Source organism: Lacerta agilis, chromosome 15, assembly GCF_009819535.1.
Source record: "Lacerta agilis isolate rLacAgi1 chromosome 15, rLacAgi1.pri, whole genome shotgun sequence".
NCBI lineage: Eukaryota > Metazoa > Chordata > Lepidosauria > Squamata > Lacertidae > Lacerta > Lacerta agilis.
Window position 1 is genome coordinate 22,423,274 of NC_046326.1, and position 140,835 is coordinate 22,564,108.

Sequence of the window (140,835 nt, forward strand, 5' to 3'; positions counted from 1 at the left end):
TAAGTGATTGTTTGGGGGAATTAAGGGCGACCATCTTTTCTAATTTAGCTGTTGTGATTGGAAAGTGCAGAGGGGTGGGGGGGGGTCGCTGTGACTATCTAATGCAGTAGACAAGAGAGGACGCCTGAATTTACTTACGTGTTGTTCAGCCCTTCCTTGCATCCATCCATTAAGGCCCACAGCCTTCGTTTTGTGTTTATTTATTTCATATTTAAGTATTTATTCCAATCAGGGTAACAACTTTTTAATAACACCTCCAAATAACTGACCTCTGGCAGAATGCAAAGACCCTTTTGAGTGCACCAAAACAAAACGTCAATATGCATTTCCAGTAATGGACTGCGGAACACAAATGCTTCCTTCTAGCGTTAAGAGTTGCATGTGGCACTTTCTTCTGACGCTTTTCAATCCACTCCACTTTGCCCACAACACACGTATCAGACTTAAGGCTCTTCTGAGCGGACCTTGTTCCCTCCCCAGTAGTCCCCACCCCGGTGGGCAGATCATTTTTCTGTTTAAACCCAAACCCACAAATCAGTTGTGTTGATACTTATGCCAGTTTTGGTCTCACTGAAGTCAATTATTATTCACCATTTCTACAGCAATTTTAACCATATTGCCCTGCATGTCTTATCTTGTTTCATCTTCCCAGTATACCTGAAGGAGCTTCTCCACCCCCATCGTTCAGCCCAGACACTAAGATCTAGCGCCGAAGGTCTTCTAGCCATAGCTGTCAACCTTCCCTTTTTTGCCATGGGAAATGGCACTGGAATAAGGGAATTTTCCGCAAAAAAGGGGGAAGTTGACAGCTATGCTTCTAGCAGTTCCCTCATTGCGAGAAGTGAGGTTACAGGCAGTGGTGAACCGAGCCGCTTGGCTGCCGGGAGCAGCAAGCGCAGCGGAACCCTCTGGGGGCGGGGCGTCACTCCATAGCGCACATGTGTTGTGATGTCACAACGCATGTGCTACGGAGCGCGGTCCAGCCAGGCAGCCTGGCGCGAGCAGCTCCCCGTGCATGCAGTGGTTGCTCATGCCTGGCAACTCATAAGGCTGCAGTGCAGCGCTGCAGCCTTACAGGTTTCCAGGCGCAAGCAGCCGCCACACGGACGGGGGGGCTGCTCGCTCCCAGCCCGGGAACCCGGACAGACTGCATGCGCGGACTGCATGTGCAGACATGCGCAGTCCGTCCAGACTCCCGAGCCACCCCCCGGCACCCCTTCCGTGTGACGGCTGCTCGTGCGAAAGGGCTGCCAAGCGGCGGCTTGGGAGTCACACTCGCAGGGGGTGGCACCGAGTGTCACCCCCCCAGGCTGGAACCCGGGGCACAGTGCCCCCATCGCCCCCCTTGCTATGCCACTGGTTACAGGGAACCAGACAGAGGGCCTTCTCAGAAGTGGCACCCACCCTGTGGAACGCCCTCCCATCAGATGTCAAGGAAATAAACAACTATCTGACGTTTAGAAGACACCTGAAGGCAGCCCTGTTTAGGGAAGTTTTTAATGACTGATGTTTTAATGTATTTTTAATATTTTACTTCCCTTCTCAAACCTTATTTTAAGCTGTCCTTTGCCCTTCCCCTCCTGCTTGCTCCACTCAAGCACCTGTCATTATCAGATCTGGACTTAGGGCAGTGTGACTGGTTCCACCACACTTGGTGCCAAGCCTAGGGGGCGCTGCAGGGCATTGCAACTATGGCATAGAGCAGGCACGTCCAACAGGTAGATCCCTGGTAGCTCACCGGCTCCCCCCAAAGAAGCTCAACATCTTTGCCCTGCATGCCCCCAAAAGCATGGCTTTCCCCCAACCCTAAAAAAGGTCAACAACCTTGACCTGAACCCCCCAAAAGGGGGTAGATCACTGCCAGTGTTTAACTCTGTTAACTCTTGGGAGTTGGCCACCCCTGGCATAGACAATTGAGCAGAACAGAAGACGAGCTGGGGAGGGGTGGCAAATTTTGGCCTCGCGCAGGGCACTGCTGAAATTTGAAAGGCCAAAGCCCGCCCCTGGCCACTTTCCCCCTCTTAGTTTCTTTTATTCAAATGTCTTCTGTTGTTTGTGCCTGGCATTTTAAAACCTGTCTTCTCTTTTGTGCCCTTTCCCCACCCTGACTTCATGCAAATCCAAGATTGTGAGGAGGCACTGCAGATCCACCAATGGGGGCTGTGGAATGATAGAGGTGTGTGTGTGTGAAGGTATGGAAGCACAGTAAGGGGTGATTGTACTGCTTCACTTCCTGTAGTAATCAGCAAAGTCAGGGAAATATGAATTATTTTATTACCCACTCCATCTTGGATTGGATTAAAAACAAAAAAACAAAAATTAAGTGCACTATTTTTGAGTCACAAATAATGCTAAATGAAAATATATCACTGCAATGAATGAATTCCAATCAGAAATGTAGAATACAGCTCTAAATAATGCAATATTATAAAATGGCTTAATAACTAAGCAAGGTGATTGATCCATCCATATTCCAGGCATGCAAATATTTGGCAACTAAGTGATACAGAAAATCATCTCCTTAATTGCCCTATTAACATTCCTGCATCCAGTCTAGAAAATTTAAATGCTGAGTCACACTTTCGCTCTTTTAAAAAGAAAACATGATTTTTCATACTAGAAGTAAATATTTTGAAATATTTTGCTAAGTTGATACCTTTGTTACAAAACATGATTACCAGCTTCTTCATGCAAATTAAACAATATATTTCAAACCCCTGATATATGTTTAACTGAAATGTAAATGCTGCAGTCTGTTCAGTGCGTCCAAGATCTAAACTGAATTTGGAGTCAGAAAGTCTGGATTATTAAAAAAAATTTAAATTTTTAAAAATGTATTTCTAAAACCAATGCCTGCCTATTAAATTGTCATCTGGAGTGATCTCTACCCATTTTTGCATGTGAAGGAACAGAGCTAGCTAGTGTTATCTTTCTATATAACAAATATAGAACCAAATTATACGGGTGTCTTACTGAAACAGACAGATCATAGAAACATTATAAAGGAAAAGAAATGGTCAATATGTGACTAGTGGATCAATATGAGAAGAAAAGGAGAATAGAATAGAAGCATTATGTATTCCGGGGGGAATTTCTGAAAGGTGGAGGTTTGTCCAGGATCTTTCTTGTAAAAAGAAGTTTAGCAACTTTGGAGTTTGTCTAAAAAAAAAACAACAACTCATCAACCTTTGGTGGTTTCTTTAAAAAAAGGGGGGGGGAGCTCATTTGCAGTCTGCTTGTTACAATGGAATCTCATTGGAGTGAGGACAAACTGTGGGAATATGCCCCAAATAAAGAAAGTGTTGAGGGACACCCTCTTCCCCCCCTTTTTGATGGAATTCACCCCAAAAGACAATGTTAACCTATTAAAAGTGCCAATGTTTGAATTAATTAGGCACTCGTAATAAAACAGATGCCACTATTGTCAGAACAATGGAGCAAAAGTATTGGCTTAGGTGGCTCGTGGTTCAAACCAGGCTAAGCAGAATATGAGGTTAATTGAGTTCTTGCTGGTAATTTTTCACCCCTAAATGAACAAGAAAGAAGGGGATCAGAGGGTCTTGTCTGTTGCCGCTGACAAGCAGGCCAAATGTTTTCAACCTTAGCAAATGAGCAGTCTAATCCGTGAGGGTTTTTAAAAAGAAAGAAAGAAAGAAAGAAAGAAAGAAAGAAAGAAAGAAAGAAAGAAATTAAGCTCAAAAATGTCATTGTCCAGAAACATGACTGCTTCACGTCAGCAACAGTTGGTTGCCACTAAACTCAAATTAAGCAACTTTTCTCGTTTCTTTTGCAAATACTGAGAACAAATGCTGGTGTGGAGGGGTTTATCACAGCCAGGAGGTTGCTAGGCACTTAAAGGACTCGGGGACATAGGCCTGTGGAGAAAATCAGCATGACATTTGCATATGCTAATTTATACGTATTGATGCCTCTGTACAAATTCAGCTGGAGGGAGACTGGGCTCTCATAGCCATGGTGCTCTGCAATGTGCCTTGTAGGCAAAAAAAGACATACATACATACATACATACATACATACGGGTTTTTTTTTTAAAGGCGTTCAAAAGGGCAGGAAATTTCCTTCCACTTACTGTCTCTAGTCAAACAGCTCTTGCAGGTTTATGATGGGCTATGAAAACTGTTTAACTACAGCACAAGGATTAAAAAAAAACCCACCAAAATTCTGACTGTAAACATTACACTACAGGCGGCAAAAATAACTGTAGAACCTTCGATTCTTGGGTTGGGTGGGGAAAGATCCTACAGTGAAAGGGTCGCTAGCCTAAGTTTCCACAATTTAGAAGAAGAAGAAGAAGAAGAAGAAGAAGAAGAAGAAGAAGAAGAAGAAGAAGAAGAAGTAGAAGAAGAAGAAGAGTTTGGAGAAGAAGAAGAAGAAGAAGAAGAGTTTGGAGAAGAAGAAGAAGAAGAAGAAGAGTTTGGATTTGATATCCCGCTTTATCACTACCCGAAGGAGTCTCACTAGTTTATCACTACCCAAAGGAGTTAACGTTAGGATAACGATAGATGGCTGGAAGTGACCAGGGTCTGAAGTGGACTCTCAAAGGTTACCTGACTGCAAGCACATCCAATATACAAATAGAGAACTCTGGTACTGGGTGATGATGGCTGTGTAGCCAAAATGGGGCTATTTAGAAAGAAGAGGCAGATATCAGCAATCTTAGGTTTCCAGAAGCAGAGAGAGAGAGAGAGAGAGAGAGAGAGCAGAAAACAGGGGAAATGAAGGGGTAAACTCTCCACTCCCAACAGCCCAGTGTTTTTCCTAAGGATGCTGGAAAAAGCCGAGTGTCTGTTGGGAGATGGATAGGAAACCAGTTGGGAGAGGTAAATGGAGTGTCCTGGAAAAGGATGCATGATCCTTGACTTTCAGCCGCAGATTCAAATTTTCTTTAGCCAACATGGGAGTTATGTGCGCACAGCTCAAAATAGCAAAGATGCTTTGAAATCATGGATGTGGTACGTGTTTGGCTCCATCGTGGACAATTGTACTGTAGCATTCACTGAGATGGAAACGTCATCAGAGGAGAACTTTGGGGGCTGGATGAGGGTGCAAGAGAATCAAACCATTTCACCCCTGTAGTTTAAGGTGTGTGCCCAGCGGTCTGTATGTCTCAGGCCTTTCACAGCTTAGCTAACACTTGCAACCACAATCAAAATAAAGCCATTCCAATCTTTTAAAAGCTTTTCTTTCTCCTTTTTCTTTTCTTTTTTCTTTGCAGCTGACTAAAAATATCTGTTGCTGACAGATGCAAGCTATCAATAAGGAATTTAAAACTCAGTATGAAAAGTGGTAAGTGTGGAAGTCTTGATCAACATCTCAAATAGGATTTTACCCAGCAGGTACCGACTAGTTTGTGGTGGTAATTGTAAAGGGCATTTTACATGGGAATCAATTAAATGAAAATCTTTTAAACCCTTTTTAAAAGGGACTTTTTAAAGTTAACAGGTGATTTTAATTGGAACCAGGGGAGTTGCATTTTCCCCCCTCGTCTTCCTTTCTTTCTGAAACATTCAATATGGGGACAAAAATCAATACATTTCCATCAGCAGCTGAACTCCCAGCGTTTTCACGAGCCAAATGCTGAAACTTGACAAATACTATGAAGCGTGCTCCATTTTATTTTTAATTTTTTGGGTGACATGGTAAGTCATTAAATATAATTGATGCGAGAATGGTAGATCCCAGAAAGGTCCCTTAAGCAGTTTGAATACTGAGCAAGTTTCAGAGAGAGACGGAGACAGAGAGAAAGAGAGATAGACTGACTTTGAATGCTAGTGGACTTTTAACTGGGGCCTTTGTTAGTCATTTTGGGCTCCAAAAAGCCCAAAGTTCCTTTTTCCAAGGCAGCAGCAAAACTGAGGCTTCTACCTGCTTCACTGCCTACATTCAAATCACCAAACTAATTAGATGGCTAGTAGCCACTAGCCACTGGATGCCATTAAGCAATCACCTTCAGCTAGCAAATTATTATTATTATTATTATTAAGGTAAACTTGTATGTCGCCCTTCATCTGAAGATGACAGGGCAGTTCACAACATAAAAACAAAACAAAAAATACATATAAAACAAAAACAAACCAATAACTTCCCCTCCCACAAGCACATTTAAAAGGCCTGGTTATAGAAAAATGTTTTCACCTGGCACCTAAAAATATGCAATGCAGGCAGGGCTGTCTGAAGCATATGCAGCGCCAGGGTGCAAAGATCTGCCCAGCACCCCCCCCCACACAGGTTGCCCAGTCACAGGCGTGCAGGAGGGTGGGGCTGGCTGACCAGCCGCCTCAGCGTCTTGCTGGCTCGGTTACCCCCAAACTCATGGCGCAGAAGAGCCTGCCACAGCGCTCTGACTCATGGGCGCACTCTTCCCCGGACTCAACTCTCAGGCCCCGGACTCTCGGCCTGGTACCCCTGAAAGCCCAGCACCCAGGTGCCCGGCACCCTTAGTGCCTAGGGATAAGACGGCCCTGAATGCAGGCAATGCAATGCAGGCACTAGGCAAGCTTCTCTAGGGACAAATGGGGAGCCATTCTTGTGTTGCCTCCCTCTGGACCTTTCGTGGCGGCACACAAAGAAGGGCTTCAGGTGATGATTGCAGGGTCCTCATTGGTTCATATGTGGAGAGGTGGGCCTTGAGGTACTGCGGCCCTGAGCTGCTTAAGGCTTTATAGGTCAAAACCAGCACTTTGAATTGGGCCCAGAAACTAACTGGCAGCTAGTGTGCTACATGCATTGGGTGGATGACATATTGGGAAGCCCCATAGGCACCATGGCAGCCATGAAGTCCTGAGCCACACCACAGCCAGTTGCCTTGGCATGGATGTTGCAGACCCTCCAAGTGTCCCTATTTTCCAGGGACGTCCCTGATTTAGAGAAGCCACCCAGGTTTCCAAAATGGCCCACTTTTCCTTAGGACGTCCCTCTTTTCATTGGAGAAATGTTGGAGGGTATGGAGTTATCTGACCCCTCCCCCAGGCCGTTTGAAGGCAATCCTGTATAGGGAAGGTTTTTTTCTTCTTCCATGCTTAAGGTTTTATTATGTTTTTATAAATATTGGAAGCTGCCCAGTGTGGCTGGGCAACCCAGTAAGTTGTGTGGGATATAAATAGTAAAATTATCATTATGGAATGGGACGTCCCTATTTTCATCAGAGAAATGTGGGAGGGTATGGAAGTTGAAGTCTCCTAAAGCATGCAGTCTGGGAGTCCTCAACACAGCCTCCGAGACCAGTTCTGTCAGCTCAGGTGGGGAGACTGCTGGGAAGTGAGGCGGGCAGTTATCCAGCAGAATCCCTGATTTGTCCCGATTGCCCAATGCCAGGAACACATACTCAGGACCCCCACTCAACTAAACAGAGACCCTGGTAGAGAGTGGGGGGAGGGGGGAGGGCAGGAGAGAGAGAAAAAGAGAGAGAGAGAGAGAGAGAATTTCTATAGACCACAGCAACTCCTTCTCCCAGTGTCAGGGACTGGGCAGAGGAGGAATGGTGGAGATTGCCTCCCCAGCCTGACCCTTCCAGAGAAGAAGAAGACAGTTCAGAATTGCAACAGGGGTTTGAGGGAGGTCACAGCTCAGAGGCAGATGAGGGGGAAAGCTGGGAAATAATGGGAGGGGAGGAGAAAGAAGAGGAAGCACCAGAGGAGTGACAGTTAACAGACACAGTTTCTTTAGAAAGCATTCCAGACCCCCCCCCATCCCAGAACCTGACAAGCGTTGAAAGTAGGAGAGCAAATAGCTCAAAGGCAGAGGACACTTTTCAGCGCCTGTAGCTGTTACACATGAGACTCACTCGGGGCAGCACCATTATTCAAAGGCAGCATTTCCAAGCCTCCCTCTGTGAATATTGAATAAAGAACAGTTGGTAAGAACTTTTCCTTGTCTTACCCATTCCTGGTGCCCTGCTGTGGGGGTTGGATCCTCTGCCGCCTGACACCTGGACCCTCATATGTCCTGATGCTGTAGTAAGCACCCAGGTGGGCACAGCTAGAGACCAACTCTATCGTGCCCTCCCACCCAAGACTCAGTGATACAAACCCGATCAGCCTCATCCATAAACAGATCATGGATGAGGGAGGGGTTACTCAGAGCCGACCTGGCATTTAGCAACAGCAGCCGCAGACCTGGGGGCTGGCTGATAGGACAACTGCAACCCCCCAGGTTGGAGGAGGGCCTGGCACATGACACAGTCACTAATGGCCTGTGCCGTGTGCCCCTTACCCTGCCTGTCCCACCCCCACAACAAATCCCTCCTTGCCCAGTACCACTGTGATCGGGGTCCTCCCTGCTCAACCCAGCTCCTCTCTTCCCTGGCATATCATACACCCCATACCAAGAATATGTTCAGCTGCCTCAACTTTTGTAGAAACAACAACAGACAGTCACGGTATCTGTACCTCAAAATATATATATACAAAACTGTGTAAATCACTGGAGGAATTGCATAAATATGAAAACTAAACTGACAATATCATAATGCAAAGGGCGTTTATAAATATTCCTTCAAAGGCAAACCTATATATGCTTTGAATCATCAAGGTGCTAATACAAAGTGCAATTGCAAAGTGCAAAAATACAAAGTGCCATAAATGTTCAGTATAATGATGAAGATGGTATAGCAAATGTCTATCAGACGCGAAAGTCCATCCTCACAATGTTGGGGAAGGTTATTCAGAATCCCTCCAACATGTGGGTGTGTTCTCCCGACGGGTGGCTAGCTTCAAACTTCCCGTTTCACCGAAGGTTTCTTCAAGGCCTGGACTTTTCATCACATCAGAACAAAGAAAGAAAACATAACTCAGCTATTCACAGTGCCTCAGACTCCCATCTTTCCAATACAGTTAAGAAACCATCTTCATCATTATACTGAACATTTATGGCACTTTGTATTTTTGCACTTTGCAATTGCACTTTGTATTAGCACCTTGATGATTCAAAGCATATATAGGTTTGCCTTTGAAGGAATATTTATAAACGCCCTTTGCATTATGATATTGTCAGTTTAGTTTTCATATTTATGCAATTCCTCCAGTGATTTACACGGTTTTGTATATATATATATTTTTGAGCCTCAACTTTTGTAGCTGGAGTCAGTCAGGCCACGTGGGAAAAGGCCAGCAAGGCAGGAAGAAGGTCTTCCAGGACTCACAGCCAGGATGGTCTCTGACCTCCTCAGCAGCCTCACCCCTTGTTCTCTGGAAGTTATGTGAGAGCCCCGAGAGCAAGTCATTTTGCCACATCATGGGAGCCTTCAGTGCACTTCTTATAACGTCAGTTATAAAATAAGCCTTCAGTAATTCCATAGCTGCCAAATTATGATCTTGACCTCTGTGCTGGTCTCCAGTAACTGGCTAAATGTCCAGGTGGGCCTTGCCTTTGGTCGATAGTGATAACACTGGAGGGGAACTGCCCTCTTATTGATTTTATGAATAGAGCCACTCGCCCAGTTGTTTAACAGGATTGATCAGCCTCGAGCATTTATTCGTTATCACTTCATTTAAGCGACATGAACAAGGGATCTGGGAACATATGCTGGTATCGTCACTGAATCCCATGACTTCTGCAGAATCTTGAGATCCTTATCTTTTTCTTTTTAAGAGCATGTTCCCAGGCCTCAAGACTGCTAAGGTAGGGGAACAGATGTGGATTGTTCAGCACAGCTCCCTCCCAATAAATCCCCAGTAAATTAGATCTCTGGTCATCAAGAAAACAAAATACAGCACACACAAACAAAAAGAAGGAGAGAGAAATTGATTTTTGTTTAAACAAATGCCTCTTTTGCCTTTTGTCTCTTACAAATCACATCTCTTATTTGCGTAAAACTGCAGGGCTAAGTTAAGAGCCTGTGTCACATTTTAGTCTGATGCACCTGAAAACAGGTTGCGAAACCAAGGTTGCCAGGTCAAAAGCATCCCGGTCTCTGATATTTGAATCAGGGCACCAACCTGAGACTCAGGGGCAGCCTTGGTGGTATCACAGGGAAGTGGGCATGGAGACAAAAGTTAACTGGGAGAAGGGAGTGGAGGAGGGCAGAGCACCTCCCACAGTGTCTCTAAGCTATGGTTTGCAGCTGGCTCCTGCTGGGTTGAAGCTTGCAGCTCAGTCGGTTAGAGCATGGTGCTGATAATGCCAAGGTTGCAGGTTCTATCCCCATTGCAGAGGGTTGGACTAAATGATCCTCAGGGTCCCTTCCAACTCTACCATTCTATGATTCTATAAGCTGCATGCACAGTCATATACACTGTGTGTGTGTGTAAACAGACACATTGCATATCCACACCATGCATTTAAAGCACTATGGTACCACGTTAGAGACTCATGTTGTTGTTGTTGTTGTTCAGTCGTTCAGTCGTGTCCGACTCTTCGTGACCCCATGGTCCAGAGCACGCCAGGCACCCCTATCCTCCACTGCCTCCCAGAGTTTGGCCAAACTCATGCTTGTCGCTTCGAGAACACTGTCCAACCGTCTCATCCTCTGTCGTCCCCTTCTCCTTGTGCCCTCCATCTTTCCCAACATCGCTCCACCCAAATAATCCTGGGAGCAGGGGCAGAAGAAAGGGTGCAGTGGGTGAGGGCCACCCCAGGTATCACCACTGGGGGGGGTGTGACAAAATGCCGGGCGGCACTCACCGCAGGGCCTGCAGTGCGCCCGAGCCACACGTCTCTCCTGGGAGGTGGCTTGGGTGCATGCAGAGTCCACGCTGCCAAACGGACTGCCCACTGCTCCCCCCCAGCTGTAGGACGGCTGAGTGAGAGGAGGCAGGCAGACTCCAGAGGCCTTGCAGTGCATTCTGCCCCATGGGCAGCTCGCCCCACCCTCGCCCCACCCCTATGGGTGGCTCACGCCGCCCCTGGGCGCGCCACCCCAGGCTCCCAAGCGGCTTCATCCGCCACTGCCTGGGAGGGTAGTTTGTGAAAGGTGACGAGAGTTCTGAGGAAACCCCGTCCCCTCATCGCCTGGAGCTACAATTCTCAGAGTGGTTTAACAATCAATCCCTCTTCCCAGGGAATTCTGGGAATTGTAGCACAGTGAAGGGAATGGGAGCCTCCTCACAACTCTAAGGAAACCTTAATAAACTCCAGCTCCCCGCATTATTTGGGGGAATCTATGACTGTTTAATGTGGCACCGTAGTGCTTTAAATGTATGGTGTGAATGTGACCTCAGTGGCAACCATCTGAAAAAAGGGGGGGGGTTGATGAGGTGAGGGGATTCGAGAGGAAACTGAGAGAACCGAGAAGACTCTGTAACAACTGCATTGTGTGTGTGCTTCCCCACTGAGCCACAGTCCCCCCCCCCTCCAGAAAGGTAGACTTTCCACACTTTGGGATTAATGCTAAAGCATCAAAACAGGAACATGTGCAGACTTTGGCCTTTAGCGTCGTTGCTCAGATGGGAGGCATAGCAAACCGCCTCCCCGCTCCCCTCCACAAACCAGGACCTCTGAGGCTGCATATTCAGCGAGGGGATCGCATTTCCATCTCTGGGATTGTGACATGCTTCTGCTGCACACTAAGTGATTAGGACTTTGCGCGTAAGAGTACAGCCCTATCAGAGCGTAAGTGCTTGGCGGGTTTCTGCGGGGGGTTTATTTATTTATTTATTTATTTATTTATTCCCCCCTCCCCTCTCCTTTTCCTACGCCTTTGACAATCTAGACAAATAGGCTTTTAAATTAGGAAGTGATTTGGAATATAAGTGAGTGCATTTAAGCTGATAAGAGACGGAAAGATCCTAATGGCTGAAATATTTGTCGCCTCACAAATAAACGGAGTGTATCAGGAGCCACTAATATAACTAATTTTGACCATCTCCTTGGCTGCTCTGCGACGGAAAATGAGGTCAGCGTGGGTTGAGGCAACCGAAAATGAGCATCTGTTGGAAGGCGGTTGAGAATACTGATAAAGGAGTCTACTGAGCTGCATTACCTAGCCAGGGGAAAAAAAAACTAGGAATCAGGTTGTTAAAATTAGGGGCTGAGCCTTCCTGAAGTGTCCGGGGTTTTAAAAACATAAAGGTGAAAATGAATACATTGGCTTCCAAACAAAGCTTGAATACAAATGCCGTCCTCGCCATCTGAACATGGGATGCTGTGCAGTGTTGATGTGATATAACCTGAGTGTTTGTGGACATGGAAAGTTTTCTGGATTCACTTGGGTGTGTGTGTGCGTGTGAAGACTTAGTCCAGGATGTAAACGTGTTCATCGTGAACATCATTATTGTGTCTATGGATTGCTTCTTTGGCTCCATCAGGGCTGCCTTGAAAGATGGTTGGCGCCGGCCGGTCTAGTTTTGGCCAACTGTTTTGCTAGGTTAATGGGCTAATGCTAACTTTTCAGTACTTCAATAATGGTGCCATTTTGATTACATGCAATGAAACAAACCCAGCTATTTCCTAAGGCCTAGTAGCTCTCCAGAACCTATATGCAAATAAAACTAAATTTGAGAGCCTCCCTGTAATCAAAAATGGTACGGTCAATGGAGGTTCTTGTGACCTGCCCTGGGACATAAAGGTAAAGAACTGGTAAATTAATAATAATAATAATAATAATAATAATAATAATAATAATAATAATAATAAAGAATGGGTAGGGTGGAAGGCAGGGAGGCCAACGTAAGTGATTCCAAAAAAAAACATTATCGTTTTGTCCCCGCCTGCCTCCCTGTAGAATTCTGCAAGGGCAAATCTGAGACTGAGGAGGAAGAAGCTGAGAGGCAGGATTATGCCCCTGGTTGTAAGAAGACAGGCATGTTAGTGGGGGCTGGCTGAGGGCAGAGAGAAGTTAGCTGGGCAGTGCCCCCTTTGCCCCCAATGAAAACAGTCTTCACTGCATGCAGCCCATGCACATTATCCCCTCATCTGCTGTTTGTGATAAGGAAGCCATGAAGCTCTGTTTTGATTGGGAAATTATTAAAACTAAGGCTGACTACATTTACAGGCTGCAGGGCTGGCCCTACTATTAGACAGAATGAGGCAATTGACTTGAGCAGTATATGCAGGAAGTGGGGAATGGCAGTGAAGCGTTGGAAGGCAACACTGGGTGTGCCCCCATGGCCTGCCCTATATCCTCCTAACCCAGCTTGTTACCCTTAGGAGTGGTGGAAGATGCAATACCATCTTCAGAACTAAAGGAAGACCTGGTGTCTTCAGTGTATGGAATGGGAAGGCACCATTTTGCCCTTTGCCTCAGGCGGCACAATGTCTTGGACTGGTCTGGCCCTGACTGGTTTCATGACAAGCAGCTTCTAGGACTCGGCAGGTAGCTTGTACTAAAGTCATGGGAGGTGTGTGTTTGCTTGTTTGCTTTGAAAGGGAGTTGATTTCCCTGTTGTACATCTTAAGGGGCTCTCAGATTGCAGGCAGAGAACCTGAGAAGAGAGAGAAGGGACAAAGCAGGCAGAGAGCTGAGAGACACAGGGATGTGAGGATAAGGTGGGTGACATGGGAGGTAACATGAGACAGGCTGTGGCCCACAAAAGAAAGAAAGAAAGAACAGGAAAGGAATGAGACTGTGTTTGGAAGCAGGTCCAAGGGGCAAGGGGGCCTGTGTGTGGTGGCAAAAAGCGAATGGTCAGGCAGGACAGCTTTGGAAGCCAGACCTTCCAGAGAGACAACTGTGTTAGGCTTGTGCAACAACATTTCTGTGCATAGGTTTCCATGGAGTAGATGTGCTGGTCTTCAGCTGGTGGGTCAGGACTTGAAGGAGCATCACCACCCCCATCGTTCAGCCTGGGCACTGAGGTCCAGCGCAGAGGGCCTTCTGGCAGTTCCCTCACTGTGAGATGTGAAGCTACAGGGAACCAGGCAGAGGGCTTTCTTGGTAGTGGCACCTGCCCTGTGGAACACCCTCCTATCAGATGTCAGACAGATAAGCAACTCCTTGACTTTTAGAAGACATCTGAAGGCAGCCCTGTTCAGGGAAGTTTTTGATGTTTGATGCCTTACAGTGCTTTTAATATTTTGTTGGGAGCTGCCAAGAGTGAGTGGCACACCCAGTCAGATGGGCGGCAGGCTGCTGCTGCTGCTGATTTCATAAAAAGGTAAAGGGGCCCCTGACCATTAGGTCCAGTCGTGTCTGACTCTGGGGTTGCGGCGTTCATCTCGCGTTAATTGCCGAGGGAGCCGGCATACAGCTTCCGGGTCATGTGGCCAGCATGACAAAGCCGCTTCTGGCGAACCAGAGCAGCGCACGGAAACGCCGTTTACCTTCCTGCCGGAACGGTACCTATTTATCTACTTGCACTTTTGATGTGCTTTCGAACTGCTAGGTGGGAAGGAGCTGGGACTGAGCAACAGGAGCTCACCCCGTTGCGGGGATTCAAACCGCCGACCTTCTGATCAGCAAGCCCCAGCTCTGTGGTTTAACCCACAACGCCAACCGCATCCCTTTTGCTGATGTCATAGCCTGATCCAAAGTGGGTTGCAACAGAAGCATCTACTGCCATGCAGATGTATGGTAAAAGATTAAGAGATCTTGGGTCCCCGTCCCCCCCGATGCATGTTTGGGTTAAAAGTAGGTCCTAGGTGTGAAAAGGTCAAAGATAATTGGAGTAAAGTAAGGATTCCCAAACTGTGGTCCATGGTGTGCCTGCATAGATACAATTAAAAATCACACAACATCTAGCACAGTGCATTGCAATCACCACATTGGGCAGAGAAATTATTAGGTGGACGGCCAATACCATTGCGTGGCTATATCCCTCCCTCCCAGGTGAATAAAGACACAAGACACATTGAATCGAATTAAATGGGCGTAAAGGCCACAACTTTATTGGTTACGGATGTTGAGCGGTATTGGCTTAGGCATTGGATCCTAACCACTATATCTGACCCCCAACCCGGGTGTTGGGGGTCCGTGAAGGGTTAACCACCAAGGGCAGAACCCCTGAAGCGTATCAAGGGGAACTGCCCCCGTGATCACCGTTGGGGCGTGGTTTAGGCCCTAACCTCCCTAGGCTTCGGACGGGACCACGCCCCCGGAAACCTTTTACAGGAATACCCTTCTCATGAGGGGCAGGTGATGGCGCTACCTCCCCTTTGAACCTCCATTCATGTTATCCAATGCCTAACCGCCAATAGAGCCCGAAGGGCTCGCCGCCAATACCCTCACACCCGCAACCAATATTTAATACCCCTAATTATGTCTGTCAACCATATGTCGTTTCCTAAGTTTGAAAGATGTACGCCATCCTCGCGATATAAATGCGCCTCGCAGCGTTTTATGGCAGGGTGCTGAATAACCTGACCCGTCAGCGTTATCACCCGACGCATCACTGCGCTGTCCAACAATCTCCTGGCCTTGTTCAACGCGATGGGGCAATGCCCATCGCGCCAATAGCGCCTTTGTAGCAACGATGACCAAATGAGTGTGGTGCTAGGGAATATCGAGCGAAGTTCGTCTAGATCTTTAAAGATTGTCCATTTCAATTCCACAGATTTTCTATAAGCCAAATCGTTTTCCCCAAGCTGGATAAGCAATGCATCCGGGGGACCCTGCGAGGCGGCCTTGTATTTCAATCTAGGCAGGAGCTCGTCCCACCGCATCCCCGGTCTCGCGATCCAACAGATTCTGACCCTCCCTGGGAGGCCTAGGCAGCCGCCTAACCCCGTATCAATCGCTCTTTTCCGCGCCCAGTGAACGATGCTGTGCCCGCAGATCCACAACTGCACCGTGCTGCTGTCTGGAATAGAGAGGGAGAATATCGGATCAAATTACATCATGCTCCGGACATAGCCTTTGTAGGCGTTCGATTTCCAACGACCCAGGTCTTTTATCCCATCTAACGAAAGCCCCATATGCATGGCGGTGGTCGCGGCGCCTATTCTAAAGGAATGCGCAGCGTACTCCTTAGGTTGCAAACCCGTATTCGCGATAGCCCTACGCATCACGCGAGTGAACTGGTTTCGTGTGAGCCATTCGCCATCCTGATGTATCAACAAAGGGCTGGGTCCACCTGGCCTCAGGTGCAGGAATCTTCTGGCATCCTTAACCGGGCAGGGGCCCCTCCTGCCCGTTGCCTGCAGTCGTAATGTGGCACCTTTTCCCTTCTGGTCCGTCTTAGAATGTCTAATACGCAACAAAATATGTGTGTCAGTTAGGGTCACATCTCTCAACAGGATACCCCTGACCTCGTTGCCTGGCTGACCTTCGCAGATCACCTCTCCCACCCTTAGGGCTCCAAAATATGCCAAAGAGAATGCGGCCGAAAAAAGTCTGGCCTCGTACTTAGACCAGCATATGGACCTAAGCTGTGTGTGTATTTGGCACAATAACTCGTAAGTAATTGGCCTCCTACCGTCACTGGGGGGCGGTCTTAGCCTGCGCCATCCCTCAAGCGCTCGCCGGACTAGGAAGTCCGCGCAAGGATCGCAAGAGTGAACCGCCTTACAGAAGAAGGAGATTGCCGCTGTCTGAATGTTCAGTGTTTTTGGCGCCCGCCCCAACCCCCTAAGGTGCACCAGGTATTGTAACACCTCATCCTTTGTGGGAGGGACCTCTGGTCTTATCGCCGTGGCCTTGGCTGTGGCTCTGAATTTATTAAAATCTGACCACGCTTTTTTATATGATCTGAGTGTGGACGGGGCAACCGATGCCAATACTCCCTTCAAGACTTCGTGTTGCCAAGGTTCCAAAGATGCTCCGGGAAAGGTTCCGGTGATTCCTGTGCTTCTGGTGCAAGCAAGCGGAAGCGGTCCATCTGGAAACGAGACAAAGCGTCCGCGATATCATTATTAATGCCAGGCACAAATTTGGTCGAGAATTGGATATTGAGTTCTAAGCATAGTAAAACAAAGGCTTGAAGCAAAGCCAAAACCCTTGGTGAACGTGATGACTGCCTTGACAGGACGCTGACCACTGCTTGGTTGTCCGTTCTGAAGCACACCCGGTGATTCCTGAAAACCTCGGACCACAAGTGCACGGCGACTACTATAGGGAAAAATTCCAAGAATGTTAAGTCTCGGGTAATGGCAGTGCCCCGCCAGCTGCTTGGCCAGGGTTGGGCACACCACTTCCCTCTAAAATACACACCAAAACCTAGAGATCCTGCTGCATCAGACTGAACCTGGAAGTCCGAGTGCAGCTTCATCGTTTCTTGCCACAGGGAAATGCCGTTAAAATTATTTAGGAACCTCAACCAATTCGTTAAGTCAGCTTTTACTCCTTTTGGTACTCGGACCCTATGGTGGGGTAAGCGCAAACCAGCAGACAATTTAGCTAGGCGTCGGCAAAAGGGGCGACCTGGTGCTACCACTCGGCAGGCAAAATTAAGGTGACCCAGGAGTGATTGGATCTGCCTGAGTGTGAGCTTCCGGAGAGGCAAAAACTGAGTTATTGTTTCTTTTAAGGTCGCCAGCTTATCGGCTGGCAAACGTGATGTCTGCGCACATGTATCTAATTCTATGCCCAAATAGGTCATAGTAGTTGCCGGACCCTCTGTTTTCTCGGCTGCCAAGGGGACTCCTAGCTCATCTGCCAACATTTTAAAGGCCTGTAGAAGCTGGGCACAGTCCGTATTGTGCGCTCCAGCCACAAAAAGAAAATCATCCAAATAATGTGTAACCCCTTCTAATCCTGTTCTGAAGCGGATGGCCCATTCCAAAAATGTGCTAAAGGCCTCAAACGCCGCGCAGGAAATAGAACAGCCCATTGGCATGGCTTTGTCTATAAAATATGCCCCTTCGAACCTAAAGCCCAACCACCGGAAGTCCTGAGGGTGAACTGGGAGGAGTCGAAATGCCGACTCGATATCGCATTTGGCCAGCAGGGCCCCTTTTCCGAATCTGCGAATCAGTTTTACTGCGTGGTCAAAAGAGGCATATTTTACCGTGCAATACTCTTGTGGTATCCCACTGTTAACTGAACAGTCCCTAGGGTATGATAAATTGTGTATAAGCCGAAATTCACCGGGGGATTTTTTGGGAATAATGGCCAGGGGTGACACGTGTAGGTCAGGCAGAGGTGGGACCGCAAAGGGGCCCGCAACCCTGCCCGCCACAATTTCTTTGCTGATTTTCTTTTTGGCTATGTCCGGTCTTTCTGAGATGGATTTTTGGTTGGGGGGGTCACCCGGATTTGGGGGAGTTTCCACCGGAATCTTGAATCCCGATGAAAATCCTTCCCATAGGTATGTGGCTGCTTTTTTGTCGGGGTAGCTATCAAGAAGTAGTTTTAAGGGTATGAGTTTTATTGGTGAGCGGGCTAAAGACAATGAAGTATCAGTAGCGATTGGAGGCAGCTCCCTGTCCAGGACCTGACGCTTGTCTAGGACCTGCCTGGGAATGCCCCCTGCCCCCCCGAAAGGGCTGCTTCCCTTTGTAGCAAGAGATGCCAGGATGCGGGCCTAGGCACTTTTCGCATTCATGTGTGTACTTACAAGTGGCTCTCTGACAAAGGCCTTTGTTGAACTCCCAACATACCCTGCGGCGCGGATCCTTCCGATTTTCGAATTTACCAGCTCTTGTAGCTTCCGAGTTTTTCTTAGACACATAGGGGACCACATCCTCGCTCCATAAATGCTGGTTCCTCAACTCCCAGCGAGTTGTTGTATTGTTGGAGGCTGTTCTACGAAAATCTTCATCATATTTAAGAGCCGCTGCCTCCCCCGCTAATGAATAAGCTTTCCTGACATCTGCCATATAAGCCATCAAATGCATTCCCCTCTTGGGGTAAGCAGCCGCGACCACCGCCATATATACCAGATAACCATCCATCCAGTTTTCAAAAGTGCGCTCAGCGCGCGGTGTCCTGTACTTACGCTTACCTTGACTCCACTTCTTCTCCCCCTTTGCCGGTATTCTTTCCGGTGGGAGGAGCGTGAATATATCTATAAAATCACCATTTAAAATTTTGGCCCTTTTCTTTTTGGACAAATGAGTACCCAGTATAATGTCTGTGGTGGCATTGGTGGAAGTAGCTACTTCCTTCACCAATGCCCCCGCTTTCCATTCAAGAGTGCCGTTAAAGGACTTGCGGTGAGAACTAGCCCTCCGTTCGTGTACCCATAATGGCAGCCCTGACTGATCTTCCCCCTCACCCCAATAGGTCTCTAATGGGGTGTCACTGTCAGAGTCGGAAGAAGAAGTACCTGAGTCCTCCTCCGAATCAGAATGATTTTCCTTTCTTCTCTTTTTCCCGGAATGCTTTTTGGACTTCTTCTTCTTCTTCTCCTGCTCGTTGTCATCTCCTTTCCGCTGACCCGACTCCCCATTTTGCTCGGTCACTTCTTCATCAGCCGATGTGTCCGAACCCGCTGTTCCAGATTGAGTCTGGGAAACCTGAAAGAGACTAGGGGTCCCTATCAAAGACTGTGAGGACCCTGTATTAGCATCTGCGGAAGATTGAGAAGCTGCGGAAGATTGGGAAGTTGTTGCGTCCTGCCGCACTGCCTGGGCCCGTGTCACCGGCCTTTCAGAACTGTTAACTGAAACAGAGGAGGAACCTGTCCTCCCGTCGCTAGTGGATGGTGTGTCCGCAATGTAATCCAGGTCGTCTACCGCCGGAGTTGTTCTGTCGGCAGAAGGGTTCATCTGTTGATAAAAAGTCTGAAATGCTGAGAAAAATTGCGCCAAAGCTTGGGGATTGTTTGGGACGTTAACGCCTGTGCTCACCGATTGCACACCTGACCCACTGGCCTTAGCGCCTTTTTTCGATCCCCCCGAGGATCCAGACTTCTGTTTGTTATTTGGAGCCATTATTGAACCCGAGTCCTGTGTAGGAACAGTTATTTATGCTAATGAGTGTGTATGTGTAAATCAATACACGCGTTTTATGTATTTAATTATTATTATTATTATTATTATTATTATTATTATTATTTATTTATTTATTTATGTATTTAAGTTATAATCTAATTTATTAATTTATTAATTTAAATTCTTCAATTTACTTAACTGTTATTTGAAATTTCTTATTTATTTATTTACTTATCTATCTAAATTAATTAATTACCAAATTGCTGGGGCCTTATTAATTGTGTCTCCGAATAGACTAATCTGAAATTGCTATACTGTAAATAGGCTAGGTAGGCAATCCTTAATTATACAGCAATTATTGTTGCCTTAATTAAACCACCACAAATTAGGCAGCTTCCAAACTCCGTTCACAGAGAATAAGCAATTATCACCAAATTATTTCATCTGTGTCAGGTAATTTAATTGAACCAGTTGATGCAACCCTCTTAATTAAATAGCAGCTGATTAAATGTGTTCACTCACTCTGATGAAAATCAAGAGGGAGTTTTGATTAATCAATCCTCAAATTGCTAGTCTAGCACTTTTATTTATCATGAATTTATTAGCAGCAATTATAACCTACCACCTTTAATTAGGCAAGTAATAAGCCAACTGGAACAATAAATCAACTCACAGTCCAATCTATTATTTAAACCACACTGCGTAGCTACTACCACTAATTGCCTGATCTTCCAAAATTAATAGCAAGGAGGGCAATTGACCAATCTCAATAACAGTCCGCCTGTATATTGTTGCTGTAAATCTCACAAAATGGATGCCACACTCAAAATGGCCAGTAGAAATGACACAAAATGGCCCCTGCGAACCTCAGGCTCAGACACACTCAAAATGGCCGCCGTGCCTCACTCACGTGGCCACTCTCAAAATGGCTGCCGTGAAGAGACTACCCTAGTCAAACACGTGACCACGCTCAAAATGGCCGCAGTAATATACATGCAGCCACTCTCAAAATGGCGATGAATAACAATGAGGAAGATTTGCACCGGGAAGAAAAACAATAAGTTTAACAAGGCAACCCTACTAAATTAATTATCCCACACGGCGTAAACGGCAGCTGGCCGCCTGAATGAAGGCCCCTCCCCCTTATCGGGAGTGGAATCGCCCTACACCAATACAGACGCTCTTAGGCTTGCGGCAGCAAATAAAGGAACAGACGCTCTTAAAGCTTGCAGCAGCAAATAAAGGAGCACGTGTAAGAAGGGGGTTGGCAGACTTTACCTTCGCCCCCAGCAAGGACCAAAGACCCCCCAGGAACCAATCGAGTCGCCCAACGCTGCAGCACAGACTTATTTTTTTTTTTATAACGCTTCACAGACCCTGCGCCCAATTTTTTTTCTTTCACAAAGAGCAAATTAAACCCCAATAATCGGTGATCGGTACCACAGTTAAAAACACACAATAAAGACTCTCCCCTCTGGCCGCCGACAATACAGGCGAAGAACCAACCAAAATCACCCACTCTCCCCTCTTGCTCCCGGCCCCTCAAACCTGACGCGAGCGCTGGAGCAGCTCACAAACCGTCGCTCCTTTCTATCGCGGAACTGAAAGGGTCAGCACGGCTCAGCACAGCAGATCAGAGGCTCGGCAAGGCGCTGGGGTCGTCCGGTCGTTTTTTCCTTTAAGAAACCGCTTCGCTCGTCGCTGGTGCTCCCGCTTTCGTCCGCGATCAGCTGGAGATCGGGCTGGGGTTTCCCTGGCTCGATCAGCTGTAGCGCGGCCGGGATTTCCCTTTTCGATCAGCTGGAGAGCGGGCTGGGGTTTCCCTGGCTCGATCAGCTGTAGCGGTAGATTGCGCGGGGCTCACCTTGGCGACGAGCGCAGCAGCGCTGCAGCGCTCCCGATCGCTACGTGGGCTGCAGCCACCAAAGAGGTAAAGGACTGAGCAGAATCAAAGGAAGGCAAAGCGCTCCAAAATAAAAAGCGAGGAAAATAAAGAGCAAAGAACCGATGCAGCTGAGCAGGAAAGAACCGATGCAGCTGGGAGCAGGAAGAAGAGAGGGGGAAGTATTCCCGCCACCTCAGTTTAAAGGGACTGTTGGCCCCTCCCCTTAGCTGACCGGATTGGTCAGCCATCGGGTAAGGGCATGGGGAATCTACCAACTGCACAGGGGCTGAACCTCAGCCCCTGTACGCATGCTCGGGTCGTGATGCCCGCAACGCCACCTCCTGCCGATAGGCGGAAGTGGCTTCAGTAGTTTTCGAGGGGTCTGTGGGAGAAAAGGTTTGGGAACCCCTGGACTAGACCCATTTTATCGAATGCATGAAGTGCAAGTCTCAGTGGGTTCACGTGCAATGCACACGCATAGACATAAATGAAAGTAAACAGTGGGACCCCAAATCCATAAGATACATACAAAAAGTACAATATGTAGCACATCAGTGGGAAACTCAAAACATAAACAAGAGAAGCACTGTGACAATTCTCAAAAATGGTAATAAACAGATCTCTTTCTGGCATTGTAGCTGTAATTTTAACACCTGATAGTGGGAGGAAAAAACCCTTAGCTCCACTGAGTCCTAAATGAATATTGTATTTATAAAAATATTTGTATACGGCTGTGTCCTAATAGGTGGTTTTCAGCAATAAAAACATATAATATAAACCATTTAAAAATTAAGAACAGGCATGAATTAACCATTATAGAAAAGTTTTCCGTAGGCTAATAAATAAAATAATAATAATAATAATAATAATAATAATAATAATAATATTTATACCCCACCCATCTAGCTGGGTTTCCCCAGCCACTCTGGGCAGCTTACAGCATATATAAAAACATAGTAAAACATCAAACATTAAAAAGTTCCCGATACAGGGCTGCCTTCAGACGTCTTCTAAAAGTTATGTACTGTAGTTCTTTATCACCTTGATATCTGAAGGGAGGGCTGTTCCACAGGGAGTGCACAGAAGGCTCCCACTGAATCCTATTGGTTGTCCTTTTTATAGGCCAGAATTTTACACTGATACATGAAGCCAAAGAGGCAATGATGGGGAAACGGACTGGCATGATGATTCCAGTACCGGTATGTTATTGGGTGTGATGGGAAGAGAATACAGCACTTTTGGTTTTGCAGATCCCCCTGAATTAGTGAGGGAACTTCAACTTCCTACGTTTCCTCAACAGAGCTATGGAAGGGTTCATATTTGATAACCATTAAGCAGCTTAATGAAATAATTATAACTCAGGCTCCTGAGCCCCGAGCGATCGATAGCCATGAGCTCTGAAGCAGCCACACACTCCGAGCTCTGCCGTTTGCCCAGCGCTACCCAGCAGGCAGGCCATCGGCCTGCAAATGCAATTGATGCTAAAGTTGCATTAAAACATTCCCATCAAGGGCAATCGTAGATTAAAGGCTACCAAGGCACTGCGGTTTGCCGGTCAATATTCTTTATTTGCTGCATCAATCCACCCCCGCTCCAGGCCCTCCCCTCCAAGTGCCTTGTCCCCTCCTGCACTCTATTAGCAGAAGTCAATTTGCTGTCAATGGGCAGCCGAGTCAAAGACACATTAATGCATGCTCACAAAAGCAGTGCACATGGCATTATCACTTCACTCGCTTTCAAATTACACTCTAACGCCAACTCCGGGTAGCTTGTGACTTGTTAGCACGATATGCGATTTGTTGCTACTGGGCGTAATATTTCATGCCTAAAGATTTCATCAGATATTTGATGACAGAAATAAACTGCCGCCCGCAGGGAAATCACTTTGAATAATAGAATTAGGTATTGTTGGGAAATCAATCAGGAATAAGCGCGGACAAGGAAAGCGAGGAACATATTTCCCCCCCCCCTTTGCCTTCTTAGAACCCATTTGTCTGCTAATTAAAGGGCTTGTTATTAATAAATCATACTTAAGCAGCAGAAATTCGAAAGCAACCTCTTCCCTCTCTCAAGAGTAGGGAAAAGTTGATCTGTCAGGGTCTTTTTTCCACCCTTTTTTAAAGCAGGGGGGGAATAGAGTTAGTACAAACATCTCAACGCTATTTTATATGAAATGGCAGCTAGCGTGCAATTTGCCTGGGTATCTCAGGGTTTTTCCTTACAGGTGTTTCATTTTAGAATCAATTACTTTATATACAGTACATTTATATGCATTCTCCCATCGGCTGTTTTGCTTTCAAGAAATAGTTTGCCTCTTGGCCGTGGATGGGGAGCTCTGAAGCATCCATTTCTTCCAACCACCGGTTTGCCTTCTCCCCTTCCAGCAAGGTAGCCCACACCCCAGAGGAACTCATTGATACTGGATGAAGAAAAAAGGGAAAGGAAAGTACCGGTATTTCACTGAACATGGGAAATGATCCCAGCAGGCCTGGTGGTTCTTGTGCCATTTCACAGAGACCAAACTGTATTTGGGGAACCAGAGTCAGCCTTACTGAATATGTGTATATGTGTGCGTTGTGTTTTGCATTGTCTGACTTCCACTCACAAGTTTGTTGTTGTTCAGTCGTTCAGTCGTGTCCGACTCTTTGTGACCCCATGGACCAGAGCAAGCCAGGCACGCCTATCCTTCACTGCCTCTCGCAGTTTGGCCAAACTCATGTTAGTAGCTTCGAGAACACTATTCAACCATCTCACCCTCTGTCGTCCCCTTCTCCTTGTGCCCTCCATCTTTCCCAACATCAGGGTCTTTTCTAGGGTGTCTTCTCTTCTCATGAGGTGGCCAAAGTACTGGAGCCTCAACTTCAGGATCTGTCCTTCTAGTGAGCACTCAGGGCTGATTTCTTTGAGAATGGATAGGTTTGATCTTCTTGCAGTCCATGGGACTCTCAAGAGTCTCCTCCAGCACCATAATTCAAAAACATAAATTCTTCGGCGATCAGCCTTCTTTACTAACAAATAACCCCTGTGTTGCAAACAGTAGATCAGCAGGCAACACGTAGACCAATAAATAGTAAAGGCACTAATTCTTCAAACGCAACAAACATAACATAATTCGAGGCCAAAATGTACACTCTTGTAAACATGATACATAACACAAAAGTCTCTGAAAGTAATGTAAGTCTTTAAGTAGCCACCAAGACAATATTCGTCTGTCGATAAATAAATCAGTCTTCAGATGCACGTAGATACACGTGGAGTGGTGCCAAGGTGGTAGCGTGCAGGACAGGACAGTGATCCGGATAATCACACTGTTTCGAAATAATCTTCCTCAGCACGACTACAAAAATAACAACAACGATGACCCGCCTATACATAAATATAATACAACCACGTCTACGTGTTGCCTTCCATTGTCTGCTGACTTCCACTCACAGCAAGTGGCTCGTCATAACTTTTCCCTCAACAGGCCCTCCTTAAGGAGTACTTACCGGTACATATTCTTTTAATTTTCTGATTGGTATGCTGCATTTTCTTCTTTGTAGAAACACACACACTTCATCTGAACAAAGCCCATGTGATGTAGTGGTTATCAGGACAGAGGTGTATTAACAATCGGGACCAGAAGCCAGAGGAAGCGTGGGGTCATGGTGGTCAGAATGTTGGAACAGAACTAGAGATGTCTGAGTTCAAATTTGTGCACGCACGCACACACACACACACACATACTACCTTTCAGAACTCAAAGTATACTCGAGTGCGCTCAAGCATAGTGCACTTCAGCAGACTAGTCACATCCCATGACGCATGCACAAATAACAGCTCTTCCTCCCATTGAAGTGAAATGGGTAAGTCCTTTGGGGTGCTGAAATGCAGCAATGGCAATAGCCCATCGGTTAGGATGTTTTCACTGCCAGTGAAGGCAGCCAAGAAATAGCTTGGTGGCTCTCCAAGGGCAGGGAGTTCCAAAGTTTAGGAATCACAGTAGAAAAAATATTTACCTGTGCTGCCTACCCCGCTCATCTCATATTAGTAAAAGAAAAGAAAAAGCAATACATAGCAAGGATATTTCTTCTGATCTGATGGGGCAAGAAGGTAGGTATTGACTGCATTAAGCATCTAATTCATTCCCCGATAAATGAACGGGGAGGGGGAGGGACTGCAATTAGAAATTGTATGAGAAAGTTCCCAAGGGACATATTTTGCATTTGTCCCTATGCATCATGGACAGTCCATTTTATTTTATTCACCTTTCTTCTAAGGAGCTCAAGGCAGGGTACATGATTATTTGCCATGTCATTTATATCCTCCCAACTGTCTCCCGGTAGCAGCCAGTACACCAGGGCTGCAACACAGGGTGGAAGAGAAGCAACTCAAAACAATCACCTACCAAGCTGAGAAGCCAGGCTCTTCCCTCTGTTAACTGACACCTGGCAACAAAGCAGAGGAGGGAAGGGAAGCAAGGTCACTGCGTTGGCACAACTGAGGTACCGAGGGGATGGAGCAACTCAGCTCTGAGGACATAGTGCAGAGTTAACCTATGGAATTCACCGCTGCAAGACGACTACCAACTTGGGAGGACTTTGAAAGAGGTTTAGACAGATGGATGGGGGAGACAGGGCTATCAAAGGCTAGAAGCCGCGATGGCGATGTTGTGCCTCCGTTGTGGAAGCCATATGTCTCTGAATACGTGTTGCAGGGAATCGCAAGTGGGGAGAGCGCTGTTGCCACCAACTATTGCTTGTGGGCTCCCTGCAACTGTGAGGACAGGATGCAGGACTAGACGGGCCTTTGGCCAGATCCAGTTGTGCTCCTTACATTGCTTGGTCTTTGCCTGTACAAGACAACTTGCAATAAAACTGCAGTTCAGATTGCTCTGTTTAAAGTTTCATCCAGCCGTGTCCTTCTCTAGGATATTTTATTTCACCCCCTGCTCAACAAATTCCTGCATTATAGGGGTTTGGTCTAGATGACTGTTGGGGTCCCTTGCAATTCTGCAATTCAATAATAATAACAATAACAATAACAATAATAATAAAAAATTATTTGTACCCCGCCCATCTGGTCTCCCCAGCCACTCTGGGCGGCTTCCATCAAATATTAAAATACATTTAAAATATGACGGATTAAAAACTTCCCTAAACAGGGCTGCCTTCAGGTATTTTCTGAATGTCAGGTAGTTGTTTATTCCCTTGACCTCTGATGGGAGGGCGTTCCACAGGGCAGGCGCCACTACCGAGAAGGCCCTCTGCCTGGTTCCCTGCAGCTTTGCTTCTCTCAGTGAGGGAACTGACAGAAGGCCCTCGGCCCTGGATAATTGCAACCTTCTCAGCTTATTGGGCGTTTCCCTCACCACAACTGAGGGTTTCCCCCTCAAAAGTTCTTTTGCACTTCTCCAAATCCCCCCCCCCCAAAGTCTGTCACGTATGGATGGTGTTTTGACTGCAGAAGGATCAGCAACAGAGGTCGCTTTTAGTATATGTGATGATTGCCCATGCACATTAATTAGTCAGCAGTCAGGCCCAATCTAAGATGTTATTTTCCTCTCGCCTTTTGTCCTCTCCAGTTGGATGCTGTTGCGCCTGTAATCTAAAATTAATGGCCATAATCCCAATATAGGGATGGGAGGAAAGGGGGGGGGGAGAGAGATCTAGCGGCTGCTCCAAAGTGGTTGCAAAACACAAAAGGAAGGAGCCAGGCTCAGTTTGCGCATTGTTCCAAGTTTCGTGAAGATTATGACGCAACTAAAGGGGCCTAAATAGCTTCAGATCAAACAGGCGGCTCGGTCCTCAAGGCGCCTGGCTGGGAATTATCCTCCTGAAAGGGAAACCAATGCAGAGACGGCTGAGACAGGAGTTAAAGTCTATGAGACTTTCCAGTCAGATGTGATGAGATAGCTTCTCGACCCTCCAATAAGCAAGGAATTAGCTTTCTGCCCTCTTTTAATCAGGCAGGAACCGAAGTTGATGATATAAAGACAGGCTAGGGAGAGAGATAACCAGCTGGTTCTGGTGAAGGGCGTATATACTGCGCCAGGCCTTTCCACACTTCATGCAGCAGCAAAGGCAGTGTGGTGTAGTGGTTATAGTGCCTGACTTGGACCTGGGAGAGACCAAGGTTCAAATCCCATGAGCTCTTTGGAGAAAAATATATATATGCCATTTATTGTAGATATATTCCTAATATATAATTTTTATTATTTTTACACTAAAATACTACAAAAATCCTTAACAAACATTTTCATATATTTTCCATTTGGCTACCAAGCCGTGACTTCCGTCAGTCCCTTCAAGTGGTTTTCTAATTTTTAACTTGATATTATACTTCTTTAATCAACCATTGCTTACATTTTCAAAAAAAAGAATTTCCCTTACTTTACTATCCTACTTACAATAATAGTTCTACACATTCACTACAAAACTTCTTGAAATCCTATTAACGTATTCAAATGTAAATTGTCTTTCAAATAGTTCGTAAACTTTAACCAGTCTTTGATGAATTTCTGGTCCCGCTGCTCTCGGATTCTTCCCGTTAGTTTGTCCATTTCTGCGTATTCAGTCAATTTCACTGTCCATTCCTCTTTCGTCGGTAATTCTTCTTGTTTCCATTTTTGTGCTAGAAGAATTCTAGCTGCCGCCGTTGCGTATTGGAAAAGTCTAATGTCCTTTTTTTCAATGTCTGTACCTACAATACCTAACAAAAATGCTTCGGGTTTCTTAACATATTGTAGATATATTCCATCTTTTTCTCCAAGGAGCTCAAAGTGGTGTATGTGGTTTTCCTCCTCATTTAATTTCCCACAACACCCCTGCGAGGTAGGTTAGGCTGAAAGGCAGTGATTGGCCCAGGATCACCCAGTGAGCTTCATGCCCCACTTCCAAGTATGCTAAAATTTCCTTGTAGACCTTTCATCGCTGAGTCAATTGCATTCAACCTTTGCGAACTTCTTTTAGAATCCGTGCAGGTATATTGATTTGGGACGCTTCTGCCAACTGGGGGTGCATTGCTTGGGGCACCTCACCCGAATATGCACGTGATGAGAGAAATTCATGCTCTGAAGTGCAACTGCTGTGTGGCTGTCTCCCGTGCTCTCTTGACATTCAAACTCATCCAGGAAGACCGAAAAACAAAACTAGCAGAGCTCCACATCCAACTCAACACACAGCTTTTATAAATTAGTGACTGCTGACATCTGGTGGACAGAACAAGAATTTTGGCATTTAAGTATACCACTTCAAAAAAGGTCTAAAACCAGGCCTGCCACTTCAGGCCACAAATTTTGGGAGCTCACTGGGCAAGCAAGCAATTAAATGGGGCAGCTATGCATGTGAGAGGTAAGTGTCCTTGCTTAAATAATTTTGGGAGCTCTAAAGCTTTATTAGTCTTATATTTATTTATCCCACCCTTTTCTCCAAGGAGCTCCCCCCCCCATTTAATCCCCACAACAGCCGTCATGGCTGATCCAAGGTCACCAAGTGAGCTTCATGGCTGAGTGGAGATTAGAACACTGGTCCCCCAATTCCTAGTATGACACACTAACCCAGTGTTTCCCAAACCTGGGTTTCCGGTTGTTTTTGGAGTACAATTCCCATCATCCTTGACCACTGGTTCTGCTAGCCAAGGGATGATAGGAATTGGTAGTCCCAAAACAGCTGGAGACCACAAAGTTTGGGAAACACTGCTCTAACCAGTAGACAACACTGGCACTAGAAGATATTACACAACTGCAAATTCTGGAACTCTCCCCCAAAACTAACACCACTTCCTCTTTGGAAGGCTCAACTCCCTAGGGAAAGGACATGCTTCTATGCAGAAGGTATGAGGTTCGGGTTTCAATTAAGAGATAGGAAAAGAGCTTTTGTATGAAACCCTGGAGCAACACTGCTAGTTGGGTGTTGACAATTCAGAGGTAAACAGATTTAGACTGTTTGAAGCAGATCTGTTGTTTTACTGGTCAAAGCAGCACCTTTATCAACATGGATGTTAAGGAAAATGGGACTGAGATGGGGGCCAGAGGCTGCCCTGATCAAAGCCACAAAGACTACCTAAATGCAATTGAGAGTAGGCCCTACAGAGTTCAGTGGGATTTACAGCATTAATCCTAACCATATTCAAACTCTGCAGTTAGTCACCATCTTAATAGAGAATTGGATACAGCAAACTTAAAATTCATTAATATGCTCTACTAGCTGCTGTTTCAGGTTGCACCTAGAGTGCAGGGACCTTCCCTCCTTCCTCCCGCAAACTGCTCCATCTCCCCCTACAAAAAAAGAGGGGGGGGGGACTTCACCAACCGTATCTGGCTTCAGTACGAAAACATGGGTGCCCGATTAACTGAACTAGCACAATTAAGTGTATTTTTTTTAAAAAAAAACCCTGCTAGAATACTTGTAGAATGTAAGCCTTGTGACAAAAAGGTTAACTTCCTTTTGAATGCATCCCAAGAGCAGATCTTTCAAACTCATGAAACTTGCAGGCAACTTCCATTTTGTATGATGCTTCATTGTCACTTCTCTGAAATAAATATGGAGGACTAATTTTTAGGGGGCTGCCCTTCTATGGCTTCATCTAGGTTCAGATCCTCACTCCCTTATTGTGGTTCATACAGGTTCTCCTCCCCCCCCCCAATCAAACCTTGGGACGGAAAGAACAGGTACAAAACATTTTAGAAAGCAAATTTGCATTGGGGTGGGAATTGCTGGTTTTAAGGTTCTGGCTAGTTAATACAGTATTTAGCCCTCTGGTAATGTATTTCATATGCATTTGAAGCATGTTAAGTGTTATGTTGCTATTCACCGAAGTACTTAAGATACATTATAAAAGATTTTGGGAAATCAAGATACATTGTAAGTTAGTGCTCCCCCCCCCCAACTCCATTTAACTAGTGGTACCTTGGGTTGCGGACACGATCCATTCTGGGATGCAGTTTGCACCCTGAAGTCTGCTACCCAAGCGATATGTGCAGACTGCTTCTGCGTGTGCGGCGAAACCCAGAAGTAAACACTTCCGGGTTTGCCGGGTTCGCAACGTGAAAAAACGCAACCTGCAGCTATCATAACCGAGGTATGACTGTAGTGTTAGAAAGGTATGCAAAATAAACCTACGCATGTGTACTGTTGTGTAGCAATCATATTATGCCTCCCAGCCCAGTGGATTAGTGTTTGACAGGAGGCTCCAGAAGTTTTGAAACCCACAGTATTACAAACCTGGGGCGAGGCTGTAATAACCAGTTTGTGGGAGCTTGCAGGGTTTTAGGCAAAGCAAGCCTCCCCTCCTCCCTTGTCATGTCAGATAATATAGGAACTATGCAAAAGCAGCGAATAGCCTTGAATTCTAAAGTTCCAACTTCAGATCTATGCTTACTGTGGAACAATTTGGCATTCTTCCAGACCTACAAATACGACCTTATAACAAGGATTCTGTTTAGCGGAAATTTGGAAACAGCACCAGGAACATTCATGTAAAGTAGCTAAATATGAATGTTGATGCCTTGCTCTTATGCAGGAAAGTTTCTTAGTCTTTCCTGGCACACTAGAACATCACAATGCGTCTGCAAAGCAAGATTTAGTTGATGTTTTCAATGCTGTACTGAGTTGAAGGTTACTGCTACGTAACTTTTGTTAAATTATTTCTTATAACCTTTCCCATCAATATGCATACTCATAAAAAATTGCTACCAACAAAATTCCTTCCTGTCTCTGGGACCTTCACTTATTGCTGGTGCGAATACGAAGACCCAACATTTTATTACCACCATGTTTCTCTTGCCAGGTTCTGGCATGCTAACTTTAGAATTGTTAAGAATTCAAAACCAGCTTCTTATCTGTTAACATTTTAAACCACAGGCGGCCAGATGTTCAGTTGTATGCCACCTGCTACTTGGCTCAATAAGGATAGCAGATGTTAAGATTATTTACATTGCCTACTAAGGAAGCACCACAAGTAAATCTTTCATGTTGCCAATTAAATAAGTTTATTGGGACTCCAAGTTGCATCTCTACTTTTATACAGTACTGGTAAAGTGCAGTGTTTGCCTTCCCCTCCCTATGCACATGTTCAAAGTATGAAGAATGCCCTTTGTAATTTGAGTCCTTCAGTTCTGAAGGTGGTCCACAGAAATGTCCTCTAGAGCTTTAATCCACCTCCTCAATGGTTGGTCCAGAAGATGCTCCTCCGGAGGGGGGTGCTCCACCACCAGGGAAGCCACCAGGCATGCCTCCGGGCATCCCACCTGCACTCTGGTACAGCTTGGTTATGATGGGATTGCAAACCTTTTCCAGCTCCTTCTGTTGGTGCTCAAATTCTTCCTTCTCAGCAGTCTAAAAATATACAGGAAGAAAGCATCAGTGTTAGTTCTTTCTCTGTACAGTCATACAAAGGAAGAAAGCTTGGCTAAACCCAAACTAAACACCAGCACTCCTGAACTGTATCACATCTTAAGATATATACAAGCCATTCTAGGTGAACTTTGCCTAGTTTTGCATAAAGCGTCTTTACTGGGCAATTGGGGATTGCAATGCCCAACCAAGAGATGTATTACCAAGTGGTCGCTCAGACATCCAAGGAAGGTACTTTGAGCCAACACAGGTCTTTCAACCTCTGGTGGAAACTACGAATGGTTTTGGAATCTCTTTCATCATTGCAAACCACTGGCTACTACTCCACTCTTTTTTTAGAAGTCAAGGACAGACCCACTGCCACCCTAGGCACTTGCTAGCTTTTTAAGTGTAGGCTACCTTCTGCCACACAGAACAGCTTTGAGGACAAAGTGTTTAAATGCTTTCTGCCAGCACTATTTGAGGCTTGAATTGTAAAAACCACTTCCTTTATATATCTGGGTTGGGGCGGAGCTACAAACCTGATTTTTATCCAGCCAGTTGATGATCTCATTACACTTGTCCATGATCTTCTGCTTGTCTTCATCACTAATTTTGCCTTGAAGTTTCTCATCTTCCACAGTAGCTTTCATATTGAAAGCATAAGATTCTAGGGAGTTCTTGGATGACACCTTGTCACGCTGCTTTTCATCTTCAGCTTTGTATTTCTCAGCTTCCTGGACCATGCGTTCAATGTCTTCCTTACTGAGGCGGCCTTTGAAGAATAAAATAAATCTTGTGTTACATTTTGTGGTTTGGCAGTCAAACCACTATTTGCTGCCCAAGTTTTCTTTAAAAAGGCAAAGGGCCCCTGGCATCTGGATTACCACCTTATTCAAGGGAGCCTACTGATGCCAGTGGGAAGCCCGATTAGCTTTGGCTAATCTATACCACGTTACCTGCTTCCATTTCATAAACTTATTTCCATCCCAGTAACTTACCTTTGTCATTGGTTATTGTGATCTTGTTCTCTTTGCCAGTGCTCTTATCCACAGCCGACACGTTGAGGATACCATTGGCATCAATGTCAAATGTTACTTCAATTTGAGGTACACCCCTTGGAGCTGGAGGAATGCCAGTTAATTCAAACTTGCCCAGCAAGTTATTGTCTTTTGTCATTGCTCTCTCACCCTCATAAACCTATAACGACAATAGGATGTGTCTATAACCAGCATCTTTCACAAGTGTAAAGGCTCTATTTATAGGTTTAGAATGCATTTAAAAATTAACTTTTCTTTAATAGGAAACTAAGCAGTTATGAGTCAGTTGGTCGCTCAGACATCCAAGGAAGGTACTTTAAGCCAACATAGGTCTTTCAACCTCTGGTGGAAACTACGAATGGTTTTGGAATCTCTTTCATCATTGCAACCAGACACCAGCCTGCTATCCTTACACAACCAAGTAAATAATTCATGTGATATCCTCCAGAAGTTGATACTCCCATAAACTAAAACCAACCCTGTCAAATGTCATGTTAGCCCAGAATTTCAGCACATCTGGAGAGCACCATTTCAGCTAGTCCTAGATTAAATGGCAGTATTTTTAGCCAAACGCCTATGCAAATTTTTACCATACCTGAATCAGCACACCTGGCTGGTTATCAGAGTACGTGGTGAAGGTCTGAGTCTGTTTTGTGGGGATTGTGGTGTTTCTTTTAATCAAGACAGTCATGACACCACCAGCTGTTTCAATACCCAGCGACAGGGGAGTGACATCCAGCAACAGCAGGTCTTGCACGTTTTCAGACTTGTCCCCAGACAAGATTGCAGCTTGAACAGCTGTAATGGGGGGGGGGGGGAAGAGAGAGAGAATAGGTTATGCATAAACCAAAGTACACACTGTGCCCCTTTACTACCCAGAAATAATTCTACTCGCTCAGACATCCAAGGAAGGTTTGGACCATCATTATCAGCTTCTGGTGGAAACCGCGAATGGATTTGGAACCAGTCATCAGTGCAAGAAATAAAAGTTTACAGGAAGGATTCTGGATTCTTGGTTTGAGTGTAACACGTTTAATCTACAGGTGTCTTGGTGTAACTGCAAGGATGCATTGCTGATAAGCTTTCAGACAATAAGTAGCTCTTAGTACTGACCTGCACCATAAGCCACAGCTTCATCAGGGTTGATGCTCTTGTTCAGCTCCTTGCCGTTGAAGAAATCCTGAAGGAGTTTCTGGATCTTGGGGATGCGAGTGGAGCCACCAACAAGTACAATATCATGCACCTGAGATTTATCTAGCTTGGCATCCCGCAAGGCTTTCTCCACAGGGTCAAGAGTGCCACGGAACAAGTCAGCATTCAGCTCCTCAAAGCGAGCTCTGGTAATTGAGGTGTAGAAGTCAATACCCTCATACAGGGAATCTATTTCAATACTGGCCTGAGTGCTGGAGGAGAGAGTACGCTTTGCACGCTCACAGGCGGTGCGGAGTCTTCTAACAGCTCGCTTGTTTTCACTGATGTCCTTCTTGTGTTTGCGCTTGAATTCAGCAATGAAATGGTTGACCATTCTGTTGTCAAAGTCTTCCCCGCCCAAGTGGGTGTCACCTGCAGTTGACTTTACTTCAAAGATGCCATCCTCAATGGTGAGGATAGAGACATCAAAGGTGCCACCACCAAGGTCGAAGATCAACACGTTTCTCTCGGCACCGACCTAGGATACATGATAAAAGGAACATGTAAGTGGAAATGAAGACAAATTAGTAATACCCAGATATTCCTCACCATGGACTGGGATGCCTTTCAACACTCACTTTTTTGTCCAAGCCATAAGCAATAGCAGCTGCAGTTGGCTCATTGATGATTCGGAGCACATTGAGACCTGCAATGGTTCCGGCATCTTTCGTAGCCTGGCGTTGGGAGTCATTAAAGTAAGCTGGGACTGTGACGACAGCATTTGTAACAGTCTGCAAAAGGTAAAAAGAAACTTGTGTTAAAGTATGGAAGTAATACAGCATACAATCTGCAATCGCAATGATATCATTTAAAGGCCTCACCTTTCCCAAGTATGCCTCTGCAATTTCCTTCATCTTCGTTAGCACCATGGAAGAGATTTCCTCCGGATAAAAGCTCTTTGTTTCTGCTTTGTACTCCACTTGGACTTTTGGTCTGCCAGCATCATTCACCACAGTGAAAGGCCAGTGCTTCATATCAGACTGGACAACAGCATCATCAAATCTACGGCCGATCAGACGCTTTGCATCTATAAGATTTTAGTTACTTGTTAGTAATGCTTCACTGGTGACTTCATCATTTTAATAATGGCACACTGCATTTTCTACTCTGAACACTTTCCAACAAAGTAGCTATGATAACTTGAATGCAGCAAAACAGGGTCTTTCAGATTTAATTCTGCACTGAGCAGAAAATGCTGCAGCTTAATGGAAAAAGGCTGAATTTATTGATAATTGAATTTGTACACAAAATAAAATGTATGTACGAGTTGTAAAATTATACATTCTACTAATGTATTTTATACACCCACATATAAAAGTACATGTATGTTTATGTACTTGTCTCTGCCTACTAAGAATTAAGCTAAACAGATCCATAAAAGCTGATGCTGCAACAAACTTGTTGGCCTTTAAGTTGCCACAAGGCTTATACAACTCATTAAAACACCAAATCTTCCAGAGGTAGAGCAACTGCCAAAACTCCAGGTAGACATACAAAGCCTTCTCATGGGGCATGTGGCAATGTCAGGGAAGTGACTCCCTTAAGGAAGTGGTTTTAAATATAACTCAAGAGTGCTGTTGAGAAACTTCAACCCTGCTGGATTTTGAAATGGAAGTGATTTCATTAGCTGTGCCCTGCTACTATAGTACTTTGTTATTGCCCAATTTTGTTGTTACAGCACAGTTGTATGACAGAACACCTTAAGCAAGCCTTAATCTAAATGGCCATAGTGCAAGACAAATGCTTCCAGGGAGTCTTAATGATCCTTACCAAAGACAGTGTTGGTGGGGTTCATTGCCACCTGGTTCTTTGCAGCATCACCAATAAGCCTCTCTGTGTCAGTGAAAGCAACATAGCTGGGCGTGGTCCTGTTACCCTGGTCATTGGCAATGATTTCCACCTTGCCATGTTGGAAGACACCCACGCAGGAATAGGTGGTGCCAAGATCAATTCCAACAGATGGTCCCTTAGACATTGTAGCTGTGAACACAGTAACATTTAATTAGATATGAACAATTCATACCTGTAACGTTTAAGCATGAGGAAGCAACATATTCAAAGCAAAAACTGCATCAGCCGATCCATATTAAGAACGATCATTAAGCCATTAAGAACTATTTAGTGAAACATTTATCCTAGAACCAGCCTAGTGAAGTTTCAGAAATGGCCAGGAGGACCATACTTTTAAATCCCCATTTGGCCATAAAGCTACCTAATTAACTCTCTGAAACCATTTGGAATTTTTCCCTGCCTTGAAATCAAAGCATTACTTGTGCAAGACTAGGCCTCTTTTCCAAAACGTTTCTTCCTTAGAACCCCACTGCCCGGATGCAAAATTATGCATGCTTTTATGCATTCCATTTTCCTATCCGACCAGGCTCCGACTCGCAAATCTGAACCCTCTTAAAACCCTTCTGTCCTAAAGACAATGGAATGGGGATTGAAGGCGGTGGAGCGACTTTGAAGAAATCACCACGTGGCCGTGGCGAAAGCGCTGACGTTCCAGCCACGAGGGGCACCGGAAGGATTGAATTACTCTTCCCGGCATGCCCTAAGGGCGTTCCAACCGCGCGGGAAGGAGGCGGGGCTGCGCGATGGATTCTGGGTATCTCCGCTCTCCCCCCCCCCCCGCGGCCTGCATTTGGAACATGAGGCCTCGTTGTATGGGAGGAGCAATACCAGACCACGTGCAAAGATGCCGGCCGGAACCGTCCGAGGGCGCTGCTGAGCACGTGGCGGGGAGGGGGAGAGGAGGAAGGAAAGAAGGGCGATTAGGTAAGCTTTCTGCACCATTAAAGGGAGAGGACAAGAAATTCCTCCTCACCCTAAAAAGGAACTAGACCTTTCGCCAGCAGTTAACTTAAGAACTTCCGCTTTTAAAGCAAGAATCCAATGATTCTTGCTATCGGCGGCTCATTTCCTCGCCTCGATATTTGAAGGTCATCAGAAAAATAACGACCGCCCCCATTTTCTAAGGCTTAGCGCCTGCGCTCCATATGCTAGAAATTAAGACGCCCCCGCCGATTTCGTTAATCTCCGCCCCCCCCCATCCAAGTAAAACTGGTCAGAACAGGCTCTCAAGCTTAGCGGCTTGAGGTCTATAAACGCTTGGGGGTGGGAGAGAAAGAAATGCTATTCCCGTTTTTAACCGGGGTTGCCCCCATCTAATTTCCCCGCATTTAATCAACGGGCTCGCCCGTCCAATCCTATAGCCAGGTTTAACGGGGCATAGACTGCACAAATGCGTAGCAGAATTGAGTCTCCCTTCATCCTCCCTCCTTTTCACTCCCCCGTTCAAAGAAAAGGCCAATGCAGCTGCTTCATTAAAGGAGGGCGGCCCGCCCACGTGTATTTTAATCGCCTTAGCAGATTTAGCCTAGTTTTTCCAAAGGCGAAGCATACCATTATCTCCCTCCCTCCCCCGCGCGCTTCCTCCTTTTCCTTCTTTGATACGAAGCGTTTCCCCAAGCCTCTCAAATTTATTTCCTTTTATCCGTTTCCGTAAAGGAAAAAAACGTTCCAGGCGCCATTATGACCCCCCTCATCCTCCCTCCCCCCCGACTCAGGCAGAAACCTCTACGCTAGAGAAAGGGGGGCGGTGAGGAGAAAGAGGCTTGAAAGGCGTTTTGTAGAGCTGAAAGGAAATGGGACAAAAAGAATCGGAAGCCTGAGAAATTAAGGAGCAACACGGTTTTTTCACTTTGGCAAATTCTCTACTCTCCTCCACCCCAAGCACAGAAGGAAAAGAAAACAATGAATCATCTGCAATTTATCCATTGATTAGCGCATATAAAGACACCCACTCTGCATTACTGCCCCCCCCCTTCAAAGAAATTACCTGCTTCGTTTTCCTTCAAAAACCAGGAAACGAGTAGCTGCTTCGAGTAGCTCTGGAGATAAAGCGGCTTTCCCGGCCCAGCCACAAGTCATTATATACTACTGGAGAACCTTCCAGAAGGGCCACGCCTCTTTCCGGCTGACGGGCCAATCCCGCCGCGTCGGTCGCCCGCCTTCCCCGCCCACCTCAGCCAATGGCCGTAGAGGCATTGCGTGAGGCCTATGTGACGCAACAAATGAAAGCGAAGGGGGCGGGGAAAACCAGTGAGTCAACGGGAGCCGGCCGGCTTTCCTCGTTCTCTTTCCTTCTTCTGGTTCTAGAACTTTCATCTCTCGCAGCGCGGCAAGACAGAGTATGTGGGTGGGAGGAAGAGAAAATGTCCGAGCTCCACGACGTAGACCTAGGCCAATGAAATTTCTCCCCCGGCCGCCTTTATTTGCATAACTGGAGAGCTGTTAGGCGTAGATCTTTTTCTGTCTTTTGTCTTCTGAGGTGGAGCCAATCCCTCGCAGAATTAGGTCGTCCCCCCCCCCAATATTTACATAATACCCGACGGGAGGGATTGGGCGGAGAAACGAGACAGGGAGGGGGAAGGGGTGCTGAGCGCAAACTGAAGTTTCGGATGGGCGTGGAGAGTGACCAATGAGATGGTCGCGCGGGAGGAAGGGGTGAGAAAGTGGCCAATCGGGTCGCTGGTTACCTCACGGAGCGGGAAGACAATGGGCGGGACTAGGGCAGCCGCATTTTTGGAAGTGAAGGCACAAAATGGCGGATTAGCGAGGCCCCTTTGCCGCAGGGCGCTGGCTGACGGCCAAGGCTGGGGTTAGTTGGGGACAGGCGGTTCATGCTCGGGCGCCAAGGAGCGGACAATGCCCAACTATCTCGAGAGGAAGTAAATCGACTCAGCCCACTTAGGATTGTTGTGGCTTTTTTAAAAAAAAACTATTTTCATTTATTGCATTTATATCCCACCTTTTTCTCCAAGGTGGAGCACGTGGTTCTTCCCCTCATTTAATCTCCGCAGCAACCCTGTGAGGTAGGTTAGGCCTAGAGGCAGTAACTGGCTTCTTTCCAACGTCACATGCCGTGAGCTCCCAGGTCCTAGTGACACTTTTTATCAACTACGCCATACTGGTTGTGAAATAAGAGAGTTTCTGAAGGGCATTCTGAAGCCGATACCCTTAACCTTAACCCTTTGCCGACCTGCTGTGAGAGGAAATTGTCTTATAGAATTCTGCACATGCTCAAGGGCACATTGCACCCCCACCCCCAGGCATAACCTCTGCATAAGCGCCACAGGGAAAGGCCAGGGCTGGCCCAGTGCATTTTGGTACCTGAGGCGAACCACAAAATGGTATCTGCCTACCCCTGCCCAGCCAGGGAAGAAAGGGTGAGTGAAGAACCACTATCAGGACTTCTGTTTCAGTGTATCGGAAGAAGTGTGCATGCACACGAAAGCTCATACCAAGAACAAACTTAGTTGGTCTTTAAGGTGCTACTGGAAGGGTTTTTTGTTTTTGTTTTTTTGTTTTACTATGGCAGACCAACACTGCTACCTACCTGTCACTATCAGGAAGGGTGGGGTGTGTGTAAATAAAATCTTCACTGGGAACATAGCAGAGAAACCAACCTGCCTGGTGGTTGAAGTGGGAATCAAAGGCAGTTGCGGGGGTGGAGGAAGGGGTCTGCTCTGAATCCCACCTGGCAGGTGCAGATTCCAGAGGTGGATTTATTAAGCACAATCCCTGAGATCATTGCAGACTTTGTGGCTGTTAGATTTCATTACTGTATTTTTTGTATGATTTACATACCTATTGATTGTTAAACAACAACAACCCTCCAAAGGGTTTACCAAACAACAACCCCAAGCTGTTCCTCCCACTCCCAGGTCTCTTCCCCCTCCTCCATCCTGCTTCCCACACAGCCTGTTGGAGAATAAAGGAGAAGCTGAAAGTTTGCTTCCTGTTGTGTTCCATTTTTGCTGAGATGGAAGGTGGTTGGTTTCATTCTGCCACAGAGTTATGTATTTCTGGCTTTGGAAGGTCTTTCTTCTAATTTAGATGTCTGATGACCAGCAGACAGTTGCACAAAAGAAAGCAAATGAATTACTCCTGTTTTTCATGGTTTAGCCCTGACAAGGAATGCTTGGTTCTGGGATTAAAGGTGTAGGCCTAATGTGCAAGGGGAAGGGTTGAAGCTCGGTGGTAGAACACATGCTTTGCATGCAGACAGTCCTGGTTTCAATCCCTGGCATTTTCAGGAAGCATTAGGAAATATTGTCTGAAACAGTTGCTGCCACAGTGTAAATAATGAGTTAGTTGGATTTATAGTCTGACATGGTTTAAGGCAGCAGCATCCTATGTCCCCTGTGTAGAAAGTCCCATTTCACATAAGCTTGCTGGCAGATAGAAGCATACCGGTACTTACTGGGGAGTAAAGCCCATTAAATTTAGTAGGATGCTTCTGAGTAAAAGTATTTTTGATTGCATTAACCTGGTTTCCATGTCCCTTTAAATAGTTGTTAAAATAAGCTATGGATTAAATTTGAGTGTGCATTGTGCTAGTGCTTTTCCTTCCCCATTCCTGCTACGCTGCCAGGAAACAAAAAGTGGTCTAACTTAATTCAGACCCAGGCCCATAATTTCCTCCTCTCCAAAAGAACCACAAATAGTTTTGTTCATATTTAAACCAGAATTTATTTTAACTGTGGTTTACAGTGGCATGTGAATTGCGCCATTGTAAACCATGGTTAATTCTTGCTCCAATTAATTCCTCACATGAAAGGAAATCCTTTTTTTTGCTATCCTCTGACTATTGATGTGGAAATTCCACTGCCCACCTTTTGGGTGAAAAATGAAACGTGCAATTTATTTCCCTATCAATCTCAATATTTGGGGGCACTTATTCCTACACAAATTTCTCTTTCCCCCAATTGTTACCTAATTAAGAATCTCTTTGGTTTGGGGGCAAAATTAGGATTTCCTTGTATTAGCCTGTTAAAAGTTTTCTTTTTCAAGTAGGCTCTTGGAAGTTGAAGAAATTTCTCCCACCTCTAACCCTGATACTGATGAATCTGTTTGAGGTTGTCAGAGGGATCTGAATCTGTTTGAGGTTGTCCCTATTATCTTATGTCAAAATCTGCTTGCTAGGGTTGTTGGTTCTGAAGGGTGACTAAATTGTTGATCGGATCTATTTATAACTTCAAATAAGGTCTTTTGGGATATGTTGCTGGAATGATTCCATTGGTTATATAATCCATAGGGGATTCTAGTTATACGTGCATTCAAAAGCTTGAAATTTCCATTTTGTTGTAGGATTTCTTGGAATTTATGTTTATTCTGAAATAAGGCCTATTGATGCTCTAATACAATTTAGTCTAATTAGCACCATACAAGTAACTGCGAGTGTGAATAGCTTACTCTGCTTACATAGAAATGTGACAGGCTTGCATCTCATGACCATTAGGTCCCACTGCATTTTTAAAAGTGGGATAAGCAAAAAAACATAGGTCACAAGAAAGCCATCAGACTCTTCATTGTTTATGTATAGTATAGACTCCCAAGTCCTAGATCTCCTGCTAGCCAGGATATGGAAGCCTACTACTATCCCCTTCTCTAATCTCTTTCCTCTAAACACTTAGTAGGTAAGAGGAAGTTCCTCTCATTTTCCCTCTCCTTGATGCTGTTTGAAATAATTAATTGGACCATAAAGTTAGTTACATAACAAAATTGTGACACTTTTCCAGTTTTGGTTGAACTACAGCATTTATACTGCAGCCTCTTTTATTTAAAAACAACAACAAAACAACCTTACTAAATTGTTGATTCAAAGGAATCTATAATAAATGTTTCGTTTCATTTTGTGTTGCTCATTCTGAGCACAAGTACACCAATAATAGCAGGTAGATGTAATCTCAGTTTACCAATTAAGAATTAAAACAAAACTAGAGAAGATTTATGCACCCACACTAAGTAGCAATTGCTATACAGAATAACAGTAAATACTTTAAATAGAATATTTTACAAAATAAAGTTTGGTTTCTCGTAACATGAGCGTGATTTCCCTTATGAAATAGTGTTTAGTACCATGTCCACTTCAAAAGCCATTGCACTTAACATTCTCTTTAAATGTGAAATGTTTGATGATCTGAAAGAATATATTCCACCTTTATTTAGATCTTATCTCCCTTCTTAATACCTGTGTAATTCACTTGGGTTAATTTTAACCTATAATGCCACTGACGATGCACTAAACTAGTAGAATCCATAGTTTATACTTCACCGTTAAAGAAATGCCAGGTGTTTGTTTGGAAATTTAATAGCATGTGAAGGCTCAAAGTACACACGTACCATATATTTACAACTTAGGCAATTTAAATACAGTGATGTAGATTTTCCTTTGTAAATTAGAGTAATTTGTATGGGATAATTTAAATTGGGGTGGGGATTCAAGCTTGCAATGGAAAATATTTTGATGCCCTAGAGAGAGATCTGATTTAGCATGTTTATTTTACTTGTATTTAGGAAACAAAACTTGGAAATTGCCAAACTTGCCTAGTATTTTATTTGCAGTTAGCATCCACTCATTGTTACTACTGAGCTTCTGGAGTGGAAAAAATTTCCAGAGGAAAAACAAAGTGTTGGGAAAAAATCTGCCACATATCACAGTTTCACTGTCCTTTTTGTGATACAAATCATTAATCCATTTCTGTACTTGGGTCAGATCCTGAGTAAAGTGATCTAAATAGCTTCCTAGTTAAAAGTTTGACAATGAAGTTTACAATAAAGCATAAACTGTTGACCACCTTGCAATCTTCTCTGTGGTGATTCAAATCAGTGCAGTGATAAAACTGTTTAGTGGTTCATAAACCTTATATTTTAATTTATTCATGTTAAGGATGTGCATAATATGAATTCAGTATGACCTGCAAACAGGAGTCATTGGTACTGAATTGGGTTTATTTTGAAGAAGGGGAAAGTAGGTTCCTTAGTTGGGGATAATAAACTTAAAGTACTACTCTATGCACATTAGGACAGTGTTTTTCAACCACTGTTCCGCGGCACACTAGTGTGCCGCGAGATGTTGCTTGGTGTGCCGTGGGAAAAATTCCAGCCAGAATATCAGCTTTGTGTTCAGCCCAACAGGCCCTGGTTGCGCACTGAATAAAGTATTTTTTAATTTTTCATATTTCTGTTTACTTACTATTTCATAATAAAGTAATTATAAAATACTTTCTTTGTGTTTATTTGATTCCTATTCAAGAGAATTACTTTATATATATAGTCAATATAGGCACAGAGTTAAATTTTTTAACATTTTCTAATGGTGGTGTGCCTCGTGATTTTTTTCATGAAACAAGTGTGCCTTTGCCCAAAAAAGGTTGAAAAACACTGCATTAGGAGCACGCACTTCAACACAGTAGAATTCTGAATAAACATATGGGGTACTGTTAGGGCTGCATCCAGCTAGCTATACTTACAGTAGACCCACTGAAGTGAATTGACCTAAATAATTCATGTCCATTATTTTCAGTGGGTCTGCTCTGAGTAGGACAAACTGGATAGAACCATTAGTATTCCTAGATCAGTGTTTTTCAACCACTGTTCCGCGGCACACTAGTGTGCCGCGAGATGTTGCCTGGTGTGCCGTGGGAAAAATTAATTTATATATAGTCAATATAGGCACAGAGTTAATTTTTTTAACATTTTCTAATGGTGGTGTGCCTCGTGATTTTTTTCATGAAACAAGTGTGCCTTTGCCCAAAAAAGGTTGAAAAACACTGTCCTAGATACCTGATTTTAATCATACTGGAGCATACTTCAAATATTTCCAAACATTTTGTTACAGAGACTCCCCAAGTAAAGGCTTTTCTCTCTTAGGAAGAAAACTCACCCCTGATTTCCTTTGAGAAACCTTCATTGAAACCCCTTGTATTGTATCTAACAATGAATTGCCAATACACTGGTACCTCGGGTTACATACACTTCAGGTTACATACGCTTCAGGTTACATACTCCACTAACCCAGAAATAACGCTTCAGTTAATAACTTTGCTTCAGGATAAGAACAGAAATCGTGCTGTGGCAGCGGGAGATGCCATTAGCTAAAGTGGTGCTTCAGGTTAAGAACAGTTTCAGGTTAAGAACGGACCTCCGGAACGAATTAAGTACGTAACCAGAGGTACCACTGTACAGTACATGATCCACTGGTACTTTCTAAGCAACCATTTGGGAATCATTCTTGTACTATGTCAGGCTAATGGTTTCACTCTGAATGTGAAAAAATGTCAGAATTTAGGCTTTAAAACAATCAGCTGCAGTATGAACATTTTAAATCAGCCTAGTTAGAAAATTTATATCTTCAGTAACAGATAGTATTAATGGAAGTGTAATTGTACTTTGGAAAATTTGAGGAATTCTTAAAATCAGCTATGGAATTTTACAGTTCTGGTCGCATTGTGTAAACAAACTTTCATTGGCTTTTTCCTTTAAAATTTGGGTGTCTGAGTCGTTTCTTTCACAAATATATTTACAACGAGATTTCCCAAACCATTAATTAGAAGTTTTACTCATCCCACTTTCCATTTTATTCTGGCCTTTTTAAAAGCAACAACATAACTTTGGCAATATCCATCCTAAAAATGGATGGTGTTATTTCCAGTACAGAGAAGAGAAGTACACTGTCCACCGTCCTGCCCCCCCCCCCCCGACACACTTCTGTATTGCTTCTTGTATACATTTCATGGAAACTGTAACAAATAAATTTCCACGTCAGAGATCTATTGGGATTTTTTGTGTCTCTTTTTTATTTTTTAAAAAATGGTTCAAGACTCCAGCATTTGACACCTGCCACTTCAGTGTTCCCTTTTCTTCCTTTAAGAGTTAATCACAAAAAAGCATTAAAAATAATAAAAAAGCATGAGTTCACTTTTCAAGGCTACCTGTAGCAGAGAATACTGAGTGATGAGTTTTATTATGTAGTGGTGGAGTGTGTGCTGGGGGAGCTCCCTTGGAAGGCAAACAATCTAATATAGTGCTGGTGGTTGGTGTGTGTGTGTGTGTTTGTTATGGGCATAGCTGGAGCCTGAATAGATGCGGAATAATCAAACTGACTGGAAAACCCGACTCTGAGCAGGCATCATGGTTGGTGTGGCTTCTGTTTTCATAAAGTTGGTGTGGTTTATTTTCTTTGGCTCAGTTTCCCTGCCATCTATCTCAACCTGGTTGTGTTGCGTTGGAGTAATATGAGGAGTGGCCTCTGTTGATAATGTCTGCTGGCTTCGAGAGGCACTGTTTGCTGTTGATCTTGTTGATGAGGAACCAGAATGTGAACTTCTGGAGCCAGAAGAGGAAGAGCCAGGCTTGACTAATCGGGCTTTTGGTGCCTCTGCGTCTTCTCTGTAATAAAGAAATGGTATGATTAAATGTAGAAAATAATGAAGACCAGACATATTCATTTCATTAATTTTAAGGTGCTTTAGAAGTTCAACAAGGCTTTGAATTAAGTGCTGATATATTCACCTGTATTACACATGTATATCATTCACAATGCGTGAAAAGAATTAAAATGCTTACTTCCATGTTATCCAAATCATCCTAATACCATTCTACCTGTAAATAACTCAGGGTTTGAATGCAAACCCTGTCGAAACCACTGTCAGGAAAGTTTGCAGGAGTTAGTTAGCAGGAATATTGTGTATTGCATTGTGGGTGGGGGCAGTCTCTGAAACCAAAGGCTCATATGGAGTGATATGCTGCAAGTAACACCAGTGACATAGATCTAAACTCTAAACTATGGCTTTTACAAAACCTGTTCTATTAATTTGTATAAATACAGTATAAGGATTACCACAGCAAAACTGGCTTGAGTCCCTCCCCTTTACACTATTGATTGTGTTGGTGTGAGGGGACACATTCTGCCTTCATACAGCCAAGTATGACAGACATGTCACTTCTGGCTCCATGCACTGTGAAGATAATTAAGAACATAAGAAGAACCTGCTGGATCAGGCAAATGAGCCATCTAGTCCTGTATCCTGTTCTCACAATGACCAACCAGATGTTCTTTTAGGAGTCCTTTGTAATTTTTCTACTGTGATCGCTTAAATAAAACTCATTTGTGTTTCACACAGCTGTGATGTGTCATTACTGCATTGGGTCAATCCTATATTGTGCAACAACTGCCATGCCATGCCCAAAAAACAAATCCAAAAGAACTACCACACTGAGTCAGATCAATAATTATTTGAGTCCATAGTCATTTCCCAATAAAACCAACACTGGAAGTTTGAAATGAGGTTGAGCAGCAACACAACTGAACAATCTAGTCTCCTGATTATTTGCTTCTAGCAGCCAAAAGTTCAGGGGTTCCTTAATGTGTTTGTATTCCCTATCTTAATCATAGAATTGTAGAGTTGGAGGGAACCCTGAGTACCATCTAGTCCAACCCCCTCTAATGCAGAAATATGTAGCTGTCCTGACATTCGATTGAAAAAACACAATTGCACTTCTAGGCTGCTGTTGCTAAAATAACACATTCTGTCATAGTCTGCTAAAACAGTGCTTCTCAAGTTATCTGACATGGTGGATTGGCAGCCCTTTCCGCCTCACACCGTGTGCCAAGAATTGACACCATATTTGGTCTCTGAAACATCCTACCCAACTTGGACCATGGTGGAAGCTGATGACTTGTGGACTGGCACATGTCCACGGACCACCACTTTGAGTAGCATTGCAATAAAATGTGATTGGGTAGAATTATTTTGTATCTGCTTTGAAGCATCTTATGAAGTGCTTTAAGACATTGTTTAAAGTTTCAGGGTAATAAAACCTTTGAGAATTTTTCACCCTTGACCAAAGTTGTAGTACTAGGGCAAAGTGCTGAGGCAGACTGTGTTAATAAGTCATTCCTTTGTGTGTGATCTAACCCATATATAGTGGAGTCAGCTGATGAACCTGAACTACCTGTTGCAGCTTGAAAGTGGGTCACAGAGTGCTTTCGGGACTTGGGACAACTCTAGACATAAGTTGGACAAATCTAATGTGTGTTACATTTCTGATATACAATTCAGTTCTCTAGAATTTGTTTTTTACATTTGTATCTCATCTCCCAAGTAACGAGTGTGAGTTGCCTGGGGTCATCCAAGTGAACTTCGTAGGTGAATGGGTATTTGATCCTGGGTCTCCCCACAGCCGAACCCATTGCCGTAGAACTGTACTATACTATTTCCTGTATCTTGAGAGACGTTCCTCTCTCTCAATCATTAATGTTAATTTTGGTATATATTCCTGTCCTATATAAAATATTCAATGTAGTTTGTGCACTTCTATTGTATCCCATGGCTTCCAATTTCTTCCTGCATCATTCTTGTTGCCCTGTGTATAGAAAAGGGAAGTGAAGTGAAATGAAAGTCTCCAAAGATGCTAAGGTTGAAAGCAAGGGACAGGAAAAAGTCCAGGTAAGTGTCACATAGGCAAATAATCTGTACTAATGGTTTCTCTTACAATATTCCAACCCTAATATACAATTGGAGAGATGCAGAGGTTTTTTAAAAAAAATAATCTGTGAAAGAGCACAGATATCAGCTTCATGACTGGATTATAAAGAGAACAACTGGGATATTGTGAGTCATGAGGGCTGGGCAATCTTAAAGGATGACTGTTTCATTTTCTCTCTTGAGGGTGTACGCTGAATCATGTAGTTCAGACTTGTTTTAAACATCCCACAAACAATGTTCAGGAAAGATCTGGTAAGGGTAATGTGCTAGAATGTGCTACATACACTAAGTTTGTTGTCATTTGTCAGTTCTTAAAAGTATGTGCTCTTTCAAGAATTCAAATGAATTAGTACTTCACAATACAGTAGTGACAGAAACTATCATTGTTATAGCTATTAACACAAGACTGGCTGGTACACCATTTTATTTTATTTTTTATATTTTTTATGTTGCACTAATTTTATTTCTTCTACTTTGGTTTATTGCTTTCTTCTTTTTTTGCTTTTTAATTTTTATTAAGTTTTCTCATAGTTATAGTTTAAACACCATTTTAAGTGTGTCCGATATGTGCGTGACTTTACACCTGCATCTTGAACCTAGAAGTGACCCAAAAAGTCACATAAAGGGGTGGAATGGGGTGTTTGCAGGCCTTTTCAGTGGTGTTTCAAATATATGCAATTTCACTTAAATGTGTGGTGCCTTTGGAACTTAACCCTTGTGTAAATTGGGAGTTGCCTGTATGCATATAAACAGGTAGGCAACTTGAGGCCCGTGGGTCGGATGTGGCCCAATCGCCTTCTCAATCAGGCCCACGGACGGTCCGGGAATCAGCGTGTTTTTACATGAGTAGAATGTGTGCTTTTATTTAAAATGCATCTCTGGGTTATTTTTGGAGTATAGGAATTTGTTTATATTTTTCCTCAAAATATAGTCCGGCCCACCACATCAGGGGTCAGCAACCTTTTTCAGCCGTGGGCCAGTCCACCATCCCTCAGACCATGTGGTGGGCCGGACTATATTTTGAAAAATAATAATAAACGAATTCCTATGCCCCACAAATAACCAGAGATGCCTTTTAAATAAAAGGACACATCCGCGGGCCGGATTGAGAAGGCGATTGGGCCGCATCCGGATCAGTGGCCCTTGGGTTGCCTACCCCTGCACCACATGGTCTGAGAGACGGTGGACTGGCCCAAGGGTGAAAAAGGTTGCTGACACCTGCATATAAAGCTGCCATTTTCTGCATATGTTTAAGCTTCAGTGGAGTTGTCACAGACTGTTTTTCAATCTCATTTTGATGATGTTTACATTCTTTCACTACATCCACATATAAACTGCCACTTGGGGATAACACTTCATTTCAAAGTGCTGAAGCAGACTTCAGTCCAGGCAGGCTTATACTGTAATACTTTTGTAAATGTTTTAAGGACCACAAAACTATTTGCTTTTGTCAATTCATTAATCCGGCTGGTGTAGTTCTCTTCCTTGCTGCCTGTAGCAGCTCTCCAAGGTATTAGGCAGAGATCTTTCCCAGCTCTGCTGTTTGGGGGCCTTTTAAATTCAGGTGCCAGTGATTCAGTCTGGGATCACGTGTAAATCATGTGCTTAGAATCATAGAATTGTACAGTTGGAAGGGGTTATGAGGGTCATCTAGTCCACCCCCTGGAGTGGAGGAATCTCAGCACACAGTCCCCCATCTGATTAGAAACCTCTATCATTGAGTGATAACCTTCCCCTCCCCCCTTCTGCCAGTTCTGAGATGCTTCTGTGACACAGGAAGGTAATGTGGTGTTAATTTGGTCTTTGGAGAGTTGTAAATAGAAATACTTTTGAGGTAATTACTTGATTTCATTTGGAGTCTCTTCTTCTTCATATTTCTTCTTCTCTTTTTTCTTGATTGTCAGCCACACCGCCAAGAGAACCAGGGCAGGCCCCCCCATTGCTCCACACACTGCTCCAGCAACTATGCCGAAATTTTGTGCATCTGTAAATTCATAAATGCATACAGTGTTACATTTGCCAAAGAACAAAATAATTTGCCACAGTATGTTGTGTCTCAGTGAGTTTCCATGCATCTTAATTCTCTTGTATAGGAGTTCCTAAAGAAGTTCTAATACTGTGTCCAAAAAATAACAGCATGTTCAAATTGCTATAGTGAACTGCATAAACACTGTAGTCCAGGTTAAGCCCTTTTTACCTCTTCTCTTTTGAATGTCCCTTTATTCATATTTACATTTATTTTAGGAAAAATAAAGCCTTGATAAATCTCTGTTTACTTCTGGGTTAAAGAGGTGAAATTTAAGTAAGATCACTTTCACCTTCCCATGTAGTTTTTACTCAGCTTCTGGTTATAAGTGTATTTTATTGCTCTACAGGAAAATAAAAAATTCTTTCTGCCTCTCTTCGGTCAGATTTAAGGCTCAGTATAAAATTAGGCGAGTGGATAATTCAAAAGTGTGGGCTTCAGAGACATGGGTCATTAATGAAAACTAGAGAAACTGCTTAGAGATGCAGCTGCTACCAAAAATACCTTAGTTTGTAGGGATCCCTAAATCATAGAATTATAGAGTTGGAAAGGGGCCACAAGAGTAATCTAGTCCAATGTCCTGCAATGCAGGAATCTCTTGCCCAACCTGAGATGCAAGACCTGAGATTAAGAGCCTCATGCTTGGCCAAAGGTGAGCAGAGGGCACCTGAATTTACAAAGGAGAAAGGGGGGTATAGCTTCTAGACCCAATGGCTGACTGCAGGGTCTTGGTTACTGTGCCTTGGGAGCAAAGCTTCATTGTGTAAACTGACAGCTATTGTGTGGAGAGAATGGGAGATGGAGAGTGATGTGGCCAAGATCTGAACAATGGCCTTCTAGTTCTTCTGCTTTTTTACAATATTCATGAACTGTCTTTTTGGTACAATTGACATTTCTTGTGAATTTAATGCTTAATTTAATATTGGACTACTTTCCCCTCCAACCTTAAAAACACTTGGGATTCCCTGTATACTTACACTGCACAGTCACTTTTATAACACAACTTTCCTGCCCTACTTCATTAGAGGCAGTACACTGGTATAACCCTGTTGCCATCCATGTGAGGTTCTTCAGCAGAACTTGTGCAGGATTGGAAAAATCTGGGGGGGAAATCAAGATTTCATGAATTAGGTAGGAGTAGAATACATTGTTTAAACTATGAAATTTGTTGTGACAAATGTGGGGGTGACCACTAACTTTGAGGCTTTACATTTTATTATTTGAATTTTGGGTAATATTGCATATACGTTTTTCTTTTTTTTCTTTTTTGTATTGATCTTGCAGATCTTACAATGTTTTATGTAAACCTCTTTGGGATTTTGCATATTGATATATAAATATAATACCTAAATAAATAATGTAGAACCTTCTAGATCTCTTGCAGGGAGTAAAGGTACTCTACATGTCAAAGACTTCCAACTTTTTATATTTGTGGAGAGCAGAAGACCCAGAAACCTTCCCTGCTTTTGATAGCTGCCATAATCAGCAGCCACAAGAGAACCTTTGCTGAAGGTGGTTTTGGGGAAACAATGGACTTACTGATATGTGCCATGGGTGGAAGGGACACAGCTTTCCCATCCTCTTCTATACGCTCCCATTTGTACATTATGGGTGTAGTACCAGAGACAGTATTGCACTGTAAACTGATTTCTTTTCCTTCTATCATTTCTCCTTCTTTCCAGCATTTGGGTTTAGAAGGTTTTTCTGGGAGTAGGAAAAATATATATTAGATTTTTACTCTTAATTGTAAGCCAGAATAACATGATACTCAATAGATAAACTAAGTGCTTATCTTGGAACAACTTCATAAGAGCCTTACCCAGAACCTTCAGGGTTATGTGGGTCCATTCATACTGCCCGGCATTTTTAACTTTGCATGTGTATTGGCCAGCGTCGCTTGGCTGCAGGAAAGAAATCTCCAAAGAGGCATCTCCAGTCCGATTGTTGGAGGCAAATGAAACACGACCCTTTTGTTCATCATTAAAGTAAGTGTAGGTGTTGCTTCCTGCATAATTTATCACCTGAGAGGCAGAGAGAGTCCACTTGTTAATTACTTTGTTCTTCATTTCACCATTGCTAGTTTAATAAAAACAAAATCTCTAGGATTTATTCTTATTCCAAAGGGTTTTCCACACTTGAACATTGTTCATCTGCTAATCCACTAGCATGACTACCTCTCTGGAAAGTTTTATTTCTGTCTTTCATAATTTGTCCTTGTAGTTAAGGGTTATCCTTCAACATTCTCTGAATGAAAATTGGACAAGAGTAACTTGTTCTAGATGAGTTGTCCTCAATGTTGTCATTCCTTCATTGCAGGGGGCTTCACTAGATGACCCTTGGAGTCCATTGCAGCTACAATTCTGTGATTTTGACAGTGCCTTTTTTCCTTCTGCAGCTATACTTCATAAGATTTACATTTTGTTTAAAATCATGCTTATGATTCATTTCCTTTAATTTGTGTCTGGGGAAGAATATGTCTTTTTATACACAGTAGCATTGTTACTTGAGACAAAAGTCTTCTGATTCAAGCTTTAAAGGTAAAGGTAAAGGGACCCCTGACCATTAGGTCCAGTCGTGTCCGACTCTGGGGTTGCGGCGCTCATCTCGCTTTACTGGCCAAGGGAGCCGGCATACAGCTTCCGGGTCATGTGGCCAGCATGACAAAGCCGCTTCTGGCGAACCAGAGCAGCACACGAAAACGTTTATCTTTCCACCAGAGCAGTACCTATTTATCTACTTGCACTTTGACATGCTTTCGAACAGCTAGGTGGGCAGGAGCAGGGACCGAGCAAGGGGTGGTCACCCCATTGCAGGGATTCGAACTGCCGACCTTCTGATCAGCAAGCCCTAGGCTCTGTGGTTTAACCCACAGCGCCACCTGTGATTCAAGCTTTAGCCTAGGCTTTTAGAGGTAAAAAAAAATGCCTTGTATGACAACAGATGTATTTAATCTTTTCACTTGAGATATTTATTTATACTCCATCTTTTTCCCTGATGGGATTCAAGGTGGCTTACAGATAAAAGAAGAACTATAAACATTTTTTAAAATCTGTCGTCCAATGTGGGAGCTCTTTTAAAATATAGAATGGCTGGTTTGCCAAGCAGGCTCCTTGTATGGTTTTAAAATGTGTAGTGCTAAGTAATCGATGTTAACTAGTTTTGCTATCTCGGCATGACCAAAGGTGTGGCTGGTGTTTCCCAGTTTGCATTGTAACAAAAGCCTGTTCATATGACTCTGAAGTCTCATATTGTTCTGAGCCAACTTTATATATTAGCATACATGCAGCGGCGAACAAAGGCTAACTGACACCCAGGATGGGGCAAACTGCCGGCTGCACATGCATTGTGCCGCTATGCATGATGCATGTCTGGCATTGCTATGTAGGGCACATGTGCAGCATTGCTACGTACAGTGCATGCGTGTGACACCGTGCATGCGTTGTACGTAGCGGTTTGCGGCTACAGCTGCGAACGGAGGATCCCGCCACATGTGCCTGCGGAAGCGCAATGGCTGCTCACGCTGCCATGCCCGGGGTGGCGAGGCAAGCACCCTGTGGGGTGCTGCCTTGTCACCCCCCCCCCCCGACATGGCATCTGGGGCACACCGCCCCCCCTTGCGACACCACTGCATACATGAGGGCAGAGTTATTTTTCAAGAAAAAGGGGTGCCTGAGCTCACCATGAACTTCTCCCATATTCTCTTAGAATGGCAATGACGCCCACCTGTGAGGTGCTAGAGCTGAGCTCCAATGAGCTCCAGCTGAAAAAAGCCCTGGGTGAGGGCAAGGTTGTTTTATTCCTTTAATCACAGAATCTATGTGGGGATAGTGTGAACTAAGGAACTTTGAATTTCAGGGGATAGACATACCACTTTTGGTTCAGCATCGGAATTCTTTAGCAGCCATTCTATGTCTAGGCTTGTTTGCCCCAGGCGGTACAGTCGATGGTGGCAGGGCAGAGTAATGTTTGCTTCGGCCACTTTCTTAAATTCTATCTGAGCCCATGACAGCCAAGTGGAACAGGATGCTGAAAGAGAAAGATCAAGTCAGATGCTTCCAGTAATCCTAGACCAATAAATTGCTGCCTTGGCATTTCATGTCATGTTCCAGTGAGAGTTGTGTTTGGTGGGGTAAGCTGCTTTGAATTGATCAAGAAGACCAGATATGAATATTTAAATCAATTTTATTCCTATTAACATATGCAACTGAAATGGAGAGGGAGCGAGTGACTTGCCAAGATGATGATGCTACACTGAGGTGGAATCTGAATACATCCATCACTCTGTCAAGAGGCTCATAGTGACTTTTACGTATCATCTTTGTATTATCATGGGATTCTGGGGGTCTTGTTCTGTGTTGCAGATCTGTTGCTCTTTTAGGCATGTCACAAGTGCAGCCTCACTAAAACAGAGTTTGGTTATCTCTTGCTTTACAAAATAGAAGTTAATTTGTATTTATTTGAGATGAGCTGGCTGGTGGATTATTGACTGGTTTACTGCTAATCTAGATACTGTTTACATACTCTTTTTAAAAAATAATAATAATATTATGCTGATACTGGTAAACACCAATGGTAAAAACCAGTGTTGCCATGTGCACCAAACAGATGGTAAACATAGAATTCTTTTAACTGTTGGAGTTGATAAAAGGAACATAAGAAGCTGCCGTATACAGAGTCAGACCTTGGTTGATTTATTTCTGCACTGTCTATACCAACTAGCAGTGGTTTCAGGCAGGGGTGTTTCCTAGGCCTATCTGGAGAAGCCATGGATTGAAACGGGGACTTTTTGCATGCAAAGCAAGTTGCTTTACCACTGAGCTGTGGCTCATAGTGTATAACAGTTGCTAAAATGGTGATAGGTTTGGTTGAGCCCAAAGGTATTTATAGTGAGTGGGTGTATGATTAGTATCTGAAAAAGTGTGCATGCACACGAAAGCCCATACCAAGAACAAACTTAGTTGGTCTCTAAGGTGCTACTGGAAGGATTTTTTTAAAAAAAATTTTTTATTTTGTTTTGACTATGGCAGACCAACATGGCTACCTACCTGTAACTGTATGATTAGTGTATGATTTAAAGCAGCAATCAAAACACTTAACTCGCTTTTCTTGAATAGTGAGTTGATTTTCAGCTGTTTGAGTACTGTGAGTATTCATCACAACAGTACTGGTTGTAGCGTCCCTCAAACTATAAAAGAACGTAGAGCTTGAACTACTGGTTTTTAGATTCACACACTCTTGGTCAAAGCCCTGCCCAGAGCAAGGGATTTAATTTATGTGGGCTGTGCGTAAAGAACCTGTCGCTGAATATAGGCAGGGCTAACCTGGCAGCGGTTGTCCTGGTTCTGTTGGCAGCATTTCCACCCATATTGTGTTGTCATGCATTGAAGGGCGGTGAAATGCCATGGATGCCAATTCCCTCTCCTCAAACTCCATCCATTGGCTTATGCTACTTTGTGGTGGGATTAGGAACAAAATGTTATGACTTGTGATTGATAAAGCTTTTACTTACAGTTTGCTAATAAGAAAAATATTATTTTTAACTTAAAACCCTCCTAACTAAAGGAAACCAAGTACAGTAGTCAATTGCAAGATTGTATACAGCTGACAATGCTATATTGACGCTTCCAGAGTTGGCCGCTAGAGGGACTCAGATACGTATGTGAATTTTTGGCTGAGAAAGTAATGTAGACAAAAAATATATATATGGAGAGTCTTTGTTTTTATGGTGTGTGCTGTTTTTGAAAAGGTCATTTTTTTAATTTAAAAAGGGAGAGAAGACACCCTAGTGACAGCTTGTTTTAATTGTTGTTTTTTCAGTTGACCATCTTTAGACCAGCCAGAAAAGAGAAGCAACAGAAAACTAATAATAAAATGTCATCCCAGTTCAATTTGTATTATTTTACTGTAAAATGTTGGTGTGTTCATGATGAGAAAATTCATTTGTGCTTGCATTTCAAAAAGCTGTTTGGCTTTATCTAGTTCTTGGCTCTGGCTAGTGTTATATATAAAAAATACGCCTCTAATTCCCTTATGGGGTATCCAGAGCCTGCATAGAGTCCCTCAGGAGATTTCTGTCAGTTGGAGAGAAAGCAGAGGCCAAGCAGAGTATATTGAAAGGAAAGCGGCTAGTAAGCCTGATCTTTATTAAAGGAAATAAACTGTTGTAACAGGGTCCCCACTCACCACACACAGGAGGGAGGAGAACCCCGAACAATGGTGCACAAGCCCCTATAAAGACTTTTGAAATTGCCCACCCTGTAGCCCAAGACCAGCCACAAAACACCATACATATATCACAGCAGGAGGAGGTCTCCAGCAGAAATTTGAGTGTGTTGCTTCTTTCCTGTCTGCCAGGATACCTGATTATGCCTTACTTGATTGCATTTTCTGGGTTGCCTGGCCATTCCTTTGAGATGGTAAATACTTTAGTTCCTGAATCTCTTACGCATATTGATAGTTTGCTCAGCTTAACAGATACTTGCCAGATACAATTGGAAAGCTTTTCCCATTTCCTTCCTTCTTGCAGAGAAATATTTGAGGACAATTTGGGAGAGTCAAAATGGCTTCAGGATTGTTCTCCCGTACTATTTTAGACATGTGGTTTATATACTTATGTATGTGTTTGCCTTGTACATTTATGAACATTTATTCCATATTTGAGACCTTAGAATTCTTATAACACTAGTTTGAGGTAACAGGAACAATGAGAGTGGCACACACACACACATATTCTTGCATTCACCTTTTCAGAACAAATCCTAGCCTCCCAGGTATGTAAAAAATTTCTGCTGAATTCACTGTTGGCAAAGTAGCAACAAAGACCTTAGTCATGTATACACATTATATTTTAATAAAAAAGGCAAGAAAATGACCCTTAGAAACATTAAGCCAATGATAGGGTGATAGGATTACATTCAAAATGTTCAGGCCTTGCATGTTACCATTTTTTCTTGTGTGTCAGAATGCACATTAGGATTACGTATTTGAAAATAAATCACCATGATTTAACACGGGAGTCCCTTAAGTGAGAATCTAATATTCTGGGAGGAGAAAGAACACTGTTGCTTTGAACTATCACAATTTTCTATTCCCACCCCAAACTTGTACATTTTGCATACTATGCTGGGTATATCGTAAATTGAAATGCAATCCCTTGAAAGTACACATATCTACACCGAATTTGTTCATGGGCATGCATGTTTTTGTTTTTCAAAAATACTGCGAGAAGTTTTACTGAATCGGTGAAACTGTATGAAAACAGCATTCCATTTTTGCACACAACACAGTACATCAATATGCATATTGATGTACCGGTATATGTTCCCCCTCTCCCCAGTTATAGCTAACACTTCTGGTAGTTAAACAGCCCAGGAACCAGGTCCATATTCCCCACTGAGCTGGACCTTGTCATCGCATTTTGAAATCAAAGCATATGGCAGTGAATGTGCTCAGATTTGGCTTCATGAATAGCATTGAAGTGGAGAAAATTAAAACGAATGGTATGGATAAAATAGTCATTTTTAAAAGTACTTTGTGTTTCTAAGAGTTGTACCACAAGAGGGCAGAATTAACCCAAAGGCCATGGGCGTTGGAGCTTGTTATCTCTCTCCCTCTCCCCCCCCCCTTTCTTGACCATGTGTGATAATTCATAATCTAGTGTATATGTGTTCTCAGAATTCAATCCGGTCAGTGCACACACACGCACACACACACACACACACAAATGTATGTGAGTTTCTATTTGTAAGCTACATTTATAATTTGGTAAACCTAAAATCTGGGGAAGAAATAGCATGTATTTTTGTATTTAGTGTCAGTGATTCTGAATAAAGTGCTACCTAACTTAAGACCTGAAAATCTAATGGCAAGGAACTTTCAGATTTCTCAAAATAGTTTGGGGGAGCCTAACCATCAAATTATAAGGGACGTGGGTGGTGCTGTGGTCTAAACCACTGAGCCTAGGGCTTGCCAATCAGAAGGTCAGCGGTTTGAATCCCCGCGACGGGGTGAGCTCCCGTTGCTCAGTCCCTGCTCCTGCCAACCTAGCAGTTCAAAAGCACGTCAAAGTGCAAGTAGATAAATAGGTACCGCTCCGGTGGGAAGGTAAATGGCATTTCCGTGCACTGCTCTGGTTCGCCAAAAGCGGCTTAGCTATGCTGGCCACATGACCTGGAAGCTGTATGCCGGCTCCCTCGGCCAGTAAAGTGAGATGAGCGCCGCAACCCCAGAGTCGTCTGCGACTGGACCTAACGGCCAGGGGTCCCTTTACCTTTAACCATCTAACTGTTCCTGTTCTCTAAGGCTGTATTTAAAGACTTCGAATAATTGAGCCTACAGTTTATGCTTGAAAGGGTTAACTAAGAAGGCACGGAGGTAGGAGATAAAATGGATTGTGATACACACTGCAAGTGTTTCTTCACTATGCAATTTGGATTCACCTTTGAATCCTAGGCATCTTGAAAATCCTTTTCATCTACAGGGAGTTTGATTCCATAGAATCCTATGTGAAATAACTGGAGGTGGCCTTTTAAAGAGGCAGTGTTTTCATGTAAGCAGTTGGTATTGTATGGTGTTCACGTCTGTCCTTGCATCCATTGAAAAACTCAGTTTTAAGCAATTTTGTAATGGAGTGTTCATCACACGTAAGAAATACATGTTTATTCTTCAGCTTGTGTCATGAGGAACTTCAAAAGTATCTAAAACTGGAAATGTAAAAAATGGACTCTAGTGAAGGGTGATGGTGGAGAAAGATGGAGTTTAGAAGCTTTTTTTATTTTTTACTTCTCTTTTTTGATAACAATAGTTATTAATTTGTTAAAGATGGATAAAGAGAGACATTGACAGGCTGCTGTACAGCCATAGAAGAAATTGATGTTTGATTCCCAGATTAGCAAAACACTGCATATGCTCAGGAAATGCTTTTCCTTGAAATGCTTCTCCTTTTGGGTCTTGCTTCTGCATTGGTCCTGATGCTATCCTATCAACTATATTTTTATTAGATCAAGTGATAGCTTAACAACTCTCCTGCTGCTTCCTTGTGATGAATTTTCACTGCCATGTTATAATGCCTACAAACACCATGGGCTGTGACAAGAATAAAATATTGTGTAGATCAGAGGTCTCCAAACTAAGGCCTGCGGGCTGGATATGGCCCGAGGGACTCATTTATCCAGCCCATGGTGACTGCCGCCGCCCGCTGCTGCCACCCGCTCTTACCGGCACGGCACGGCACGGCTGCCCACTTTTAGGTCAGAGGAGCACCAGAAATAGCTTGTGCGCATACGCAAGCGTTATTTCCGGTGCACATCCGGGTCGGAGGAGGCCCGTGCACATGCACACAATCTGTTTCCGGTGCTCCTGGAACCCGAAAATGTGCCGGAAAGAGCGTGTGCGCACACGTATGGGCGCACACTCCCCCACCCTGTGGCCCGCCGCCCAATCAGCTCTGGAGACACCGGCCCGAGATGCTGTAAGTTTGCTGACCCCTGGTGTAGATTAACCTGGAGAATTTTTTTTAAAGGAGTTCTATGAATCTAATTCTATACCAAGTAAGTTCCACTTACCCATTGAAATTAATGAACCTAAGTTAACCATGCTCATTAATTTTAATAGGACTACTAAGTATAACTAACATGGGCTGCAATTCTGTTTGCAGGCTTCCTGTTATCCTTAATAACTTCAAATGTTGAGAGCCGATGTGCAAGTGGTGCCTTTTTGCAGATTTTTTCCTTGCAGAGGAGGAGAAAGTTGGAAATGACTTGGAACATTCTGTGGGATAATCACTCAGTTATGCCCAGATGATGTACATACTGGGACATCTGCTCTTTGTATTCTTTGGCTAGCAATGGAAGAGAGGCTATAGGTCACCTTCTCTCGAGAGTGTGAGCACTCAGAATAAGTGAGACCCGGCCCCGCATGCATGATGCTTGCAGCCTGCTTCTCTAGTCTGATCTGTGGTTTCAGGAATTTGGTAGAGAGTCAGAAGTGTCTGGTTAAAAAAAATATTTTATTGCAGTCAGCTCCCAGAGGGAGCAGCTAGCTAGGCTCAAAACAAAGAGGACAGGGAGGCCACAGTGCCTGAGAGGCCCTGCCTAATTTGAACCACATGCGCTTGAAGTTTCAAGCGAGACAAAAGATAAAACGAAAGTAAATTTCTTTGCTCTTTTAAGCATTGTGAGGCGTTTGAGGTCTGAAGCTAAAGAAATTAGTAAGGATCAAATCAAACTATAAAGAACAAATTGTTGGTTTAAAGATTAAATACCTCCCCCCTCCCACACACACATACCAATTAGAAACAGTTATAAGGTGGAAATGTGATGGGTAACTGTGCAGAGATATATATATATAGCTGTCGAATCATGGGTGGTGGTCAGCAGCTGTGTAGGTGGGGGTGTGACCATTATTTTCCTGGCTCCTTCACAAAAGTTGCTGTACTAGCACAGAATTTACAATGAAATTTTGAGAGATTATTAAAGTGGAATTGCTGGCGGAAAAGAGGGGTTGGAGATTGCTGCTGTTCTGTTTTTGGCAGAATGCCATAAATAAAAGGATATATTACCTTTAAATGTGGCTGAACAGCTATCATAATCAAGCTTCTTGTGGGGTAGAAGCAGAAGAAAGCATTATGTGTAAGGCCAGCCTACTTGAGAAATCACACTGAAAATTGGAAAGAGTTTTGGAATGACAACTGTTTTTTCTTCGTATTTTATGTCAATATGTATTGCTAGTAAAATATGAGAAATCTAATAACCTGGCGATCAACAGCTGATAATGTCTGCTTTGAGCAATGTCTTCCAGTTTTAACTGTTTACAAAATATTTATCCTATGAGCATTGCAAAGTTTTTTGTTCCCTGTTGCCTGACAGGCTAGGTGCCCTCTCAACAGACAAAACAGTTCCCCCCCCCTGATTATTGTAACATACCAAACAAAAGGTAAATTATAGCCTCTGATGTGCAGATCTTCACAGACAACTTGACAGTACTGTACAAGAAAATTGTCTGCAGTTATTATAGCTGCAGCTGGAGACAGGAATACCTGAGGCATTTATCCAATTTGTTTCAGTTGCAGGTACAAACTCCTAGGGAAGGGAAGAGAGATGGAGGGCAGATGGGTGCATGTACTTGCTTGTCAGATGTTCAGGTTAAGATTAACAGAAAGCCCAATATATTTGGGTTGCTAAACCTTGCCCTGGATCTGAATATTGCACATATCAAACCTAATAATGCTGGTTGAAGGGAGACTGTGACGAATGGCTAAATGGGAAAGAATATTAAGAATAAAGAGCTGGACCATAAAGAAGGCTGATCGCCGAAGAATTGATGCTTTTGAATTATGGTGCTGGAGGAGACTCTTGAGAGTCCCATGGACTGCAAGAAGATCAAACCTATCCATTCTCAAAGAAATCAGCCCTGAGTGCTCACTAGAAGGACAGATCCTGAAGTTGAGGCTCCAGTACTTTGGCCACCTCATGAGAAGAGAAGACTCCCTAGAAAAGACCCTGATGTTGGGAAAGATGGAGGGCACAAGGAGAAGGGGACGACAGAGGATGAGATGGTTGGACAGTGTTCTCGAAGCTACTAACATGAGTTTGGCCAAACTGCGAGAGGCAGTGAAGGATAGGCGTGCCTGGCGTGCTCTGGTCCATGGGGTCATGAAGAGTCGGACACGACTGAACGACTGAACAACAATTAAGAATAGGCTGAGGGGTAAACCCTACACATATCTGGAGTAGAGTCCCTAAGACGTTTCGATGGTGTCTTGTATGCCTCCTTCCAGCAACTCTTGCAGCCAAGCTGGTGCTAGATGTATTGCTCTGCTTTCCTTTGGACCCATCAGCGAGGGGCTTGCCATCTGGGCAGCCCAGGACCTTCATACTTATACACACTGCCCAGGATTTTACCACGGAGAGATCACTTTGGTGCTGCTAATGCAACAAAGACAATGCAGTAGGCAGCAGATATGAGTTACTGGTCTGTGCAGCCACAGCAGGCATTGATTCTCCAGGGTTTGACTTCACTCCCAGAAGCGCACTCCATTGTCTTTTGAGACAGATCGATGCAAACAGCAATATACATGTACAGTATATTCTGCATCATCATCACCATCATGATCTGGGATTGTGAATGATCTTAACAGTGATTTTGTCTGCTAAGGAAGGATCAAATTAGCTCTTAGTTGAATCAACTGCTGGTTCAAGTCCCTAAGCCAGAAAATTAAACTTTTACCTATTGTATGACAAATACATAACTCTCCCACAAGGATGCCCTGAGCCACCTATCTTATAATTGTTGGACTATGTACTCCAGTACTTGGGCCACCTCATGAGAAGAGAAGACTCCCTGGAAAAGACCCTGATGTTGGGAAAGATGGAGGGGACAAGGAGAAGGGGACGACAGAGGATGAGGTGGTTGGACAGTGTTCTCGAAGCGACTGGCATGAGTTTGGCCAAACTGCAGGAGGCAGTGGAGGATAGGGGTGCCTGGTGTGCTCTGGTCCATGGGGTCACGAAGAGTCGGACATGACTGAACAACTGAACAACAACATGTAAACATGATTAGATTTAATTATAATTTGTCCTTCTGTAGGCCATCCTAAGATTGTCACCATTCTGCACAACAGAAGGCAAAGATCTACAAATGACAAGAAGCCTCAGCATGCATGCAGAAGGTTTCTTACTTATTGCTATTTAATACTTTCAGACATGTGTACCTCATGGCAAGGTACTTGTCCAACAACGTTTCTGGTTCCAGTGACATTATACACTTGCTTGTATCAGCTGTTCAGGTGTCCTCTAGATATAATAGTACTAGTATGACATCTGAACACCAAACATTTCTTGTATAGCAGTAGAAAAGTAAAGAGGGGGGAATAGGTGTTCAGAAGCACATGTCGCTAAGAGTTTACCACACAGCAAAAGGCAACATGAGGCAAGATGTGGATATTTCCAAGACCAATGTCTGTGCAACATAACACTAGCAAAAAGTGTGATGCAGAAGCCAGCAGATGCTGTTGCCCCTCAGAGACATAACAGTATGTAAAGTTTGTGCGTAGAGGCAAGTGAGGATACACATGCCGTTCTGTTGCTGAGTGTTGGCATTTATCCCTTCTATTCAGCTGCGTTTTGAGAAATCTTGTTCATACACCAATGGTGCATGTAAGATCAAAAAGTTACATTTATTCCAAGACAGCTACCCACTTCTTGACATAGAGCTTAGCACCTTTATGTTGAGCTGACTGTAAGTGGCCAATTCTAGAGAAAATACATTAGGACTGTAATGGCTAATAAGTCATCAAACAGATTGTTGCCGTCAGAGACCCAAATCTCTGAAGGAGAGATGAAGGGGCCAGCTGTAAATCCGGGGAGAAGATCCTTCCCCCTATGAATGTTATTTGTAAAATCAGACTGCTGAAGTTCCTTGACAGTGTAGTAAGATCAGCATCAGCAGCTGGAACTTTATTGTCTTTTAACTTCCTTTTTGCTATAATTTCTTTAAGTCTAGAGTATTTCTTTCATACTGTTGAATTTATTCTGTGTTTTGTTGAATTGTTGATTTTGTCCTGTTTGAATTTATTTATATCTTTTGCAAACTGGCTCCAGGTCCAGGTCCAGTTGGTAGTTTCCATGACATTTGCAGTGATCTTCTTTGAAAGGGGAAGATCTTAATATTTTTTTTTAAGTCATCAGAATTAATTTCTAGACGAGTCATATTTATATCGAGACATTTGACGATAAAATGATAATGCCAGATATAAACCTTGCCAAATTCTAACAGAGTGATTTGGCATTTAGGAAAAAGCTTTATTTCTAAACACATGCACGGATCTTAAGAAGTAACCTTGGTGTACCTCCCATCACAATCAATGAAAGTCACTTTTTAGGTACAAGCTTCATTCCCTGTTAGCCATTTTCAAGTTAACCGTAGTGAAGTGCTCAGTTATGTTCCAATACTTGCTCATAACAGGATATGACAGTTCAAGTACCCACTACAAGTGTTGCTAATATGAGACAAAAATGAATGCCTAATGTTCTGTGTCACTTTTCATATTCCCACCTATTCCAAAACATGCATGGATGACCACAGATTTCCTCTGGGCAAAAATATGAATGACAACAACAGCCACTCCCCCATGTCCCTTATCGTGTAGACTGGAGAATGTGAATCTGTACCATTAAGATATTTTTGTTTGGTACAGCTTCAGTAAGCATGGATTTATATATTGCTTACTTTCACCCTTGTGGTGTGCGTATCTATGAATGTTTGCTCATGCAAAAGTCACCTAGCATAAAAAGTATTGTGGGATTCTCAGTAACTCCAGACAGTTCATTCCAAAGTTCTTCCTAGCCTATCCAAACCAGAAAGAGAAGTACCGTATATTTCAGGTTCTCCAAGATGAATATGTTTGTCACTGAAGGGCGACTGGGGTGGGGTGGTTTTTTCTAAGTGTCTCCAGTATGCTTTTTTCACCACAGATATTCTGTGTCAGTGGTTCCACTAAACTGATATCTTTGAAGCAGTGGTAAATCAGGTGTTCAGGAGCTAGGCCACGGTGAGTCTTCTTAACCATCTAATCTACATATCGTACCAGAAGGCATTTTGCTGGGATCAGAGGGTAACTCCTCTGTATACACAGAAAACAAGTAATATCACGTATCCTAGGCTGAGGCTCTCCTCAGGCATATATAGTAATAAATTGATTAGATTATCATGTCTCTGAGCTATGCTGGTGTCTATTATATTCACATTCCTCATAACACTGCTTTTCCTTCTGAAGTGAACCTGCTTATTGCTGCCTTATTTTCAACAGCCCCACCCCTGCCTAGTTTTTATAGGTTTTGTCCCCAGTCACTATTTTTCCTCATTCTATTTGTGTGTCTACGCATACACACACACACAGAGAGAGAGAGAGAGAGAGAGAGAGAGAGAGAGAGAGCGCCTCTGGTGTTTTCTCCTCTAGCTAAGGCCAAAGAGCCTAGGGATGTTGTCTGAGGAAAGCCCTGAACAAGAATAAACTTCTACTGTATCCCAACAAGCATTCCTGTGACCTTTGCAGCTTCCATTGGGCACTTGTCCCAGTTTCAGAGTGAAGATGCCCTAGGTCTGGCTGAAGCTACAAAGACCTTTGCATAAGCAACCATCTTGCTATCAGTGACCTGAACAGAAAGATGCTTCAGCTGAGAGCTATGAGATGTCATTGAGCTTGGGTGAGTGAGTGAGCATAATGTTTCTAACATGCTGAACCAGAACAAATGTTGCTTCACGTGGGCTGCTGCAGAGCATATCTACTAATTAGATGTGAAAAGGCCAGCCATGTTACCAAGGAGCACATTCTATGAAGGTCAGAGGAAGTATATGTACCTTAGCCTAGGAAAAAGGGGTAGAGGGGTAGTTTTCATTTGTGCCTAGGGAGCCCACTATTGCAAGAAGTTCTTTGGAGTTACAACACCTCTTACCATAGTTGCGGATGGATTGTGGATCAGGTTTTCAGGATTCCCCCCACCCCAAAAACAGCTGATATGCACACAAATAACACCAGCAGAATGTTTTTAGAAGTTCAATTTGATACAATGTTAGTTAGATTGGCCCTCTTTCATTTGTACAGTACTTGATAAAGATTCTTGGAGGCCTCAAAACGAACTTCATAGTTAGCTTTAAAAAAACTCTTCTTGAATGGGGAGGAAAGGAAATGCTCCATTTTGAAATCATCTTAAACTTTAATTTGATGAACTGACAAAATGGCGAAACACTGACATTAATGAGCATTTTTGCAAAGGTATCGTATGCATACATTATGTGATTTTTTTGGGGGGGGGGAGAGAGAAATGAGTAGTTTTGAAACAAGTGCCTGCCTTATTCATTGTAACTTCAGTGCAAACATTTAAATCAACTCATTTTGTCTCATTGGTGACTCTTCTTTTCGTAGCACATAGAACAGTGACTCTCAGCCTCAGGGAACAACAGTTCTCTACAGTGAGGGGGGGGGGACAACAAAGAACAGCAGACAGAGGTTGCACAAAGGTAGCTCTCAAAATTGGCGAAAACAGTCTAACTTTACTAATGCTTATGATTTTTTTTTTCTGTGGCATTCACCTCCCCAAGATGAGCTCTCTTGGTAAGTGGTGATTGTTTTGATAAATCATACAGTGATATATCCTGTTTGGATTAATGCAAAAGCAAATACACATGTGAAATTGAGAACAGTATTTGATGGTATTAGAAAAATAAAGACCATATTTTTTTTGCATCTGAGAAAACAAAGCTAATTTGAGATCTTGTTTTATTTGTACCACCTGTGTTCCTAGCTAATGTAGGATAGAATGGGACAGAGAAACCTAATCATTTGTAGGCTTAGAGGTGAGTTTAAGCCAAATGCGTAGTAATTCTCAGGTACCTTAATGCTAGTTGCATATATAACAAGAGTATTTAGATTTAAGCTGATACCTATTCACTCAGGGGTGGAGGAAGCCTCGGGGCATCCTGATGCGTGCGTCGTGACGTCACGACGTATGTCGAGATGGACTGCGCATGTGTGGAAATGCCACGCATGCACAGTCCATCCGGGCGGGTCCTGCTGCTCCCGTGGCGACCGAGCGAGCCGCCGAGCGAGTGGTGGCTCGTGGGGCTGCCCCATCTGTCCGTAAAGCAACATGGGCGGGGTGCCGGGCAGCGGGGCTCGGCTTGGGGAGTGGCGGGAGGGGCCGCCGAGCGTCACCCCCTCCCCTGGAACACGGGGCGCCCCGCCCCCATTGCCCCTCCCTTGCTACGCCACTACATTCACTAGAGTCATTCACTAGACAAGGCAGAGTGCACTGTTGGGCAAGAATCAAGTATCCAAGTCCGAGATTTTAAGTCAGGAGATCTGAGATGTGTCAGGATGCAAAAAAGATTAGGCAAGCAGTGTTAATGCTGAATAAGATGTTCAGAGTTTGGGTCCTTATATTGACAGAATGAACCTTGGATATCTATTTTAGTATTCCATTTAGTGTTCCATTTCTTGCTGGAGCTTTCTATAGTCTGGCATAGCATATAGGAATGGGAGGTGGACACAGTATGGCTGTAGTCTTGACTGGTTATCTATAATTCCAAATACTTTTCTGCTCTTTGCGTGAAGCTCCTGCTGAGCACCAGAATTCACAGGTAGAAGGCATTTAAATCTTGTTTATCTTAAGCTTCCTTTGTGAAATGCAAATCCAAAATTAATGTGTTTTCTCTTTGTTCGTTAATTAGCCAACCGGGTTAGGGACACAGCATATATGCCTGGTGACAGAGCCAACCCACAGTTTCATCTTGCAGATCCTAAGGCCAATCAGTTATCCCTTGGCAAAGGTTTGCTAAAACCACCCGACGTGCATTTTATACTATTAAAAAAGAAACAATCTCATGGTTGGCACATTCCCGCTAAATATGAATTTATTTGGCAACATTCGTGTTTGTTAGAAATATGAACCTTTTACCTTTTTCCCCGCTATGGAATATATTTTACACCACTCGTTCATTTTTAAGCTATCTATGAATTATTACAACTATTATTTTATTATCCTGTAATTTTATTCTTCCTGCTTTTGTGACTGCTTTTATTATTACTTTTTTGTTGCTTGTTTGAAAAAAAAAATAATTAAAAGGAAAAGAAGGAAACTTCTAGCTGCTATCAGTCTGATATTCCAATGCGCTGTTTACAGCTATTTGTGAAGCAGATATCACAGTTCTGCTGTGGCTTAAGGAGTAGCACAGCATTTAGCTTAAAGAGAGATTCATTGGATATAGACTGCTTCCAGACTTCACATTTGCTCTCGTGATGTTGCCAATACCCTGGGAATAAAAGTGTAATGCCTGCAAAGTACTGCAGCCATTCTGTCATCAATATTTTTGGTATGCTTCCCAAAATCAGATTTTCAAGTTCTTCCATGTTATTTCTTATTCTCGTATCTGACGCTGGAAATGGATGATGTAGCGAACATCTGTAAATATATTTCCCCACAACTTCCAGTACCAGTCTTCAAAGCGATTGTGGGCCGTGAAGGTAGAAAGACCTGTTTACATGGCTAGGCATTATCAGATAGAATCTCAGGCATGTCCAACAGGTAGATCGTGATCTACTGGTAGATCACTGGACGTCTGCAGTAGATCACTGGTAGATCATTGGTTCCCCCCAAAGTAGCTGAACATCTGTGGCTCCCCTAAAAAAACCTCAACATTTTACCTACTCCCTGAAAAAACTCAACCACTTTGACACGAGCCCCCCCCCCATGGGTCTTCCTCCTTCCTAATAAAAGCTCAACAACTTTGACCTAAACCTCAAAACTGGGGGTAGATCACTACCAGTTTTTAACTCTGTGAGTAGGTCACAGTCTCTTGGGAGTTGGCCGCCCCTGAGATAGATGATATCAGTGAAGTGCAATTGAGAGCTATCCTAGGGTTTTTAGTTTGATGAAAGGCAGTTTAGAATTCCTATACATATATATGAGAAAGGGCAAACTCTCAGGAAGCCCATGGCTGACAACAGGGTTGTCTCAGATGTTTGTCTTCTTAAGTCTTTATACCTTCCTAGGTTTTGTTTCAGAATTACCCATTCTTCAGAATAGGGCATCTTGACTTTGCAGACACAGATCTGACCACGACCATTCCTGGATATTTAAGTATAGACTCCCTTGGTCAGCTTCCCGTTAAATCAGCTTCACCCCGCCTTGACCTGGGCAAAACTCCCTTGGTAAGCTGTTTCCTAAATAATGTCTGGTTTGAGTAGCATGCCCCTGTGGACCTACTGTCCTGAAAAGTCTATTGTGGCTTGTATTGGGTCCTGGTATTGTATGAGCTAGCCATATTTTTCTGGCTTTGTTTTTGTTTGGTTGTGCAAACAAATTATAGAGTTGGGTCAGACTGCTTTCCAATGATGCCACTGCAATGAGGAAACGAGGAAGTGTCATATGATGGAAGAAAAGGGGTCTATTTGATATTTTTAGCTACTACTGTTTTCTTGTGGTATTGAAACTGCTTAGGTGGTGGAACCAGCTCAGATGCAAGCCTGTAGGTAGCTTTGGGTTTTTGTAAGATACTTTATTTCTCTTAGCCAAATCCACATGTTCCTCAGAGAGCAGAAATGCACACAAAAATGGTTATACTGAAAATAAAGAAAAATATTGACTGAGCCAAGAACACTCACCTGTTAAACACAGGCTTGCACTATGATTCCTAGAAGTTAAATAGAACTGGGTCTGTTTGTGGCTGATTTAGGGCTGATTTTCCTCACACAAGCACGTAACCTAAGGTAATGTTTATACTCTCACAAAAACTTTTTTTAAAAAAGAAGAAAGGTATAAATAACTCTTCCATTTTTCAGTTTTGAAAACTGGAGGATTCACAGTGAGTGGGATGGAAATTTGAGCACCCATCTGCAAAAGGTGTGTTCAGAGAGATCTGTGGAGTTAATATGTGTTGGACTTCTTATTTAATGGCAATTCGAAGAAACTGTTGGGCCAGGAATGGAAATTCAGACACAGGTGCTTTCTCGAGGACATAATACAAATGCAGACAGGCAAACAAAAATGAAGCTTTCCTGCAGGAATGAGAATCTCTGTGAATAAAGGGAGGCACATGCCTCCCGCTAAGAGTGTGAGCTTCCATCGTTGTTAATGGTGGCTTTTTTGGTTTTATGTACGCTACAGTTTATATTGTAACATATTAAACAATTTGGTGGTGGTGAACTGTTTTGACATCAGTGGTTGGCTGAGTTCTGTTACAGAGAGGAACATGGTGGGCAGAAGAGGCGTCTTAGCCATTGAGGCTACTAGCACAAGGCGCCAGGGCGTCCATTATATTTTACTGTTTTCTTTCCTTACAGGAGTTATTCTAAACTGGTCAAAAATTTTAATTCTCCATAATGGTCTTTCAAATACTGTTTTAAATTTTTCTTTGTTCGATCTCTTATCTCACCTGTCAGCTTGTCCAATTCCACATGCACTGTCTCTCTTTGTCGGTAAGGTCTCCATTTTCCAGTTTGGGGCAACCAAGACTCTTGCTGCTGTGGTGGCATACATAAAGATTTTCTCAAAATCTCTTGGGATTTCATTCCCAATGATCCCTCAGAGCAGGGGTCAGCAAACTTTTTCAGTCCACTGTCCCTCAGATCTTATGGGGGAGCCGGACTATATTTTTTTTTTGGGGGGGGGCAAATCAACGAATTCCTATGCCCCACAAATAACCCAGAGATGCATTTTAAATAAAAGGACATATTCTACTCATGTAAAAACATGCTGATTCCCGGACCATCTGTGGGCCGGATTTAGAAGGCGATTGAGCTGGATCAGGCCCCCAGGCCTTAGTTTGCCTATCCATGCCTAAGAGGAATGCTTTGGACTTTTGGGGGAATAAGACTTTTTAAAATTTGTTATAAATTTCCTCCCAAAATTCCCACATCTTTTTGCATGTCCATCAAACATGATATGGGAGCCTACTGCGCCCAGACATGCAGGGTGTGCTGCCCAGCTGAGGAAAAGGGTGGCAATACTGCTGCAACTTTCCTTCCTCTCTCTGTCTCCCAAGTCAGACCTGACCCAGGAGGCTGGGTGTGAGGGAGCAGGCTGCACACACATGGCCCCGGGCACCCACTGTCCAGGGGGCCAAGCTCCACCTTGCCTTGTTTTTATGCTTCTTTCCTCCTGAAGACCGGATTGTGTCCGCAAAGGGAATTGTGGCATTATCAATGAAACAGGAACAAAATCCCATTGACATTTCTCATCAAAGTTCACTCTGTGAATTTAATCCGGCAATGTAACCTAAACTCTGCGGCTTTACAAAATACGTCCTCTATCTTGAAATTGGCTTACAGTATACAGAATACCTACACGTTCGTAGTGCCCCATTACAGGGAGAGAATCAAAAGTAGGAAAAAAAATGTGTAACAGACAAGAAGTACCGGTAAGGGAAAGACTAAATGTCTGAATGTGCTGAAGCTTGAACCCCGGAGTCTTAATAGATTCCGCCTCGAGCATGTATCAAACATAATTAATGTTAATGTCATAGCCATCTTAATGTCAATTACTTTTTAATGTCATCGCCTTCTCTTTGCTGGTGACAGCAATGTTGCACTGCTGGGAATAAACTCCACTCACTAATTTAGAAGTTATAACGAGAAAGATCTAGAGAAACGCATGGCTGGCTTATGGTTCTTTGCTGTAGCTTCCTGATCTACGAGGAAGCTATGAGTTCAATTGCATTTCAAAGGGCATTGATTATTAGAGCAAAATGTAAAGCAGTCCGTCTCCTGCAGTGAAGGGTTTAGGATTTCTGTTTTCTGAAACATGGTTTAGGTTGTACTAAATCTTTTGTAGTAGTCCTGCTGACTGCTGTTGAATTTCATTGGGACTTCTCCAGTGCAGTGGTACTTTGGGTTTAAGTACTTAATTCGTTCTGGAGGTCCGTTCTTAACCTGAAACTGAAGCACCACTTTAGCTAATGGGGCCTCCCGCTACTGCTGCGCCGCCTGAGCACAATTTCTGTTCTCATCCTGAAGCAAAGTTCTTAACCTGAAGCGTCTGTAACCTGAAGAGTATGTAACCTGAGGTACCACTGTACAAGGAAAATGTTGATGGCATGACAGGGATGGGAGAGGGAAGAGAAAAACTTGTCCACCACATTTGAACAGAAGCAATTTATTCTGATGCTCTTATGCTAGAGTTGTACAACAGGAAGCATGCGACATTCAAATAATTAAAAATAAAACTAATATTAAATAAAAATCATTAATTTTAAGGGAGGAATTCATTTTAGTGCTAAGGTGATTGTTTCATCAGTGCAAGCATTTCAGCTTGTCAAATGGAATAATCTCATCTCTCCCCTCCCCCCTCCCACTCTTCTGGTGGTTTTCCTAACCCCCTGGCCAATTTAGAGGGTGGAAGGAGAGGGCGGAAGCCCCTTGTGTGGGCTTCCTCTGGTGGGTCTGGTTGGTTGAATCTGACCTTGAAATAATATAGAAGTTCAAAATACTTTTCAGCTATGTGGGTTGTTTAACAGTTGTGCTACTTATGATTAATCAGGTCAGCTCCTGTGATGCTCATTTACATTTTCCAGCTATAAAACATTGTGGTGTAAGTGCTGTGGAAATGTAATATATCTGTTAACAGAAGCCTGTCTTCCAGAGCTGCAGGTCAGCTTCACACTAAGCATGAAATTCTAGGTTCTTTCAGCTGTCTTTGCTCCACTTTCCAAACATGAATACTTTCTTAGCTGAAGTGGTGCAAAGCACTGTAACTTTAACATGGACATGGAAAGGTCATGTGGCTAAAGACCTTGCGCATAGGGAGGCTTCCAAGAGGGTGGGAAGGAGAAACGCATGGCCAGTAGTGAAGACTTGTGCAATCATGCATATAACCAGCACAGGGAGAAATGAAGAATCCTACATGACTTGGAAGTTAAGTGTATTCAACCTAGGTTAGTCAAGGTTTTTTGGACTAAATTGGCTTTTGTACATTTTGTACAGACTGCGACCCACACACTTAGACAATTTTGAAGCCCAGCCAGTTGAAGAAGAAAAATATAAGGATTCTGCAAAATCTCAAGCCCACAAGGCCCCTAGAAACAAGAGCAGGGTCATCAAAATAAAGTCTTGACCTTCTGCTACATTTTTCCACAACCACGAGAGCTAGAAATGTATTTTATGTTCTTTAATAAGCAATTGCCACATTGATGTTGTGCCAGGTTTCAAATCTGAATTGGCCGCAGATCTTTTTGTTGTTCTGCGTACAGAATATCTTGTTCAGTGTCCAAAGCAGAATTATTTCTACCTCTTAAAAATTAGGCACTAGAGATTTCTTTGTATCCAAATACATCCTCAAAGTAGCCCCATGCTAAGGTAATGCTGTGGGCATGATCAGGGGTGAAACTAGGCTTTATTTCACTCTGGTCAAAGATCCAGTTTGGCACCCCTCATGTGCATTTCTGTACACACCAACACAGGCTGGGAGTCTCAACGGCGCCCCTCTGGAGGCTTAACCCGGGCACAAAAAAACCATCTAGCCCACCCTCAACCCTCACACCCCCCAACCCATAGCAATGGCATGATCCAAGCAAAGTCAAGCAGTTAGTGGATGTGGATTTAAGCAGGAGAGTAGGAGAGTTATACACATGATCAAATCGATGGGGCACAAAAATATTTAACTTTGGCTGGATCCTGTCGCATATAAATAACATCCCATTTTCCTACGAAGTACTTGAGGTGTTTGTCATTTAAGTGCACATACATACAACAGCTAACTGCCTTCTTTACACACTGTGCTTGGTTGACCTTTTATGGCCTCCTCTGCCAGTGGCAGGGAATGTCCTGATCTTGGCTCCTTTTGGATGGGGGGCAAGTTACATCATGGGCCATGCCTTAACTGTCACTGGCCATTAGGATCTGTGGCTCATTCAGAATTTTGAACAGTAAGAGGAGGAGCCCTTGCTTGCTACTTTATAAGCTGTGTGTAATTCTTCAAGCAAGCAGAGTTCTGCCCAGTGTGCCTTGCAATCTTGGGCTGTTTCCCATCTTGCCTCTTCGTCATTGCAGGCCCAGACACATCAGGCCTCATTAAAAAACATTTACTATAAATGGTAATCAGGTGAAATAAGCACAACTGCCAAAAGAAATAAGGCATATCGTTCCGATAAGGCTTGTGTACATACATCTGACAGCTGCCATAGCCCAGAGAAACCTCCCATTTCAAACAGCTCACATTCCTTCCCCCCAAGCTAAACTCCACACAGCCCTGTTGTTTAAACAAGCTGAAAAGAAATCCATGCCAGATTTTTAATGCAGGGACCTCCTTCCATAACCCCAGTGCTCCCCAGGCGCAAGGCTCCCTAGCAAAACGCCACACGCCAGCCTCCCTTGTTTACACATTTCTGCATTATGAGACAGCCAGGAGGAGGTCATAAAATCTACTCGACTCCAGGGAGAGTGATGAATTCAACCAATCAGGGCGTAACCCAGAGATCACAAATCACATGAAGTAAAAACTTGGCCCGTATGTTCTACCCATTCTGCCTACCTTACATACTGGTGTGATACTTGTTTGATACTAAGAACAGCTTTAGAATCCTTTTGTGAACCCAAAGCACCCTCCAGCAAGTTTTATGGGTTTTTAGTTAGGGCTGAAATGAAACTGGAGAGGAGGAATAACCGACGCATAAATATTTTTATACATACCACAGTATGAGCCCCACCCTTTAAACAATGTTCATACTTTTTTGTGGAAGGTTATAATGTTTAGTAAGAGGGTGGTTGATGTTGCTGAATCGAGAGGGGCCAGCCTTTCTTCACATGCAGATACACATTGAAATGCATCCTAGGAAACTAGTTCAATTGCAATGTAACAACATCCACACTTCAATGTTATGCCTTTGACACAAAGCAGGGTGTGTGTGTGTGTGTCTGTGTGTGTGTCTGTGTCAGTATCTTGGGTTAGAAAAGTGGTTCTCAGACTTCCGGCGGCGACGCCATCGCGGGAGGTCGTGGGTTGCCTCGGCTGCGAGGCGATTCAGTCCATCCCGGTGGTTGGAGCCCCGCTACCGCAAAGCGGGGCTCCGGTGGGGTGCGGGAAGAGCGTCCCGCACCCTGGGCTCCCCGGCTGTGCCCATTAGTGCTCCGAACCCTTCCCTCGCTCCCCCTGTAACGGGGGAGTGGGGGTGAAGGGACGACGGAGCCGGGCTATAGGGGACATGCCCCAACCGGGATGTAAATGCGGCGGTCGCCCCCGCGACGAGCGTCTAAGTTCTACCTGTCTTTAATGGAGTTAAAGAACCCGGTGGTCGTGAGTATTTGAAATGGATTGATTTCTATATTTTTTGAACGATCCGGGGGGAAGAGGAAAGGAAGCCTGCCTCCCTCCCTTCGGGGGAAAGAAAATAACCAGTTTAAGTGACTGCTGCTACAGTAATGGATACAAAGTATTTGAACTTTTAAAAGTGAGACTGATGAGATTTCCTTTTTGGGATTAAGTTTGCAGAAAATATCTCCATTTAAAGTTTTGGTCTTTACGCTCTGGCTTCAGAAAAATGGCGATGGAAAATTTGGACTGACGTGGGAAACAATTGAAACAAAGGGAGGAATATAGGGATAGGAACTGAAATTTGACACTCACCCCTTCCCCCAACATGTTGGACTTTGTGTTTGCACTTGCCTTGAACTCTGGACTAACGGATGAAGAAAGACTTACTGTCTTGAGGCTGGAACTGCTGAATCGGAAACTGAAAGTCTTGAGTGGGATAATAAATAAAAAAAATCTACTTCCCACAGAGGAGGCTTTCCAAAAGTTCTACACAATGGAAGGAAACCTTGGCAAAGAGCTAGAAGGGATGCTTGAAGGATGGATTGAGATGACTGGGCGACTCCGGAAAAAAGACCCGTTCTTTGGGGGTGGCAGTCCCGGAACGGTAAAATTTGCAATATCCAGACCCCGAGGTGTGAGCTCGGGGGCAAGGGACAAGGAATTAAGATATTTACAAGAAGAAGAAGAATGGTACAAAGAAGCGGAGGAGCCGAGAAGAGAGGAGAGGTGGACCCTGAAGCTCGATGCAAGGTTTGCTGTGAACTCTGCCTGGATCTGTGGACATTTGGGAAAAGAAGATAATTGGAAGATTGGTTCCGGCGATAGACAGAGAAAGACAATGGACAGAGGGGGTGTGGGGTGAAATATTAAATGTAAAATTTAAATGGTCTGTTATGGTATCTGAAATCGGAGGGTAAAGGTTGTTAGTTGTAAGTTTATTCTGAATAAGTAAGGAGATATTGAGATTTTATGTTAATAGCAGCATGATAAAGGACAGAAGAAATAAGTTTAGATTTTATGAAATATTTTGTTAAGATTTACGATAGAATATGATGATTAAGATAATTGTGTTATTTTTAATTGAAGTTAAATTTTCTAGAGAGAAGTTGTTAAAAAAGTAGATTATGGATCTAAAACCGAAGGTGAAAAGGCAGGGGAAGTCAACCGTCAAGATTCGGAAATAGAATTTTTTTTTTTATGTATACAAACAAGAAGAAGAATCCTGGCAATATTTGTATTTGTTTTATATTTGTAGGTGTGGGTTTGGGTGTGTATTTTGTTATGAAAATGCTAATAAATTCTTCTAAAAAAAAAAGAAAAGAAAAAAAGAAAAGTGGTTCTCAAAGGGTCTGGCACGCTGCACAGGTGTGGCGGGAGAGGATGGCAAGTGTGGTGGGAAGATTCAAGGACAAATCAATACAATATTTTTTGAATTATTTGTGCTCATATGTAGCTGCATGTTTTATAATTTCTGGATTTCCCAAGATCATATTAAAAAGTAGTTGTGTTCTGTTTTATAATATAAATCAAGCACTGTTAAGAGTTGTTTCTTTTTGTTTTCCAATGTATTTTTTGGTGTGGCACGAGCAAATTTTTATTCTGAAAGCCTGGCCCAAATGAAGTTTGAGAACCACTGGGCTAGACTAAACGAATTTTGAGGTCCTATCCAAGCTGTGATTTTAAAGCTGTAAGAAAGGGACTACAAAAAAAAAGCTCAAACCAGATTCATATCGGTAGTAGGGGAAAAAAATGTCATACTGGACTTGGAACAATACAAAAGGTGATTTCTCTTTCTCTGAGAAACTGCTGTTATGGTTTTGGGAAGCCCACCCTAAAACAGAAACTATCAGGGGAGAAGGATCTCCTCCCATAAAATGTATTTATATGCCACTATATCATTTAAAAATTAACACTGTTTCAACAATATCTGTCTATCATCTATAAATACATATATAGCAGGGGTTCTCAAACTTAGGTCTCCAGTTACAGGTAGGTAGCCGTGTTGGTCTGCCATAGTCAAAGCAAAATAATTTTTTTAAAAAAATTCCTTCCGGTAGCACCTTAGAGACCAACTAAGTTTGTTCTTGGTATGAGCTTTCATGTGCATGCACACTTCTTCAGATACCACACGAAAGCTCATACCAAGAACAAACTTAGTTGGTCTCTAAGGTGCTACTGGAAGGAATTTTTTTTATTTTTTTTATTTTGTTAGGTCTCCAGTTGTTTTTGGACTACAACTTCCATCACCCCTAGCTAGCAGGACCAGTGGTGAGGGATGGTGAGAATTGTAGTCCAAAAACAGCTGGAGACCCAAATTTGGGAAAAACTGATCAATACACACACACAAACATATTACAAACAATGACCATCAACTAACCATTATCCCAAGAGGCTATCTGAAGGTGCCTGCTATTTAATCCATGAATTGGTTAAATTTTTAACAAGCTAAAAACGAAGTGATTTGCAGCTATTTATAATAAGAGGGTTTTATCCAACATTCCTACAGTAAATTTTAGATCTGGCCTTTGGCCTTGTTATTACATCTTTTTCATCAGGGTGTCAGTGGAATAAGTTTAATTCTTCTAGCCAAAGTGACTTGGATAACATTTCAACATAAGGAACACAGTGGAATTGTTACGTGGAAAGAGACATGATTTTATGGAATAAGGACTAGTTCACAATGTCTTAACTATTAATCTACACATGTTTTACTTGCCATTTTAATATTTCTTTGCTGTACATAATATCTGGTTACACTATGTGGATGGGAAGGTGGAAGTGAGGCAGCAACCTTCAGCGTTTTGTTCAGATCCCATTTGACCCTTGTAGCTACAAATTAATATCCTAATGTCACACCTAGATGAGGAAACAGTTCTCCTAAGAGCAGCTTATATTAAATGCAAATAAGTATTGCATAAGCTTCATTGTTTTCCACACTGTTTTTAGTGGCTCAAGAGTGTTACAGAGGAGCTTCAGATAGAAGAGATTATTACAGAAAAACTTGCTTTGCATGATATGTGTTTTGTTCCTGGTAGGGCTCCTTCAATCTGTAGGGTCCCAAAATTGGTGACACTCACACACACACACACACACACACACACACCCACACACACACACCCACAGAGAGAGAGAGAGAGAGGTTTGTGTTGTAGTTCAGGCCATTTCACTCAAAACAACATTTTTATTCCAGATTGCAACATCTGGATTCTGTTCTTGAGGATTTAGAAATGCTTTCCGGAAGGAAGGATGAACAAATCTCTCTTACTCAAGGTTCCAGAAAAGCAAATGAAGATATTTGGCTGAGGGTGCTAGAGATATTTTGTTTTGCAATAAATTGTTTGTTTCTTTGCAATGAGGTTTTAAAAACATCGTATTATTTTCCTTGGGTTGTGTTCAACTAAGTTTCATTCATAGCAGACCCATTAAAATAAATGACCATGATGAATTCCAATGGCTCTCTCTGCACTGAGTAAAAGGTCGCTGAATACAATCCATTGAGCTCTTACTTTTTCAAATGAAGTTTTCTTATCGTTAATGGCAAAACTATATTTCATGGAACATTATATTGCACACTTAATATACTGTTGCTCCTTTGCAGATTGATCTACAAACACTTCATATTGCATTTGGAATTGACACCAGTTCTTACATTATTAGGTATGCATTGTCTCAGTGCACACCAAGCACAAAGATCATCAAAAGCAATACATTGTAACAATTGGCTTCCTGTTTACAGGAGTTATAACACAGGAGTGGTCAGAAATGAATGCTCACTGAGTAAGCTTTTGAAGCTGGAAAAATAATAATAGAATCATAGAATTGTGGAGTTGGAATGACACCAGGGCCCATGTAGTTCAACCCCCTGCAATGCAGGAATCTTAACTAGATCATCCATGACAGATGACCAGCCTCTGCTTAAAAACTTCCACTGAAGGAAAGTCTGCCACCTCTGGTGGAGACCTGTTCCACTGTTGAACAGCTTTTACTGTCAGAAAGTTATTCCTGATGTTTAGTCTGAACCTCGTTTCTTGTAACTTGAATCCATTGGTTGGTTCCTAGCCTCCGGAGCTGGAGAAAACAAGCTTGTTCCATCCTGCATGTGACAGCCCTTTAGATATTTGAAGATAGCTATCATATCTCTTCTCAGTCTCCTTTTTTACCAGGCTAAACATACCCATTTCCCTCAATTGTTCACCATAAGGCTTAGTTTTTAGGCCAGGCATCCCTCACCTGCAGCCCTCCAGATGTTTTGGCCTACAACTCCCATGATCCCTAGCTAACAGGGCCAGGGATGATGGGAATTGTAGTCCAAAATATCTGGAGGGCCGAAGGTTGGGGGTGCCTGTTTTAGGCCCTTTATCATCTTCGTTACCAGTAGTACAGTGGTAACGAAGATGACATACGCTTCAGGTTACATCCTCCGCTAACCCAGAAATAACGCTTCAGGTTAAGAACTTTGCTTCAGGATAAGAACAGAAATTGTGCTCTGGCGGTGCAGTGGCAGCAGGAGGTCCCATTAGCTAAAGTGGTGCTCCAGGTTAAGAACGGACATCCAGAATGAATTAAGTATGTAACCAGAGGTACCACTGTACATGTAAAAAGGATCTAGGGGTCTTAATAGACCACAAACTTCACATAAATCCACAGTATGGTGCAGCAGCAAAAGAAAGCTACAGTAATGCTATTCTAGGCTATTCTGATACTGGGCCCAAACTAACATTTGTCCCTATTGAAATTCATTTTGTTAGCTTTGGCCCAGTACTTGAATCTGTTACGGTCATCTTGAATCTCAATTCTGTCTTCAGCGGCGTTGGCTACCCCTCCCAGTTTGGTGTCATATGCAAATTTGATGAGCATCGCCTCAATACCTTCATCCAAATTGTTTATAAAACCTTACATTAGGGTCTAGATTTGTTTGCTGGTCTCGTCCTATAACAGTAGTTGTGTCGTAGATGAAATCAAGGCGGTATTGGTATCTAAGATTCCCATATTTCAAAAACACAAGGCATTCCAGAGCTGCTATGTGTTCAGAGCCAGTGTGGTGTAGTGGTTAAGAGTGGTAGACTCGTAATCTGGGGAACCGGGTTCGCGTCTCCACTCCTCCACATGCAGCTGCTGGGTGACCTTGGGCTAGTCACACTTCTTTGAAGTCACTCAGCCCCACTCACCTCACAGAGTGTTTGTTGTGGGGGAGGAAAGGAAAGGAGAATGTTAGCCGCTTTGAGAATCCTTCGGGTAGTGAAAAGCGGGATATCAAATCCAAACTCTTCTTCTTCTTCTTCTTCTTCTTCTTCTTCTTCTTCTTCTTCTTCTTCTTCAGTGGAGGATGTCTGTCATGTTATGCAGTTTATGTAGCAACGACAGTGGTATGTGGCAATGACCACAACACCCTGAGTTGGTGGACCTGATTATTATTATTATTTTGCATCTTATCCCAGGATTTCCCCCCTCCATCCATCACTTTGTCCCTCATATAAACAGATGAGTCTGCTCGCCACATCCTTGCTGAAGGGGATTCCTCACTTTCAAACCCACCCACCCCCCACTTGCTATGGTAGGATGGCCTCTTTTAGCTGAGGCTTATAGGCACTGGCAGTGATGACACAGAAAAATAAAACCGAGAGTGATTTAAAGCAACAGGGAGGGCTCTCCTTTCAACGTGCAGAGCATGCAACTAATGTAAATTTATTGTTTTTATGGTTCAGCTGAACTTGTCCACTTTGGAAGTATTTCCAAGTATTGACTGAAAGCCTTCTGTTAGTTCTCAATTTGGATGTGGATTTCAGCACATATGAACAGAAGATTCTTTGCTACATAATTTTTTATTTTTTTTACAAATGGTGGAAATGAAGAAGTGCTTGTAGGAGCATCATTTCAGGTTTTGGGGGAGCAAAGATTTAAGTGTGGGTGTAGAGGGAAAATTTTTACAATCAGTTTCAAATTGCCGGGGGGGAGGGGTTAACCCCATTCGGAACATTTGTTGTTTTTAACAACATAAGCAGAGTTTAAGGCACTTTTAGGAAAAGTAATTGTATCAGGTCTGAAACGTTCACTAAGTGGCACACTCGATGAGAAGGCTGAGCTGCGCTAAATGTTAAATTTATTTTTACTTCAAAGCCCACATGCATAAAATGTGCTAATTTGGGGAGATAATTTAGAGGAAGATGTAAATTGGTAGCCCGGGTTAGTGCTAGGAAGTGTAAACTTGTTACATTGCAGTTATATTACTCTTGCCCTAATTTATCTGCTGGGAAATAAGAACATAAAAGTCCAATAATCCCTTGTAAGTGGTATTGTAGAAGGCAAATTAGGTAGAACATTCTCCTTCAGTTCAAGAACCTCCTTAGGGCTTCCTACATGTCACCAAAAGATGGTATTGTGATGTTATGTGGAAAGAGGCATGATTTTCTGGAAGAAGAACTAGTTCTTGTTCATGATTATTTCTTACATGCCATCAACTGGGAAGCAAAGGGATCTCTCTCTTTATACACACACACACACACACACACACACACACAACCACTTGCATAGCCATACTGCAAATTCCTATACTGTAGCTTGATATTAATTCTCTAGAGATAATTGCATGCCAAGCTTTTCCAGATGTGGGCAGGTCCTTTTTCTTCTTAGTTACGTGATGCAGCTGGAATCTGGAAATAGACATTTGAAGGGAATATTCTGCCTTTAAGCAGGAATATTTTCTAGGATGGAACACCGCAAGAGAATATACTAAAAAGGGGGGGCCGGGGGAATGCTCCCCCTACATTTCTGGGAGAGATCTCTGTTCCCAAATAGGCTGGCATTTGTCCTCCTCCCCAATATCACTCGTCTCTTGTTCCCACCCCATCAAATGGCAATGATAAAGCCAGCTTTTGCATCTGAGGGGAGCGCAGCAATCTCATTTGGCACTGAATTATGGCACTATGGTAACAATGTGTGGATTTCAACTGGGTGCGTACTGAAGTTGAAGGCTAGGTTGGACTGAGCGAGGGGGGGGGGGTTTCCATGGCTTGCTATATCTGACCCCTTGAGTTGCTTAGTAGTTATAGTATTGAAATAGGAGCAGGGGGTGGAGCAGCTTTGCTAAAGGGCACCAGGTGTCAATCTGTCAAAGAGGAAGGTTTTGCCTGGTGCCTAAAGGTGTACAATGAAGGTGCCTGCTGAACCTCCTTGGGGAGAGCATTATAAAATTATTCATGGCATGATCAAAGTGGTTAGAGGTTTTTTTCCTCCCTCATAATGCTACAACTTGTGGACATTCAATGAAGATGAATGTTGGAAGACTCAGGACAAAGTACTTCACGCAGCACATAGTTAAAGCTCATTATGGACCTCATTCCCACATGAGGCAGTGATGGCCACCAACCCTGATGGTTGTAAAATATGTTAGACAAATTAATGGAGGAGAGGGCTACCAATGGTGACTAGCTATGATGGCTATACTGTACTCTGCCCCACGGTCAAAGGCAGTAATGCTTCTGAATACTGTACCAGTTGCTGGAAACTACAGAAGAGGGGGGTGCTTTTGTGCTTGGGTCCTGCTCAAGGTTTTCGCATTAGGACACCTGGTTGGCTACTGTGAGAACAGGATGCTAGACTAGACGGGTTATTGGCCTGATCCACATTCCAGCAGGCTCTTCTTACCTAGGTCCAAATCCTCATTCATCATGAAGCTCATTGATGAACTTGGGCTCATTCTGTCTTAGCCTCACCTTATATCACAGGATTATTGCAAGTCTGGGGAAGAGAGAGTTTTGTCTTCCATCCTACCAACTTGGAAAAAGGGCAGAATAACAATAGCACTGCAGGATATTCACTCACTATAGTTCCTAAAAGTTAGTGAACAAATAATTGGTTGAGTTGGAGATTACAATTATACAAAAGAGAATTTAGGCTGCTTGGCATTCTTCCCCTCCCTCTGATCTTTTCTCTGGTCAAAAGGGTTTTGTAGGATTTTGTAGCAGGACAACCCCCTCCCCACAAATTGAACAAACTGGAATGTGTTCATTGTGGACAATAAGACCACTATATCAAAGTACCTTCAACTAGGGGGGGCAAACCCCAAACTATTGCTTGGATCTGCAGTATGGGAGGAAGTCACCAATGCAATATTTCCAATTGAGGAAGGCTCCTGTGCCTTTAATAGACAACTTGAATAGCTTTGGGAAGAGTCGAGTCTCTTGTTTGCCTCGCCATTAGAGAAGACAGACAATATTGGCATCTCAAGTAATTTATTTAACGGGCCACTTAAATAAATCCTTCCTCATGCATGAATGTTATCAACCCTCTTTCTCTTACATTTGTCTCCTATCAGAATTTTTCCATGGGAGGATTATCCAGAGAAGGAAAGGAGACCATTAATGCAGCTTCAGTTAGCTTATTTCAGTTGGAAAAAAGCATTAATATTCTTGCAAATGTGAGTGGGAGGGGGCTGCTGTGGGGGATGGAGGAGCAAATAAATCAGAAGTAGGTTAGGCCTGGAAAGTATGTATTTGCAAAATTACTAGGGACACCGTTGCTGTGCCAAGTCAAATGCACAAATTATTCCAAGTTCACAGGAATGAAGAATAAATTACGTTAATTTCAGAAGTTCTGGTGCCACTCCCTGCTGACTATTGTGCTGTTGGTCTGCATACAATTCCAGCTCTTGACAGGGAAGTGCATGATTAAATAGGAACCTGGTGCCTCATTTTCTGCTGTTTTGTGCGGGTCAGGTTAGGACATAAGGAAAGGCTTAGAAATGAACAGTCCATGGAAATGCTGTTCCCTTCTCGTTTTGGTGTTGGAAAGATGGCAGTTTGATGACTGTCTTTACTTTTCAGTTTAATAACTGTTGATGATTTGCAATTCTGTATGATCACTTATACATCACCCACACCCCCATCCCCTTCATACTGTATAAATTTCAAGGCAATTGACAACCATACTACAAAAAACCAGTTAAAGGTTGGGTTAAACCAGGGGTAGGCAACCTAAGGCCCATGGGCTGGATGTGGCCCAATCACCTTCTCAATCCTGCCTGTAGACGGTCTTGGAGTCAGCGTGTTTTTGCTTGAGTAGAATGTGTGCTTTTATTTAAAATGCATCTCTGGGTTATTTGTGGGGCATAGGAATTCATTCAATTTTTTCTTCTTCAAAATATAGTCCAGCCCACTACATGGTCTGAGGGACGGTGGACCAGCCCACAGCTGAAAAAGGTTGCTGACCCCTGGGTTAAACAATACAAATAAACACCCAAGGCAGAGACTTAAAGAATGTCAGCTTCATTAACTATGAACCCTGGAATTTTGGGTCACCTCCAAACCAGTGCCAAAGCTTTGTAGTCATTTTGTAGGGTTTTGTAGTGTGAACCCACGTTTTGTAGCACCCCCCCAAACTGTGAAATTGATAATCTAACTGGGGGTCATAGCCTCAGTATCACCCAGAAATCCAACATTGTCCAATTTTAATTGGATGGCTGCTCCAGGTTGCTGACTTTGGGTTTCATGAAAGGGGCAGCAAGTTGCAAATTATTTTAATTTATTATTGTGGTTTTTTTATGGACAAGGAGCAGGAGAGGCGCTTTTTGGATTTTCTACCTCAGGTGCTAGAAGAAACTAGCCAGCCTTGGTTATCATGCACCTTGATTTGGGGTGTGGGTGTGGGGTCATTGACCACCACTCCTTGGGCAGGAAAATGTCGTAGGTAAGCTCTGGGTAATTGTGTGCAAACACATTACTTAGAAGTAAGCTCATCTGAATTCCATGGGGATTACTTCCTGATAAGTATGTACAGGAGTGGAGCCTGAACTGGTTAATCCTAAAAGTTCAACACAGTTGGGATAGACTGCTCTTATTCAGTTAGAATTGAGAACCCCTTGCCAATGGTATTTTTTGTGTTTTTTGTTTTCTTACGAATACTACACAATTAATTATACTCCATTTATTTAGGCACTACTTCTAGATCAGATCAAAACAGCAAACCTAAAATTATAGACTAGATCCAGTTGATTTCACATTGGATTTAATTATGGGTAAACGTGTTTCAAGGTCGCAGCCCTACAGCAATTTACTACTGAGTAGACCTGCTATGGATTGTGCTGTGCTAGTATACTTACCAGTATATTGATCTAAATTGCAATGAACTCACTGGGATTTACGGTACTTAGGTGTTTAGGCTCTGGGTGGCAGTGCACAGTGTTTGAAAATCAGTTACTGTACTCCGTTTGGGGGGCACTAAAAATGTGGGGTTTGTGCTACAAACCCTAGAAAACTACTATAAAACTTTGGCACCAGTTTGGCGTGAATCAGACAGGGTTGGATTTCTTTCAGACTGCTTTTGATTGTGGGTGCAGTAGCCTATTTTAGTTTCTGTTGCATGACTTGCTGAAATAGATTTGGTTTTATTGTCTCTGCTTATTGAGGTATGCCGTTTTTATTGTGCATGTTTTCAGCTGATTTTATCAGACAATGTGACATTGAGAAAATACTTCAGTTTCAAAGATGACTTAACAAGCCTATCAAATAATTATTTAAAAATGCAGCTAACCTCATTGAATGGGAGAAGCTGAAAGAAGATGAACAGTGTACCCTGATGTTCGATGCAAGGACTGTTGGGGACTGTGTCTGGATCTGTGGACGTACAAGGAAAGAGGACAATTTGAGGAGTGGTTCCGGTGAAAGATGGAGAAGGTCAATGGATAGAGGGGCGATAGGGTGAAGTGTATTAAGTGCAGAATATAATTGGTTTGTTATGGTAATCTGAAATCGGAGGGTTAAGACATTAAGTTTTATTTTATTTTCTAACAAGAAAAGGGATATTTTGAATTTTTTGTTATTAGCAGCAGTTTAAGGGATAGAAGAAGTTTGCTTAGATTTGATATAAGAATAATTTGTTAAGATATAAAGTTTTGTTATTAATTATTATGGATTAAGATGATTGTTTAGATTTGAATTTTCTTTAAATGAATTCAATTTTTAGAGAGATGAAGTTATTAAAGTAGAATCTGGATTTGGAACCGAAGGAGAGAAGGCAGGGGAAGTCAATTGTAAAGATTCGGAACTAGAATTTTTTTTGTGTGTGTGTAAACAAGAAGAAGAATCGTGGTTATGTTTGTTTTTGTTTTGTATAAATGTGGGTGGGTGATGGTATTCTTTGTTATGAAAAATACCAATAAATTCTTTATAAAAAAAAAATGCAGCTAACCTGTTTTTGTTCTCTGTGTTGTGAACCAGCAGTGCACATAGTGTCCTATGATGTTTTCTTTCTGGCACTGCTACACCTATATCTAGAATGGTAAGTTTTTTTTAATCCATTCTATGGTTAAAAAAAGGAAGCTACAATAGCACGGTGGGGGGAACCATGAAAAACCAAGAAATTGATGCACCCTGTTTCTTTCAGTAGGTTCATTTACTAATGGATGTGCATTCACTAGCCTAGAATTGCAGCAAGCATGCCCAGGGCATTGCTAAATTGGAGAATGAGTTAAAGTAATTAGTGTATTACTGTGTATTACAGGATCATTAGCTTCAAAGCAAATGACCTTGGAAATCCTCAAACTTTCTCATACTCCAGTCATTGTGTTTCCACAACGACTAGCATTTTCTGTACCACCTCATGTAATGGGCTTCTCTTTTTACGCTTGGAACCTTCTTTGAACTCTCTGTGATTGCTGCAAATCTAGTTAAAAAGCATCTGTAATAACAAAGAATCTTGTAGCACCTTAAAGACTAGCAAATTTATCTATCTTGGCATTAGCTTTCATGCACAAGAGTCGATTTTTATCAGATGCATCTGACGAAGTGGGCTATACTCCACAAGAGCTTGTGTCAAAATAAATCTGTTAGTCTTAGATGTCACAAGGCTCTTTGTTCTTACTAATGCCCTGGGCATGCTGCTGCTATCCTATGTTTCACTGAAGTTCAGGTCACTGATGGGGAAACTGGCTTTCAGAGGCTCACTACTTTTTCTTGTGATAGTATTCACCAGGACTGTTCTGAGTACTGTCACCTCTTTTTTTTCTGCCCATGGCAGGCATTTTGTGCTGACACACAAAATACCTACCGGTAATTTGCAAAATATCTAATTTTGCTGACACACAAAATACCACACCTAATTTTAAAAATAATAATAAATTAGAAGCAACAACAATGAAAGAAAGCATTGGGGAGGCTGAAGCTTATTTTCTCTCCCCCCCCCACCATACACGTGTTTAACAAAAATAAGAGCCTAGTCTATAATACATTGAAATTAGATGACCTTAGATTGAGTTTTGGGGGCATTTTAAAATGTGATTCTAAAACTGATGTTCGAATTTGCAACGTATTAACATGTAATTAAAGAGTCCCATAAGCACATTAAACAAAAGGTATAATTTTTAAAAAGCTCTTTTCCGATTGCATTAATAGCATTTGGAGGTGACATATTATAGGCTAAAATATGTTCCTTCTATCACTTTTGAAAGTGCACTTGGGGCCCGATTCGAACATTCTGTGCGCTCGGCAGTTCCATGATCCACCTTCCACAAATAATGCTGTAGTTATATGATAAATACTATAAGCTTTTTAAAAAAAATTAATTTAGCAATCTAATATCTTATATAAAGTTTCAGTATAATCCATTTTGCCACCAAAAGTTTTATATTGACAAACCTGGTGAATTCCATGCAAGCAAGTATATATTGTTATAAGGTCCTGGGGGCAAGGCCCCCCCCCAAACCTCTAGATTCAGTAAAAGGTTAGAATTTGAGCAAACTCACAATTTCAAGAATTTAGTAATGCTGGAAATTACACCAGCTAGTTTCCTCGTGAAGCCAGCCTGGGGATAGCTCACTGGGGGTGGGTCAATAATTGCTTGGTTTGTTTGATAATGGTAAGCCACCTGCAAAACATAAGACTCTGACCAGTATGGGGTTGTTTGTCCACCTTTGGTCTCCACCCTGCACTCAGCTCTCACCTATGGCTCCTAGAAGCTGTCAGCACACCCCAGGAACGGCTTTCAACTGGCTGGGTAAACCAAGTGAGGGTTGCTGCTGGGTTTCAAACCCTCAGTGAGTTAGGGACTTCCCCAGCATGCGAAGAGAGACTCTGGTGGATTGAGTGGATGAGACCAATGGTGGGTCCAACGGACAAGAAGGCGGTTTCTGCACGAGCTGTAGAGGGAAGTGAGGGGCAGATGGGGCTCATGAACCTGAGAAAGTAGCCAATCTAGGAAAAGGAAAACTTCACTTCTTCTCTTTGGGAGAAGAAAGGCTAAAGAGTAAACCCTACACAATTCTGGAGCGGAGTCCCTAAGACAGTTGGATGGTGCCTAGTACACCTCCTGGCAATTCCTGCAGCCAAGCTAGTGCTAAACGTATTGTTCTGCTTTCCTTGAGTCACATCAGCGAGGCTGGTGGGTGTGTGTCTTGTCCTATGGGCAGCCCAGGACCTCCATGTACACTGCCCAGGCTTGTGTTCTGGGGAGATCACTTCAGCACTGCAGCGGTCTTACTTCACCCCTAGAGGCCCACTCTATTGTCTCTCAAGACAGATGGATGCCAACAAGAACTTTTAAACTTAAAGCCATCCAAGTTGTTGGCCATCACTGCCTCCTGTGGGAGTGAGTTGCATAGTTTAACTATGAGCTGTGTGAAGAAGTCGTTTCCTTCAACTGTCCTGAAATCTTCCAACACTCAGCTTTTTTGGATGTTCACAAATTCTAGTTTATGAGTCAAGATAGGCAAAAACAGCTGTTTTCAATGGATTCCTTTGTTGAATTTGTGACATATGGATCTATGGATCAGCCACTCAAAAGGCAAGGAGTGAGTTCCTCTGGAAACTTTACTCCACAGAAATCAAGACTGAACTTTACTTAACCTGCCAACCACTATCCAGTGAGCAGCCTTTTCTGGTTTATTTGGCACACACCACAAAAGGCATTTTCACACCCTGAACTAAGAAAAACCTATCAACATGTCTCATATACTATTTATGCCATATATGAGTAAGGTTCATAGGATGCAGAATCAGGCTTAAAACTGAAACAAGGGATACAATCCTCCCACCTATTTTGATTTATTTGATGCTTTTAAGAAACAAGAAAAGTTTGGGTATAAGGAGAGAGCTGAGAAATAGGCAAGAGTTCTAGTGTTGTTCCTTCAGTTTGTATCTTTGAATTCCCTGTTCACTAATTCTCATCTCCAGCTCTTCTGACAGGTTTCAGCATGCTTCAGACACAACCTGATGCAGCACCTAACAGCGTCAGGAGCCAAGTCACAGTTATTGTTCCTTTTATGGTTGAAGAGATTAAAATTAATGAAATTTCCAAGCTGGGGCTATGATCTCCTCTTAACTGATTTTAATCTCCCCTAAACTGCTTTTGAAGTAGTTTTACTTTCTGGTATTGTGAAAACTGTTCCAGTGCTAGCTGTGCCCCAGTCTTATGAAGGACACCTGGGTGCATCTGTTGAAGGAGGCCCTCACTTACTTCAGCCTTGATTGATTGATTGATTGATTGATTGAGTGATTGAGTGATGTTGTTCACCAGTCTTGTTTAATTTACAGAGGATCCTACACAGGATTCTTAACACATATTTGTTATGCCCTTCAGCTTTAAGTGATTATACACTCTGAGTATACACTCATCCTGAAGAATACCAGCATAAGGCCCACCCAGTCTAGCATTGTTTGGATAATCCCAGCAACCAGCACACAGTAGTTGGTCTACTGGAAACTGTCTAACGCTCCATTGTAATTTTCCCAGGCCAGTAGTCCACTGGTGGATTACTCATCCTGAGACACTGAGAGCTGATTCTCACATCATAGTAAGAAGATATAAAAACCCCACATAGAAACCAAATGATATTGTCACTCATTGAAATGGTCCTCGTGTCATTTGGGGGGGGGGAGTGAAAATGAAGCAAATTGCTGCTACAGTATCACATGAGTTCATTGCTCATGCAGTGTGAGCTGTTAAAACGTACAAATAGGCAGCCAATCTTAATTTTCAAGATAGCCAAACTTATTAACTATACATCACCTTTCTCTAATGGAGTACATGGTAATATCCTGTGACACACACACAAAAACTGATCATTTTGTTGAAATGCGAGTTCAAATTTGCCAGCACCAGAACATTGTTCAGACTTCGGTTGAGAGCTTATTTTCAGGGGTCAGCAAACTTTTTCAGCAGCAGGGGGCCGGTCCACTGTCCCTCAGACCTTGTGGGGGGCCGGACTATATTTTTTTGGGGGGTGGATGAACGAATTCCTATGCCCCACAAATAGCCCAGAAATGCATTTTAAATAAAAGCGCACATTCTACTCATGTAAAAACACCAGGCAGGCCCCACAGATAACTCAGAGATGCATTTTAAATAAAAGGACACAGTCTACTCATGTAAAAACACGCTGATTCCCGGACCGTCCGTGGGCCGGATTTAGAAGGCGATTGGGCTGCATCCGGCCCCCGGGCCTTAGTTTGCCTACCCATGGCTTATTTCATACAAAAGACTCCAAAGTCACAGTTGTTGTTTGGTTCAGTGTGCCTTGGCGGGATTTGCTCTGGGTTATTTCAGGTAGACCCCACAACGGAAGCTACTCCCGATTCCCCCCCTTTGTTCCATCTTGGCAGCACTTTGGCAAATTGTCCTTTTGTTCATGAGGTGGGTTGGGCAGGAAGCATGATGATGAAGAATCTGGCTCAATTTCCCTCCTGTCTCTAGAATGGTGATTGGAAATAATTGGAAGTGGCACTGGAAGTAATGGGAAGTGACAGCCCCTGTGCTCTAAGGCTTTTGCTTGAAGTCTAACAATCCCCCACAAAACAGAACCTAAATTTAAACAATGAAGTCACAAAGTGATTTGCCTTCAAGGTTGAAAGCCCTGTAATTTTAATTAATTAATCAATTTTTTTTAAAAAATAAATAAATAAAAATAAATTGCAGCTTGAATGCGTTGGAGAGGAAAATGCTATACATTTCTGCTTGGCTTTTCAAAGCTCTATATTCAATACTTCCTAGTGTTCCTCTGCTTCTTTGCTCTGAAGGAGAGTTCAGTTCTATATTAAACATTTCCATAGCCCTTAAAATTTTTATCAAGGCTCTTTTTTAAAAAAAATATATACTCGGCAGACTCAACTGTACAAAACATCCAGTGCATGTCTCATAAATATGTACAGAATGGAGGAGTCCTGCCCTGCTCTCCTGATGCTTGTCCTAGGAAACAGCCTGGGGAAGGAATTGAGCTTTCTTTTCTTTTTCTTTTTTTCTAAATTTGTGCTTGATCCAGAGACCCAATTGGAATCAGGGATGTCATAGACATGCATACGCTATGCATATATAATAATAGTACCTGGGACTTCACACAAGATGTGAGAAGAGATTGCCAGTTTACAAAGCCCTGAGGGGAAGGTGAAAGATAGGGACACTTCCACAAACAGCACCAAGAAACACTTCTTAGTTTAAGATGAATAATGGATGGATGGTGCTTATGCACTATAAAAAAAGTGCAAGAGAACCTTTCTAGAAATCAAATATACAAGAGACAGGGGGAAACAAAAACCGAAAAAGAGTCGCTTGCTCCTACCCCACTCACACAGGAAACCAAAGACCACCACAGCCAACCACAAATGAACAATCACACCCTACGCCAACCCCGACCTCTCTCACCACCAAAGGAGCACAAGCGAACAACAAAGAACCTGCACATACAACGCTGACACCAAACCCTACATAAGTAAAATAGAAACATCGTCACCCCACCCATCTCCCCATCCCGCCCACCTCTTCCCCCCTTTTCTTCCTAATGTCTCAACAAACGAAACTGACTTGTAAAAATGTTACATGGAAAAAATGCGAGAGAGACATTGCACATACCTTTAATAAATCTTTAATAAAAAATACTTTGAAAAAAGAGTCGCTTGTTGAAACAGCCTCCAAATTTAGACCTTTTGAGATCCTGTCATGGGCTGTATCACCTTAAGTGTGAAGCACAATGTCCTATCTTTTTGAGCGCCCCATTAACGATGGCTTCTAACAGTGACTTTTTGGATCTGCACCTCTAAACTGCTATATCAGTGGGGTCTGTAAAGTGAGGCTCTTTCAAACTTAGCACACAAACGAACAGGTTGAAGAGTCAGTGTTGTGTAGAGTTTTGAACCAGGATGTGGGCAGCCAGGGTTCGAATCCCCACTTGGCCATTAAGCTCACTCCACGACTGTCACTGCCTCTCAGCCTAATTTACATCACATGCTTGTTGTGTGGATTAAATGTGGAGAGGGAGGCCTATGTACACCACCTTGAGCTTCTTGGAGAAAAAGATGAGAGATAACTGCAAACACACAAATAAAATTCCTAACTAGGGACAAACGAAATGCCTCTGTAGCCCAGAGAACTATGCTTTTTTAAGAGAGAGGCTGTTGCGCTCTCTCTCTCTCTCTCTCTCTCTCACACACACACACACACACACCCTCCATCTGGAATATATAATAATCCAACTGCCATTGATGATGATAGAATATAGCAAGTGCCAGCAAATCTTCCACCACGGATAATCCAATTAACACCTTCGTTTGAAATGCCATGTGTAGGCTATACCCTGCAGGAGCACTGCTTAGTAGTTTCAGCATTGAGGGCAAGGGAATCTGGTTTTCACAATTGCTTATAGGATTTAGGATTCCTTTTCCACAAGTCTCTTGTCAAAAAAACAAAACAAACACCACCCCTCATCTTATCTGACCATGCTTTGTTTTACAAAACCTTAATAAAGCTACATGCCTGTCCTCAAATGGCTACAAGCATATACTGCTGGCTATAGAGCAAGCCCTAATCTATCAGCTGTGTAAACAACTGAATGCACAAGGAAACATCAGCGAATAAAACAGCCTTATTCCATGCCCCCAAGCCCCAACACATAGCTGATTTTAGTTTGTTATATACATTACTAGATTGATGAAACATGGGAAATTAACAATGCAACGTGTGTATGTCTGTGTGTGGGATTCTGCTATGTAAATCCAAGTTACACAGCCAGAAAAGACATCTCCTGTGACTGGAATAAGTTATGCAGATTTGTATAATGGGCCAGATTATCAGACATGCCAAATACAATCAGTGACGCCCTGTTTCAGACCTTACAGCTCCAGGATATCTCTATGCCCAGATCTAGGTATGCATTGGAGCATTCATAAGACTCGTTCAACATACCAGAATCTAAAGAAAACAAGGAGGTGCTTTGAGAACTTCAGCTTGGAAGTGGCTTGAAAGTGCTGGGTGGTATCAAACGAAACAGTTTCCTTACTGCCAGAACTATCAGCTACCAAATTTTTGTCCTCCATCATTCCTCATGCTTCCATCCACTGTACCAGGCATAGGCAAACTCTGGCCCTCCAGATGTTTGGGACTACAATTCCCATCATCACTGACCACTGGTCCTGTTAGCTAGGGATGATGGGAATTGTTGTCCCAAACATCTGGAGCGCCAGAGTTTGCCTATGCCTACTCTGTACTCTGTATGGGTAACCCTAATGTCTGGAGCAGATTTACTGAGGGCACACAGTGGCACACAGGGAGAATAGTGGGCAGGGAAGTGCCATTGCGCAGCTAAAAGGCCTTGTCCCTGTGAAACTCTTTGTTTGGCTATGACCTATTGTTGTTAGTGATAATAATAATGATAGGGACTGAAATAATTGGAACTTCTTTTTGTGCCAACTACTGGATTCCTAACTTCTGCAAAGTTTGTACACGTAGGACCATGTTGAGTGTGTTGACTTTTCATATTCTAACTTTTACTAGTATGGGACAGAACTTGCACAGTGAAGTCTCCTGCAGCATTTTCAGAATAGTAGCACAGCACAGCTCTTGGAACTCCTTTATTTTTGTTACTTTGCCCAACATGAAAAAGTACGTCTTTAAAGGCATTCTTTTCTACCAAAGAAATGGACAATTTGGCTATAGCCTTTAACCTTGCACAACATGGAAATGAAATACAAGCATAAATTTCTTCAGCAGGAGCAACATGGGCATAGTTAAATGGTTGCACAGAAATATGAGGATGGGTGTGTGCTGTGCTAAAAGTGAATATATGAAAAAATTGCATTTCTGGTAATATTTGCCCACAAATTTATACGTTGTGCTGTCCTGTTGTAATTTCCATCCTCTTGCCTTTGAGATACGTATATGAACAGAACTACAACTCTTCATACTCTGCTTGTGTTCCTGCAAATGAACTGGCCTTCTATCTTGAGGGCTGGTCATTGCTCAGTTTATCCATTAGTGGTCATAGAATGGTTGCAAATCCCTGATATTATCCCAAAGGAGGAGGGAAACTCTCTGGTATTGCAATTTCATTCAAATGGCCACAAAATGCAAAAACTAGGGGAGAAACACTGCGTGCAGAAGAAACCTCATATTACGTGCTCTGTTGGATCATGCCAAAAACCCATTTACTCCAGCATCCTCCTTCCCGCAGCCGCTGGCCAAATTGCCTTCAGGTATCGTACAAACAGAGCCTGAACCCAACAACCTTAATATGGAGTGTCACCATTAGTCTTTTGGGTGGGTCATAAAGCAGTTTTTACCCATTTGTACTTAATTTGTTCCCATTGTATTCCTTCAGTGCATATCACATTTCCTGCGAGTAAGCTGCCTTTGAATTGTTGTAGATTTTGGCAAAAAAAAAAGTTTGTGCCATGTCAGGGCTAAAATAAGGTTACCAGATTTTTTTTTTCAATGAATCCAGGGACACTTTTCAACTTCAGTAGGTAGGAGTGATAGGATTTTGTCAGGGGACTGATTTGTAAATCCGGGGACTGTCTCCGGGAATTGGGGACATCTGGTAACCTTAGGCTAAAACAAGTGCAAGATATTGGTTGCCAGTCTTCTGATTAAGTCTGATGTGCCCAGAAAGTTGGGAAATGTGAGATACTCCCATTCCCAAACTACTATGTATTGGGACTTGGTGCCAAGGCTAATGAGAGAGGGCACATGCTTCCACTTGCCCATCCACTGTGGACATTTTGCAACATCACTGCAACATCCCACTTCCTGTGGGAGACCCAAAAGCTTGGAGTTGCTCAAGAGATGGAAACCTTTACACAGACTGCAGGATTTGACAGCTGGTAGGAGACAAGAATTAGAATAGGTCATTCATGTTTACGCCTCACCCAGCTCTTGCTGATAATCCAGGGTCCATCAATTCACACCCTTAGAAGCATCCATCCTTCCTCATGTTTCCATCCTCTGTACCCTCTCTGGGTGGTATAGCTTCTGAATGCTAGTTGCTGGAAACCATGGGGAGGAGGTTGCTCTTGTGCTTGAGTTGACACTGTCGCACAGGCATCTGGGTGGCCACTCTCAAAGCAGGATCCTGGACTAGATGGGCCTTTGGCTTGATCCAGCAAGTTCTTGCTATTTTCTTATGTCCATCAGCTTTCCTAAAAGAGGAGGAGTCTCTGAATCTACCCTGGGTCTTCCAGACTGATGAGGAGGGATGAAGGCATAGCAGCCCTTTGCGATGCGCTGATACGGGATTTTTCACAGAGCTGCCTGCTTGTCAATCCAATGTGGAAAGTGGAATTGAGGGGAAAGCTTGTTCTCCACACTGTGATGTCTCTGGAGAGGTGGAGAAGGAGGCTGCCGCTGACTCAGTCACAAGGGAGGCCAGCCTTCGTCTCATTTTACTCAAGCCTGCCTTTCTTAATCATTTCCTCCATCTTTTTACCTCCTCCATTTTACAGAAAATTTCTTTCTTATGGGACGTATTGGTGCTAACTTACTTTGCCTTCTATGAAGATGACACAACAGCCAGCAGCTTTTTGGGGTTGGGTTTTTTTGTTGGCCATCTATGGCAAATAATTACCAACCTTTTGTTGTGGTATAAGTAGCTGACGGTGATTAACATGTATTATAAAAAAGCATTTTAGATAGACTTTTGAATAATTTTCCGTGCTTCACTGGTTCCCCTGGATTTCTCTCCCTGCCTTTCTGGTCCTTTCACACACTGGACACAATCGAGCTCAAGTAAAACACTTAGAAGTCCCATTGATTTCGACGGAAGAGATTTAAGAACATGCATAACCATGTAATTCTCTTCATGTCTGCTCAGAGGAAAGTCCCATTGAGTTTGGTGGGGCTTATTCCCAGGTAAGTGGATAAGCCCCCTCTACTTAAATAAATGGTTTCCCAAGGTAGTTTAAAGTCAGCTGAAATGCGAGATACAGTATAATTTAGTTATGCAGCTAAAAATGGAAAGCATGAAGGTGTAAGCAACACATTTGGGAAAATTTGAATCTTACAGGTACACTCATCAGCATGCTATTATTAGCTGCTGTTCCCTGTTGACTCTGTGGCAAACCTGACTCTCCTCTCTGTAATGTGTTAAATTACTTTCCTTTTCTTCCTGTTGTTTCCTTTCTCATTTGATTTCCCCTGTTTGTCTTCAGCCCATTCTTATTTTCTCTCTTTTGTTGGCTCCCCACTTCAGTTTGTCTGTCTTTTCTTCTCCCATGCACCCCCCTCCCTCTTTCTCCCTTCTTCATCTCCCTCCCATGTACTTTTAACACATCTGTTTCTAATTTTGGGCTGTCTGTGGTATCAGTTGGAAACAATGGGCTCCTTTAAAAATATCAGAAATAAATTTCTGAGCAGAACGACATACACAAAAGTGAGCAGATTGACCACCGATCTTGAAACAATGCTTTGTTGTTCAAATGTGCGGATGGCAAAGTTGTCTAAGGCTTTGTATCGTAACCCCCCCCCCAGCATTTTTATGTGTGTGTGTGAGCTCTGTAGGCAGCATTTAAGATTTCTTCAAGAGAAGTATTTAACATGAAACAGCTTCAACAGCTTTTTGTGTAAAACAACAACAATCCACACCTTTAGAAGAGAGCCTGATGCTTTAAACTCTACTCATTCCGATATGGGAATTGAATTTTAACTGCCTGCCCCCCTTTATTTTTGTTCTCCATAAAAATAATAAAAATGCTAAGAAATTGAAAACAGATGATCTCCATGGTCAACAAACTTTGATGCCAGCCCCCCCGCTTTAAATCATAAAAGTAACTTATTTTTCCAAGAGCCCCTCCCTTGCTAGTTACTGTTGTGGTTGCAACTCCTCTTTTGTTAGGATTATTTTTTTCCCTTTTAGAAAAGACAAAACAAAAACCTCCAACTTACCTAGAAACAGGATAGAAAGTGCAGACATTCCGTCTCTGTGAGAGAGACTTTTCTTCCCCCTTTTTTTTACTTCTCTCCACTCCACTCAGGAATGGCAGGCAGACCTGCTCAGAATTCAAAGTAACGCCTCTGGAATGTGCTCCATGTAATTGCATCCATGTGCCAGAAAAATAACCAACTTTGCTCCTTCTTCCCTTCTTCTGCTATTCATTCCTCCCCCCATCCAGTTTCCATGCAGATATGAGGAAAGCCTGTTTCTCTCTGTCCGCTGGTTCGGAGCCTGTCAGCATCTGGAAGGGGAAAGACAAGAGGCGGTGCAGCTGAGAGACACATCTATGGCTGCACGGAGTAATTTCGCATGTCTGGAAAGAAAGAGAGAAAAGAGGAGGGAAAATACACAGCGCACAATTTTAACCATATGGCTGAATCCCAGAACAGCCCCTCCCTACCATCAACCAGGATTAACAGCGAAGGCTGGTCATGTGGTGAGCTGTTACTTACTCCTGGTAAAAGAGCAACTGTACGTTCTGTGGCGAAGCAAGTAGATTGCACTGGTGTCAGAATGGTTAAGTAGATTAAACTTGGAAAATAATTGTCCCTCGGGTAGGGGGGGGGGCTGTGGCATTCCAGGTGTTGCTGGACTTCAACAGCATGTTTTAAATATGTTTTTATTGCTTTGTCAGTTTGTTTGCCAGCCCGGGCACCTATGAAACGAGGGGCAGGATATAAATTTAATAAATATTAATAACAACAACAACAGCGGCAGCTCCCATCATCCCTGCCCCTTGGCCATCCTGTTGAGACTGATAGAATGTGAAGTCCAACAACATGGAAAATAACAGTAATACTCTCTCTCATAATGCTAGAAGTGACATGGAATGAAGCTGAATGTTGGAAGATTCAGGACAGATAAAGAGAAAACATTCATACAGCACATAGTTAAACGATGGGACTCACTCCCACAGGAGGCAGCAATGGCCTGGATGACTTCAAAAGAGGACTGGACAAATGCATGGAAGAGAATGCTTTCAGTGGCTACTAGCCATGACGCTTACGCCCTGCGTTCATGATCTGAGACAGTAATGCTTCTGAATACACCGGTTGCTGGAAACCACAGGAGGGGAGAATGCTTTTATGGCTGTGTTACACACAGAGGCGGAACTAAAGGGGGGGTGGGGGCCACTGGGCGCCACACAGTGGGGGGTGGCACTTACCGCGGGGCCTGCAGCGTGCCCGAGCCATGCATCTCCTGGGAGTGACGCAGTGGTTCGTGTGCCTGCAGGCTCCGCTTTGCCCAAAACGGCAGGGTGGGGCTTGCGTCTCCCCGCCGCCTCTCCCTCAGCTGCCCTACATCTTAGGGGGAGGTAGCGGCGAGGCTCCGCGCAGCGTGCCCTGCCCCGGCTTGCCCCGCCCCATGGGTGGCTCGCCCTGTCCCCGGGGCCCCCGAGCGGCTAGCTACACCACTGGTTACACAGCCTTACATGTGGAGAAGCCTAGGTGATGCCTAGTGGTTTGAGGATTAGTGAAGTTAGACTCCTTTTTCCTCTTGTCTAGGTTTTCCTCATACAAATCCCTGTTGGCCAACATCATCATTTGAAGTAGTCAGAGCGAAGAGCAACAGGTAGCTGTTAACAGGTCACAGTACTGATTTTTTTTTGTCTGGATGTGGAGCCTTGCCCCTCCTTCCTCCAATTCCAGGACATATATTACATTATCTAGCAGCTGTGGTATCATGTACAGGTAGAAGGTCGACCAAATCAGTTTCATTCACCCAACCAGAGTACAAGCTAGCCTGTGGTATTTCTGTACTTCAGCTTATTCTTACCCTACTGTTACTGGTATTTGAAACCCTCCTGGGCTTGGCAGGATCACACACACATGTTGTTTGTTGCAACTTTTGGTCCCACTCAATTGGGGACAGAGAATGGATAGGCTTTTTTTAAAAAAAAGATCTGCTCCTTTCAGAGTGCTGCCTTTCTTTCAAACTTCAGTGGCTGCAAATATCACTCAGCTCAGCAATGGAAAGACCAATGGGTGGCTGCTAATACTGGCAATTTTTGGTTGGAGATGTGAAAAAATACAATAAAAGCAGTCAAAAACAACACAACACAGCGGTTAGGCAGCAGGTCTCACTCATGGGATGAGCAAGTTAATACTAAACAGCAGATATCCTACGATTCTCTTTTCACAATTGCCCCTTTGGATTAGCCTTATTCAGCTGCGATCTCAGATTCACTTAACAATATTTTAACCACTCTTTTATTTCCACAGTCCGGTTGCTTAAAATTTGGTGAAAACTCCATGTTCCCTGCTCCCCCCTGCACAGATTAATGGACACTTTTTCTTAGTTCTGCATGGTAATGCTATGTATTATTTGAGTTGATTATATCTTCATACGACTTACACATACCAACATTTGTTTATCATAATTGCTTCACCTCCTATTTGAACATTTGAAAACTGGCCGTCCAACCCTGTTTATTTATACCACTTTTCAGGCAAACCTCACAAAGCAATTCACAAAAGCCTATTAAAAAGTCAAAATTGACACTTATTGTTGGAAGTTACAATAAAGGGGAAATGCAACTGTTTGCTTAGAATGAGCAAAACTGCTTCTTCTCCACTCTCAGGGCAAGATGGTCCTTCAGAAACCCCTGTGGTAGCATCTAGGGTGGGGGTAAGACATAGGTAGCATCTAGGGTGGGGGTAAGACTGCCTTCTTACCAGATTTCCAGTTTCCATGGGGAGAGACCATAGAGCTCTCTTCATCATAACATAGTGCACAGGCTCTGAATGTGGAAGGTCTCAGGACCAATCTCAGACTTCTGTAGTTCAGAAAGGACGAGCTAGTAAGTGAAGAGCAAGAATCTTTCTGAGTTCTTGCAGAGCCACTACCAATCAGAGCAGGTGATACTAGCTAGATGGACAAATCCTTTGACCTGGTTCTAGTTGTATGCCTACAAGATGTTTAAAATCAAAATGAAAAGGACGTCTAATGATCTAAGCGGAAAGCCACTGGGTGCTTTGCCAGATATATAACAGTCACCCTGACTGATAGATGAAAGGTATTGTATGAAAGCTATTGCTAGGTCTTGAATGAAGTAGGAAAATGGAATTTCTAATAGACTGGTGGATCACAGGCTTCCATCCTGTACCCTCCCTCTTCAAAGATAGCTAGACTAAATAGATGCAAAGGATCAGAAGCAATTTTAAAGCTGAAATTGCTTTTGAGCTTTCATTGTTGTCGCTATTAACTGATCATTGTGGAAGGGAACTCAGAGGAGCATTTGTAATGTAAATGAGCATTTTGGCAAATGTAGGCTTTATATTTGCATTACAGGCTATTGAAGCAAAAGGCTCCTTAAGTCTCCTGTGAAAAAAAATGTCCATAGGCTTGGCCTTGCTCTTTCCATATCCCCTCTATATGAGCTTCACAAGGATATAAGAAGTGCCCAACTTCTGGATCAAGCCAAAGACCCATATAGGCTATCATTCTGTTCTCATAGTGGCTAACCAGAGGCCTTTGAAAAGCTTGCAAGTGAGACATGGGTGCAACAGCTTGTGCTCCCTAGTAACTGGTATTGAGATGAATACCACGTCTAATATGGAGGTAGGATACAGCCATCAGGACTAGCAGCAGTGTATCTGAAGAAGTGTGCATGCACACGAAAGCTCATACCAGGAACAAACTCAGTTGGTCTCTAAGGTGCTACTGGAAAGAATTTTCGATTTTGTTTTGACTATGGCAGACCAACACGGCTACCCACCTGTTATTGATAGCCTTATTTGTCTAAATGCCCTTTGAAGCCACCCAAGTTGCTGTCAGTTACTAAACCTTGTGGTAGGAAACTCCATAGTTAATCTAAGAAATTCTTCCTTTAGTCTTTCCTGAATCTTCCAACATGACTCTGGGTTCTGATATTATGAGAAAGGAAGAAAAAACATGTCTCTGTCAACTTTCTCCACACCATGCATAATCTTAAATGCCTCTATCCTGTCACCTTCTATACATGTTTTTCTTAAAATAAAAAGGCTCAAGTGTTGCTACTCTTCCTTTTAGGGGAATTGTTCCAGCTAATTTTTTGTTGAATTTTCCCCACAATATTCTTTTTGAAGTATAGCAACCAGAACTGTATGCGGTGTTCCAAATGTAATCACGCCACAGATTTGTATACTGGCATTATGAGCTTGTTGGTTTTATTCTTAATTGTTTTCCCAGTGACATGGAACTCATAGCTGCCACATACTTCCAAGATAATTTGCTCCAATGTGCAGTGCTTTGAATTCCATTTGTCAGTTTAATGTCTATTCATCCAAATTGGCAAGATCCTTTTTGAAACTTCTCTCAATCCCTTTTTGTTCTTACCAGCCTGGGCAACTTGGTGTCATAAATAAAACTTAGCACAACTGTGTCATTTTTGAAAAAGCACAAGTCCTTACAGTGGTACCTTGGGTTACAGACGCTTCGGGTTACAGATGCTTCAGGTTACGGACTCCGCTAACCCAGAAATAGTACCTCGGGTTAAGAACTTTGCTTCAGGATGAGAACAGAAATTGTGTGGCGGCGGCACAGCAGCAGTGGGAGGCCCCATTAGCTAAAGTGGTACCTCAGGTTAATAACAGTTTCATGTTAAGAACAGACCTCCAGAACGAATTAAGTTCTTAACCCGAGGTACCACTGTATACTAATCCTTGTAGAATTGTGCTTTCCTTAAATCTCTCCATTGGAAGAACTATCCATTTATTCCCACTCTTCGCTACTGGTTCTTTAATGAATTACTGATCCATACGGGGACCTGCTCTCTTATCCTTTGACTGCTAAGCTTACACAGGAGGGATTAAATCATTGCCTAAGTTAGATAATTTTGACTGGATCACTTCTATCCATATACTTATCAAAACTACCAGAGAACTCTAAAAATTCAGAAAGAACTTACTGTTGTGGAAGCCATGCTGATTCTTTACTAGAAATACTTGTTCTTCTGTTGGTAATTGTTTATTTGTTTGTTTGTTTGTTTGTTTGTTTAATAATACTTCCCACCAGTTTCCCCATAGCAGATGTTAAACTAACTGGCCTTTGCATCCTACATGTGAATGTAGAGAGGAGCAGGGATAGTAAGAATAACTTTTACTAAAAAAAATTGCTTGGGAGAAGCCACACAAGCAGGGTCTCTTCCTTCCCATATGAAATATGTGAGTGTTAATTTAGGCTTAGATATATATATATATATATATATATATATATATATATATATATATATATATATATGGAATTTTCCCATTTCTAACAACATAGAAATGGGAAAATTCATTTTTTTAAATAATCCAAATCTCATGATCACTAAAAAGCTGTGGAATATGTAGTCTTCCTAGAGCAGCCATAGGAAAGGAATAACTTAAAATACTCTCTCGGCTAAATTCTTTATTAAAAGCAAGCCCACCCAAAGCCAGCAAAACTCATCGTTAACAACCAAGCGCAACCTTTGCTAAAAGGGAGCAGCATCTGCATATTTTGCCTACAAAATAAGAGGTTGGTTTCCTTCTGAACTTCTGTACTTGCCTGGCTGAACAGGCTGCTGGTTTCTAAGCATTGGAGCCAGGAGCATGGCTGAATTTTCAGCAAAGGACACAAATCAATGGAGAAAAGTGCATTTCCCCCCATCCCCCACTCTCCCAGATTCAAGAAGCACTGGGCTTGTCACTCCACATTACAGCTCAGATAGACGACATCCCAAGCTATGCTGTGAATGCTACCCAAAATGTTTCATCGTTTTAATAGAATCAATGCATCAGGAGTCGAGAGAGAAAGAAGCATCATTCCTTGTGCTTATTCCCCAGTGCCCATGGAAATCATCAGAGGAATGCGAGAAGCAAAACATGCAATTCTATACACATTCTAGCTCAATGAAACTTACTTTTGAGTAAACATGCACAGCAATGCACTGTAAGACAATGATGGTAACAAATGTGTTTCTAATCCCAAGTATGTGTGTTAAAGTAATGGAATATCTTTGCTTCCATTTCTCTTGCAAATATTATTTTAAGTAGCCCATGACAAATGCTCAATAAAAATTAACAAAGTATGCGTGGGATGCTAGGAGATAAGAGAATGATGTATTCAGGCGCTGAAGGTGTTGAGAAGCACCTTTCCTGTTCTAGTTACGTTTGAGAGCTCAGAGGTTGAAAGCATAGTTTCTTCAGTTATTGTTATTATTAGAATTCATATACCACTCCCAGTACGTTTCTGAGCACAATTCAAAGTGTTGGTGCTGACCTTTAAAGCCCTATACGGCCTCGGTCCTGGATACCTGAAGGAGCGTCTCCACCCCCATCTTTCAGCCAAGACACTGAGATCTAGCGCCGAGAGCCTTCTGGCGGTTCCCTCACTGCAAGAAGCAAAGCTACAGGGAACCAGGAAGAGGGCCTTCTTGGTAGTGGTTCCAACCCTGTGGAACGCCCTCCCATCAGAGGTCAAAGAGATAAAAAAACTACCTGGCATTTAGAAAATACCTGAAGGCAGCCCTGTTTAGGGAAGTTTTTAATCTGTGATATTCTAATGTATTTGAATATTTGTTGGAAGCCGCCCAGAGTGGCCAGGGAGACCCAGCCAGATGGGTGGGGTACAAATAAATTATTATTATTATTATTATTATTATTATTATTATTATTATTATTATTATTAATAATAATACCCAACGGTCTCAGGGTGGTTTACAGAAAAGATCAACATAAAAACCACAATATATATTATAAAAATAAAAACAACAACCCAATAACCCACCCCCCAAATAGCCACATTTTAAATGGGCATAGGATGCCAATCAGGTCAACCAAAGACCTGGTTAAAAAGGAACTGGATTACTGGATGGATGGACCAGAGAAGAACCAGAATGAAAAGATATTATCTCAGGAGGTGGTGTTCGGATTTCATTTTTCCAATGTGGTTTTATTCCATGGAACCTCCCCCATCTGCTTGGGCATTTGTTGTTTATTTGGGTCAGCTGTAGATACGTGCTCCCCATGCTGGGCAATGAATTGTGACATTTGGAAGTATGTACTTATTCTCTCATTGCTGAGGAGATGTGCTCTGGAGTGTGTTTAGATTAGCTTTGTTAAATGTATGTATTTCTTCATACAAAAGGGGTCCCAAAATGGTTTACAGGAAAATAGCATATAATACCCCCCCCATTAAAATAAATATACGGTAGTTAAAAAGTGTCGGCAGTCATCATCCACCAACATAAAATAATCACCCCACCAAAAAATAAATGACCAAAACCAGACCATTAGCGTTGTCTGAATGCCTAGGAGAATAAAAAACATATTTGCTTGGCACCGGAAGGATGACAAATTCAGCACTTGGCGAGCCTCTGTGAGGAAGGTATTCAACAACCAGGGCCACTACAGAAAGGACCCCATATTATGTCACCCTCTCAGGGGACACACGTAAATAATCCTAAGATGTTGATCTCAGGGTCCAGACAGGTTCACATAGGGACAAGTGGTCCTTGAGGTATGGTGTGGGGCCCTGAGCCATGCAAGGCTTTATAGATCAAAACCAATATTTTGAATTGGGCTCCCAAGCAGTTGGGAGTAAGCAAGAAAAGCTTACCTACACAATAAGTGCAGGTGAGAACTGGAGTTATATATGAGAGTCAGTGTGGTGTAGTGGTTAAGAGCGGTAGACTCGTAATCTGGTGAACCGGGTTCGCGTCTCCGCTCCTCCACATGCAGCTGCTGGGTGACCTTGGGCTAGTCACACTTCTCTGAAGTCTCTCAGCCCCACTCATCTCACAGAGTGTTTGTTGTGGGGGAGGAAGGGAAAGGAGAATGTTAGGTGCTTTGAGACTCCTTCAGATAGTGATAAAGCGGGATATCAAATCCAAACTCTTCTTCTTCTTCTTCTTCTTCTTCTTCTTCTTCTTCTTCTTCTTCTTCTTCTTCTTCTTCTTCTTCTTCTTCTTGTCATCTAGTTCCAGTCAGTAGTCTGATCACTATTCTGCGCTGGCTGCTGTTTCCAAACAGTCTTCAAAGCCAGCCCGACACACATTGTAGCAGTCTAATCTAGATATTACCAAAGCATGGACCACTAAAGTCCAGCTATTTCCATCCACATAAGGTCATAAACTGCTAAAACTGGTGGAAGACACTCTTTGTACCTGGGTACCTAAGACAAGCAAGGTGGCATGAGTGAAAACCTTACACATCTAATGTATCTGACCCCTCTCCTGTATGTTTACCCCCCCCCCTTTTTAACCTCACACAAAGTATATCAACCTTACATGTCAGATAACAAATTTCTTGCGATACAGGTGAATAGAACTTGATTCAGAGATCACAGGCTGTTCAAGATGTCTTTTCAGTACCCATGCACCTTAAGCAGCTTTGAGAAACGTATCAAGCTAACAAAAGCACATGCAGAATTCAGGGCTTGCAAACAAAAATACACCCTCTGCCTCATGCAGATAGCTTAGCACATATTACTGAGTGTGAAGGCTTTGGTTAGCAAACAGGATTTTTGTTTTAACACTCAGTTGAAATGAAGCAGTTGAGGTTCTGTTTCCCCCTTTCCCCCCACACACAAAAAATAAGAACACACTTAAGAGGTTCCTTTTGTTATATTTATGGATGCCTAGCAGTGAACTGGAAATAGCTTGGGCTGTGGCATTGAAGTGGTTCAGCAATACCCAGCTAGGGATAGATGGCTCTGACTCCCAAGTTACTGTGGTCTCTCGTACTTTTCATTTATTCAAGCTCAGCTGGGGGGGAAAGCCATTTCTATGTGGAAACAGTCAGGCTGCATTACTTCCACATCCCTGCAGCTCATATCCTCCTCTCTGAAGGTGGCACCAGTTTGTCGGCTGTCGTGGGTGTTTTATGAATTTGCTTTCCATGAGAACGCTGTGTTGCGTGACCCTTAAAAAGATGAGGATAAACTTACCACTGAGCTGTAGCTGGAAAGACGGTGGCCACAGACTAGGTGGCTTTTTTCTGTTCAAACTCAAGTATCGCTATATGAGCACTCTCTTTTTATAAAGAATTAAGCAGTTGGTGTGCTCAGGAACTGGCAAATGAGATTGCCTGTTTGACTTTTCGGCAATGCGCCTTGGTTGGAAAAACATGTTGCCGTTTAATGGTTCCCTTGTGGCTTTTGCAAAATGAGTTTGGTGGCTGTAGGCCAGGACTTTCTTAAGCAACAATTCAGTATCTTACCGACACTGTGAAATCAGAGGTTACAGTTTGGAGTCCATTGTGCAATAAACCAATTGCCCGGAAAGGCGCTTTGTCTGCTTTCAATGAAATCCTGTCATACCCCAGTCCCGTCATTCCCGTGGAACTGGAGGTATGGTCAGCCTCTTCAAGCTCTATTCATGAAATGAGTGGCAACAGGTTAAACAAGAACTGGAGCCTTCTAAAGGGTGTCAAGGTGGCCTTGGGAAGAAGAGTCAGTTAGTTGCTGCTAGAGGCAGGACAGAAGGCAGAGAGTTACCAGGCTAGAACTGCAAGGCAGGGATGAGAGAGGGATCACCATTTAAGTGGAAGAGTTCCTGCTTTGCAAGCGAAAGGGGCCAATTCACTCCACCACATCTCAAACTGTGGAGGATAAGGCCATCATTGGCTACTAGACATGATGGCTGTGTGTCCTATCTCTAGTGAAAGATGGAGGCAGTATGCCTCTGAGTGCCCATTGCTGGGGAAGCTTTGTGGAGAGAATGCTAGTGCATTCATGTCCTGCTTGTGGTTTTCCCATAGGCAACTGGTTGGCTGCTGTGAGAACAAGACACTAGAATAGAGGACCTTTGGTCTGATCCAGCAGAGCTCTTCATGTGATTTAAAGCTTAATCAGGCAAACTGGGTAAGTACCGGTAGTCTTATCTGGACTCTTAAAGAACAATTGCCAATCGATTTGTAACTGGACCAAAGTCTAGTGCAGTGCTGGACCAGATGAGTCAATGGGCTGCCTGACAGTATAAATAAGGCAGTTCCTTATATCCCGTGGAAGACAGACTGAAAGCACAAATGATAGGCTAGATTCGGCAGGCAGGGTCTTCCTGTTATATACCTGCTGGGATTGACAAGGCATCTGACCCTCACTTGAATCTCATAGCTCTCCTGACGAGTGCTTTGGTCTGCCCACCAGATATCAGACTCTCTACTATTCAAATTAGGCCCCAGTGTTTTTGTTACAATCTCCTTCTCAATTAAGTAATCAATTTTAATTAAGTAATTAAGTAATCAAATTTAATCAATTAATTAAGTAATCAAATTAATTAAGTAATTAAGTAATCAAATTAATTAAGTAATTAAGTAATCAAATTAATTAAGTAATTTTAAGAATAATAATTACAAACAGCATTTCTACTTGCAACACACTTGAGCAAACCTGCTCCTCTTTCTTTCACAGATATTTTGTTGCCATTTGCAACTGTAGCTGCCTCTGCTTAGTTACCATTTAACTCTTGGAAGAAATAATTAGCATCACACATCATGTGCATGGAAGTTGTCGAACCAATTAACCAACAAGAAGGATTACTGTTAATAGCACCAGTTTTCCTATAACTTGATATTCCTGGATAGTTTTGATGAACTGCTTTCTAATTTTTAGTTTGCTTTTTCCAATAGAGTGCATTCCATGTCAAGAAGGAGGACAAGTGGGCACCCTATCAAATGACAGGACAGGAGCTATGTGGAGCAGGGCCTTTTCACTGGTGGTGCCCATTGTATGCATGGCTCTTCTCAGACCTGCTCTCTTTTGCCTGTATTTTGGAGCTTTATAATTTAGGAAGACTTTGGAAGAACTGGTTGACAAGTCTTATCAGTTGCTGATGTATGAGCGGATTTTATTTGCTGCTATTCTGGGCTTCTGGTGCACCAGGGTTTACACCAGCGTAATAGAGTTGGCCAGGATGCCAGAAGGGATACAATTCATGAACTTTCTCCATTATCTGCACAGCAGGGGGTGTTCAGTCAACAGTGCAAAGGCTATGCTGAAGCATTCCCTGCTGGTTACCTGCTTTCAGCAATAGGGGTCGCTGTTTGGTAGTACCTAATTGGTTAGCTGTCAGATTCTAAAACTCCCTATTGGTGGCTCTTAGGTAATTCACAAAATACAGAGTCCATTCATAAAACACAGTGTTCATTCATAAAGTAGTAACATAAATCTCCATTGCTACATATTGGGTGTATATTTCAGTGGTTGAACGTACAGGTTTATGACCATGCTGTAGTGTAGTGCTTATGTGACTGAATAAAAGGTGGCTGGGCTCATTGTCTCAGGGTTTTTTGGCGGGGGGAGAGGAGACAAAACTGATTTCCAATAAGTCCCCCCCTTTTTTTCCATAACACGTCCTTGAGTCTGTACTCTAAATGGTGACACCAGGGACCTAGAAGGTGCAGGGCTTGTCAGTCCAACCCCTGCACAGTCTCATCAGGGCTGACCTTAAGGCAATTGGAGCAATTGGGCCGAATTGGGCCCCATGGGCCACTTCTAAGGGACCTCCCGCACCAGGGCAATCTAGATGGATTTTATTTATATCTATAAGATTTTGCAGACTTTGGCTGTAAATTGAGGCCCTACAAAAAAAAAATCAAGTTACGCCCCACTGCTTCAAAATGGGCCCCACTGGCTAGCCCTGAGTCTCATAGTTGCTGGGCCTGAGTTGCCCTGCCCTTGCATGAAGTCTTGGGTTTGCAATTTTGCGAGAGGGGAGGCTGCCCGCTTGGGAGCGGGAGGGCTGGCGAGGCCCCCTAGATTTAAAGGCCCTAGGCTTCAGCCCACTTAGCCTATACATAAATCCGGCACTGCCTATCCTGGTGGCAGAGAGCAGGAGGAGAGTGGGCAGGAGCTTCCCTGCTCCTCTCCAACCCTGAACTCTGGTGCACGGGAAGGCATACGCTCCGCCGCTGGGTTCAGCTGGCACTTTCATTATACATCTTTAGGTGCCAGGCAAAAATGTTCCTCTTCAACCAGGCTTTGGGCTGGCTAACATCCTGTATCTGTTTAAAGGTGTTTTGGGGGTATGGGGGATTATTGTTTGTTTTGTTCTTGTTTTTATTATACATTTTGTGTTTCTATCTTTTATTCTTATGCTGTGAACTGAGAGCTATGGATGAAGGTGGTATGCAAATGTAATAAATAATAATAATAGTTGATAAATCTAGAACAGTATGTGGATGTTCTCTGGGTAGAAGAAGCAAGAATTCTGACATTGATGAGTCCTAGTACTGTGTAGGCATGCATCTAACCGCAACTGGAGGAAAGCAGTGACTGGATTTTATTTTCACACAGAGACATGCACACACTGATCAGGACTGACAGGAGGAGTAGAGCATTCATGGTGTGGTGTTGGCTTGTAAATTCATAGAAGAAATGCATACCTAATTATAGCAATGTGACACAGTTGCCCATTGATTCCAGCTCTGTGTTGGTTCTGGCCCTGGTGTATCTTGGTTGATGAGCATTCATGTAGCTTTGCAACATTCCATTTTCTCTAGAGAGCTGCCCAACCTTGGACATCCTTTGGGAACAGGAAAAAAAAAACACAACCCAAAATGATGGACCGGCATTTCAGTAGTACGAATTAACTAGAATCAGAAATATATTCTCAGCTGACATTTTATATTTTACATCTACAAATCTGTTTTGAAGGTTGTGTTTCTCTCCTGTAGCTTGCAGGTTAGGATAGTCTACAAATATTAACTCCTCTTCATTTAATATACAGTCACCTTGAGGAATATGTCTTGTGGCATTCACTTCAAATCATTCTGTCCAAAGGAATGCCTTAAAATGTGTGTTGCTAATTTGACCTAAGCTGTAAAAAGGAGGAAGTAACAAGATAGATTCTTTCAGATCCTATAAAATGCCTGTCTCGTTGTTGATGTCTTGGACAAAGACACTTGGTATACATGCAATCAATAATAAATAGTATTGTTATATGAAGAAACTGCTCCTTTTCCCTTATGGGGTATCCAAGAGCCCTTACAGGGTCCTTAAGTGGGTTCCCTATCGGTAGGAGAAAATAACAGAGGCTAACCAGAGAATATTGAGAAGCAAAGCAGCTAATAAGCCTGATCTTTATTAAACTGTTGCAATAGGGTCCCCCACTCACCCCATGGAGGGAGGGAGGAAAGGAACCCAGAACAATGAAATTGCCCATGCTGTATCTCAAGATCACCCCCCTAAACATCATTCATGCATCACAGAAGGAGACAGTCTCCAGCAGAAATACACCACAGGGGGCAGTCTACCACAGAAATCCTGTTTCTCACAATACCTGACAATGGTCACTGCAATATTGCTCCACCTGGGCAGCCTGGCCATTCCTTTTGAGATGCTAAATACTTAGTTCCTGAATCCAGGTCACAGGCTCACCCTATTCATACACAAATACACCCTTAAGACAGGATTTGAGCAAAGAGACAATGGGGAGTCTTTCCCATTTCCTTCCTCACTGCAGAGAATATTTGAGGTTGCTGGAAGAGTCAAAATGGCTTCAGGATTGCTCTCCTGTACTATTTTAGACACGTGGTTTATATACTTACGTATGTGTTTGCCTTGTAAATTTATGAACATATGATTTTTATATATACAGTATATATCCTTGAAATTATGATGCTGGAGGAGACTCTTGAGAGTCCCATGGACTGCAAGAAGATCAAACCTATCCATTCTCAAGGAAATCGGCCCTGAGTGCTCACTAGAAGGACAGATCCTGAAGTTGAGGCTCCAGTACTTTGGCCACCTCATGAGAAGAGAAGACTCCCTGGAAAAGACCCTGATGTTGGGAAAGATGGAGGGCACAAGGAGAAGGGGACGACAAAGGATGAGATGGTTGGACAGTATTCTCGAAGCTACTGGCATGAGTTTGGCCAGACTGCGGGAGGCAGTGGAGGATAGGCGTGCCTGGCGTGCTCTGGTCCATGGGGTCACGAAGAGTCGGACACGACTGAACGACTGAACAACAACAACAACATCCTTGAAATTCCTATAACAGTATGATGGAGAGAAGTGGAACGGTGTACTCTAAAGAGGAGCAAGCATTTACTGCACCTGGATGAATAGATAGCCATTTATTCAGCATACACTTTAGGACGAGGGGTTCAGTGGAAATAAAGAGATATTATCATAGCCATGTGCCTAGCAGCATTTTGCTTTCTCTGTCCCAAATCTACCCGTATCCTGTCTCTTCCCATATGAAGAAAAAACAGAAAGAACTATTCCGCCCTCCCCACCCCCCACCTCCATCCCTAGTGCATTAACATGGTATGGCACAGATACGTCAAGCTCAGCTATCTAGCTGTCCACCAACCATCTCTTCCTAGACTGTCTTTCCACAGGACCCCAGATCTAGGCAATTTAGGGTTCGTTTGTGATGCCACAGTTAAGTCATGCAGTAACCCCCAGAGGAAATCAGCTCCCTGTCTGATGAAATTAACATTAGCAGCCTAATTCCATCCCTCCGCGGAATGATTGATGAAACGAGGAGCTCTGGTGTTTTAAAAGGTTGTGCTTGGCCTTCAGCTAATTGCAGCTATGAAAAGCTTATTCGAGGCCCCCAAGAAAAGAGGTGGGGGGGGTAGGGAATTCCTTTAAATATCTACAGCCACAGAGTCCTTTGGGGGTGAAGATGAAACATAGCTGTTTGGCAGCAACTGAAGCATAGCAGCTCGTGAAAGGTCTCTGGTGGGGGTGGGGGTGAGAGAGGGAGAGGGTGGAGGATGAAGATGAAAGAACAATTTAGTCAACAGACCCCAAGTGGAGGGCAACTATTGAAACTGATAATGGCCATTCCTCCACCACCCCTCCACACCCACCCACCCATTCAACAGTTGCAACTGTTGGAGCTGTCTTCTGTTGTTGTTCAGTCATTCAGTCGTGTCCGACTCTTCGTGACCCCATGGACCAGAGCACGCCAGGCACGCCTATCCTTCACTGCCTGTCGTAGTTTGGCCAAACTCATGTTAGTAACTTCGAGAACACTGTCCAGCCATCTCATCCTCTGTCGTCCCCTTCTCCTTGTGCCCTCCATCTTTCCCAACATCAGGGGCTTTTCCAGGGAGTCTTCTCTTCTCATGAGGTGGCCAAAGTACTGGATCTGTCCTTCTAGTGAGCACTCAGGGCTGATTTCCTTGAGAATGGATAGGTTTGATCTTCTTGCAGTCCATGGGACTCTCAAGAGTCTCCTCCAGCACCATAATTCAAAAGCATCAATTCTTCGGTAATTTGAATTCTGCAGTCATTGTACAAAAGACCAATTTGGAACCTTATTGCCAAAATAAAGTAGCTGTCTTCTACTAGAGGTTAAAAAGCCTGTAAGATTGCTAGAGAGGGGGAGAACGCCACTGCCTTAGCTGAAGAGCGACGAGACAATTTATGTTGGGAGTTGCATCGCTGATTTTAAGCCTTGACTGTATTCAGCCTGCCAAGCTTGAGGCTGGTGACGGTCGTGGCAGAGGGCAAGAAGTGAATTAGTAAGAGCTACACTTCGTCTGCTGGCGTTGGACAAAGTTTTACTGAGACTGAGACTCCCAGCTGAAAAGGCTGTTCGGGGGTAAAGGAAATTGCCTGGATGAAAACCCCTCTGCAGCATCTTCACACCCTGTTTTCGGTATTATGAAGTTGGGCTTTTATCTCTCTTCTCGTCTTTCTTGTCCTTCTGGCTTTCCTCCCACTTCATTATGACGCCTAGTAGTAAACGCAGCAGAGACCCAGAGGAAGCAGTCTCAGCACCAGCTCCTAAACAAGCTAAATTGGAGGACTCTTTTAGTAAACTGACCTTCATGGTGCCAATAAAAAACAGATTTTCTCCCCTTAAAGATGTCTGCGATAACAAGGTGGTTACTCCAGAGGAGGATTTGAATACTCCACAGACTATAAATGTAAATGGAAAAGCTACAGGGGATGGACCCCCCCTGGCGTCAGGTCCAGAAATTGAACGGGGGGATTGTACTAGTTGGGAACAGCTCCATCTAATAATCAGAACTCTTCACTGTATTTTTGAAAGACTCGATGGACTATCCTCACAATTCTGCAAACTTCAACAAAGAATTGTTCTCCCTCCGCCGAAGGCAGCCCAATCTGTGGCAATAGGTGATCCAGGCAGACAGTGTTACCCCCCTTCGAGTAACAAAGAACTGGATAAGTTTAGGTTTCAACTTAATCCTCTATTGTCCCACCAATCGCTGATTCTGCAACCAAGGAAATTATGCCTCACTATCTGGGATGGGTCTCCGCGGTGGGGTACCTTGCGTGGTGTTAAAGAGCATCTAAGCAAACTTCTAAACATTGTGTCATCACAAGTCGACCTTATTGCAGTGCTACCACTGAATTATCAGCGCAGGCACCAGAAAGTAATGCTCGCTTTTTATTCCTCAAGGATTCCCTCTATCTCCATCAGGCGGAAAGCATTCCTGGCAAGTTGCGGCATTATACCAACAAGAGTTTTCACCGATTCCAAGACAAAACCACTCCTAATCGATAGATCACCCGATAAGACACCCTCATCTATTATCCCAGATACAATCCAGGACCCTGAGCCACCTACCTTAGACACGTATGTCCCGCAACAATCCATGTCCCATGCTTCCACCGTAGTAGCAAAGGATCATAGCTGTGAGGACAACCACTGGACACCCCCGGAGGAAAGATGTCTTATCGCCTCTTTTGGTGAGCTACCAACAACTGAACAACAGGGAATAATCTGTAGGCTGGACTCACTTAAACAACAGCTCTTGCACATCCTCCATACTAAATCGTTCATGAACATCAATCACCCCAATTTAGCAGAACCGTGCTCTATGGAAATGGATGAGTTAATCCCTCAAAGCCCTATGCCAAAGTGTGCGACACCCTTGCTGGGTGCCAGGGCCTCTCTCCAGGAAACAGATCCCCGCTCCATACCTCAAGTTGGAAATTTATCTCCACCATTAATAGATCTACATTCATCCCTCTTGGATAACGAGCCGAAGAATGATGCTCAAAATCCTACCTCTCCTAATAAATCATTGCCATCCTACTCCTCTATGCCGGAACTGGAGTCCTCCTACTCTACCGACATACAAAGAGCGGATGCATTAGTGAATTCTCCTTGCTTAGCCCCAGAGGCAGTTCCAGATCTACAGTCTCCTCTGACACCGAGACAAACACAGGAGGATGCTGTCCCAGTGCTGAGAGTTAACACCGTGCTGCAGGACATTGAAGATCCTGCAGGACATATAAACCAGATCATCTCAACCTCATCTGGTTGGCCTACTAGGGGGCCTGCCTCTGCCGTCCCTGTGAGAACTGATACACAATCCCTTAAAGACCGACGGCTCCACTTGGAGGCCCTCCACACATCGTCCCCTAACATCATGGAGGCGTGTGACCTGTCTGTATTAGAAACTCCACCCAATAGAGGGAATGTCCAGCTGCGTCAGCCTGTCTATCCCTCCTTGAACTCTATGCCAGTGCGGCCCCCACTTGAGCCACTCCTACAAAGTAAAATAACTGATTTCTTCGCGGGGTCCTCTCAGCCTCCTAAGGACACTACCTTTCCCCCTAAATGACAGTCAACTGGTGAGCATAGAAACTGTCCGCTATTGGTTCTTTGTTGGAACATTGCCGGTTGGCGTGGGAAAAAATCTGACCCCGAATTTTTGGCATACATTAACTTGTTTCACATCATCCTATTACAAGAAACCTGGGAGGAGGAGGAAATTGTTATAAATGGTTTCGACCTCCTAACACTCCGTGCTAGCCCCTCCTTGAAAGGTGGTCGCCCCAAAGGTGGTCTCGTAATTGGTGTTTCACTCAAGCTACATACCAAACTCTCTTTTGTGCAGGCTTGCCCCCCTTATGTTCTTTCTGGGCTGATAACGGGGGAAAAGATCTCACTTTTAATATCCAATGTCTACCTCCCCCCAGGAGGGCGGCGCCCTGAACTTTGCTCTAGATGGGACTCCTTAGAAGACCATCTTCTTTCTTGTTACATTAAATGCCCAAATATCCCTTCTATAATCGGTGGAGACTTTAATGCCCGTACCGCTGCCAATTGGGACTCATTGACTAAAACCAAATGGTGGACTACCCCCTGTTTTGACAACTACGAATGGGAGCATGTTGCAACAAGAATCTCTAAGGATTCCAGAGTAAATGAGGCAGGAGTTATCTTCTATCTAATGGCCATCCGCCTGAATTTAGTTTTTTTGAATGGTAGATACCCCCCTGATATACCGGGGGAGTTTACTCATCTTGGCACAAAATCTAATAGCGTCCTTGACTACCTGTTGGTTTCCAGGGATTTAGCTAAGAGTGTCCTTTCCTTTAAGGTCGATAATGTGCAAATTAGTGACCACCTTCCCCTAACGGCCACGCTTTCTCTAGTTTGGCAAGGGGTTGACCATAGACACTTCCCCCTCATGGAAATTAATGCAGCATCTAAATTAAGAGGGATTAAATGGTCAGAGGTTCTTGCCCTAAAGTATAAAGAATTTTTTCAGAAAGAAATCCAAGCTCATCCAATTGTTTCAATTTCCGACTCATGTGAACCCAGTGCAGTTCTGAATCTCTTTAGCCACCTTACAGCAAACTTTACTGCTTTTTTTACATCGCCTTCTCAAACAGTTACACGAGCCCAATATAACTCAGGAGCTCCCTGGTATAATTCTGTATGTAAACAAGCCAAACTCCAACTGCGCTCAATATACAACGAGTATAAAAACTCAGGCGCTTCCAGCTTACCATCTATATACTTTCAAGCCAAATTAGTCTATAAACAGGCTCTGAAAATGGCAAAACGGGAGTGCCAGTCTACCCGTTGGCAAGCCTTGATCTTAGCTTCCAAATCCCGCAGAGCTAATGAATTCTGGTCACTAATTAACAGTAGAACTAGGAAATATCCCTTGACTGTTATCCCGGCCCCTACTTGGGAACAGTTCCTGAGGAAATGTTTCTCACAGGCAGAGGCTCCGGTTCCCCATCTGGAGCACTTGTTCGAACACCTACCCAGATGGCCGCCCACAGATCCAGGCGAAATATCAGTCCTAATATCCCAGTTGAAAGTCGGCAAGGCCCCCGGCCCTGACCTGGTTCCTGCAGAGGCTATTAAATCACATCCTGAGTGGTGGTCAGGAATCCTGGCCAAAACCTTTGACGCCATTAATGTTACTGGCTGTATTCCCAAGACATGGAAGGAAGCCATTATTATACCAATCTATAAAAAAGGTCCTCCTGCTGATCCAGGGAACTATCGTAGTATCAGCCTCCTTTCGACTATAGGGAAAATTTATGCCCGCTTGTTGCTGTCTAAACTGTCTCAATGGGCAGAAGAATCCAACCTGATTGGCCATGAACAAGCGGGCTTTAGACCCAATCGTTCCACCATAGATCACGCCATAATCCTTTATCATCTTGCAAGGAAATACTCCTTCCCCAGTCGAGGACATTTATGCGCTGCCTTCATAGACCTGAAGGCAGCCTTCGACAGCATCCCCAGAACCATTCTATGGGAGAAATTGGCGAGGTGGGGCATTGATAAAAGGCTCCTTTGGCTCATGATCCAACTGCATGGTGGATCCTCTGCCAGAATTAGACTTACCCCCGCTGGTGACCTTACAAATGCGGTCCCAATAAATAAAGGAGTCCGACAAGGTTGTATATTAGCACCTTACCTTTTCAACCTGTTTGTTAGTGATATGAGAGAGCCTCTAAACGAGTCGCACGCTTACATTCACGCCCCCCGCATCGCAAACTACCGTTGTCCGCTGCTTTTATACGCAGATGATGCGGTGATCCTTTCTTACTCAAGGGTTGGGCTATGTAGGGCGTTAAAGATCTTTACTGCTTACTGTCAATCTAACCAATTGTCCATCAACCACTCAAAATCAAAAGTGGTAGTCTTCTCTAGAAGTCGGAAACTTTTTCAGTGGAAGCTTGGTGGAGTAAAAATAGATCAAGTTTTTAAGTTCCAATATCTAGGGATTGTTTTCCAATACAACCTGAGCTGGAAATCCCAAGTTCTACATCTACTTAACAAGGGCAAAACTCTATCGCATGCACTTCTCCAGTTCTTTTTCTCAGACGGAGCCCTACACGTGCCCTCGGCTTTAAAGGTGTACAACGCAAAAGTTATTACCACTCTTACTTATGCTGCTCCGCTTTGGGCAGCTCTGGTAAATCCGGCCCCGCTGGAGGTGCTGCAAAATCAGTTTCTTCGCCGGCTCTTAAAACTCCCTACGTGTGTTAGTAATGCAGCTATACGACTAGAATTGAAGATTCCTTCACTAGAGACTCTCTTATGGAAACGAATATTCACCTACTGGTTAACTCTTTGGCATAGATTACCCAGCCATTATCTCGTCCAATGTCTTTGGCGTGACGAATTTGCAAACCCTTGGACTGGGAAAATCCACGCCAAACTTCTGTCTTTTGGAATCTCTCCTTCAGATTCGCTTAAATTAGACCCTGCTTCGGCAAAAAGATTAATCAAACAAAGACTGGACGATTTGGAGCTGCAGCGTAATCATATGCTGGGTGGGGGTGTCTGCTCGCCTCGGAATTTTGGAGTTACTCCAATACATCATGTCCCTCTATACCTATCCTCCCTCTCCACTGCTGGGCACCGATTCGCTTTCACCCAAGCGAGGTTTAATGTTTTTCCTTCTAATGTCCTGAGACATAGATTTTCCAAGGGCCTAGTTTCCGCCTTCTGTGATTGTGATAAAAAGTCAACGGAATCTCTCCATCATATAATCTTTATCTGTTCCCTGCATAGTGAGGCTCGGGCAAAATTACTAAGACCAATAACTCAGAAACTTACAGGTGCACCAGCTGAGTCACACCTTGCCTTACTCCTGCAAGACAATGACTCCTATACAACCTTGCAGGTGGCAAGGTTTCTAAACTCTGTCATATCTCAAAAAAGGCGCTGTGGCCAACTACACGACTTCTAATTTTTTTGTTTTCTGCCCCCTGGTTGCAATTTTAAAACTTGTATTTGTGCTGTGGTTTGTTTCCCTATGACTCCAGGGTCTATGGTTTGCTGTAACTTTATGTCATATATTACATATTTTATGTTTTTATGGGCTTATAGCCGCAATAAAATTAAAAAAAAAAAAGCCTGTAACAATTCAAAGAAGTTCATAGAGGAGGCAAGAAGCAAGGAAGCAATAGTCAATATCAAGAATGATATATTTTGCTCTGAGAAGGTATTGGTGTTCCCTCTGGCTAGATTTCCAGATTACTCCCTTTTCTGTGGTCATTTGATCTGTTATCTCCTGCTCCTCCAGGTATGCAAAAAACAAAAAAAAACCTTTTAAAGATTTTTCTCCCATTTTAAACTTATAAAAGAATGAAATGGGTGGGGAGAAGGAGAGAGACACCTTGGATGAATTGATGTGCAAGGAATAACCTGAGGCACTTCAGAAACATGTGGATAATGGTTCTTATCATTCTCCACCCCCTTCCCTGTTTTGTGAAGAGATTTCCCTAGCAATAGTGGTCTGTGATGTATAGCCTGCTTCTTGTTACAGCCCGGGTAAGTTCACCATAGGATGTGTGATGTTGGCAATAGTTCCAATCAGAAGTCATTAACGTCCTGTCAGGTTTGTCTGATAGATATGGCAAATAACAAAGGGGGCACATAAAATGAGAATGATGCTCAAAGGGTCTAGAATTTGCTATGAAAGCCTGTCACCTCGGGTTGCCTTTCTGGGTCCCTCCACAAAATCCCAAATTTTTGAGTGGCAGGCATAAAAGCTGAAAAATGAACAGTAGGGAGCTTAATTTAATTCAGTCAATTAAGACAAGATGACTGCCAAGGGAAAGAACCTGTGAGGAAATATTTATGCGATGGCGTCTTGTTTTTTATTATTATTATTTTTTAATTTAATCTCTTTATTATTTAAAATCATAACAACTAAAAATTCTTCAGACATAAACACACATACATGACATACATTACATATTTACATTACATTACATTCGTACTTCAAACATCCTTCAAGTGTACACACTTATTCTCACCTATCATACAACACTTCATAACACTCAGTCTCAAAACTTCCAATTATCCTTTTTGTATTTCTTAATTAAATTCTTTAACATAACATACAGCTATAATTCTTGTTCTTTTACTCTTACTATCTTCTCGTATTCTCCACTTAATCTTTTAGGTTCAATCAAGGTCTGCTTTTAGGATTTCAGTTAAACCACTCTCCGTTAGATATTCTTTAAATACCCTCAATTCCTTCCAAACTTCCTGGATCATCTGTCCTCTTATTTTGCCCGTTGTTTTGGCCAACTGTAAGTATTCTAACATTAAAATTTGCCAATCGGCTATGGATGGTATAATCTTACTTTTCCAATTTCTGGCCACTAGCATTCTTGCTGCCGTGGTACCATACATACATAGTACTCTTTTCTCTTTTTTAATTTCCTCTGGTAGAATACTTAGTAGGAATGTTTCTGGTATTTTTTTAAAGTTAATTTTTGTCAATTTTTTCAGTTCTTCATGAATCTGGTTCCAATAATTGTTTATTTCTAGACACGTCCACCACATGTGCTTATATGACCCAATTTCATTTCCACACCTCCAACACAATGGGGATCCATTCCTGTACATCTTTGCTATTTTTTCCGGGGTGAGATGCCACCTATACATCATTTTCAATGTATGTTCCCTTAAGTTGTAACAGGCGGTAAACTTTATGTCTTCTCGCCACAATCTTTCCCACTGCTCCATTAATATGTTATACCCGAAATCCTGGGCCCACCTCACCATAACAGATTTTACCTCCTCCTCTTTTAGGTCCCACTCTAACAATATATTGTAAATATTTGAGATATACTTCCCCTTGCTTTGGAGTACCTCTTTTTCGAATCTTGATTTTTCTTTTGCCAGACCACTTTTTTTGTCTATTGTAAATCTTTGATAGATTTGAAAATATTGCAGCCAATCATTTAAGTGTTCTTTGATTTCTTCATATTTTTTCAAATACAGTTCGTTCTCCTTTTCTTCCAATAACATTCGATAAGTGGCCCTTCCTCCCTCCATATTTGTCTTTTTGATTGTTATCACCTCTATAGGTGATGTCCACAAGGGGATTTTGGGTTCCAAAATTCCTTTGTATTTTATCCATATTAAATACAATGACTTCCGTATTAGATGGTTCAAAAAACCCTTGTGGACTTTTACCTTTTCATATAGTAGGTAGGAGTGCCAACCATATCTGTTTTCCACACCCTCTAGATCTAATAGTTCATAATCTTTTAGAGTTATCCAATCCCTTATCCAGTTTAGTGCTGCAGCTGCATGGTATAGCTCCAAGTTTGGCATGGCAAACCCTCCCCTTTCTTTCCTATCGGTCAGCAGCTGATACTTAATCCTAGGTCTTTTCCCGTTCCATATGAACTTTGCTAAATCCTTTTTCCATTCTTTAAAAACTTTCATGCCCCCCAATATTGGTATCGCCTGAAATAAAAATAACATTTTTGGGAGGATACTCATCTTAGCTACCGATATTCTTCCCCACAATGAAAGGTTTAGTTTGTTCCATGTCTCCATATTTACCTTTACTTCTCTCCATGCTTTTTTATAATTGTCATCAAAGAGATTGATACTTTTGGGTGTTATATTTATTCCTAAATATTTAGCCTTATTTTTGATTTCCAGCCCCGTTAATTGATGCAGTTCTTCCTTTTCAATTTTGTCCAAATTTTTAGTCATTAGGGTAGTTTTTTGATAGTTTATTTTAAGTCCTGCCACCTTTCCGTATTCTTTAATTATTTCTAATGCTATCGGGATATTCTCTTTCGGATCTTGCGTCGTAATTATTAGATCGTCAGCGAATGCCCTCACCTTATAGGTATTCTTTCCCACTACGATTCCTTTTAGTTTCCTTTCTTTTCTGATGTTGTTTAGTAGGACCTCTAATACCAGTATAAACAGCAGGGGTGAAAGAGGACACCCTTGCCTGGTTCCTTTGGATATTTGGAAGCTATCCGTTACGCTCCCATTTATAATTAACCTCGCTCTCTGCTCGTTATAAATTGCCTCTATAGCCCTCCTCATGTTTTCTTTAAGTCCGATTTTTTCCATGTGTCTTTTCATTAAATCCCAGGAGACGTTGTCGAACGCCTTTTCGGCATCCAGCAGCAACAATGCTGCTTTTTTGTCTATTTTAAACTCTAAATATTCCAAAAGGTATATTATATTTCTTATATTATTTGAAATTTGTCTGCCTGGTATAAATCCTGCTTGGTTGGGGTGCACAATATCTTTAATTACATTTCTTAATCTATTTGCAATCACCCCTGCAAACAATTTATAGTCACTGTTTAAGAGAGAGATCGGTCTGTAATTTTTCATTAAGTCGAGGTCCGCATCCTGCTTGGGTAGGAGTGTAATATATGCCTCTTTCCATGAGTCTGGTATATTTCCTTTAAGTAGTATTTGATTCATTAAGTCTTTTAATGGGTTTATCATTATTTCTTCCATTTTTTTATAATATTCTATCGGTAATCCGTCGGGTCCTGGTGATTTCCCGGGTTTACATTTCTTCATTACATTTCTGATCTCCTGTGCTGTAATTAGGGTATCCATTTCTTTCGCTTTTTCCTCTATAATAGTCTCTAATTTGTGTTTCTCTAAGTAATTATTTATTTCTTTACTGTTTTCTTCCTTTTTCTTATATAATTCCTCATAATACTTCAGAAAGTTATCTACTATCATCTGTGGTTTATTTATATATTTATCCCCAATCTTTATTCTGTTTATCATTTTTTCATTTTTTCAATTGCCAAGCAAGGAATTTGCTTGGTTTGTTTGCAAATTCGAATTTATTTCGGTTCCAAATTTTTAAATTCCAATCCATCTCCTGTTCTACTTTGGTTTTATATTCTGTTTTTAACAAATTTATCTCTTTTCTTAATTTTTCATTTTTTGGACTCTTATATAATTCCTTTTCTTTTTTATTCAGATCATCAATTATTCTTTTTTTTTCTTTTTCCTTTTCTCTTTTTTTCCTGATATTCTGTTTTATGAAGTAGCCTCTGATGAATGCTTTCCCTGTATCCCATATTATTCCTTGTTCAGTTTGCTTATCATTGTTTAATTTGAAAAATTCCACCAATTCTTTTTTTGCACCTTCTAAAAATTTTTCATCATATAACAAATCGTTATTTAATTTCCATCTTCTTATTCCTGTTGACCATTCTGGTCTCAGTTGAAGTAGCATTGGGTTGTGGTCTGAAAATATCCTTGGTTATATTTTGATTTCCTTAATTCTATTCAATAATTCTATTGACAACCAAATCGCATCTATTCTACTTGCAGTTGTTTTTGCACTCGAAAAATTTTTTTTTTTTTTGCGATGGCGTCTTGTGTTTCACTGTCGTGTGTGAAAGATCATCCTAAAATGTTGCTGCAGTGGTCTAGAGTTGTTACTGCAAAGATCCCACGGTGACGAGAGGTACAGGGTGCTACGTAGTTCATTTCTGTGTATGGTAAGCCTTCAAATCTCACAGAACTCTTAACCAAATAGTTAAGAGGTAATTTGAATTCTGCAGTCATTGTACAAAAGACCAATTTGGAACCTTATTGCCAAAATAAAATAAGCTTTCTAAATCCTGATACTTGAGAAGTCTGTTTTGATATTTTTTTTTGTCATTCAGTTTTGTAGAAGTTTTGAGCCACATAAGGCCCAGTAAAACACGACTCTTGATGGAGCCTGGGTCCCATGCTAAATAGTTTGAATGTCCAAAATTAACGTAGGGATTTTGAAGATTGCCACTCCCCAGCTGGTTTTTAAATTTGATTGGAAAATCCAACTCTAATAGTATTTTTTTTTAAAGATTAAACATAGATTATAAAGGAGGACAGTGGCTTATCAATAAAACTTCACATTTATATATTTATCATCTAAAGTTGGGATTTTTCATGTCTGCACTTTACTTTCCCTTAGAACAGTGGTCTTTGACTGATTGAGACCCAATACTGCAACATGGGATCCACTATTGCATTTTTGTGCTTGATTTATACTTAACAGTGCTGATAATGTTCTTTACTAATCCTAAAATGGCAAAGTGAGTTCTCCATCATGGAGAGCATGTGTTGCGGAAGGGTTAACAAGACAACTCCCTTGTTGCTGGGCGGGTCAGTTTGGATGGCCACGCTTGTGACTGGGCTCCTCTTGTTGTTGGGGAGATGTTGATGTTGCAAGTTGATGATTGACAGCCATAGCCCTTTAAATTCCCTGCACGCAGTGTGGAGCTTTCTCTTTCGCTGCGTGCATCGGATCTCCCGCCCACCCTCCCTGTTTTCAGGGCTTTTTTGCGTTTGACCTTGCTATACCTGTCATGGGGTCGACTGCTTTGGAGCAGGGGCCTGGTAGGAATTTTGTCCATTTGGCTGATTGGCTGGTGCCATTTGGATTTTGCCTATTGCGTAGCAAATCATCACAACTTGTAAGGTTGTGGTTAGGGATTGGTTAAAATTGGTTGGTGGAGGGGTAAGGAATCGGCTGTGCCTGCCCCTCAAAATGCTGCTGCTGCAAGGGTAGTCCGTTAAAGGAATCCAGGGGCTGAACATGCTTTTGTCCGTACCCCTGGCAAGGGGCTAGGGCCACGCAAGAGCCCCTAGGAGCATTTGGGGAGAGACGAGGGCCTGACACCCAGTTCCATTCTCTTCCCCCTAAAGTGTTTACTCTTACTGACTAGGCTGGCTAGCGGATGTCAGTTCTGTCCCAGGGCGGGGGACAGATAGTCGGAACCAATGCCTAAGCAAACACTCACATTGGTTGTAGTTAAATAAAGTTGTGGCCAAAATAATGCCAAAAACCTTAAACTTAAATTACTGTGTGAAGTGTGAATTTATTTGGGAGGTGTCTTGGGACCTCGACAGGCAATTCACAGAGCAATATACCCAGTGCTCCCCCCCCCCCCGGGAAAATAGGTGCCAGTTCTCATCATGAAGTTGTTACAGCAAGTGCCACACTTTTTAACAACAAAAAAGAGGTGTCAGTGCGTACCATTGAGTACCCCCTGAAATCCCCCCACTGAATATACCTACTATTACCTTAGCATTACTACTAAATGAAAACCATTCTTGCAGTGTGGCAGGAGAAAGGCACGAGCATGTGGTTAACCAGAAATATGTATCATTTTTTAAAAAAAAGCCTTGTGCATCTTTCTCCTGCCACACTGTAGCATTTGTGGAAATTGATAAAATGAGGATCTCATCAGAAGAACATATCAAATTCCAGACATGCGTGTAGTGTTCCTTTGCTCTGGTCAGCCTAAGCTGAAATACAACGTGGCAACAACAGCTTTGCTGAGACTTGCCTGGTGTGAAATCGATCCACCTACTGGTTGAAGACCTGTGCCTTAGATGGCCTTGCCTTTCAAGCCACAATGCAGGAGAACCTAAGGTGTGCCACTTTTAGACAATGAAGCTCATTTCTCTGAAAGATCAAGGGTGGGGCGGAATTCCTTTAGCAGCTTGAAAGGAAAAACCAGAATAAATATTTCTTCAAGAAAGGGATATCTTCAAGTAATATAAAATAATAATAATAATAATAATAATAATAATAATAATAATAATAATAATAATGTATTTATTTATACCCTGACCATCTGGCTGGGTTTCCCCAGCCACTCTGGGCAGCTTCCAACAGAATATTAAAATGCAATAGTCTATTAAACATTAAAAGCATCCTTAAACAGGGCTGCCTTCAGATGTCTTCTAAAAAAAAAAAAAAAAAGTCTGGTAGTTGTTTTTCTCTTTGACATCTGGTGAGAGGGCGTTCCACAGGGCGGCTGCCACTACCGAGAAGGCCCTGCCTGGTTCCCTGTAACTTTGCTTCTCACAGTGAGGGAACTGCCAGAAGGCCCTCGGCACTGGACCTCAGTGTCTGGGCAGAACGATGGGGCTGGAGACGCTCCTTCAGGTATACTGGACTAAGGCCATTTAGGGCTTTAAAGGTCAGCACCAACACTTTGAATTGTGCTCGGAAACGTACTGGGAGCCAATGTAGGTCTTTCAAGATCGGTGTTATGTGGTCTCGGCGGCCGCTCCCAGTCACCAGTCTAGCTGCCACATTCTGGATTAGTTGTAGTTTCCGGGTCACCTTCAAAGGTAGCCCCACATAGAGCGCATTGCAGTAATCCAAGTGAGAGATAACTAGAGCATGCACCACTCTGGCGAGACAGTCCGCGGGCAGGTAGGGTCTCAGCCTGCGTACCTGGACACAGAATTAACCTGCCACTACCGAGAAGGCCCTCTGCCTGGTTCCCTGTAACTTGGCTTCTCATAGCGAGGGAACTGCCAGAAGGCCCTCGGCACTGGACCTCAGTGTCCGGGCAGATGGAGCTGGTAGACAGCTGCCCTGGACACAGAATTAACCTGCGCCTCCATGGACAGCTGTGAGTCCAAAATGACTCCCAGGCTGCTCACCTGCTCCTTTAGGGGCACAGTTACCCCATTCAGGACCAGGGAGTCCTCCACACCTGCCCACCTCCTGTCCCCCAAGAACAGTACTTCTGTCTTGTCAGGATTCAACCTCAATCTGTTAGCTGCCACCCATCCTCCAACCGCCTCCAGACACTCACTAAGTATGCTACTTAGTATGGCCAACAAGAAAACCTAAGTGGAAATGAAAGACCGAAAGCCTTAAGAGTGTTTTCCAAAAAGTGAAAAAGACATTGCCACAGAAGGCTCAAGTGGCACCACAATATGTATGTTTTGCACATGCCATCACCATATATTCTCCGTATTAATGTAAGCTATGTATATATGGGGTTCCATATTCACTATGCCTCTGGCTCATTATGCTCTTCCAAGGTGGCCACCAGTGTGAAGCCCCCCTGTGATGATTAGCCATGGAAGATGATGTCTCAAAAGCACAACAGTTTGGGGGAAAGCTAAAGCATGGTTGTCGGAAAGATCAGCTCCTTTGTCTTGTTGTTTTGGGAGAGGTGGCCTTTCTCCTTTCTCATCTTTCCAGTTGTTAACAAATCTCCTTGCAACAGAGAGCATGTCTAGCATTGTTTTCAGGAAGCAATCGCTGCCATTCCTTGTTGGGAGAGCTATCCATTACAATAACCAAATGAAAGCTTGACATTTTTAGTGTCTAAAAATACAGGAGTTTCACAGCTTGTATCCACATTAAGGAAATGCCGACAGTTCTGGGTCATCCTGCGAGGCTTAGAAGATAAAGTTCCATCATTCCTTAATGTGAAAAGGATTAATTTAAATGGTGACAGTCATTAGGGGGCCACAAAGGCTTTTTGTGTGTGTATCACACTGTACAATATGTAGGTAATATTTTTCACAGATACAATGGCTGATGCAATAACAGCTATATTTGCAGCCCAATTCAACTTTGTCTTCCTTGTCCCAGGAAGGCAAATGTTAAACCAAATACTTTCAGGCCTCCTTGTCAAAGATATCTGGCTTAGGTCGCATCAACATCTTCTGACTTTCGGTAATGTGGTTATTACAAAGAGAGAGAAAGACTGACTTGTCATGCATTATCCCAGTAAACTGAACAGCTGTTAGGTATCTGAAGAAGTGTGCATGCACATGAAAGCTCATACCAATAACAAACTTAGTTGGTCTCTAAGGTGCTACTGGAAGGATTTTTTTTAAAAAAAATTGTTTTGACTACGGCAGACCAACACGGCTACCTACCTATATCTAGAACTGTTAGGTGGTGGGAGTTGAATCAGATCTTTGGGAACAGGCATATCCAATCTGGTCTTTGTGAGCAACTTAAAACAGACTGCAGCCAGGTTTAACCAGAATGGCATCCCAAATGGTACACCTTTTGGGGTATACCTCTTGAGAGATCTGCTTCTGCAAAAAGGAAGCACACAGCATCATGTCAGAGTTAGAATCATGGAAGCATAGAATTCTTTTGTAATTGTACTTCTATTACTACTGTTATAAGAAGGAAAAAAGAAACCTGCTTCTTTTCCCTTATGGGGTATTCCAGAGCCCGTAAAAAGTCTTTCTAAGGTTCCCTATCGGTAGGAGGTCAACCAGAGTATATTGAGAAGCAAAGCGTCTAGTAAGTCTTATCTTTATTAAAGGAAGTATTGCAACAGGGTCCCCACTCACCACACGCAGGAGGGAGGAGAAAACCCTGAATCATCATACATACATCACAGAAGGAGGCGGTCTACAGCAGAGGAGGTGGCCTACAGCAGAAATCCTGTTTTCCAGGATACCTGATAATGGTCACTGATTGCATTACCTGGGCAGTCTGGCCATTCTTTTGTGATAGTTAATACTTTAGTTCCTGAATCCAGGTCACAGGCTTACCCTATCCACACACAAATACAGCCTTAAGACAGGATTTGAAAGCAAAAAGACAATGGGAATGCTTTCCCTATTTGCCTCCCTTACTGCAGAGGAGTATTTGAGGTCATTGGGAGAGTCAAAATGGCTTCAGGATTGCTCTGCCATACTATTTCAGACACATGGTTCATATATTTACGGTAGATATGTGTGCATTTATGAATATTTATTCTATACTGTATTTGAGACCTTAAAATTCTAATAACACTGTTTTAGTATCGATTTTTTTTATATATACTTCAATATAGACAAAAAAACCCTAGCATCTGGGGTGGGGGATATATTATTACCCTCCTTAAATAAGCAGGACTGTCCAGGAGGGAGAGGAGTGGAGCACTATAGAGTTGGGTAATGGTTCTGATAATATGCTGGAAAACTTGACAAAAGGAGTTGAGAGATGAGAATATTTTGCAGAGAGCTAAGGAGAGCCCTGCTGCTGAGTTTTGGCTCCAGGCAACGACATAAATATCCCTTATTCTACATAAAGAGATAAGTGCTGTGCTGGTGTGTGGAAGGCAGATTAATTTAAAGCAGTGCCTTTGTGATGGCAGCTGAAGGCAAAAGATCTCTCTTAACAATATGCTTGAACTGTTTCATGCTGTAACCTGGAATGCATTGATAGGAGGCGGAAGGGACTTGAGGAAATATTCTCTTGAAACGTTTTAGATTGTTTCCACACCATGAGTACTGTAAGCCTTCTCTCCTCAAATTCTGCATTAGTCAAAACAGGATTTTGAACGCCACCGATCTAAGAACACAAGAAGAGCCTGCTGAATGAGGCCAGCGACCCATCTAGTCCATCATCCTGTTCTCACAGCGGCCACCCAGATGCCTGTGGGAAACCAGTAAAGAGGACCTGAGCACAAAATCACTCTCCCCTCCTGTGGCTTCCAGCAAACTGGTAATCAGAAGAATTATTGCCTCCGGTTGTGGAAGCAAAGCATAACCATCATAGCTAGTAGTCATTGATAGCCATCTCCATAAATTGGTCCAATCCTCATCTAAAGCCATCCAAGGTGGTGGCCATCACTGCCTCTTGTGGAAGTGAGTTCCACAGTTTAACTGTCTCTTCAGTCTCGGCTGAGACCAGACAAAGAGAGCAGCAGTTGTTGGAATTCTTACTGGGTTATTATTAGAACTCTTTTAGCAATACAAATTGCTTTTCTGTTCTCACATTAACTTACTGATTGATTTTGATAATGAATTTATAGATAGTATAAGATTACTGAAGCAGTGTAGAATTTAAAATAATTAATATGAAATCAAATAAAACTCAAAACAGTACAAAATGACAGGAGCAATGCTTTGAAATAGGTTGCTATTCCTACTTTGCAGATGATGAACTGAGGCTGACGTAATAGGTTGTTAAGGTCACACAAACGGAATTAACGTCTGAGGTGAAATTTGAGCGTGGGCTGTCCAGCATTGTTCAATGTACTGCAATGAAATGTGGAGGAACCTTCATTTTCTGCATCCCTTTACCTAAGTTCAGCCATTGCTGGTAAAAAAAAGGTTCAAAATCAAATGCAAATTTGTAGGTAGATGGTCCAATTCTGTAGGCATCACAGATAATGCAGAGCCTCGTCTTCCACAGTTTCTTGTTGGTTACACTCATTTTCAGGCAGAGGGAGCTGGCATTTGTCCACAGACAGTTTTCCGGGTCATGTGGCCAGTAGGACTAAACTGCAATGGGATACCGTGACAGAAGCCAGAGTGCATGGAAATGCTGTTTACCTTCCTGTCGCAGCAACACCTATTTATCTACTTGCACTGGTGTGCTTTTGTACTGCTAGGTTGGCAGGAGCTAGGACAGAGCAATGGGAACTCACCCCATCGTGGGGATTCGAACCACCAACCTTTTGATCAGCAAGCCCAAGAGGCTTAGTGGTTTACCTTTTCGTTGTTGTTGTTGTTGTTAACATTTGTTAATTAACATTGCCCATTTTATCCTTGCAACAACACTGTGAGATAGATTAGGCTGCGGGTAAGTGACTTGCCCAAGGCAAGGGCATAGCCATGATTTATTTCACAGGGGGCAGGCTTTATGTTGGGGGGGGGGGCAGAACAGAGTTATCTGTGAGTCAATTGGTCATTCGGCTAACTGTTTTTATTTATTTACTTGATTTTTACTTATTTACTTATTTTTACTTACTTACTGCCCCCCTTCACCCCAGGGCCCAAGGTCACCCAATGAGTTTCATGGCTGAGAGGGATTTGAACCCTGGTTTCCCAGGTCCTAGTCCAACACCCTAACCACTACACCGCTCTGGCTCTCATTAGGATCCTTTGTTCTTTCCCCTTCTTGCTGGCTTGCTAAACAGCCTCACTCTTCCCTTATGAAAGACAGAACCTGTGGGTTAGGGATTCTGTGTGTGCTATTTTCAGAAAAGTGGGCATGTTTTTGTGCGTATGTCTAATGGCTTGGTGTCTTTTGAGAAACTGCTTTCCTGGGTCCCAGTGGGGAGAGGATGGTGATGGAAGGATCCTCTTCCCCCCTCACATATGTAGTAAATATTCATGAAGCTGCTGAGGCTACCAGGTGGGAATGAGAGGGCCTCATCCATAAGTAAAGAGCATCAGTATCTTACGGCATTAGTGAGAAGAGACTGACATCACTTTGCTTTTATTTCTTTCTATTTTAAAACATCCTGGTTATAATACTCAGCTCTGGCGCATCCAGCAAATTTCTGAAGATTTTATTTAAAAGGAAATGGAAAAAACACACACAAACAAGCCCACTCTGTACTGCCCTAAAGGAATATATTAAACTCAGCAGTGGTGGTTATGCATTCTAAGATGTATAAATGTCCCTTCCATGTTAGGCTGGGTATCTTGGAGTTCTTTTATATGATTGGATTTTGTGTGTCTTATCTTCTCGCAGCTTAGGGTTCCAAAGGAGGCCGTATTGATCCCAGGACACTCACTGATAGAGCAGAGGATGTGCCCTGAAGGGCAAGGCTGGGGTTGCACAGTAGTTCAGGCATATCTGATGCTTCAGTCAAGATCTCAGTTGTGGCAGCAGGCCCAGGCAGGACAGGACAAGTAAGGGCAAAATATAGGCTTTAAGTACGCTAGAGAGCTCACAGTGGCCAGTGTTGTGTATTGTTTCAAGGGTTATCATATCTGTACTATTATTGTCTGTATTCACATTAGGGGAAAGTAACTGCCTTCCTGTTCCAGAAGGAACAGCTACTATTGGTTCATTTAAGTTGCTGCATTTGGATCCTCAGTCTTATTGGTTCCCACCAAAAGGCAGCTTTGTGATTGCTTGAGATTGTTCCCTCCAAAATGTATCCTTTTTAGCCAGTCTTTCTGTTCCTATAAATGTAGCATCCCTCTCAGTTCCCCAGTCTTGTTTGTCTGAATAAAGAAGCTGTCTCCTGCCTGCTATGTCAGAGCTGAAATCTCTTGCTGAATCACGATCCCCACGTTACAACAGCCAGTGTTGTCCAGGGCTCACACTTTAGCTTGACCTGTATTTTGATTGTATTGTGTATTGATTAAGTCCCATGGGTCTAGTTCCATGGCTGTGCCTTGAGGAAATGTAATGTCACCTGCTGAATCAGAAGCTCAGTAAACCAAATCTCTCTCTGATTTTCCACACATCTGATCAGATCCAATTCAGTAGGTAAGATCGGATTTTTGCAAGGCACAGCTGCAGAACAGAAGAATTCTCAGACCTGGGAGAATTGCTTTGTATACAATACAATCAAAATCCAAGCAAAAATATGGAGGAACCCTAGGACTTGCTCAGAAAGAGCTCTTTTTTTGCCCTTGTTGTTGTTCAGTCGTTCAGTCGTGTCTGACTCTTCGTGACCCCATGGACCAGAGCACGCCAGGCACGCCTATCCTTCACTGCCTCTCGCAGTTTGGCCAAACTCATGTTAGTAGCTTCGAGAACACTGTCCAACCATCTCATCCTCTGTCGTCCCCTTCTCCTTGTGCCCTCCATCTTTCCCAACATCAGGGTCTTTTCCAGGGAGTCTTCTCTTCTCATGAGAGAAGGTTAGGTTGCCCTAACCTATGACAAATGATGATCCTATGACATGAAATCATAGAATCACAACTGTAAGTTGTAAGGGATCCCAATGGCCGTCTTCTCCAATACCCTGCAATACAGGAAGCACAGCTCAATAATCCTGATGGATGGCCATCCAACCTCTGTTTAAAAACCTCCAGTGAAGGGGAGTCCACCATGTTCCAGGGTAGTTTGCTCCACTGTCAAATAGCTTTACCACCTGAAAGTTCTTCCTCATGTTTAGTCAGAATCTCCTTTCTTGTCCTTTGAATCCATTGGTTTGGGTCCTCTCTTCTGGATCAGAAGAAGACAAGCTTGCCCCATCTTCCATGTGACAACCCTTCAGGTATTTTTGTGATTGCAAGTTGTTTAAAACTGCTTTTAATATTGTATTTTACTGTTTCAACTTGCCCTGGGACCTTAGAGTGAAGGGTGGGTATTTGATAATGATGGTGATTATAATTTCATACCAGAAATTGGTATGAAGGAGTGAAAATAAAATTGCTGCTGTTCTTGATCAAGCATTGCATTTGACATAGTGACGGCAACCTGAACAGACATTGTGGCTTTTAATCTACCAACAGATGATTTGGGATCAGGTCTCAGTTGAACATCTGTACTGTGCGGCAGTGAAATCCATGGCCCTTTTTTTCTGGCACAGCAGCTTCGCAAAGGAGAAGGAGGAACTTTGCCATTGTGAGCTCCTGTTATGAATGACTTTACCTGGAGGTGATATCTTCCGCCAGGCTGACTTTGACATTAAAAATGGAAGAGGCCAGGGACGTTTTCCACCCAAAGCTCAATGGAAAGTGGCAGGTGTCAGATTTTTGCAAATTTCTAAATGTAATCTACAGGCTTCTGTTGACAGGGACATGAAGGCTGCAGCCTGGAAAGGAGCCAGCCTAAACTGCCACAACCTAGAAATACAAATAATTCTAAAACCAGGAAAGAAAGAGAAGTTTAAAGCTTTCATTTTAACTCAAAAGGCCACAAGGTGAAGACCGAGCAGGTCTAACATATGCTGCCTATGTCCATGGCTGTAAAATTTCACAGTTTTGCTATGGTCAGGACTCGAGGGGAAATGAGGGGCGGTTGACCCAAGGTTTGTCAGATAGATGCATAGATACTTGAAAGATGCTTGAAAGTCACAAGTAGCATTCCTTCCTTCAGAGAGGAAGCAGCCCATTTGCTGTTCAACAGCTCCTGCAGAAGCCTAGTCTGGACCTTAATAATTATTTATTATTAAATTCATATCCCACCCTTTCTCAAAGGAGCTCAAGATGATGTGCCTGGTTCTCCCATTTTTATTTTCACAATAATCCAGTAAAGTAGGTTAGTCCCAGAGTTGCAGACAAGGTCACCCACTGAGCTTCATACCTGAGTGGGGATTTGAACCCTGTTCTCCCAGGTCCTGATCCAACACACTAATCACTGCACCACACTATCTCTCTTGCTATTAAGAATGTAAGAGCCTGTTGGATCAGGACAGTGGGATACCTAATCCAGCATCCTGTTCTCACCCAGATGCCTGTGGGAAACCTGCAAGCAGGACCGGAGTGCAAGAACCCTCTCCCTTCCTGTGGTTTGCAGCAACCACAGAAACATTACTTCCTCTGACTATAGCGGGTGAGCATAGCCATCATGGCTAGTAGCCATTGATAGCCTTCTCCTCCGTGAATTTGTCCAACCTTCTTCTAAAGCCATCCAGGTTGGTGGCCATCGCTTTCTCTTGTGGGAGAACCATAGTTCAGTGGTGTCCAAACTTTTTTTTCAAAGAGGGCCAGTTTTAATGAAGTGAAGGGCCGTGGGGGCTGACCAAAGTGCCAACCAAAGTTGTATATGTGTGTGTGTGTATAGATATATAGATATATATATGGATTTTACCCGAAAGTTTTTGAGCTTTTTTAGGGTTGAAACTCCGAGACCAGAGGGAGGAGAAGGTGCAAGAAGATTGGAAGAAATTTAAAGAATATTTGAAATGACGTGAAAAGTTAGACATTTGAATTGAAGTCAGAGGATATTATAGGCGATAGCTATATAAAGTTAGGTTAAATAGGATATAAGAAGTTAGAATTGGGTTGTGTGTGTATTTTGTTAGAAATAAGATTATAGATATAAGATGATAGATAAGGATTAAGATTAGTTGAAAAAGAAGAAATTAAAAATGTTACAAAGTTATTATAGTATATTTGAAATGAACGCAGAAGAGAGGACGTGAGGAAGTCCCCAAAATAAGGTCAAAAATAAGATAAGTCTAGTTAAATAGTTGTTTGATTGTTAGGTTTTGTTTTTTGTGTTGTAGTGTATTGTATTAGTGTTTTTGTTTTGTAATTTGTATGTTTATTTTATTTTTTTGTATTTTTAAAAAATTACCAATAAATTCTTATAAAAAAAGAAGTTGTTGAGGAGGTTATTTTAGGATTCCCCACCCCCACCCCGGAAATAAACTGCCACAGGGGCCGGATTAAATCTGACCAGTGGGCTGGATTAGGCCCCCGAAATGGACTTTTAACATGCCTGCTATAGTTTAACTCTGCTGTGTGATAAAGGACTTTCTTTTATCTGCCTTGACTCAGTCAGTTTCCCTGCATCTCCATGAGTTTTTCTCCCTCTCTCATAACACTAGAACTCATGGAGTGGGTGGTTTCTTTGCAACTCCTGGTACTAGTGGATGAACTGATGTTACTGTATGTCATCATCTACACGCATATAATATACACACTTAAAATAAAATCGCACACGTTGAAATATAGAGTCATGGTGCTCCCCAGCAGAAACGGGAGAGATTCCCAAGAGACAGAGTTAGTGATGCAGCAACAAGCCAGAGTCCAGAATGCTGAAATATATGATTTATTACAAAATAGAAACAAGGACATAGGCAGTATTCAGATGGAACCAGCAATTCTTTGGTTAAATCTACAGAGGAGGTAGGAGATGGAGAAGTCGGACAAGTGTTGGAATGATAGAGAAAGGCTAAGCAGGGGAACTAATGCCAAATAAGGAGATTAGTGGGCGATGTAAGGGGAGCCGCATCTAGATGCAGAAAGGAGTGAAAATGTAAATAGCAGGTTGCTAAGCACCATGGGTAGAGGAGACAGAGTTAAGGAGGGAAAGGAGATTGGAGTTTTAAGTCTGGAGTCATTCTCTTGTTCCCACAGTGTATAGTGAGTGCCCTGTTTAGGGAAGTTTTTAATTTGTGATATTTTTAATGTATTTTAATATTTGATGGAAGCCGCCCAGAGTGGCTGGGAGACCGAGCCAGATGGGCAGGGTACAAATAAATTATTATTATTATTATTATTATTACAACAGTTTGTGTGGGGGATTGAAAAAGGTTCCATGTGCATCTTTCTGGGTATGGCTTTCTAACCTTAGCACTGGGTTTCACAGTGCTTGTTTTGTATGGTCTTTTCCCTCTTCAGGGCCCTAAGAAGCCATTCGGCAGGTATACAATGGTACCTTGGTTCTCAAACTTGGAAGTCCGTTCCAAAACCAAAGCGTTCCAATACCAAGACGCACTTTCCCATAGAAAGTAATGAAAAACGGATCAATCTGTTCCAGACTTTTAAAAACAACCCATTAATCAGGAATTTTACATGAATTTTACTCTATAACAAGACAATTGATCCATAAAATAAAGTAATAAACAATGCACTGCAGTCACACCATCAGTTAATCAGTAGCTGAACTGGGTTCCACACAGTCACAAAAACAAAACAAAAAGAGCCACAAAAACGCAAAATAAATAGCAAAAACAGCGTAACACACAAAACAGAAGTGTGGCACTCAAATTGGAAGCATAACACGCAGCATGATCGGCTTCCAAAAAAAGTTCGCAAACCGGAACACTTACTTCCGGGTTTGCAGTGTTTGGGTTCCAAGTTGTTTGAGAACCAAGGTCCCACTGTATTATGAAGCTTGGTTAGTTTGGACTCTGGTTGTAGTGGTCGGGGCATATATGTACTCTGGAGTCCCCTGAAGCACAGGGAGGGAGCTGTCCCTTTTCCTATCAGTGGAAGAAAGCTAATAAGGTACTTCCAACCTTTAACCCTTTGTGACCAGGAAAGATGAAGACTTCTTGAATCAAGGTGCTGGGGGAAAACCAATATGGTGAAAAATGTGCTCCCTTCGAAACTACGCTCCATTTTAGTTGGAATTCAGGCACGTTTATCACTGCTTTGATCATCCTCATAGATGACCAGGCGAAAGGTGGGGAAAATAAACCCTGCTGACCCGAGGGGCACCTAGCCCAACCCCCTGCGATGCTCCTGTTGGTTCTTGCAGAGACATAGCTGGGCTTGCAAGGACCAACAACCTTCTGATACCCATTGCCTGCAAAGACACCGGACTTTAGGCTTTTCTGCAAAGCCTCATGGTTCACCTGGGCATGCTGAGATTTATCTTCTGTTTCTTAGTAGCCGCATCTCAGTTCCATTTCTGTGGGCACTCACTACCTGAGTTCTGCATTAAGTGGGAGTCATTGGATTAATTTACACAATACTTTGAAATGACACAATTTGGCTTTCTGGGTATAGAATGTAATCTTTTAATTTTTGATGGCCATTTTATTGTCGTTGCCCTCTTCTTGTAAAAGGAGATACCTTAGTTAAACAGCCAGGTGGTTTATGTTGAGATCTCCATGGAATACAGCGAAGCACAATAAATAAGAGCCCAAATTTATTTTGCAGCCGGTGACATTGAGCTCTGTACAGTATCATAGTTGTTATTCTTCCCAGTCCTTGACTGCACCTGGCCAGGAACTGGAAGAAATGTGTTTATTTATTTACTTACTTCAACTGGATTAAGACTTCCAGCCCTAGTTTAAAAAACAAAATACTGGAAGGAAACATTCTGAATCATTTCATCTTGTGTATTTATACGTTAATAAACATCATTGGCTTTAATGAAAGTCATTCTCTGTGAATGCACATTCTTGAGGCTTGACAGCAGTTTATAACATTTACATTAGGCAGCTAAGAGGGATTTTGTGACTGAGGATTTAGGTATTTAGCCATTACACTGAACATGGGCATGAGGGACTTGAGCATCCATTTTTGGTGTTTCTGGTGTCCAAAAGGGAAAGTTGTGCATCTTCTCTATACTGAGATGTGTAGGCACCAGACATAAGAACAATTTAATGGGAAGGAGATCAAGAACGCCCTGCTTTGGATGTTGGGAGGGCAGTCAGGGCAACCACCCCAGGACCTGTGACTTTGGGAGGCCCACAGCTTCCACCAGTGGCCACAGCTGGCAGATCCATTGCGTGGTTGCCCTGCTGCCTCCTGGCCACCAGGCTGGGCTCGCCACCTCTTCCTATCCTTGAGTTATGCGGGGAAGGATAAATTAGAGGCAGGGAGTATGTGGAGTGGAGAGGGGCTACAAAAGAAGGAAGGGAAATAAGATTGGGAGGAGGAGCGGCCGCCATGTTTTAAAGGCGGCGCAAATTACAGAGGCAAGGGGGAGGAGATGGCACGGGGGTCCCACACAGTGTGATTTGCCACACATCCAACACACCCCAGGGATGGCCCTGCATGGAAGCATGGAAATAGACTACTTCCCTCGCTTTTGCATGACATCCAAAACCAAATCACATGTCATGTTTTCACGTGTATTGTATGCTGGGGAGGCAGGGGCAGGGGAGAACCTTATTTGAAACTGGAATCAATGACAGCATTTGATCGTTTGGAACCAAGCCCCCCATCGGGACTTGAAAACACGGGGCTTTGTTGCAATAAGTAGAAGTCCATGTGTTATGACTACATTATTAAAAAATATTGTTGTGTGTGTATTAAATGGCAGGTGCTACTCCCTCGTTTTGATTGTGAATATACAAGCTCGTCAGATTTTTTGTGTTGTCCAGGTCTTGCCAGAGTATTTATGCCATCACCAGCCTGCCCGCTGGACGCTTCACCTTACATAAACAGTTCTAATGTTCATTATAATCAGCAATTGTTTTACTATTTGGGGATTCATATACAGGGTTGTTCCTTCCTGCTTTGATATTGCTTCCATATTACAGTTTTCTTGTCTATTTGAGCCTTTTGCCCCACTCCACTCTCTCCCTGTCTCTTTCCCCCTTCACCTTCCCTAAGGCTAAGGCACTCATCCATCCCAGCCTAAGGACACTGGCATTTTGTGAGAACTCAGGTCCTCTTTCGTTGCTAGTAATAGGGCCATGTTCCTTCCCATCCCCTTCCCCCATCCCCTTTTGGTTATAAATGTTTTAGTGATCTTTAAACAGGTTGTCACAATGTGTTACTGTGAGAATTAACAAGGATCTCCATAAACAGATTGTAAAGTGATAGCCATGTGAGTTGCTGCCTGTTACTCTAGCAACAGCTCAACAGAAAAAAAGGCTTTTAATTATGGACTCCTTCAGTCATGGCTAAAAGGGACAACTGCTGCCAGCTCATTTACAAGGCAGTCCGGAGCTTCCAGGTGGACAGTCTTGGTGGCTACACAAGAGGTGACGAGGCTTGGCTTGCGGCAGTCTCGGGGGGGGGGGGGCTTTTCATGCTGATGCAAGACAACCCTGTTCCAAAAAGGCAACTCCCATCCCAACCATCTTGCAAGAAAATCCTAAATGCATTGACTTGGAAGCAATCCATGCTGAAATTTAGAGGGCTTCCAAATATACTGTATGTGCATGGAACTGGGCTGTGATAACTGAAAAAATTGAAAGCTCTCCTGGGCTTTCCTCTCTCCCCAGATCTCAGAATGCGATTGTTTTGAGGTTCCTCTTCCCAGAGTACTGAAGAGTCAAGGATAGTATTTTTAAAGTTGGTTTCCTATAAAGCAGGAAGCACTGGTAATGTAGAACATCTTTATAATAGTCCCTTTGGGTTGCTCCTCAAGGATCCTATGCTTTAGAATAAGTACCTTTCTCGCTTTGAGTAATAAATATTTAAGTTGAGAAGTTTTCTAGAATCACAGATTGATATAATTGTAGAGTTGGAAATGACCCCAAGGCATAGCTGTCAAGTTTCGGATTTGAAAATAAGGGATCAGCAGTCTCACCTATCCCGGGGACAGTCACATGTCAGTGGTGGGCGGAGCCAGAAGCAAAAGTGGGTGGAGCAGCAATGTAAACTCCAAGCGGCCTCGGGCTCGGAGCGGAGCAAAGAGGAGGGCAGCCATGTGCTCCACGCGATGGAGCCCCATCGTCTTGTCTGATCCCATCAAAACAGGACAGGAAGCAGCAGCTGCTCAAAGGCAGCCAGGCTCCGCCCGCCAGCTAACCCTATTGGCCGGCTGAGGGGCTCGGTGGCAACGGATAGGGGCTGATGCAGGGGGAGGAATACACCCCCCTGTAACGGCTCCCACTTGCTTTGAGGGCTGAGGCTTTTCTCTCCAAGTAGGCGAGGTCTTCCCACCCAGTCTCTGGCCAGCAGGGGAGGAGCTGCTTCCATTAAAAATGGGAAATTTAAGGGAAATAAAAAATTAGAGAGAGCAGCGGGAAACTGCTTGAAATAAGGGAGAATCCCGGGGAAAACGGAATACTTGACAGCACTGCCCCAAGGGTCCTCTAGTCCAACCCCCTCCAATGCAGGAATCTCAGCTAAAACATCCATGACAGATGGTCATCCAACCTCTGCTTAAGAGCCTCCAAGGAAGGAGGGAGGAGTTGCAGCAGCAAGTGGCTAGTCAATATTAAGTCTCACGCAACATCAGCTTCCTCGTCAGCTGCTGTGCCATGGCTGAAGATCAAACAAATGTAGGGGGAAGCATATGGTGGCCAACATGAAGACTGATAGTGGGAGCAAGAGCGTATAGCATGGCCCGTGCTGTATAAGATGTCCTCCTTACCAAAGAACTAGAAGAGCAGAAGGGAGGTGCCAAAGAGGGAGGCAACATGGGCGTAACCAGGATTTAGAGGGGCGAGCAGGACACCCACCTGTCCTGTTCCAGAATCGAGCTACCTGTGACATGACTGGCCAGTTCGCAGAAGCCATGCCTGTTACTCTGTTGGGTTGCTAAAATGTGCCACAAAATCAACCAAGTGACCTCAGCGAGCGTTTCCATTTCAGGTATTCTGATTATTTCTACTTTTAGTTAAGGCCTGTATTTTTATTTATTTACTTGATTTCGAGAGGGGGGCAGCTGCTACGCACATGGGAGGCAAACTTCTAACTTGTAACAGGGAACCCACAAGGAATTTGACCACCTCCATTCACTTGGACAAAGGTTTGCTGGGAACTCCTCTTTGCTGGGCATTCCAACTAAAGGAAACAAAACCTCAGCTTCCTGATCTTGAAGGCACGGTGGTGTGAAACTCCTCAAGCCTAAAGCAGAGTTGGAAAGAATTCTTTACCAGTGTCTCCTTACTGGATCAATGAAGGAACTCATTCATCCAGTGCCTTTTGGAGGCCTCCCATCTTTTTGAATTCCCTTTATAAAGCAACCAGAGATCCCCAAAGGTCTATGGTGCCTTACTGTATGGGACATTAGAAAAGTGAGCACTGCAGGAGTTCCAGGCTGCCTCATTTTAATTGTCCTCTACCTTTGAAGCTGGTGTTTCAGAAGGCTTTGGCAATACATTGGTTACGAAGCTGGCTTTTTCCACCAAAGCATAGTTAAGGTTAACCACAGTTTTTGGTTTAGGCGTCACATTAAGCTGTGGTTATTCAAAAATGGAAGAAAACACTTCAGATCGCAGAGTCCTACCAGAGGGGAGGAGAGAGCTAAAGCTTGCTCCCATCAGGAAAAAAAAAACTCCCTATGGTTTAATGTGCTGTCCGAATGCAGGCAATGCGTGTGTAAATTTGTATGGGTAGATGGTTGCTTTTGTGCCCATAAATGTTTGTGCCTGCCAGTCTTGTCTCTCTCTGTTTCTCCTTCAATGAATAATATTGCTGCTACCTTTGAATTATTCACCGCTGACCTTTAAAAGGGTGGAAAAGTTGCAAGTTAACCAGGATTCTCTGTGAAAGATGCAAATATGCTTCATCGGCACACAGCGCCTTTGCATTTGGGATTGAAAACAAAATAACATGGCTGGAAGATAAGCAAGGAAAAGCCCTCTGACCCATAACAAACCCAAGAAGCCTGAACCTCAATCTCTGCACGGGGAGTGGGGCAGGTGCTGGGTGGTCTCTGGGCTATAGCTATTGCAAACAAACAGTGGTACTTCACTCTTTATGGCAGAAATTCCCATTCTGTTAAGAAAAATATATATATGAGAGGGGGGCTACTTCAGGTTTGGGATGTGAGGAAGTGATAGGCATGGAGGTCTGAAAAGTAATACCGGTAATTCCATTTTTTATTGTTTATTTATTCCATATATAGCCCACATTTTTCTCCAAGGAGCTCAAGGTAGTTTACATGGTTCCTCCCTCCTCATTTAATCACCACAACAACCGTGTGTGGTAGGTTATGTACTACTGATAGTAAAACAAAACAAAGTCTTCAAAGTAGTTTGTGAAAAGAATAGAACAACATAATTACCAGTAAAAACAGTTAAAACAGCTATTTAAAATGTTACTAAAATAAAAAATCAACAGTAGGCTAAATGCCAGACTAAAACACATGCCAGTGTTCCAGTGGCTGGGGAAACCCAGCCAGATGGGCGGGGTATAATTAATTAATTAATTAATTAATTAATTATTGGATAGACTTTGCCTAAACCAGAAGTCAGCAAACGTTTTCATCAGGGGACCGGTCCACTGTCCTTTAGACCTTGGGGGGGGGGGCGGACTATAAATTTCTATGCCTCACAAATGACCCAGAGATGCATTTTAAATAAAAGCACACATTCTACTCATGTAAAAACACGCTGATTCCCAGACCACCCATGGGCTGGATTTAGAAGGCGTTTGGGCTGGATCCGGCCCCAGGCCTTAGGTTGCCTACCCATGGCCTAAACCAGAAATGTTTTTAGAAGGCACTGAAAAGAGTAGAGTGAAAGTGACTGCCTGTTGTCAATAAGCAGGGAGTTCCAAAATGTGGGTGCTGCCATATTAAAAGACCAATTTCTTACACATATGGAACGAGTATTATGTGGCACCTGTAACAGTGCCAGTTTCTCAGAATGAAGTGGTTGAATGGGCATATATGGGCCA

General features: G+C 43.1%; 2 protein-coding genes and 3 non-coding genes across 5 annotated transcripts; all 5 read right to left on the reverse strand.

Annotated features, from left to right (window-relative positions):
• Nucleotides 1-31,535: 31,535 nt before the first annotated feature.
• Nucleotides 31,536-38,123, reverse strand: HSPA8 (heat shock protein family A (Hsp70) member 8). Its single transcript, XM_033171345.1, has 9 exons — nucleotides 37,972-38,123; nucleotides 35,904-36,113; nucleotides 34,955-35,160; nucleotides 34,712-34,864; nucleotides 34,056-34,611; nucleotides 33,538-33,740; nucleotides 32,904-33,102; nucleotides 32,445-32,677; nucleotides 31,536-31,905 (listed from the first exon to the last, which is right to left on the reverse strand). The coding sequence occupies exons 2-9, from the start codon at nucleotides 36,106-36,108 to the stop codon at nucleotides 31,720-31,722; spliced, it is 1,941 nt and encodes a 646-aa protein (XP_033027236.1). The 5' UTR covers nucleotides 36,109-36,113; nucleotides 37,972-38,123; the 3' UTR covers nucleotides 31,536-31,719.
• LOC117060432 lies at nucleotides 32,134-32,231 on the reverse strand. The gene has a single exon (XR_004427990.1). It is a non-coding gene; the product is annotated as a small nucleolar RNA SNORD14 (small nucleolar RNA).
• On the reverse strand, nucleotides 33,233-33,330 carry LOC117060430. Its single transcript, XR_004427989.1, has one exon. It is a non-coding gene; the product is annotated as a small nucleolar RNA SNORD14 (small nucleolar RNA).
• LOC117060433 lies at nucleotides 33,834-33,921 on the reverse strand. The gene has a single exon (XR_004427991.1). It is a non-coding gene; the product is annotated as a small nucleolar RNA SNORD14 (small nucleolar RNA).
• A 6,627-nt stretch (nucleotides 38,124-44,750) lies between the features above and the next one.
• CLMP (CXADR like membrane protein) lies at nucleotides 44,751-96,808 on the reverse strand. The gene is made up of 7 exons (XM_033171496.1): nucleotides 96,425-96,808; nucleotides 53,362-53,519; nucleotides 51,313-51,514; nucleotides 51,033-51,197; nucleotides 50,471-50,593; nucleotides 49,310-49,451; nucleotides 44,751-45,368 (listed from the first exon to the last, which is right to left on the reverse strand). The coding sequence occupies exons 1-7, from the start codon at nucleotides 96,450-96,452 to the stop codon at nucleotides 45,074-45,076; spliced, it is 1,113 nt and encodes a 370-aa protein (XP_033027387.1). The 5' UTR covers nucleotides 96,453-96,808; the 3' UTR covers nucleotides 44,751-45,073.
• Nucleotides 96,809-140,835: the final 44,027 nt, after the last annotated feature.

Coding starts and splice junctions, on each gene's coding strand:
- CLMP (XM_033171496.1), bottom strand. CDS start 96,452: ATGTCTGCACTTTCTATCCTGTTTCTAG. Junction 50,594..51,032: donor TCCACCCATGGCACATATCA/GTAAGTCCATTG, acceptor TTTCCCCCCCAG/ATTTTTCCAATCCTGCACAA. Junction 45,369..49,309: donor GAGACTCCAAATGAAATCAA/GTAATTACCTCA, acceptor TCTTTATTACAG/AGAAGACGCAGAGGCACCAA.
- HSPA8 (XM_033171345.1), bottom strand. CDS start 36,108: ATGTCTAAGGGACCATCTGTTGGAATTGATCTTGGCACCACCTATTCC. Junction 35,161..35,903: donor CCCCACCAACACTGTCTTTG/GTAAGGATCATT, acceptor AAAATCTTATAG/ATGCAAAGCGTCTGATCGGC. Junction 31,906..32,444: donor ACTGGCTGGATAAAAATCAG/GTTTGTAGCTCC, acceptor GTATATTTTTAG/ACTGCTGAGAAGGAAGAATT.